This window comes from Rissa tridactyla, chromosome Z (genome assembly GCF_028500815.1).
Source record: "Rissa tridactyla isolate bRisTri1 chromosome Z, bRisTri1.patW.cur.20221130, whole genome shotgun sequence".
Classification (NCBI taxonomy): Eukaryota; Metazoa; Chordata; class Aves; order Charadriiformes; family Laridae; genus Rissa; species Rissa tridactyla.
In genome coordinates, this window is record NC_071497.1 from 35,795,005 (window position 1) to 35,939,183 (window position 144,179).

Sequence of the window (144,179 nt, forward strand, 5' to 3'; positions counted from 1 at the left end):
ACCCGAAATCCGCAGGCAGCAATAAAGTGGCACCTGCTGGCTTCAGCTGACTTTCAATCAGGCCCATGACAAGAAAGTTTTGGTACAACAGTTATCCCCATAAGCTAAGCACAACGTGCTTAGAGAAGCCTGTCAAGGCCTTGGTTAACGATGCTGTTGGTTTCTACTGGTAATTGCTGTTAGAGAGAGTATGGGCTTTTCCGTTACAGAAGAAGAGGCCATAGAACAGCAACAATTCTCAAAAATGCACTTCAACATGCAAAAGAAGAAATATGATATATTCCTGCCCCAAGGGGTGTTATGGAGTTGCCAGAGCCCACACAGGCAAAGACTCAGCAGCAGGTGCAATCTGATTCCTAATCTCTGCGAGCTCTGCCACCTTCATGAACTCCTACTCTGGTGAGAGAAGAATATGTTAACTTAAATGTGCCTGTACGCTCTTGCCGATTGGATGATGTTAGGAGGAGAATGAAGAGTCTGCAAAGATTTTAGGGAAATAAAAAGGGTATGTAGACGACTACATGAAAAAGGGTGTGTTTGGTGTCACTTGCAGAGGAGTGTTGTCTCTTTGTACTGCATTGTGCCACACTTCTCTCAGAAAACCAGTAAGAAGCAATTCCAACACAGCTTCAAATTCTGTGTGAGATAGGGACAGTTTGACCCACTACTGTCACTGCACATAATGGCACTGGGTTCCTCACATATGTGTGATCCCCTCCTGTTCAAACTGTGTCGGATGTCATATAAAGAACAAGGCAGGCTTAAAAGGAGGCAGAACTTTCATCACCAATGACATTATATGGGAAATCCTTGAGGTTCTTATCAGATTAGACAATACAATGAAGCACTACTTTTACAGACAGTAAGTGGTTATTCTATTACAATTTTCAGATTTGCATTTCTTTCTAAGCATACATAAAAGGGAGTAGTAGGTAAGAAAGCTGAATTAAATAACACATAATTTCACAGTCCTGTTGCAGTCTGTAAAATACATAAACTGCATATAACCAGTTTGCTGCTATAACAGCTGATGGGTTATTGCACAACATTCTAGACGTAGGTGGGAGATGGCACAACGTGAAGACTACCAGGCTATCAATTCCCCAGTTCCACTTTTTGCACAATTATATTTTTTTCACTTTTCCCATTAAATAAGCACGCAGAGCACGTAGAAAATCTCTCTGCAGTTGACGGGCACTGAATTGGCGGGACTAAGGTATAGAGCAGCTTCTGGAGTGCTTCTGGCTGACAGTGACTGAAATACAGCAGGAGGCTTCTGCTCATAGTGAAAATAAACACTGGCCAGAAGGTACGTGTCAAGGGACCATATTTTAAGAATGCCTTGGTACACCAGAAAAACAAATTCTGCTCTGCTACATACCCCAGTTCTCATTTATGCAACTGCAAGAGCCATCTTATGGAAAGTGACACACACTTGTTAGTCTTCTACTTCAGTAAGACAACTGTTTGACCAACCTCATGCATAAATACTAACCCACATATTAAAATGACTCATTCTCAACTACTTAAAACATTATGGTGTAACTGCCCCAAACAAGAAGCTGCCTGTGTCTATGAATGAAACTTGAAAATGAAGACAGTATCCCCTTAAGAGATTAGTGTACCAAAAAAGATAAAAATATATAACAAACTACTTTTTAATTACATTCCCTGTTCATAAATAATTAACAATGATTTGCTCTCACAAAATTATTTTAAGATTGTGTGCCTAGTAGTTCAACATTTGACTACCCCAAAAAACTGCATTAAAAAAAACCAAAACCCACCAAGCTAAGTGACCAGAGCTACAAAGACTTGCCTGCTAGGCAGCTCCTTCTCAGGTCCACCAAGAACACCCTGGGGTGCCTCAGAGTCAGGTTACTCTTTCACATGCAGAAGTTTCTCAGGGTAGTAAGACAATAAAAGTCGCTGGTGTTTTACTGCTGAGTAGAACTTGTCGATTCTTCTCAAAACACTGAGAAAGAACTTTCATTAGGAAGTACTTTTACTCACAGAGAAGCTCTGTGGAAGGTTATCTGTTCTGCTTGCACTAAAATAAGATTTCTTTCTCTTATGTAGAAGCACAGTTCTAGAGGCATGCTGCAGCATAAGAGTCTATACACACAGTCCCATACACAACTGCAGAGTGCCCATGTTCCCAAGAATAAAGGCTGCCGCTCTCCATCACAGACTCAAGCACTGAATTCCGGCAATGAATTATGTGCAACCCAGCTTACCTCTCACCTCCCATCCACAGGAAGGGGTGAGACTAGATTATTAGAGAGTCCGCACAGCCACAGGGTAGAGCAGTGACAAGTGTTCTGCCCCTTTGATGGGCAGCTTTTTTGTGGTGTAGTAGTGGATGACTTCAGGAACGCTGTCGAAGGGAGGGCTGTTCTGACCCAAGATGTATTTCTCTTTGGTTTTCGTCAGTTTCATGTGCATAAAACCTTGGCTGCTCCTGCAAGGAAAGCAAAGTGTTAGTTCATGCTTGTGCATAGGGAAGAGGGTAGCAGCGCCACAACAGGCTCTCCTTCATGACATAGGGGAATGCAGGAGAACAAAATGCAAGTAGTTGCTGGGTGACAGGCCAAGACTGTGGCCAGACTGATGGACAGTGACTGCAAGCTGCAAACCCCCATGGACAGTCTAAAACAAAGGCAGCCTAAACTCATATTCTGTTTTCACCACCTGTGCTGTATGGATACAGGTGCAAGGCTGGCTTACCCTGGAATTGATCCAGATGTGTGCCAGAGGAAAACCCCTTTCCTGTCCCCCCCAGTGTTTTCCTGTGAACATTCACTTTTCACTACAGCAAATCATTATTCTGGACCAAAAGGTATCATTGATTTTGGCCTGTCAGAAGTCTGAGGCTCTCTTCATAGACACATAGGCAGGCCATAAGCAGGTGAGGAAAGGCCTGTCCTGTCCTGTCCCATGGATACCTCAGGACATACCACACACCCATCCCACCCTTGCAGCAACTGCCCAGAACATGGCTATGTGCAGAACCTGGTGGCTTCAGCCAGAAAAACTTCCTCAGATGAGCCCATTCCTAAGATTAATGGCATAAAGACTTTCACCTGCACTGTACTGAGCAAAGGCTGCTATCCTGCAGCCCTTCTACAGGCAGAAACCAGTCAGTGACTTCCAAACCAGAAGCATTCTATTCCTAGATGACCTGCCTGCCTGCGCAGTATGCTGCCTCTTTGAGGAAAGGCTCATGATTATACAGGTAGGAAAAGAGTGGCATGGTAACTGCCCTGTCTGTTGCCACAAAAGCAACCCATCCAATATAAGTGCAAGGTCCTGAACCTGGGTCATGGCAATCCCAGGCACAAATACAGGTTGGGCGGAGAATGGACTGAGAGCAGTCCTGAGGAGGAGGACTTGGGGGTGTTGGTGGATGAGAAACTCAACATGAGTCAGCAATGTGTGCTTGCAGCCCAGAAACCAAACTGCATGCTGGGCCGCATCAAAAGAAGTATGGCCAGCACGTCGAGGGAGGTGATTCTCCCCCTCTACTCTGCTCTGGTGAGACCCCACCTGGAGTACTGCATCCAGCTCTGGAGTCTCAGCACAAGAAGGACACGGACCTGTTGGAGAGGGTCCAGCAGAGGGCCATGAAGATGATCAGAGGGTTGGAGCACCTATGCTATGAGGACACGCTGAGAGATTTGGGGTTGTTCAGCCTGGAGAAGAGAAGGCTCCGGGGAGACCTTATAGTGGCCTTCCAGTACCTGAAGGGGGCTTACAGGAAGGATGGTGAGGGGCTCTTTATCAGGGAGTGGAGTGATAGGACAAGAAGTAACGGTTTTAAACTGAAAGAGGGGAGATTTAGATTAGATATTAGGAAGAAATTCTTTACTGTGAGTGTGGTGAGGCACTGGAACAGGTTGCCCAGGGAAGTTGTGGATGCCCCATCCCTGGAAGTGTTCAAAGCCAGGTTGGATGGGGCTTTGAGCAACCTGGTCTAGTGGGAGGTGTCCCTGCCCATGGCAGGGGGGTTGGAACCAGATGATCTTTAAGGTCACTTCCAACCCAAACCATTCTGTGATTCTATAATGCCACTCTGACTGGTAGCACCCACACTGCCATATAATACAGTAGGTGGTAGAGCTGACCTCATCTTTTCCCAGCAGTGACCCTTCAGTGTCTTCTCTCTTTAGCATGTCATGTAGGCTATCTTAAGTTTGTACAGTTTAGACAGAAGAAAACAAGAGCAAAGGACAGCTCCACACCTCAAGATGTTAAAATGAGGCCTAGAGGCTTTTTACAGCTTGCTAACTTTACAGCTCCCTAACTTTCTGGCTCAAAACCATTGTTTCCTCCAAGTCTGTTCAGGGACAAAGACAACAGTGTTAAAACTGCAGTCAGTCTATGTCAGCAAAGAAGCCCAGTCTAAGATAACACAGAAAGCTACAGCAGGAAAACAAATCATGCCATATTAAAAGCAGCTCCTCTGAAAACTGCCATTTTCTAGTTAGCACGAGCAGCACTTACTTTGGAAGTGCCTGTAGCGCAATCAAGCTCATATCTTTCAGATTTGTTCAACAATTCTCTCAAACTTACTGGTGAGCACAAACCACCACAGGCACTGCATTTACAGCTTTACATGCTTAAAATCTTGCTCTAAACATTAATTTCTCAGTGGAAAAAAATCTCTTTTGTATCATGATTGCTTTCTAAATTATTTCCTTTAAACAGGGGTGGCATCTTTAAATATTATGAAGAGAGATGTATTGTTCCCTTCCTTTGGTTCACTATCCATCTGCTCATTTAGCCATTGAAAGCTGACTGCCTAAGACTAATAAACCTGGAGATTTTATTTGCATATAGCTTTTTTGTTAAAACCAACTGTTAACCAGGATCTTTGTGGAACATCCCAGATGATTCAACTGTCAGATGGCCATTGGCAGATGAGGTTATCTTCATTCAGTCATTAGTCATCTTCATTCTCAGCTACCTCTTCTGATTATTAAGCGACATCCCTAACAGCCTTCAGTCCAACAACCCCATTTTCTTTTCAATGCAGTATGTTGGAAAACTGGGAGGAAATGAATGACCATCTAACCTAGCATTTTGACTGCTGAAAAGCAGTTATTTCCCAACTCCATACTATCTCATGCCCTATCTCCTTTGTATCTTCTCCCCTTCAGCGAACGTGGTGTTTCTTCACCTTTTAGAATTAGACCAGGTCAAAACGTAGAGTTTCCCTTTTGCAGGTCTTCCTCTTAGTAGTGTTTTGTGGCTGCTTTGAAATGGATGTGGATTTTATTGTTGTTTCTTGTGGAATAATAATTCCATAAAAAAATCACATCCCACTATATTGGGGATGTATGTATTCTGTTTTTCTTCGTTCTCATGTATTTCTGGTTTTTTTTGGTTCTCCTAAAAAAATCGGAGTTACTTTCATTAGGTAAAACCCAGTCTGAATGGAAAGGTCTCAGAAATGGATTTCAGAGGTCATTTTGTGTGAGCAAGAGCAGAGGTGGCAACTGGGAGCTGTGTAAAAGTGACCTCAAAGCTTTGCGGTGTCAAGCATGCCAATTTTCTGTTCACAAAGGAGAACTGAGAGGCAAGAACATTCAGTCAGTGAACTGATTCTACTGACTGTTAAGTGTTTGAGCCAATTGTTATCACCACGCTGTTAATGATGGGCTGAGTTCTAATTTCTATCCCTGCTACTTCTCTGGATGTCCAGAACTCTTTAAATTGAGCATTATTCCAGGCTTACTGGTGGATGAAAACAAAGTCATACTTTCAAATACTTTCCTCCTTCACTCCCTTCAAGTCTCCTTTTAGTTTCTGAAAGTTACATTGTGAATCTGTTATCTGCCTTCCTTGTTCCAACTAAACCAACTGAGCTGTCACTAGTTGCAGCTAGAAATATCAAACCAAATATTTCTCATCTTCTAAAATGAACAACAAATTAAGTTGGAAGAAAGTCATCTTCGCACCTTGAAACCATGCCCCTGAATTAAGCACTTCCAGGTGTATAGGATTCGAAACTGTTCACATCTACACTACGGATCCCTGTGCTGCCTCCCCCTCCCCTTTTGTTCTTGAAGTCTGTCTTACAGTCTACCCTCTTCTGGTCTGGTATGCCTGGACTCATTGAGAACCAGTGCCTATTAGTAACTGGCAAGGGCAGAATGCATCTACACTTATTTAACAGCACTATTGCTGCCAGACCAGTGACTAGGACTGAGAGAGAACAGAGAGAACTGTTCAGAAAGGAATCCGGAAGTTGTACTCCTCCCTCCTCTCCTCCAAACCATTTCAATCTAAGCTCGGATTTTAGGCAGTAAGATTACTGAAATTTCAGGTAGCTATAAGGAAAAAACCTCATCGTTAACTGGTTGTAAATCAGTTTCTGATTAGTTCTCTTGAGCACTATGAAGTCTACCTGAACAAGTACAAGCAGAACATATGCCTGATAGTGAGTAGTCCTGGTTTTGGAATACCAGTATCTCAGCTCTTTCAACAGCAACAACTATTGGAACCTGCCAGGCCCAAGGTTTTCAAAGAACAGAACCTAAATGGCAATCCCAAATTCAGATATGTGAACACTGATGAAAGACAGTACCTTGGAGAGATCAGACATACGCATTTTACAAGAGAAGATGCTGGGACCTGATCTGTCATGTGGTATTATTACTGTGAATTCTGAATGTCACTATCATTTCTTAAATGTTGCAATAATTCTTTGCCAAGTTTTTGTGTTCAAATGAGGGAAAACAGTAACAAAACAGTGCCACTACAGACAATATTCACTCCTTCCTTTACTTATTGCAACCATTCCCATGAGTTTCAAATATAGAACAGGAGAATTCCTAGTTGCTAATCCCTGCACCAAATTGCTTTGGAACTCTGAAGCACAGATGTTTACACAGATACAATAATTGACATGTGACTAATAGTCACACCTCATTTAAGATGTTTTGCAACACAACCATAAAACCAAGTGACTTTGAATTGCAGCTTTCCCACAATTTTCCTTCCGTTTTCAAAACCTGATGAGGATGTGAAAGGAATTGTGCAGACAGTACATCAGACTGCTTTTTTTTATCTTATGCCTGAAGTGTGATATAAGACCATTCAAGAAATATTAATTAGATGTTAAGTCTAGTATTTTTTTCCATACAATGTTAATGGCTTTGAAACATCATTCATGTTCATGATCAGAAAAATAGGCCAAGCCTTCTGAACACTGTTTTTGCTGAAGGAGCAGATTTTGTCAAAACAGTTTTTTATGCATTCATTTTGATGAAATGTCACTTGGGCAAGGAAAGACGTAACAACGTTGCAGTAACATAAGAAAAAAAAAACCATTCTAGAAATGTAGGATACACATGTTGTGTTGCTTTGTTTTTCCATTCTGAAATGCCTTTCTGTTTCAAAATTTTATTTTACATTATATGCCATCACTTTGAAGAAAACCTACAATGTTTCATGATCAAAACCTATAATGTTTCATGCTAACCTACAGCAACAAAGAAATAAATTAAAATCTTCTCTGAAAAAGAAAAACTCATTTCTTTTCCCACAGATGAATGATTACTTTGAAAAGTCCTTTACTGGAGATTTCAGAGGCTGACCTGTCCATCGCTTTTCCTGCCTCAGCTCTGCTTTTTCAAGCACAGAATATCTGTGCTTGACATCTGTGCTATATCTGACAGCAACTGTCTCCATGGTACAATAAACAATGTGTCTTCCCCCCTGTTAGCAAGGGCTAGCAGTGCCCATTTGCAACAGCATCCAACATGTGATTGAAGACTACTCTATTGAACCCAGGCTCCATTCTCTATAACCAATTCCCATCTACTGCTTTGAAGGCAGTAAGGATGTTTAGCTTGCTGGAGTTCTGCACAAGTGACAGAATCCTTGCTGTCTGCTAACAGCCAGGTCCTTATTATTACTTTTAGGCCAACAGCAGACTAATAATACACTTCTAAATACTTCTATTCAACTGCTGATTTAGCAAGCCATCAGAAATCCCACTGCCTCTTTATATATTATATTGACAGGAAGAAACTCATATTTTTTTACAATATCACAACAGTAACTTTCCAAGAATATATTACGTGTTTTAAATCAATGAAAATGTACAAGTTCTAGCATTAATCCAAAAACCAGAACCACCCAAAGTCTATGTTCTCAGCTTTGGAAAACAGAACCTCTTCTACAGATCAATCCTGCATCTCCATGATGACAAAAAACTTTGGTTGCAGTTCCCTTTGCTATTTAGGGAAAAAAGCAAATGCCTGTTTATGAATCCATAGGATCAGTATGTCAGTAGACACCATCATCTCTGAATTCAGCTCTGTTCTTCCTCCCATGGCAATGATTATGCAGAAATTACCTGACAGAGCAGAAAGCAAAGTCCATTACTGGTTTTACTCACAGTTTGCACATTTAGTTGACTTGTGAAATAATGATAATCTAGAATTTAGAACAGCCACTTTCCCTGAAATTGAAATGAGAGTCAGTAAATGAAGCGGTGCAGGCATGGTACACGCTGCTGCAAAGAGCCTTGGGAAGGGGAAATCCTGACTGAAAGAATTAGCTACTAGAGCTCAGCAGGTGGCTGGTCTTCTTTGAGCAAGACTGAAACATTATTATGTTTCAATCCCATACTGAGACGTTGTTCTATTGTTATATCAGGAAGGCAGCTCTATGAGCTTGATGTGCAGTGAAGTCATTGCTGAGCACCTAAAACACGCTTAAAAGTGAGAGATGGCTCTCCTCTTCCCTTTGCACTGCTGCTTCTGCTTCTTTGACCAGCCTGCTTGCTGGTAGAGGACAGACCGAATATAAGGAGCTCTCAACTAGGCATTTCAATGGCACCCAGAGACTGGGAGCCCTGGTCACAACACAGTTACCAGGAGTACGGATATCCAGTTTTTACCCAGCCTTATGCAATGAAAACTGCGTTTAAGGAAAGAGTGGGAGGGTATGAGTGAGCCAAATACCTACAACCCTGAAGGAATACAGGGAAGAGGAAACAGAAGGAACAATGCAGGGCTGCTGGAGGAGAGTGCACAGCTGCCCTCAGACCTTTGGGGATCACTTTGTTCTGGGAAGGTAAAACATATTCATTCCGTCTTTTGCTATGGAGAATTTAAACAATGGTGACAAGAAGTCCCAGCTCCCTGCATCACAATCCATAGAAAGATGCTTTTTGCCTCAAACGCTTGTCATCAACAATAACAATTCCTTATTTCTAACTGAGATGAGCACCACATGAATCTGTACCTCATAAAGACCTCCTTTGATGCCCTAGAGGTGGCCAATTAACATGCAGTTAATTTTCCTTGGGGTAAACTAGGGTATCTCAAAATAACAGATGCTGACACAAGCAACTTAAACCACCCTGATGAATGTCTTATCTACAGATGCATTTTAATTTGGTAACAAAGCAACTCTGATGCTTGTTTCTTACATTTGGAACAGTCATTTTGGAGTTCGAACCAAACAAACAACTCATTTGCAAACCTGGAAAAAAAGAAAATTGATCACCGGCTAATGGACAGACATGAATTCTAACTGCAATACCATGAGTTCAAGAGGATTATGTGAGCTTTAGAGGGGCCACAGGAGAACGGTCGTCATCACAGGGTATACAGAATTAACAGACTGCATCAAGATGTCAGAGTCAGTGCTAGTTTTGACAAATGTATGGCAGAAGAGCTGAAGAGTAGTACAAGAATCTTATGCTCCAGAAAACACAGATTGGAGAAGGTCAGTCATTCGGCTACCTTACCATAGTGTGTTTCCAGAACAGACCGATGAAGAAACCATGTAAAAGCCAAACTGGCAGGAGTAATGCTTGTGAAAAAGGTAAGTAGGCCTGTGTCCCAGACTTACTTGGAAGGGCAGATTCCACACCAGACCCTATCCTGTGAGAATGAAAGAAAGGAAACAATTCTCTTTGCACTTGTACTGCCTATACCAAGGTCAAGGAGCTTCTTTTTCTCCTGCAAGGAAAACCTGGAAATTTTCCTTTGCTGGAAAAGCAAGTGAGCTTATGTCCCTGCCCACAGCAGAAGTGTTGGACTAGATGATCTTTGAAAGTCCCTTCAAACCCAAACTATCCTATGATTCTGTTCTATGCTATGTTGAAGCCAGCATCTGTAACGTACCCTAATCAGCCTAAGGTAGGTGAGGCAAGTTCAAAGCAGCACTAAGACTGGAACAATGCTCATTTCCTAATTCTGTAGATATTTCATCCTTGATCCTGGACTTTTTACTTTCAAGAGTTGTAGCAATACTGTACATCTCTACCACAGTGTCCTGGTTCCGGCGGGGATAGGGTTAATTTTCCCTGGTATTCCATGCCATGTGAGCCATGCCCACCCTGAGCTGCTGGGGGAGGGGGCGGGAAGTCCCTGCTCAGAGCAGGCTGGGGTGAGCGGCGGGTGAGCAGCGGGGAGCGGTGGTTCCGTAATTGTGTTTGTATATGCCTCTATCCGTGTTATTGTTGTTGTTTGCTTGATCCCTTTGCTGTTCTGTTAAACTGCCTTTGTCTCAACCCAAGAGTTTTGCCTTTTCTTCCGATTCTTCCCGTATTGGGAAGGCCCGAGCGAGCGGCACGTGGCTCTTTGTTGCCGTCTGAGGCCAAACCACGAGACACAGTAAACCACACAAAGCCTTCCTTCCGTGTACGAAGCCAAAGGAATAAAATCCTCAAACAATACAATTGCTTATTCAGCCTGAAGCAGAAATAGCAGGAGCATTTCAAATCAGAACCAGAAAAAAAAAAATCCAAGTTTATTTAGTTGAATGGGCATCAAGTGAAGACTAAAAAGCTCTTAACATCCCCTAATCACAAGGTCCTAATTGAGTGACTGTCACTATACGCCATGCAGAGTCATGCAGACTGACAGTCTCAAATTCTCTCGGTGCCCTTCTGAGCTGAACCCGTGCAGCAATAGATGGGATCTTTTTTCTCTTCTTGCTCTATAGAAGTTATGGCTTAGAAATTGCATTTATTATGTTTTACTGACAAGTACTTACTTCAGTGAAAGAGAATAGTCATGCTTGCTTGTTTGACTATTTCTTACAAGGTAGCTACACTCTTTACATAAACGTAACAGGTTTTCAGCATCTGTCCGACTGATTGCTCCATGATACCATCTAGGAAAAAGCAGAGAGATTAATACACATACATGTTCCACCTCATACTCCTTTCAATACTTTGTTTCTTTAAGGTATCAATAATGGTTAATATCACATGAATATCTTTAAGATCTAACATATTATGGATAAAAAGCACATTGCTTGCATTATCTGAAGTTAACTTGGAGGGCTGTAGTTCCTGTCAGCTGAAGGAAAAAAAATAGATCAGGAGAGGATACAATAGTATTGGTGTACATATTTATGTAAGAAATTCCCACTCAGAGCAACACATTATAATCTCTATCTTGCAAGTAGTAGATCCACAACATACATATTTACTCTATTTCATCCCTATGATACAAAATAACAAAAATAAAACAATCAAAAGCAAACAAAAATAAAATCACATCTGAAGAATATGAACAGTTGATAGTAGAAAAGTTTTGCTAAAATAAATCTTAGAGAAAGAAGGAAAGTGATGAAGTGTGAAGATCTGTAACAAAGACACTTGCTCTAAACTCAGCTTTGACAAATCAGAGTGCTTTAAGCAAATCTCTGGTGGGTCTGTGGAGCGGGTGTGATAAATTCAGGGAAGAAAGGAAATGGGGAGAGGAGAGGTGGGTCCTTCACTAAACTGACCACTACAACTAAAGAACATCCTCAGCACATGCTGCTTTGTATCAGCAATTAAAATCTCACAGTAAACGCTTTGACCCTTCCCCCAGGTTTCCCAAGCAATGTAATATGCCTGGCCCTGCACTGGGTCATTTACATCTCTGAGGAAGATGTTTCCCTGCCATTGCCAGATGCACTTTGAAGCACAATGTGACACTACCATGCCTGCAGTATAATGCTTCGTCAGAAGTGCTCTCTGTTATTACCAGGAACTGTCATCAGCCTTGTGGAAAAAATTTTTCTTCCATTTGTTCTAATTTTATTTCTCTGCTGAACTCACTCTAACGGAGATGTTCCAACTAAAAAGTAAGTGAATAAAGACCAGGCAGATCCCTTTGACAGAAGTCATGCTCTTAACTAATTTGTGTTAATGTCAGTTCCATTGTCAAATCTGATGAATATGCTAAACAAAAGTTGGTGCTGAAATTAAAAATTCGTTGTGTGCCTGGTTACAACCAAAGTCTGCATTAGAGAAAGCTAAAAAGAGGGTTGTACTATTGTATATTCAAGACAGACTAGAAAGGGAGGCCCCAACAGCTCCATCACTTCACAAATAAAATAAAGACACAGATGCCAATGTTTTCAGGTTGTGTTTTCCTTATCTCCCATTATTTGCTGCTGAAGGATATTTCTCAACAAGCAATTTAAAGACTGGGTTGTCTTCTGAGAGTAAGGGAAGAATATTAACACAAAGTGTAAATCAGAAAATGGATTTGGGAGAGTCTAAAAATTATTCCTATTAGCTATAAATATTTTTTCTTCCTTTTCTCCCCAAAGGGACAAATAAAACCAAATTAAATATGATGCAGCCAAAACCAGGGAGATACCCTGGACTCTGATATTCAGAGGAAAGTATTTAATATATTCTTCAGATCTGGTGTTCCCCAGTTGGCAGAGAAGTTCATGGAAAAGGAATGCAGGGCTGTCTCCAGGAAGCAAAACCTGCTTTTAAAAGAGTTGGAAAAAAACCAGCGAAGTATGAAGACAACTGCTGATGGGAAAACATCTGATTCAGAAGTGATGCCTGGAAGCTGTTTTGGCTGAGAGTAAACAACAGTATCCGGAAGTGTAATTGCTTATGAACCATATGCCCATGTAAATGGGACACTCGGATTGCTCCTGTTCCAGCTAGCTAGAAAGATAAGCATAGTGCTATAATCAGCTTAAAGTTCCTGACCAATTTCCTGTTTCAACTGTATTGGGTCTGTTTGCCTTGGGTGTGTCTATTTTTTAAATATCAACATACATGTATTTGTGCGAAAAGGTCAAAGATTCAAATGTCAATGATGTGATCACAAAATAGTTAAATGACAACTTGTGAAAGATACTGGTACCAAAGCATGGGACATAAAAACCTGAAGACGTGCATGACTTCTAAGATATCCTGGAAAACATAGTCACACAACGCAAACCTGAAAGCAAAATTCAAACATAATCACACATTCGACCTCTATCAGGATCTCCTCCCAAGACTGAAAGCATCCTGATTGTGGTTTATAGAACATTCTTCCTGACGTCCCTTACTTTCTCAATGCTCAGGTTTCAGCCACTAAAGTGGCCACAGCTTCACTGAAGACAGGACAGCTGCATCAACTATACAGTAAGTATAATCAGTTACTACAGCTCATATAATGCACAACAGTACCCTCTTTCTGAATTGGTCAGAGCAAAACAGGAAGTCACCAGATCTTGCGTATAAGGCTGGGAGGAATTCACTTTCAGTAAGATGATGGAAACAACAGAATACACTTTATTCTTTTCACTGTTATTGAGGAAATGAAACAAATTCATTCAATTCCCCTGGGTCCGTGCATTAGTAAGTTCATAGTTACAGATTCCTTAATCACAAGCAACTAAATGTATTTTCTTGATATATTATCATACCTTGGTATTTTTGCCTGTTTGGGAAACTTAACCTATCTATGCACTTGTCAACTCGCATGCACCCTTTCCTATAGATCTTTTACTCCTTTCTACAAAAACAGATCAATTTTTGTAGACAAAGATGGAATAGTTTGACATTTCTGTGGAAAGTTAGAATGCTACTAAAACTTGAGCAGTTTGAATTATTATGAATAATAATAATAATAATAATAATAATAATAATAATAAGGTAAAAAACAATAACACCCAATAATCTAAGGTACAATAAATCTAAACTCTTCCATTTTCTGACACATTATTAACTGTGCATTCATTTCAAATCTGATCCTGCATAATAAAGAATCAAAAAGAATCTCTTGCGATTAACATTTGAATAATGAAAGGAAGCAAAACTAGCTCTGCAGTTTTCAGTTATTATCAATTGCAGTTACATATAACTGCAGTTATACTACAAGACAGAACTACACAACAATATATTTAAGAGTCAAAAGTCAATTAACGGATGCTCAATTTCCTGCAGTATTTTAGATGTACTTTTTGAGGCTATGGTGGACTGGAACTACCCAAATCTGAGCACCAAATTTTACAGTCAAATTTGTAGCCTTCTAATAGTTTACCTATCAGTATCAGTGAGTGATTTCACAATAGTAGTTGGTATTTCCTCTGTTGGAGATAAGTCTACAATCTGTCAATAAGCAGAAGGTTCAAAGGCTGAGGTTAATTGGATGGAATATGACACCATGCAGTTGATTTTATTCTCTGTTTCAATTTAAGTTTCCAAATATTGCATGTAAAAATAGAATGTCAAAGAAAAAGGAATTTCTGGAACTACCTTCTCTCAGATGCAACTGACAGAGGCAATTCTCTCCTACTGAGGATCTGAAATGCAAAAGGATTGCTAATCCTCTCAATACTGCTACCATTCAGGAACAAAGTATTCCCATAAAAAACACGCTCATATCCATGCTAAATTATGCCCTCCCTCTCCTGTGAAAATAAATTCTGCATCTAACTTAGAATGACAGTGTCTGGAATGGGACTGCCTTCAGGGATTCAAGACACAGCTTCCTCATTTTACTGTGTGAATCCATTGGCTTCTCAAATATCTGTGTAAATTGCTCCACAAGAAGATTTTTCTTTCTTTGTGTAAGAGGGGATTCTGTCCCCTTCTATGAGGCTGCACTTTTGGTATGATACAGGGACAGTGGGTCATTCTGTCACGCAACCAGTCTGTCCAAATGGTTCAAGGAAGGGGTAACAATGAGGCAGGACAGAGGCCACCCTCGTGGATACCAGACATTCACTCCAGGGAATTTCCCCAGAACTTGAGTTTGGAGCTGACAAAATTGCCTCTAAATATCACCATCAAGTTTGACACCACTAGAGTAGAAATAATAGTCTCTTTTCTGAAAGCTTTGTAAGTGGTTTTTTAAGTGTCTTCCTGGAGCAGCATTACTGCAAGATGCAAGGCACATCTGAGGTACTAGAAACATGCCATAAATATATGGAATTGGAATTTGTGCCATTTTAAAGCGCAATTTGTATATACGCGATTGATATACACCCTAATGCAATGTAGTCAACACGGCTGAAAGTGGAATAACTGCACATACTTGGCAAATAAAATTCAGTGTTCCCGAGATGACTTTCCTGTTTAACTCTATTTTGACTCCCATAAAAGTTACTTACACTTTACAGAATAAGAATAGTTTTTTGTGAGCACTAACACAGGGGATACTGAGGAGGGAGGGGGAGGTGGACAGCAGGATCTGGGACATTTCCTGCTCCTGTAAGTGGGGAGGCAAAGAGCTAGAAATCAATTACTGTGCTTACTTACATCTGCTTTTCCAGTTGAATAGTTGGATCTATTCTCTCTCCCAGGATCCCACAAAATTCTGGACTGCCATGTTTGATGGGTTTAAAGCCTCCTCCAGGTGCTCTTAACTGCCTGCGCTGGTCATTTGAGGGACAAGGAGATGCTTGCCGTTTCTCACTTCCATTAAATTGGGCTGCAAGATACACAATAATTACCTCTCCAGGCAAGGTTAACAAGGACTAAAATAGTTGTAGCACTTAGAGAGGTTTCACACTTCGCAGGGAGAATAAACATGCACCCGGTAGCATGAAGATGTAGTGGTCTATCTGCAAAGCTATATGTATCAGGTAAAGGCGTTACTTACTATATAAATATGGTCCTAAAACTCTCCTGCTTTTCCAGTAACAAAACCCACAGTCTTCTAAACCTTTTTACAATAATTAGTGCTCATCTTAACATTTGATACTTTCTTCCCTTAGAGATGATACTGTTAACCATGTAACAGTAACAAAGACTGGCTTTCAGTCACCTGCCGTAATTACAATAACAAACAAGTGAGAACATCTAGCTTGCCTCAGTTTATGTGGAATCATCCTAACAGTGGTCTGGGCGTAAATCCAGACAGCTAACACTCATCTATCCACATCAGAACTACTGTCAAGCAGCAATGAATAAAAACTGTATCCACTTATACAATGCTGGCACAAAGCTTTTGTCTTGAAACACTATGGTACAAAATGATGAAAAGGGAAAATGGCATTTGTTAGTTTCTCTCACAAATTATATTACTCCAAGAAAAGCAATACAACTTATTTTGCAAAGCTGTAATATCTTAGTGCATTGCAACATCTGTGGCAAAGCACATACTAATGATGCCAGCATTCTCATCCTGCATTTACTACACTTACACTTGCAGATTCTACGTATCTATAATTTCAAACTATTAAAGGACAGAACACCAACAGAAACAGTGAAAGGAGCTACCCATAGCATCTTCCTGACTTTCACTGCCTTCTATGGTTTGTTTCTTCATCAAAACAGCTCCCAGCTGCAGATGGATTATTGTTTTGAGGTCATCTAGCGGGGACCAGGCAGAAAAAAATTTCACCGTATCAGAAGGCAAACATCACAATGCACACAAACACACACAGTGCAAGCAGCTCCTCTGTGATTTTCAACAACAAATTCAAAGAAAAAGTTATAAGGACAATTAAAGAGACTCCCTACAACAGCATGCATTTAGAACTCAACTTACTATAACACACAGACAGTCAGGCATGTGGCTAGTAGTACTTGCTGTTTTAAAGCAACTCCATGCAACAGGAAGACAGCTGTAGTGTTCAAAAAGATAATGCATACAGAGCAGAGATGTGTTGGGACACGGGAAATGTTTTGGAGCATTTTTTGTTATTTTTATATTCTTTCCTCAAGGGGCTTAGGACACTTCCAAATTTCCCCTCTACTCATAGAAAGTAAGCAAAAGTTATTGCAAAAATTGGCCAAATGTTTTTAATAATATTCTGAAGTATGCATGGCAGAAATATTCTGATTATTTCTTAAAATTGAAACTCTGATTTAACCTCATTACTGGATAATGAAAGCTGATTAGCATAACAAGGAGAAACATTTCATGTGTGTACTTGCCAGTGACATACATATATGAACAGCATTGTTATTTCAACTATAAGAAAAACACCTGGATGTAATTTGGGAACTCTCTGAAAACTGGTAAACTTAATGTAAGCTTCTGACCAAACAACATCTTTCAGACACCAAAAAAATAATTTCACAAAACACACATGAAACTCAGTTCTGACAGTAAACAATAATATCTTTACAACATGATGGTTAGAAGCAGGATGTGTTCTCCAAAAATAGCACAAAGTTAAATTTCAGATGGTTTTGAATGTTTTCTCTGTCTGAAAAGCTCAGGCATGTCTCTGGACTCCTGCCCTATTTCTTTTTTTGCAAATTAAATTGGCAGGAAGAAGCAGTCTGAAAGGGATATCCAGGCAGATTAGACTGGCAAGTGCAATACCCAGCCAGGCTTCAACCCATGCAATGTTGTTATCAGGACTGAGTTTCAGCTGCTATAAACACCCTCTAAACCAAAGCTCTAGCATATACAGTGAAGGTTCAGAAGCTCAATTACATGCAGCCGGGATTGTAAAGTTTTTTACTGTTATGGTACTTCTGTTTACATAGCCTTTACAGTTATGGAACTGACTGCATACCTGACCCTTCCTCACTCTCCATGTGGCCTCTTTTCCTCTGCCCTGTGGCTAGTACCATACCCCTCTGGTGGGGGCATGCCAGAACTCCCTTGCTTCGAGCCCCCCAGGGTCCTAGGCACCAGTTTTCTGTGCAACGGCAGTTGCAGCCAGCAGAGATGACCAAGTTTGGCATCTACAGATCCTCCTTCAAGAAGTCCACAAGCAGTGCTGAAAACTTGTACTAGATGGCCCTCTTCATAACGGAGGGCCACTTATTTTGTGAAGCAATGCTGTGATGGGGTCTACAGACTTCACATACATTTCCTTTATCCAAAGGTTTGCTATCCCCACGTGACAGCCTGGAAAGGCCTGATTTCTCACACATACAGTAAGTCAGAAAGCACAACACACATCTCAGCAGTCAGTACAATACTTCTCCGCTGCAAACCTTCCACTGCTTCAAAGTTAAAAGTTGGACTTCTTCTTTCTGTATTTTAAACATTTATAATTTTTAGGAGTTAGATTACATATAGAGACACCAGATGAGACAGCAGCTTGAATTTATGCTTGAGCCAATCCTTACGCAATCCTTTGTAACAAATAACCAGGTAATGAAAACATACCTTGTTATAATGAGTGACAGATGCAATCAAAGGAATCTAATTAATCTCAAAAATGTTTACTCTCCTAGCATTTTAAAACAGAACACCGCATGCTGAACCCACAAGGAATTCAACCATATCATAATACTTTTTAATTAAACTTCTTTTTAGCCTCTTACTTCTGTAAAATAATATGTTAATTTAGTGTGCTTTCATAAGAGTTAACCACATAATACTTGGAAGAATATTTTCACATAGGATAGGCCAATCATAAAATCTCATATTGGATGTATTGTGCCTTATTAATTTACAGTTACACGTAGACAAACCAAAAACTACAGATGAAGAAAACAATTGCTAAAACTTAGATTATTTTTTTTAAATCAACACTCAAAAAAACTATTTCAGAATTTACCTGATAAAGACCAAAAAAGTGGGCTTGAATACGATTACAGAACTCAAAGACATAACAAACACCAAATGAGTTATGCACAAAAAGGTATGCAGTAGAAACTAATACATTTGTTCTTTGTATTCGATGAATTAAAAATCAGCCATTTCATGTAATATGCGCAATACATGAAGAACAAGGTCTAAGATTTCCATATGCACACATATGACTCTTAAGACAATAACTTTTAATACTAATAATTCCATTTCTGTGTCTGCTATATTACTAATTTAAAAATCTGCAAAGTGTGACCTCACTGCACACAGATGTGTACTGGTCCCACAGTTTGTATCTCAGTTTTGCTAAAGAATGAATTTTTTGGTTTAGGTATTTTGCATACTTTGAAAGGAAAATTACTTCTGGGAGCACACAATCACCATCCTTGTGTGGGAAGCTCACAATAACTCTGATATTACTCTTAGCCATCGGAAAATTATCAAAACTAGTATGTAAAGACAACCTCAACTCACAGAATCCCTGTACTATGCTAAACCACAGAAACAAGCTGCAAAGAGATAAATAGTCCTAAAGAATTCCACCTTTGAAGACTTAAGTGTCACCTGCTCAGCATTTCTTCCCCCCTGCTCTTTCACCTTCAAACAAAATATGCTTTGCTCAAAAGTAGCTCTACCCCCAAACTGTCCAAGAATACAAACAAGAATGGCTGAACATGCCTCCAGTCAAGTAAACACTGGACAAGTTGGCAAAAAAAACTGGAAGCCTTTCAGTTAACACAGTCAGTTCCTTGCAGGAGCTCTTCGACAGAAATCTGTAGTCACTGTAGACATTCCCAGACATTCCCCGTGGCATCTGGCCTAGCCCAGGGGGCTAGAAGGATGGGGATGAATGAGGAAGCACATCATCCTTCTTCCTTGTGGGCGGAAATGCACACACAGCTAAAAGGAGAGGTTCTTGGGTGATAGGGAGCAGGTGTCTGAAGGTGGGAGAAGAGAAATTCCAAGGAGACAGAAGAAGGTAACAGAGTGGGACCAGGTGTCAGGTAGGAAGATGAATGAGCGAGTCTAGACATAGATGCAGTTCTGTGGGACAAAACAAAGGGGAAAAGAAAACCACAAACAAAAGAAAGAAAGCTGGGCAAGTGGTAGACATCATGGCAAAGGGAAAACGGTGGAAAACCCTCCAGAGTCTGGAATGGAGAATACAGAAACTCCACAGAAAACAATGCACAGACCAGCTTAAGACACACCGCAAATCCACTTCTTGTGGCTCTTCACATCCCTACACGTCCTGTGGGACATGCTTGTGGATTCTTCCAGGTAGCAGACATCTTACCTCTACAACAGAGTTACTGTGGATCATGCTGCTGTGTAGTAAGGCACACCTGTCGGGAGATGCAGGCTACACATATGCTCTAGACAAAGGCAACACTGCTGCCATCATAGGCACACATGAAAAGGCAGGGAAGTATCTACTGAACTGGGGCAGACACGCATGCCATAGCATAAACCCAAGCAGAAGGATTTACAGACGTACGCCAGACTGATATTCAACTTGTGCAAAACAGCCATTGTGGCCCTGGAAACCTAGTGATACATGTCTCTGCTGATTAGCCTGTCTTGACACACAATAGATAACCCAAATCATAGCCAGGATCTCACAGCCAGGCAATCTCCCAGCATAAGTCTTGCAAGCATTTTAATTGGTCCAGCAAAAGCAGATGAGCCAGCTCAGGTAAACCCAAAACAAAGCTTGCTTCCACCAGGTAGAGCTCAGCAGCAGAACTGTGTATCCTACTAAAAGTCACACAAGCAGATTAGACTTTTCTGTTCATGCTCTTTAGGGAAAGAGACTACTTTACCTGCACAGCATCCAGCAGAACTGGATGCTGGCTTAGATCCAGGCTTGAAAGAACTATCAGCATATGCTTAATAAGAAAGTGGCTGAGCCTGGAACTCTGCAAGATTATTAGCAGCTCACATGCCATAGCAAACCATGCTGCCAGGAAGCGGAAATCAGCTTTCTCTAACCTCCTCCTCTGTTCCATAGGAACCCAATAAGAGGAAAGGTGATGCTGAGCAACAGGTTTCTTTTTAAGTAACTGCTTCAGATTCATCCATGCACCTCTTGGTCCCACCCACATTGCACAGGATGCATACTGCAAATATCAGCTTGGCTTGGAAACAAACACAAATCACCCACAACCTAAACGAAGCAGAGAGGCGGAATCACTCTCACAACAGATCACCACTGCTCTACTCCACTGTCCTAGAAAAGAATCACATTTCTGTCACCCACATCCACCTACCTATTAGGGGATTATGACAGAAACACCCAAGAAGGGTATTGTCACAACAGGCTCTGTTTACAGAACAGTAGCCCACTATAGCTGTGGAGAGAAGTCGCTTCTCATTTCTGAAGTGTGGCAATATCATGGTACAGAGAATTGCAAAAACATAGAATAAGTCAGGTGGAAAGGGACTGTGGGTGGTGTCTAGTCCAACCTGCTCAAGGCAGGGTCTGCTATGTGATCAGATCAGGTTGTTCAGAACTTTATCCGGTCATCTCTTCACACAGGATGAAAAAATATGAAGATGGAGACTGCAAGAGCAAGTCAATTGGAACTGGACAATTGGTTCCAATGCTTGACTGTCCTTGCAGAGGTAAGAAAAAATTCCTCATATCAAGTCAGAACCTCTCCTGATTCAACTTATGTCTCATCTTTCCGTCATACAACCTGCTCATTTGGGAAGAACCTAGCCCCATCTTCTTGAAGATCTCCTCATAGACATTGGAAAGCTGCTATTACATCCACTCAAAGATGTCTCTTCTCCAGGCTAAGCAAGCCCAGTTCTCTCAGCATCTCCTCACAAGTCATGTGCTGCAGTTCCCTGTCATTTTGGTGGCTCTCTGCTGACATCAACATTTATCAACATCCTTCTGGCATCAGAATACTGGACGCAGCATTACACTTGTTGTCCAAGAAATGTGAAGTAAGGAGGAACAGTCACTTAGCTTGATCTACTGGCTATGCTCCTGTTCACACAGGCCAGGATGCTGCTAGCCTTCATCACTGCTGGAGAGGAGCACTGCTAGACACATTTAGTCCACTTTCCCCCAGGCCTCCTTAAGCCCTTTCCAGCAAAGCTGTAACCCAGCAACTCAATGAATCCCTGGTCCATATCATTGCAAAGGGTTAGTCTGCTCCAGATGCAGGTCTTTGAGTTTGTCCTGGTTGGATTTTGTAAGCTTGTTGTCAGCCCATTTCTCCAGCCTGTCCAGGTACCTCTGAATGGCAGCTCTGCGCACACACACACTCCCCACCATTTGATATAATTCCAAACTTTATGAGATACACTTCTCCTCCTCCTCCTCTGGGTTACTGACAAAGATGCTAAACAGGAAGAGTTCCAGAACAGATCCCCTGAGGAATCACTCTTGTAATGAGACTCCAGGAAACATATGAATCACTTAGCACTATCCATTGAAGTCAAGACCCTGACAGATTTTTGTGCATCTAGTAGTCCACCTATCTAGGCTATAGCATTCCAAACCAGGTAACACAGCTGATGCCACAGCACAACATGCTGGAGGCTAAAGTCAACGTAGATGACATCTACTGCTCTCCTTCCATTAACAGATCCAGCAGTTTCAATGCAGAAAGCAAACAGGTTTGTCAAGCAGGATTTACCCGGAGTAAATGCACGCTGACTACTAATCATTGCACTCAGGCTTCTTCCAGGCTCCCTCCCAGAGCTGCATCTCTTTTCTACCCTCCTTATCCCCACAACCATTACCACACACATTTCTCCTTCTCAAGCTTTCTGCCACGCTGACTCCTAAAAAGGAAGGGGAACAACCCTACTTCTAGACACAACTTTTCACTAGAACATGCCATTGAAAGGAATATCACAGAGCATGTATGACTCTAGCACCCCACAAAAGCATCCTGGAACATGGTTAGGCCAACAGCTGGGCTTTGCTGGGCACACAGTGTCTCTATGAGAGAAAAATCCTTGGCCTTTGAACCACATCCTCACTGAATGAAGGCCCCCTCAGCCAGTTCTGCAAAGCAACAGAAGAGAAAACAGTGTAACCAATACCAAGCACAGGCATTCATAGCAACAGAAAACAGTTTGTGCCAGATCTCCCTGACTGACAAGTTCTGGTGTGGGAGAACTTCATCAGCTCAAAAGGATTAGTCCAAAACCAAGTTCTACGTATCCATAGAAAGGCTTGCAATTACAAGGAAAATACTCCAAATACCAAGAAACTCATCACTGAGTAGAAGCATGTTACTGCATGCATGTTGCACAGCTATTTTTTGTCCTGCCCCTTTAAGAATTGCTCCACAATTTAAGGACCTTGCAAAGCAACTCCCTCATCATAGAGCCACTCAACAATGAACACTATCTATATCATGTCAATTAAAATAGGGATAGGGGCAAGGAGTGGAAGAAACAGAAGTTTTACTAACATGAACCAAGTGCTGAGATGGTTGACAATAAGTCAGCTGAAGCACCAAACAAAAAGTGCATGTTTTTGTATCAGGTAAAGATTTGAGACTACCCACATTTGCTTTTCAGAGATTTCTCCACCACACACCAAAAGAGCAGAAATACTTGATTTCTTCCAAAGGCAAGTACACATGCTATGAGTGTGAGAGAATTTCCTGGTTAGGATCTAAGAATCCTACCTGCCAGAGCTGGGATGGTGACTTTGTTCCACTCCCATGGCTGATCATACTCATCTGAAGGCCTGTCATCATCCTGTGGCAATTTGCTTTCTCGTAAACGTTGACTCACCACACTTTCAGAATCGGATTCCACACCACTGCCTTCTGGTTCATAGGGTGTGTCATAGAGCTGCATGCTTTTCGGATGGGACTTCATGCCTTCCTCCTTCTGAAACTCTGTTGGCAAGAAAGCAAATTGCATCAGCATCACTACCAGCCATGCCTTATCATTAGAGTCAATAATTTTAGAGCATCAAACTTCCATTCATTCCTTAATAGCCACATAATTATACAGATGGCAAGCTTGTACAAGACTTCTAAATTCTACCTCTACATTTGGTAACTGTCTGGAAACGAAAGTTTGCTCCAGCTAACAACCACAGTACAAGCAGTCTCATGGCTCCACCAACATTCCCCAGTTCGCACAGAGCCAGATTACAGGAAGTACACAATCTCTGTCAGCCTGTGTAAAGCATGCTTACAAGCAACTGAGGTAAATCCCCAAGAATGATGAAATTTGTGTATGCTGTTAACTCTTCAAGAGGAGATCATTCAAAAGTGCAATTCAAACACACAAAGATTACAAAAAAAGAAATCCCACAGTATAATTTTGCATGCTTATAAAAAAAATTCTCTGCAATTACCTCCAAGGAATATCAGCAGAAAATGAGCTAGGACTAGAGTAAGCACACTAGACAAAAGCATTTTTAACCACAGCTTAGTTCACATTGTATTAAGAAACATGTATTTCTTTAACACTGACCTTATCAAAAAATAAACATGTTGAAGCTTCACAAGAAAGGAACAGGGTACTGCCCTCCTGAATGCAGCAAACCAAGAACCGGGCTTTGTTAGAAGGAGCACAGCTAGCAAATCAAGGGGCAAAGCTGTCATGCCTTCACCCTTGGCCCTAAGGACACTACAACCAACAACATGTGCGTCCTACTGCATCCAATCTGCCCACTCCCTACAAGGAGTGTGCAAGGAGTGAGCTAGTTCATAAAACTAGGAAGCAGCCAGTACAGAGCTACCAAGATAGCAGAGTCTTTGCACCTATGATAAGAAGAGATGGTTTTGGTTAGTCTGATGAGGGGAAGGCCAAGGGGGATGTAATAGCAGCTCTCAGCTGCCCGTCAGAGCCAAACCCTTCTGGGACAATGTCAGAAGATACAACAAAGAGAAACAGACACAACATATAGGTTGAGAGATACAAGTAGAACACTGGGGAAACCTTCTTCCCCTGGTACACTCCTAGGACAGTTCACCAGGTAGATTGTGGGAGGTGTCTCCATTCTTTGGAGTTTGCAAAGCCCTGGCTAAACAAAGCCAGGGTCACTGCTTTGTTTGTCCTTGCAGTTGGTTGATAGACAAAATGGCTGCACTGCCATTCAGAGGGATCTGGAAATGCTGGAAAATTACAATCACAGAATTGCTTAGGTTGAAAAAGACCCTTAGGATCATCAAGTTCAACTGTTAACCTAACACTACCAAGTCCACCATTAAAAAGCACCACACCTACATGTCTTTTAAATACCTCCAGGGATGGTGACTTAATCACTTCCCTGGGCAGCCTGTTCCAGTGCCTGACAAACCTTTCAGTGAAGAAATTTTTCCTAATATCCAATCTAAACCTCCCCTGGCACTTCTTGAGGCCATTTCTTCTTGTCTTATCACTCGTTACCTGGGAAAAGAGACTGACATCCACTTCGCCACAACCTCCTTTCAGGTAGTTGTGGAAAGGGTCTCCCCTCAGTCTCCTTTTCTCTAGACTAAACAACCCCAGTTCCCTCAGCCACTCCTCATAAAACTTGTGCTCTAGACCCATCACCAGCTTCATTGCCTTTCTTTGGACACACTCCAGCACTTCAATGTCTTTCTTGTAGCGAGGGGTCCAATACTGAACACTATATTCGAGGTGTAGCCTCAGCAGTCTCAATTACAGGGAGATGATCGTTTGCCTAGTCCTGCTAGCCACACTATTTCTGATACCAGCCAGGATGCTATCGACCTTTTTGGCCACCTGGGCACACCACTGGCTCATATGTAGCTGCCTGTCAACCAATACCCCCAGGTTCTTTTCTGCCAGGCAGCTTTCCAGACACTCTTCCCTAAGCTTGTAGCATTGCATGGGGTTGTTATGACCCAAGTGCAGGACCCGGTGCTTAGCCTTGTTGAACCTCATACAGTTGGCTGTGGCTCATCGACCCAGCCTGTCCAGATCCTGCTGTAGAGCCTTTCTACCCCTCAAGCAGGTCAACACTCCCTCCCAACTTGATGTCATAGAATCATAGAATCATTTAGGTTGGAAAAGACCCTTGGGATCATCGAGTCCAACCATCAACACCACTCTACAATGTTCTCCCCTACACCATATCCCTTAACACTACATCTAAACGACTCTTAAACACAGTCAGGGATGGTGATTCCACCACCTCCCTGGGCAGCCTATTCCAGTGTCTGACCACTCTTTCTGTGAAGAATTTTTTCCTAATGTCCAGCCTAAACGTTCCCTGCTGCAGCTTGAAGCCATTCCTTCTTGTTCTATCGCTAATTACCCGTGCGAAGAGACCAGCACCAACCTCTCTACAATGGCCTTTCCAGTAGTTGTAGACAGTGATGAGGTCTCCCTGCAGCCTCCTCTTCCTCAAACTAAACAGTCCCAGCTCCTTCAATCTCTCCTCATAAGATTTATTCTCCAGGCCCTTCACTACCTTCGTTGCCCTCCTCTGCACTCGCTCCAGCACCTCGATATCTCTCTCATATTGAGGTGCCCAGAACTGGACACAATACTCAAGGGGTGGCCTCACCAGTGTTGAGTACAGGGGGACAATCACCTCCCTCCTTCTGCTGGTCACACTATTTCTAATACAAGCCAGGATGCCATTGGCCCTCTTGGCCACCTGGGCACACTGCTGGCTCATGTTCATCTGTTTGTCAATTAGAACCCCCAGGTCCTTTTCTGCCAGGCAGCTCTCCAGCCACGCTTCCCCAGGCCTGTAGCGATGCATGGGGTTGTTGTGGCCCAAGTGCAGGACCTGGCACTTGGCCTTGTTGAAGCTCATACTGTTAGCATTGGCCCATCGGTCCAATCTATCCAAGTCTCATCTGCAAACTTACTGAGGGTGCACTCGATCCCCTCATCCAGGCCACTGGTAAAGATATTATACAGAACTGTCCCAGTACTGAGCCCTGAGGAACACCACTTGTTACTGGATTTAACTCCATTCCCCACCACTCTTTGGGCCCAGCAACCTAAACCGTTTTTTACCTGTCCCAGCCATGAATGCCATGCAGGCCAAGTGGCTTGAAAACAGCTCAGCAGAGAAGGACTTTCGGGTCATGTATGACAGCAAGTTGAACGTGAGCCAGCAATGCACCCTCATGGTAAAAGAGGGCCAATACTAACTCAGTCTGCATTAAGACGAGTGTTGAAAGCAGGTCAAAGGAGGTGACTCTTTGCCTCTAGTCAGCACTGGCCCCATCTGGGCTGCTGGGTCAAGTTCTCACCTCTCCAGCACAAGAAAGACATAGACATACCGAAGCAAGTCCAATAAAGGTCCATGAAGGTGATGATGGCACTGGGGCATTTTTCATACGAGGAGAGGCTGACAGAACTGTGACTGGTCAGCCTAGAGAATATAACCTTTAGTGGAAACCTTATCAATGCATACAGATACTTGATGGAAGAGACTGAAGATGGAGACAGACTTTTCTTAGCAGCGCCCAGTGACAGGGCAAGATACAACAGGCACAAATCAAAATACATGAAATTCCATATGAACACAAGAAAACACCTTTTACTGTGATGATGGTCAAACACTGAAAGACGTTGCCTGAAGTGGGTGTGGAGTCTCCACCTGTGGAGATATTGAAGACCTGATTGGACAGTCATGGCAGCCTGTTCTAGTTGACCCTGCTCGGAAAGTATGTTTTATTAGATGATATGAAGAGGTCCCTTACAACCGCAGGCTTTCGTGATTATCCTGACAACTGCAAGGACAAAATAAGAATTTCATTATATGTAGCAATTTGGAAAGTTACTTTAAAAAAAAAGACTCAGGGCGAAGGGAGAGAACCTTTTAACCTACAAATGAAGTGAAGGTTTAAAGTAGTTCTCTCCATTACTGTAACAAAAGCCATTCATCAATTAATCTATCAGCAAGAACATTATAACCAAGTAATTGCTCCAAACCATTTCAAAAGTACTGTGAAATGTCTGCAATATTTGGTCTACTTTGTTTGTCTATAATAAGTGTCCTTATTGCTTGTAAAAAAAAAAATTAAGTTTATACATTACAAATACACTAAACTTGAAAAAATATACACCCAAACCAATGATGTAAATAAAAGCAAGATACTTCATGATAATTCCCCGTTATGAATGATAACCACATTACCACCTTTCAATATAAGCCAAATCTGGAAAAGAGCATCTTAAAGGGCAGCTTATTTGAAAAAGCGCTTGAAAACTTTTCAATTAAAACACAGTTTTTCTCTTTCAGCTATCTTTTGAAAATAGTTTTGCTCAAGGAAAAATGATGATTTAAGAAAAACCTCTATTAGAAAAAACACACAGCTGATATTCTCTGGAATTCTCCTGGATCAAAAGGATAAACATTTTATTTATTCTTAAGTCAGAAATGTGGTATGTATCTGTCTGTCTTTCAGTCCTGTGAAGCCAGCCATTGCTACACCAGGAAGTGTGCATTTGTGAGGAACCGGTGCCATGATCTTAGCGAATCAAAGACTTTCCAAAAAAAACCCCAAAAACCACAAACCAAACCAAACTAAACTATTCATTTTAAGTACCAGGCACAGCTGCAACACTCGCTCCTGGTGCATGAGTATATTTCAATAGAGAAGCCCGTGATCAATATTTTTCTTTTATCCGCAGGACCAAAGCATCATACTGCACAGAAAAGATTACCTGTAAATTGAAGGTGGTATGCTACTGAGTCATGGTTCATGTTCAGGGACCACAATCACAAAAATTACAAATATTTGATCCTAAAGCAGTAAAGTTTCTCTAGGAAAAATTAAAGCCTAGGAAGAGTGAAGAACTGGAAGGAGAACGTATATACACGTATATATAAAAAATATATGCATGTATACCCATATATACTTACACGCACATACTCCCATACAGTCTCTTTTATAAAACTTCCTATGAATTTGCTTTAAAGTTCATCTTTTACTTAATATATTGGAATCGTATTTGTAAAGAGAAGTAATTTTACCAAAAGTTTAATCAGAAATACTTCAGTAATAGACAGCAAAACTGAATCTGTACCAGAAGCACACAAGCAGTATTAGCATTATACACAATGATAGCTCAGTCCAGACTTGATGTTTAAGATTTAGGTAATTAAAGACAACAGAACATTTGTGATGATGCATTTCTTATAATTTTCATGCAATTGCTAACAATGACAGCTCTTAGTGCTAAAATAGTTACTGGAATGACTAGGGAGTCCAAAACTGTGTTAATTTGACTTTTTTTTAATTTTATTTTTCACTTTTATTAATTTTGTCCTTTGAATTCGTACTGCTGATAAAGAAAGGTACATTTTTATAAAATTATGCTCATTAAGTTAATTAGCTACTAGAAGAAGAAACACAACTGAAGTTTTGAAAGAACTTATTTTTCTAGCACCCTGGAAGACCCCCGCAAATAATTCTTATTCTCCCAGATTAGCAGTTATAACAGAATCAGGCTTCAGGAGTTTGGACTCCTGTGTAACACCAAGAACCTGACCAGGAAGGTACAGAAACTAAGACATCTGGGAACACAAGATTGTGAGACAGAAGACTGAACTTAACATTATTCTTCCCATTTCAACAATTCCGACAAACACTCACATACAGAGCAGACAAAGCTCCACAGGACAAGCAGATAACCTCATGGTAACCTTTCCAGCAGACACACTAAAACTCTTAATAGTCTTAAATAATTCAACAGCATTACTTATAGATGCACCATATTCCTGAGGTGACTTTGGAGAGAATTATGGGATATACCATCAAGGAAACAGAATAGCTATGAAGCCAACAAAAGGAAACTTTGAAGACAGTACTACTTGCTTACAGAGCCCAATAGGCAGACTTCTTTCCTTCCAAGAGCATGCAACAGACGACAAAACAAAGGTATTCTTCTACAATGTACAGACGCCAATAGATATTTCCTTCATTTCAAACTAAAGCGTGCAGTTACAAGAGGTCAAACAATGTAGTTGCACTCCTAAAAAAAAAAAAAGTTTGGAGAACATAAACCCCCCTGTTTTGCAAAATCAAGCATGCTCGTAAGTCTCATCAGGCAGTAAAAAACACAACACCATTTTACAGCCCCTTTGCAGCATTTTTCTTTGGATGAAATATGATACAAGCAAAATGTAGGAGTCCTCCTGCAACAGTTGAGTAAAGAATGTCAGATACAGAAAAATTCCCTGAAGTTAAGCACTTGCAAGAATGCTTCTGTTTCCCTGTCTGGCGAAAGACAACGAGATACAGACTCCGTTGGCAGGCTGGGACGTAAAGGCAGGTTCCTGCATCATCTTGCTTGCCTACATCCAATATGCAGAAAGAGTCTTAGCCTGCAAGAGGCAAAGCACTAAGTCATATAAATCTCCTGATTTTTTTCAACCTCTACTGTCCTACTGGGAAAGCTTATAAACATTTTACGCGCAAGGATCTTACAGCATCTGTGGTAACACAGGCATATGAGCTTCCTTATCATTCTGTCAGCAGTTATTTATGCATGCCCCACTGAGAAATACAGAGATTTATAATGTAATTAGATACAGACACATTAACATATAGACTAATCAACTGCAGCACAATAAAGCTCTTTTGACTCACCAGTATGTCATATTCAAAGTGTACTGACCCACGCATATCAGGTGCAACTGTGATAAACCAGACCCATCTCCACTTCAGCTACAGATTTCAGGGCTGGTGCAGGATTTAAAGTGATAGTCCTACCAGCTCCTCAGCTGCTTTCTCTACCACCAAAGGCCTATCTTAGTCAGACAAACCTGATTATTACGGTAACATGCTGGAAACAGTATTGCCATGCAAGGCCAGCTTTTGAAAAGCTAGCATTGAAATTGACTTTTAAGTTAAGTACAGGGGCTATCCAACACCCTTTGTACATGACAAGCCTAAGAGAAGAACTCAGGACAGGTGACAGAATTTTAAACATCACTTAGTTGCACCTATCTCCATTCAACAGTACCGAGCTCAATGTAGAGTTAAAACCAGTTATACTGGTAGATAAAGCTTTACACTATTTCCTAAAGCATGGGACAAAATACTTGGCAATGCTTCTAACCCTAACAAATAGCTGTTGACAGAAGTCCTTGAAAGTACAATGATTTTTAAAGGTCATTTGTGCGTGCACTTAACTTTTTCAGATACATAGATATTTGGAGAAAGCTCAGCAGATTGTTCAATCATTTATTTAACATGTATTAACATGTAAACACTGTGCTGGAATAGGATTGGACAGAGCACAGATGTCAGCCTCTGTCCACTATCTAGATTCAGACTACAGGTCTCCTCCAGATGTTTGCTTCACTTATGTCCAGAAGTCAGCATTTAAACAGCTTTAGTCCCAGTACCTGGATTTAGTTTCTTGCTAACCACATCAAAAATGCAACCTGCTGTCAACTACACAACATACAAAACTAGAACCAACCTGGAGTGAATACCACCGCTATTCTCACTCAGTACATTTGCACCACTCAAATCTACTAGATAATTCCAGCTGCAAGGATCTTAGCATTGAAGCAACTTTATCTGGAAATCACAGATCTTTCTGGTATTAAGTTTTCAAGGCACACGGACAAACTAAACATTTATCATCAGAAAGATTCTGGATGTTTAATTAAGGCAAGCAAGCAAGCAAGAACCCCTTGCAAGAGTCCACTATTTACATCTTGTTCTCCTGTATAAAAAAAATGCACCACAGGGAAAGGGAGTGTTTCAGCAGTCAGGGAACAGGCTAATCTGTCTTCAACTAGGATAGTCAGAGCAGACTTATGGGCAGCACAACCTTTGAAATGTGCATTCAAACATTTTATATCGAAGAGCCCCAGAAGGGCAGTCTCCTAAGTGTTTGAAGGACTTGCTGCAGCACACTGGCTTTCTTAGATAAGCCTGGGATAACTGGGAGAGCACCATACTTCAAAAAACAAACAAACAAACAAAAAAAACCCCACCAAAACAAAACCAAAAAATTCCCCCCCGCCAAAAAAAAAAGGTACCTGAGAATATAACTCAAGAACAAGGCCTGATTGTGGACAACAGCCACTTGTACTCCTTGTAGTCTTATCTGTCACTGAAAACCTGAAGTTATCAGTGGGAGTAGAAAGAAACTTGGGAAGGCTCAGACTCACATTGAGAGGTACTGGTGAATACCTGATGCACGTCCCTAGACATTATCCTGACAGCCTGATCATCTCTAGCAGGTGAAGGCCACATCAGATCCAGGTCTGAACACAAAAAGTCAAGTCTCATCTGGAGTTCTTCTTGCTCTCTATCAGGGAACAGGCCTTCCTGAACTGGCCAAACCTCTGCTATCCACATGCTCTGTTCTTGAGGCTTCCAATGGAAAGCCACTGAACTGGCACGTAACGGTAGTGAGCTGTTTGCACTAGGTTTATGGGTAGGCTACACATCAACAAATAACTTGCCAGTTTGCCAGAGGCGTAAGACAGATGTTAATGCAAAGATCACCCTGACACAAGAACATTTGCTCCCACTGAACCCATTTCCTCTCCCTCTCCATAAACAGGTCAGAAATACTTTGCCAGCTGCTTAATTATTCCAAGCCTCACCATTAATGCTTCTTTTCATGCCCATCTTGGCAAGATAACCTGGAAACATTTTAGATCTCACGTTGAAGAATTCTCATTGTATTAGTGCAAAGTCTATTCACCACAGAAGTGAAGTTTTACCTCTGCTCAAACTTCACCTCAGGCCACCAGAAGTCAAACTTTCTGCGCTGCTTCCAGGTCCAGCTGGATGCCTTCAACTGCTGGGACACAAGAGGACACCGATAACATTTCAATAGCAAAGAGGGCTGTTTTGCTTTGAGACTGCAGCAACTGCCTCCCAATGCTCATGATTCCAGATTGTCCTGCAGGAAAAGCTGGATATAAGAAGACCTTCACTCATTTTTCCTTCTGAACAGAAGCCAAGTAACTCAAAAGTGAGCCACTTCCCAGGAATTAACAACATTTGTTTCCCTGCCTTTGTGTGCGAGCTTGGCATGACCTCTTGATGTAAAAAGCAACGTCTTGAAACAGCCTGCATCACGATGGAAAACCTACTGAAGTCCAAGTATGACTCATTACCACAGGAAGAAGCACTCAAAGCAACCTAACATTACAACAGTCCTGATAATGAAAGACTATTAAGCCAGGCAGAGTAAAGGCAGGAGGGGAGAAGTCTTTTTACGATAAGTATCAATAAACCACAACAAAACCATTAATATCTTCCACAGAAGGTATGTACTGAAATAAAACAAACAAGGAACCATACCCTGCCCAAGATGACCGGAAGTACACATTTTTCTTCAGGGGTGGGGAGAGGTGGGGAAGAGGAGGGGTGGGTGTTGGTGGAGTCAGAGGAGGATGATTAAAAAAACAAAACGCAGGGGAAGAATACCTAAATTTTAGTGGATCATAGCAGCAGCAGTACTGCTTCCAAAGGACGTGAAAACTGTCCTTGAAGACGTATTTCTTTTATGGAAGAGCGAAAAAAAAGAAAAAATTAATTTCTTCAGTTCCCTGGCAGGAAGTTCTGCCCCAGGCAGAAGTTTATTATACAAAGGCTTCCCCCTCAACACCCAATTTTCTGTTTAATAATCAGTGATTAAACATTACAACTGCCATCTTAAAATTCATAATTTCTGCAGACTTTACCTTTTCGCAGGTGCTTTGATGTTGCTTAGCTACTTACTCCTTACACAAAAAGAATCCAAACAGCCTCCACAAGATTCTGTACATTTTCTGCTGCCTGTCCAATAGCCAACCCTAGGTGTTGCTACAGCTAGCTGCATCATGATACTACATCCACAGTCTGCTTGTAGGTTTTTGTGACCTTTCTGATCAGGAGCACTGATGTTTGGGATTCAAAGATCATTGTTCCATGGGCTAAAATGGAGCAATTCAAGTGGTAAAAATGAAAGCAGAGACTTTGTCTCAATCAAAATCCATGATTCTCATTCCATACTCCAAAGCTTCAAAGCTGTGCAAAAGCGGATTAATTCCTTACACTGAGTGGGAATGGAAGCCCTGTTGGAAACAGAGTGCGGTGCAGGTATTTTCATGTACACCTGTTAGGACAATAGTTCTCACCAGCCCATGACATAAACTACAGTGTCCCCAGAAAAATGTTCTAAGATTAGCATAAGCCAAATCAGTTCCCTTGAAAGACATTCCAACAACAAAGTGGTGGCTATTTAAGCAAGTTAATACTCTCCAATGTCAGGGCAGAGAAGTTGTCTGCAAATATGAATACTATTTCCTGCAGTTAGATCAGTCTTGCTACTCATGACTGCTACTGATGCTCACAATGCCTTTACCAGCTCTCTTCAGGCACACAATCTCACCCCTTCATAAGAATCGCCTTGAAAGGGTAAAGGAGTGGAAGAAGAACCCATTCATAATGTAAACGCCATTCAACACTTACACAGAAGGAAGACATTTTCTTGAATATTCTCTGCCTGTGAGAGTCTCTGCTTACTGAAAGCTTACATAAAAGCATCGATGAGATAACCACTGATCAAAAAGATTTTTAGTGAGTATAAGTATTTATCAATATTTATACATTCAAGATGATATTGCAAGGGATATCTAGGTGTGAGCAAAAGTGAGTTTATTAAAACCAAGACAAAATATGTAACTATTTCCGTTATAGCTGGAGGTTTAAGTTCAATGAGAATTACCCAGGCAGGAGTTACCTTCTCTGCATGTAACTAACTTTGAACATGGCCTTACTTGGTACGGGGGATGGGGCAAAGAAGGGGAAGTGAAGAGAGACCTTTCTGTATCTTTTCTAAAAAACAAAGAACAAAGAAGGACAGAGGCCTTAATTCAGACTTAATTGCCCTGCAATACATAGTGGGGAAGAAGGTGTCTATAGTGACAGGACTATGAACGTTGAAATTACTGGGAAAATATTTCAACTCATCCCCTTTGGCTTATGATCCCTTTACTCATTGAGTCAGCTCAGGAAGTGATTGATGGAAGGAGCAACTAGTACCTAGCATTTGTAAGACTTCAAATGTTCTATGCTGACCTGTGCAGCTGCTAATAGTCAGTACCTTGCACTTGTTTGCAGATTTGTCTGTAGTTATTATACTACCGAGGCAAACCCTGACGAGATGCCAATTCTTAGTTGAAAGCCCGCTCACAGAGTAAAGTGCCAGTAATGCAATGTTGGTTTTTTTCCCCTTGGACAACACTTTTATATAACAGTACAGAAGGTGAAGTGCTATTTGAATGTATGCAGCTATTGATAAGATGTTCTAAAGTATACAGTCTGTCACGTCATCACTCAAGAGCATTTGTGTTTACATGGATATCTAACAACAGCAAATAAATCTAGTTAGCATTCAGCAGACTGTCATTAACAGCAGACTCTACTGTTAAGGAAAGCAAAACACAGTTGTGCAAACACAGTAAGTCAGTTCTTTTCTTCCCTTCTTGCAACAGAAGCATCACAAATCATCAAGAGTAACATCTGGTATTTTCCACTTAGGTCAAGTCAGAAAATGTTGTGCTATAAAAATTCATTCCAGTCATGATCTTGATACACACAACTGAGTCAACGCTTTCTGGTAGTTTCTCCAGTTACACTCCTATTTTCCAATATGCGTCTCTACAAACACTTCCAATGCACAAAGCACTACCCAAAGATACAATTGTGGAAAAATGGATTTTTGCTGGGTGTTTTGTTCTTTGTTTGTTTTTTATAAAAGATACAAAAAGATCCTTAGAAAAAATGATTAGGAGAGGCTGTCTGTTGATATGCTCTGTATTCTACCACAATGCGATGGTGCATCCCACAAATAAAGGAAAAGGAAATAATAAGAGCTACTCAGCTTAACTTACAAAAGCAATGGTATATCTGAAAGACATCAGATTTTTTTTCTTTTGTCTTCCTCTTCCCTTTCTATTTCAATTGAGACAGCAGCACAGACACCTTCTAGCCCACCTCAGGCTGCATTACAACCACAACAACTGCTGCAGAACTTGCTTAGGAAAACCTCAAAGGCTCAGCTATGCCATCACACTTTTCTGCCTTGCAGCCCACCCCAGCTAAGTGCAACTGACAGACCACGAGAGCTACAACAGCACAAGAGCCACAAACCCCACTGCTTCTTCACAAAGCTTTTCAAATTACCCACTCCACAGAAAATGAATGCAGAACCCAAAGCAAACACAGAGTTCCTCCAGGCAAGCCTCATTTCCCGCCAGTTTGCCTTGTTTGTTCTTAATTGCTAGTCTAACCTACAACAAGATCAGTTTTGCATGCCTATATCCTGCTTCATAAAACCAAACTGGATGTGAACTCTGATACTCCAAGCCACCAACACATGAAACTGAATGCAGCAAAACCAAGAGCAAGCTCAGATGTAAATTGAGTATTTCCATCTTCTTTTTGCCCATTGCTCAAAAAATTCAGTCACAGTAGAACAACATGGTCCATCAGCAAGCAGAAACACACTGCAGGCTTCCTTGATCTTTGCTTGGGTAAGGATGACAAAAAGAAATGCACTTATCAACACACCAAAACCAGATGAGGCTTACCTGACCCCATCCAGAAAGGGCAGATGGCTCTTGCAGACAACAGCTTCTAATAATTTTAGCAACCTGAATGGTAATGAACAGCTGAGTTTGCATAGGTATTTGAGCTCCTGCAAAAGAGCACTTTCAAGCAGAGATCTTCCTACCCAGAAACCTGAGAAGGAGAGAAGCTGTACGTTGTTGCCAGCCTACATAAAATGCACAGAGCACAAAAGAAGCTGTGTTTCTCACCACTTCCCACTGAAGCTTTTATGACACTGCTGTGAAGCCACATTAAAATGCTGGTAAACTGATGTGGCAAGATGTTCAGTCTCTGTGGCAAGCAGACACAGAACTGGCTGAATCTCCAACCCCCATTTACTTTTAAAGATAAGAAAAATCTGGTTTGGGTTACAAAACCAAAAAACATGCAGAAGAAACTGTAGCTACCACATTACAACTGATGTCAGAAACAGACTCCATTTACTTGAGGTTTCACTCCTGTTTTGCCACTAAAAACTTTCAGAGTTTGGATGCAAAGCCAGCAGGCAAAAATTCTATCCATTACTCAGCAAGCTAAGCACAGTATCTTCTTCCTTCCAAGAAGTATTATGTTCATCACATGCTTAACTAATACTTCCTGTACCATGTTGTTTGAGCTTACTTAACTTGTCTGTACAGTATGGAGAAAAAAACCAAAGTGACTGGAGTAAGAGAGAATATAATATGAAGGGATGATTGAGAAAGTACTTCTGAGAAAAAAAATCCCCACTAGTTTAAAAAAAATAAAATGCCCAGCACGTGAGCACTTGAGCTAGCTGGGGAAAAGGTAGAAATTCCTTCTGGCTTCGTAGCACATGTTGCTCTTGAACATTTTCACATGGGCTTCAAACAATTTCTTTGGCTAAAAGCCTTTTTGTAAAAGAACACGAGGAAAGAGAAGCAGAAAACAAATCATAACTTTGAAGAAGAGGCATATGAGTGTGACAAGGGATTTTTGTCTCACTTTTTGTCCCAAGTGCTGCCTGTCTCATTTTTCCTTTCACTGTTCTAGCTCCCATTAACATATCCCTCTAAATCTCATAAGCAACAGTACATCTCTCTCCCAAGCTGGTGACTCTTCATGTAACAAATCTTCTCTATTCTGCTTTTGAGCAATGTTGCAGAAGAACAATAGAACTGGGGCCAGTTTGGGAAGATTGAGGGATGAATTGATAAGTCAACAAGAAGTACTACTGATGTCCTCCACCCAATAAGTAACATTCCTCCCCATCAGAGCCAACAGCAAGTTTACAGCGCTCCCTTCCTTTTCCACGCAGACCACAGTGGTATCAGTCACCTACAATTCCATCACACTTCCAGCTGTAAAGCACCCAGAATTCCTGTCAACAGAGCCCAGGTATGCACCTACAGGCCCAGTCCAACCTGCAAGCCCATCTGTCCAGCCTCTGCTTCTTCACCCCAAGAAGGGATAATGAACAGCTGTCAGGAGTTTCCAGCTGTGGCAAAGCTGGAAATGGACTGAGACAAACAAACATGGACTCCCACAAGCTAACCTGGGATACCCTGATTCTTACAGCCATTTCTTATTTTCACAGAACAGCTACAGATTAGTCACACAATCATAGGGTAAGTTAGGTTAAACAAGATCTCAGGAAGCCATCTTGTTCAATCTCCCACTCAAAGGAGGGTCAGCTATGAGGTCAGATAAGGCTACTCAGGTTCTGGTTGCTCAGTCCAGTCTTGAAAAATTCTGAAGATGGAGACCACACAATGTCACTGGGCTATCTTCTCTACCATTTGACTGTCCTCATAGTGAGAAAATTTTTTTTCATTACATTCAGTTGGAACCTCTAATTTCCGTTTATGTTCATTGCCTGTCACCCTTTTCAGGCATGGAAAGGACAGATGGAACACTGATGAAAGCAGAAGGAATTACAGTTTACAGAACTCTCCTTTCAAGGTAAAATGCAAAACACTTTCATTTTTAATTTACTTCATCCAGTTTAAGGGTTTACACAACTCACACAAATCTTTACAGGACAGGGAAAAGCTTCCTTACCTGCCACATACCCTCATGCACAGGCACTTATGTACTACTCTTATGTAGACATAAGAGAATCCTTGCAGCAAGCTGACATTCATCTTTTCTATCCCACTGGATGGCCGGAGCAGTGAGAAATTTTCGAATTCAGCATACTTGGTACTAGGGGGTAGGGATGAGGGGAGGAGGGGGAAGCAAGATGGGAGGGAGACTAAAATGACATTGTGTCAGCAACTTGCTTAATCCAGTAAGATGTGAAATGAAAAAACAAGGACCTCTTTCACCTTTGTAACTAAAAAATTTCCAACATTTCCCGTGAATTCAGAATTCTTCTCCCTTTTCTCACAGATCTTTTTTGCATTTCTCAAGAGACATCTGCTAGAGTTCTAAAATGACAGACCCTCTTGGACTACGCAGACTTCAGTGGTCCTCAAACTTCTGCCACTAGCATCCCTGTCTTGAAAAGACAGGCAATTCCCACCCAATATTAAAAAGACCACTGTTCTTAAGAAAAGCAGCCCAAAAACTTGAAATTTGTCTGGGGTAAGGGAGATGGGGTTGAGCATTTTGAGTTCAATGGTTTCTCTTTCCCAACCATCCAAGCATCTATTCCTTCACTTCGCTTTTTGTGGAAGACCATAGGCCAGATTCATCAAACACTGAGCAAGTAAATTGCATGAATTAAGGTAAGTTTCTTCCACATGCACTCTCACCTAGTCTATTATGATGCTGACCCACCTTTCCCAAGTTCTGGACATCTTGTTCCCATTATTTTGGGCGTAAGTTGTGTCTTAATGGGAAGAAATGGCAAGAAGCTGAAAAACCTCCATTTATATTCAGGCTTGTGTTTCATGTTTCACCATTTAGTCCATTTCCAGACTACACAAAGTCACAAGAGCAAGATGAGGGTGTTAAAACAGATGAAACATTCCTCCGTCATGAAAGGGGAGGAATATAGGAACATTGTCAGAGTATGCGGGGATGCAACAAGGAAGGCCAAGGCCCACTTGGAATTAAACCTGGCAAGGGATGTCAACCTTCTTGTCAAGGACAAGAAGAAGTATAACAGCATATCAGCAAAAAGACGACTAGGAAAATGTGAGCTCGCTGCTGAATGAAGTGACATCCCCGGTGACGGAGGATGCAGAGAAGGCAGAATTACTCTGAATGCCTTCTTTTCTACAGACTTCACTGCTAAGAAAGGAATGGCCCTCAGGAATCCCAGACCCTGGAGGTAAGAGAGAGCCTGAGAAAGGAAGATTTTCCCTTGCTCGAGGAGGATCGGGTTAGAGATCACTTAGACAAACTCAACACCCACAAATCCATGGGCTCTGATGAGATGCACCCACGAGTGCTGAGGGAGCTGCCACTTTGCATCCCTGGAAAGATGATGGAACAGCTCATCATGCATGTCATGTCTAAGCATGTAAAAGAAAGAAGGTTATCAGGAGTGGTGAGCATACATTCACCAAGGGGAAATTCATGCTCGACCAAACTGATAGCCTTCTACGGTGGCATGACTGGCTGGCTGGATGAGGGGAGAGCAGTGAATATTGTCTACCTTGACTTCAGCAAGGCTTTTGACACTGTCTCCCATAACATCCTCATAGAAAGGCTTAGGAAGTGTGTGTCAGATGAATGGGCAGTGGGGTGGATTGAGAACTGGCTGAATGTCAGAGCTCAGAGGGTTGTGATCAGCGGTGCAGAGTCCAGTTGGAAACCTGTAACTGGCGGTGTTCCCCAGGGGTCAGTACTGGATCCAGGCTTCTTCAACATATTCATCAACGGCCGGGATGAGAGGACAGAGTGCACCCTCTGCACATTTGCTGATGACACAAAACCAAGAGGAGCGGCTGACACACCAGAAGGCTGTGGCGCCATACAGAGAGGAACCTAATGAAATTCCACAAGGGCAAGTGTCCTCCCTAAGGTCCTGCACCTGAGGAGGAATAACCAGTACAGGTTAGGGGCTGACCTGCTGGAAATCAGCTCTGCAGAGCGGGACCCAGAAGTCGTGGTGGACAGCAAGTTGACCATGAGGCACCACTGTGCCCTTGTGGTCAAGAAGACAAATGGTCTCCTGGGGTGCATTAAAAAGAGTGTGGCCAGCAGGTTGAGGGAGGTCATCCTCCCCCCTCTACTCTGCCCTGGTGAGGCCACATCTGAAGTACCGTGTCCAGTTCTGGACTCCCCAGTTCAAGAAAGACAAGGAACTGCTGTCGAGAGACCAGCAGAGGGCTATGAAGATGATCAAGGGGATGGAGCACCTCTCTCATGAGGAAAGGCTCAGAGTCCGCGGTCTGTTTCACCTGGAGAAGAGAAGACTGAGAGAGGATCTCATCAATGCTCATAAATAATCTAAAGGGTGGGTGTCAAGAAGATGGGGCGAGACTCGTTTCAGTGGTGCCCAGCAACAGGCACAAACTGGAACACAGGAAGTTCCATCTCTGCATGAAGAAAAACTTCTTTGCTTTGAGGGTAGCAGAGCACTAGAACAGGCTGCCCAGAGAGATTGTGGAGGTTGTGTCTCCTTCTCCAGAGATATTCAAAACCCGCCTGCATGTATTCCTGTCCAACCTGTTCTAGGTCCAACCTGTTTTGGCAGGGGGGTTGGACTAGATGATCTCCGAAGGTCCTTTCCAACCCCTACCATTCTGTGATTCTGTGAAACAGAAAAAAAAAAAAAAAGACATTTAAATCTTGGCTTAAACCCGTTCTGGACAATATGTGTACACTGAAACTAAGGAACAAAATTCTGCACATGCAACTGATGCATTGAGTGACAAGACATAGGGTCTCTCTAACTCCTACTAACTCCTATTCCAGACCAAGGTGGGAGATGGTTAGTCTTTCAGGAAAAGTCCAATTTACAGGTACTCAGCTATACAGAGTAGAGAAGAGTTAGTTTTTTATTTTCACCCATTTGTAAACTGGTATGCACTATCCAGAGCAGCAAGCACCACCATAATACTAAACATTAGAGAAAATGCCTTACATTATTTTAGTGGAGGAGACAGATTTAAACACAGAGAAGTGCTATGCATTTTATGCACAGCTGGTTTCCACTCCCAGTTACACATCTAGTTATAGCAACCACAGCACACCACAGTCTCTCCCAACATGAGAACTAAGACTTTATGAATTCTGGTCTTATCTCCTCATACTCAATAATGGGGTGTGAAGTGCTCCACAAAGACAGGAAGACAAGCACTGATCATTGTGGCAACTGGACATAGATCTAAAGTGATACAGTTTCACAGCATATGTGAGATCTATTGCTTTGCTCAGAGAGAAGGTAAGGACTTATGTTGAAGCAGATCCAGCCTCAATTCATGCGCATCTGACCTAATGCAAAGGAAGAAGTCCTCTAATTTAATTGTCCCTAGACAACTTCTTTCCTTAAAATCATTGCTGAATGAAATCTCTGTCCAAATTTCTAATGAAGTAAGAAACCTGGCTTGCTAGGCTCAGTGACCTTCAATAGGCCAGAAATGTTCTTTCTAAACATCCCATGCTGTACATGCTAATCTATGCAGCCTAATATTTATCAAAGTAATTATCGTTGCTCTTTTATTTTCAGTGGTAAAATCAGCGCCAACAAGCAACATGCCAGAGGCCACCTGTTAAAGAATTTTACAAGAACTGACTCACCACCAATGTGCTGTAGTGACTATTCAGATGAAGTTACATGTCTGAACAAAAAAACGACCTCTCCAGTTACAAGGGAAACTGACACCCAAAACCTTTTGAAGTAGGTGCAGGTTCATGGGAATGCTGTTTTCCCTACACTCCCAGCATTTCTGTGATAGCTTGCAGCAACACAGGGCTACTGCTCCCAGCATGTCCATGGGGAGCTCCCAGTTAAGGCAGGTGCACACCTTTGCTAGGCTCTCTGTCATGCATTGGAGATTCCATTGTGATTCAGGCACAGACTTACTGCAGTCCCTGGAAAGAAGCAGCGAAGTGCATGAAGGCATTTGCTCTTCTAGCACTGCCTGCATCTAGAGAGGAGGCTCATCTTCCTGCATCCATGGAGAGGGAGGCAAAGCACAAAATCCCTAGGCGTGAGCTAGTTAAACTTGCTTACTGCTGTTCTACTGCATAGACAGGATGATAAATACACAGAAAAAGAAGAAACCAAAGAGGTTGCTAATGTTGTGAGCCTGTGAATTTTCCTTTGTAATTCTCTCTAATATCCCCCTTGTTTAACCTCAAAAAAGCTCCTGTTGACACAATCCTCACATTTATTAAGGCCCTTCTGGATGGAGGCTCTGCCATTCCTCATCGAGCACTTCCCTTAGTTCATAGTGCAGATGTGTCATCACCCAGTTTGATGAACACAGTGAACAACACAAGGAAAGACAACAGGTATCTCTGTGCCATGATCCACATGCTCTAGAGCATCCTTAGAAATAAATTCCAGCTCTTCAGGTCCAGCACACAGATCCTTCTCCTGTATCAGTCACCCACCCACGGAGCACGTACACGAGCTTGTCTGTTCAGTCAGGCTTGTATAGGGAAGGACAAGTTCTTTTCAAATTTAGCTGCATCCAGGAGACTTGAACTCAGCTTTCCATTTATAGCCAGAAGCCTTTTTGCAACTTAGATCTTCCAGTCTTCAAGGGGTACTAGCAGCATGCTGCTGTGTTGATTGGGAACTGAATCAATGCACATAGAGCACTTCCCCTGATATCGTGGGTCAGCATATCCCACCTACAGCATCTAATACGCCCAGTTCCCAGGATGACTGTGTGACTAGCCTCTCGTAAGAAATGCATCAATACAAAAATTGAATTCCTGCTTCCTCAAACACCTGCCTTTGACTGTCTGCAAGGACATTTTTTTATGCCCTGAGTAGCCTCAAAAGTCACCGCAAACAGAAGTGCATATTTATCAATAGTGTTATGACAGCCTTCTGAAGACTGTTTACAACAAAGCATTTGCTCCATGAGGAATGGAATAGGCCACGAGAATGGCATAGTACATCTCAGGAAAAGTATTTTCAGAAATGCTACCCATTGAAGTTTACAGAATTCTGAAATACAAGAACAGGGGTTTCTCCCTGTCTACCATATCCTTGAGGCAGATGCACGATACAGAGTCCAGAACACCATGCAAGGGCTAAAGTCCCTGGCACAGGTGATTCCTAAAAACACAAAGGAAAAACATGGTGTACATTCAAACTTCCAGGCAGGGCACAGAGCTAAGGCACTTCCAGGCCTCTAAGAAATCAAGGCACTGATGTTCCGTGTTCTTACCTCAACTTAAAACCATTGCCCTAACTCAAGGGCCTAGTCTGCCCGAACTCTCCTCACTACCCGTTCTAGAGCACAGAAAACACAGCTCCTGATCTGGAAAAGACAGAAGTGTTTTTGCCAACTCACATCCCTCAAGGTAGGCATGCCCCTCAGGTAATGCTTTCTACTTCCCTTCTCACAGAAGCACCTCACCACCCCCACCCTCCATTTTTGATAATGTGGTTCGAAATTAGTTTGAGACTTGAACTGACCTTAATTTTACTATTGTTCAAATAAACTGATTTTTATATTATAGCATGTACAGCATGCTAGGTACCTTGTACTCAAAAAATTGTGAGTTGGACGTAAGGGGCTCCCTTTAAAGCCAAGCAGCAAGTTAAGAAGGGCAACAGACGCAGTCTATTGTCTCATTCTTGTAGACAGTATTCTTTATCATACCTTAAAAGGGTACAGTTCTTTGTGCAACAAGTTGGCTGACAGCATTATCTCTGAATGATGGTCCAAAATTGGATCCTCCTCCAAAGGTGAGTTTTAGATGTACTCTATAATACAGCACACAGATGGCTGTGGTATAGACTGCCTTGATTTGGTATTTGATTGCAAATGTTTCATGCAGTCTGAGGACTTGACTTAATCCCTTCTGAGAGACAGAGATACCTGGAAGAGCTGTGTTAATGCATGCAGTTGTCAGAAGAAAGTGGAAAGGTACTACACCTTCCAGCTCACAAGGTATGGCTGGAATAGGGCCTTATGACTTTAAGGGGATTTTAAAGGAAAAAAAAAAAAAAGCAACACATTTTTCCCCAGCACTGCCATATCTATGAACTGAAGGCATCTTTCCTTCTCTTGGGCAAGGGATTACCACAGAAAACAAACAGACTCCTCTACAATATTTGACATCCAGTGCAGGCTGATGGGATTAAATACTCAGATGGAAACTAACTTTTCTTCCCCTAGTTTCCGTAAGAAGAATGGATGATGAAACAGTCTGTATGTTACGGGTATTACCACTGTGGCCTATATGTCAACCATTCACTTCTGTTCAAATGCAGCATCTCCAGCCACTGCTCCTCTGGGAAACTCTCTCTCAAGCTTGAAGTATCTCCTACACCTGATCCAAGCAATGACACTTGGTTACAGGCTTGGTAAGGCAGCTAGGCCTATTTCCATGATGGGCTACATGTTATTGCAACAGCTATTGCAGGAACTATTGCAGCAGCTACAGACTGATGCTAGGGGAAAAATAAGAATTGAAAGCTTGTATAAGAAAGCATTGGAAACACCATACTTACAACAGGCTTGGATGGACAGTCTAGCCCTTGCAAGGCAACAAAGGGATTTATACTGCTACTCCAAGTGAGAACAGGGTCCTTTCAGCTGTTAGCCCCAATGTAAACCAGCAAATGGAGTTGCAGCTTTATGAGGACCCCCAGTCACAGTAATGTTAACTTGCACTGTTTCTTCTTTCCTCTTCTCTTTGCCTCCAATCCTTCCTTATCTATTTCTTGCCAGGATATGGCTATCCAGGCAGCATCAGCAATGCCAGTAACTTCTTAGCAGGTTACTTTTTTCTCTCTGGCCCACCTACTTCTCAGGATCCTTAGAAATCATCATCTTCTTAGCTATCTCTACTTGTTTTCATGCTGATAGCAGCCAGGCCAGAAGCTCACTCCATGCATAGTACAGGATACACTATGTCAGATTAAGATCACAGAGAACTTCCACACTTCTGTATTTACACTGGGACGACCAATCCCCAAACAGGCTGGGGATAAGGCAAAGGTGCAACATTGTTCTTTCAACTTTGTGTGCACACCCACCCAGGCTGAGAGCACACCACAAAGCACACCAGGAACTGGCTTCCCAGGAATTTTCTCTGAACATCTGACATGGACTTCCTGAAGACAGGACAGACACTTATGAATAACAGCACAGGCCAGCAGGTATGTCTGGCTGCCAGGAGATGACAGCTTCTTATGAACATTTGTTCTGAACATGCTCTACCTTAACCTCAGGTCAAGCCTTTCCTTGAAAAGCCTTTACAAATCTTGGCATAAAGGTTGCTTTCTTTCAATCGACATAACCACAGATCTGAGAAGACGGTATTTTTTGGGGACACTATCAGCAGAAGAAACTTCAGGCCTGATTAAACCCAATTCTAACCATAGACAGCATGGAATCAGATAGACCATTCAATAGCTAATTGAAATCATCAATTTAAAGGCTTTTTAAAAAAATAAAATAAATCAAACATCCATTGTAATCAAACATGTTTACAACAGGACAGGAATACAACCTGACTTCCCGAGGTTTATGGCAAGAGTTTTCCTATTTCTACTAGCATTAGGATAAGATGACTGGAAACTAAATACCTGGATCTCAAAACACTAATCTTCAGGGAGATATCAAGCACCTTCTACTGGCTCAATCAAATGCATATTCAGAACACTTGCTACATCATTACACTCAATTAAACCCCAGTCTCAAAACTGCCTTTAGCATCTTTGAGAGTGCATCATGTTTGCTTTACGGAGCAGATGTAACAGCTTATTGCTGCACCACACACCGATTTGGCAAAAGGGTGCCTTGGAATTGCAAGGGTACACAAATTTACTCTCCCTTACTTTGCCTAAACCATCCAGTATTGTCCACTAAACCATCCTATTTATCACAGTTAATCTGGAAGAGAAGATAGAATAAGCTCCTGTCGTTAACACAGGAAGAAAGAAAACAAAGCACTGTAAAATTCATAGTTAAAACTACAAATGCTCATCACTGCTGTATAAAAAGCAAGAACTTATTGGGACTAATTTGTTTTTCCGAGAAATTACTCAACGAGAACGAATATAGTTACACCAATGAGAAATAAAAGCTCCCAGTCCCTCTATAAGATGCTGAAAACTTCCAGACAATACGTCATTTCCTGTGTCTCTCTTCAGAAATGCTATTTAAGAAAAGAAAAATAGGAACACTTGCATGAAAAAAGGATCTTTGCATCCAACAGCCTCATCTTCCCCCATTGAATAATTTTTCCTGAGCACTCAAAACAGGAGCTGCCAATAGAAAAGGAAAGCATACAATCAACTTAACTGGGCACAAGAGTGACTTTTACCTCGTAATGAGAAAAAGAGGACCTGCTGTACAAATCCAAGAAATGCACAAATTATCTGCCCAAAGATGTGTTTTGACAAAGCCAAATGATCCTAAATTAAAAATGTACAGCTCCATACCTTTCCAAAGTTTACAGATCGCACAACCAACAAGTAGGAAATGGATGCAGATAATATGAGGAAAATACACAGACAGTACAGTTGCACAATACCAGGACAAGGGACTCAAACAGTCCAAACTCCTACAACAATACCACCATTAACCACCTCCCTACATGACCAAAAAGGAAGGACACTACCAAGAATGGCATTTAGAGGCTCACAAGCATCCTGCAGTGTCTCATTTTGACCACTGGTACAAAAAAACATCAGAGAAGTGAGGAGGGAAGGCAGGAAGGCAGCTACACAAAGACGTAGCTTTGCAGCCCTCCCCCAACAGAGGGAAGACCAAGAAGTCTGAATCTGATAGAGGAAAAAAAAGGCCATAAGCAAACTGATCAACTGTTTTTAAGTGAACATGGTGTTAACAATGTCATGCTTTGGCCATCCCTATTATGTACACAGATGACAGCCTTGACACTGGCAAGCTGAGCAATACACACCCCAACTGCTCACATTTTCATCTTCCCCCATGACAGTACAAACCACCTATATTCAATAGCGAGGTCCAGAGCAGTATTTTTAAACATGAAGGCATGCGCAGGCACCTGAAAAGTCTCTGCAGCATTTACTACTAAGCATCTTCAGAAACATGGTTTTGCAAGCCAAGGGATATTTCTGTTTCATAGCAGCTGTGATATCCATGTGAACTGCCATGGAATTAAAGGTCACATGTGCAACTGTCTTTTCTTACCAGTCATTATTCTCTGGGCTTCATACGGTTCCATATAGCCAGCGTTCTCCCCTTTTCCCATTCCATTCAACTCACTTTTGGCATCAAAGGGATCTGAGTAGTCATCAGCTATGAATACCTGAAAGACAGGAAAGGAACTGTTACTAGAATCTCCGAGTCAGGTGTGCAAACCAGAAGGCAGTAACACCCTGCCAGCAATAAAACCAGTTTCACACAGCTGCATCCTATGCCACTTCAAAGTACAGTCTGAGTTCAGAGGATAAAAACAAAATTGCCACAAATCAGTTACTAAATGGTGCTGAAATAGAAGTGTGCTCCTGCTCATACCAGAAACCTCACAAAGGTAGACTCTATGTCAAAAGATTTCTGATAATCATGAGATATGGAATAATTGGGATGGACAAATTAGAAAGATTCAGTCAGTCAACCCATTGCAATTCTTATCAGAGAAGTTTGCTAATATCAACAAAAAAACACACTTTTGCTTGCACTTACTTTACCCCCTCTGCTCTTTAGGTTTATCAGCTATAAATGAAAATATGGTTACATTTTTTTCAAATAAATACTCAAAGGCTATTCTTTTCACCGCATTAATAAGAAGCTTTGTAGTTTCAGCTATCAGTTGAAAAGGAACAAGACACAATACAAGCTTCTTGCTTAAACTTATTTCCTTGAACCGACCTGTGCCACTTTCTTTCAAAGGAACATTATGTTTAACTTTATTTTGTGAACTAGGACAAAAGGCAGCAAAAATAAATTATCTGTCAGAAGAACAAGTTTCCTTCTTCCATTAGGAGACTGAAAAAAACTGAAGGTTAGAAAATCTCACCCCTTACCCTACATTACCATGCTCCCCTGTCTGCTGCAAAATCGTATGCTGTATAAGTCCCACTGGTTATACAAGTAACAGGAATCATTCCTCCCTGTTATTGAAAGGGTAGAGTTAATCTTGGTTTCTAGAAGCTGGCAAGGGGACCAGGGCAAAGAAAAAAATCCTCCTGTGAGAATTACTGCAGAGCATAGAGATGTAGTGTAGGACAGTCAAAAGAGACTGAGGCAGAGAGGGCAGAGGCAGGCCTCAGCATCAGAGTCCCCACAGAATCATAAAATAATTCAGGTGGGAAAAGACCCCAGGGTATCACCCCTGTCCAACCCCTCACTCAAAGCAGGGCAAGCCCAAAGAGTTTTGCCCTGAAGGCGTATTCTCTTTAAGAGGGATTTTTCAACCAAGACTTATATCCCATTGGCTACTTTACATTTTTAAGACAAGCACCAGTAAGACTGACAGCAGACTGCTGTTCCAACAGCTTCAGTCTTTTCAACAAAGAACCAGGAGTACATTGCCAGCTACGAGACTGAAGCTGCATCTGCTTCTGTCTCCTGCTGCTGGCATACCCCACAAGAGAGAGCAAAAAAACAGGATACACAAGCATTTCCAGATCAAACGCTTGCACAAATGCCATGGAGTAAATGAGCGCTGTATTAGGAAAGGCAGAGATCTCCTTTCAGATTAAGGAACAAAACATATAACACATTTTTGGAGTCGCTATTCAGGCCCTGGAACACTGCCACGCTGTGATTTTATACTACTTATTTTGCTTACCAAAAAGTCTCCCAGAACAAAACAAAACAAAACAAAAAAAAGTCAACCAAAAAAACCCACCACACTCTTCAGCACAAGCTCCCAACCCCTGGACTACACATATCACTTGCAAGCACATCCCAAAGAACGGACATTTTAAAAGATGTATTTGTCATCACTGAACACACAGATGTAAATGTCAGATGAAGACACTCAGTGTCCTACAGTCACAGGTTAACAGCTGGAATACCAAAGTATCTGGGATTGATGTTTTAATTACAAATTAGTTGTGTTTTCCTACACTCAAAGTATAAAGTGACTGGAAGTTTTTGTTTGACCAGAAACCATCAGACTGGCATGGATAATAGCGGGAGGAAAAGATAATTCTTTCTCTCAGTGTCTGAAATTACTGCCTCATTATTGTGAAAAACAGTTAACCCAAAGGAAAAAAATCTCTTCCCTCATGTCTGGCAACATATGCCCAGGCAGCAAATCAAGTGACAGCAGCTGCACACACTTAAGACAAAGACAACAACGTGCTTGCAGTAATTTCTCCTAGTCACAAGGACAGCTTTATCTCCAAAAGTGCTGCAGTTGAAATTCCACCCATTTAGTCTTCTGGTGCAATCCTCTCAAGAGCTCTGTGCTCTCCTATTAAAAACGTTGACAAGGAATATTTCCCAATCCTTGACATAACTGTACTAAAACATGTAACAGAAAGCAGTCTAGCACAGTTATTTCATATTTCTTCTCCATTTGCCAAGACTATACTAGGAGGGATATTATATCTATAAAATGCTGTCAAACAAGATAAAAATCAAGACTGATTTGCTTTAAGCATAATGGCAACATACTCAGGAGCTTATTGTACTGAACATAAACAGAAGGACTAAAGCAAATAACTTGTTATTCAGAAGAGGTCTAATAAAGCAAAAGCTGCTTTCTAACAAAGAAAATAAAGAAAATGTAAGAAGGTCCAAACCACATTATTTCATTATTGCTCAGAGATGTGCCGTCCCTGGAAGTGTTCAAGGCCGGGTTGGATGGGGCTTTGAGCAACCTGGTCTAGCAACCTGGGAGGTGTCCCTGCCCAGGGCAGGGGGATTGGAACTTTAATGTCCCTTCCAACTCAAACCATTCTATGATTCTGTGAATATTGTATTTATTACTATTATTACATTTTATTATCTGTAAATCTGTACCAGATCAGACTGAGGCTGGAAATATATCCACTACAGTAATCCCTGGACTGCAAACTTCCCCTAGCTGTGTCCTCCCCTTCAGATGAATAATAGTGTCACAAGCACTGTGAGATTGTATACAGCTCACCATAACTATGTTTTCAATCAGGTCACCTACCAGATTTGTCAGATTGGGCACACCTACTCTGCCAAACGATGACTCCCCCAAAAAACCCACCCAAAACCAAAAAAACAAACAAAACTGCCAAACAAACCCCAAACGCACTTTTCAGCACTCAGTCAGGTAGAAAGAGCAGTCTGTTTCACCTTCCTGGAGTGTACATCTGTATTTCCTTATTAAAAGTAGCTTTACAGTTCAGAGCTGTCAGAGGGCTGCCCAGCTGAGTGTTAATGTTTCCATATATATTAAAATTTACTAATTTTCAGCCTAGATATAGCAGTTGGCCAGTGCCAACATTTCATTTCTTCTATACTTGCTAACAGTAATAAATTTTCCACTTCTAGGAAGTCTCAAGTTTTTCTACTTCTTTCAAAAAGAAGACTTCATTCAAAAAGGCTTGAAAACCTCAAATGAGTATGCATGTTAGCTCTATTAAGACATACCTACTGTAAATGCCTAAACTCCTTTTCACAATCCCATTATGGAAGATTATTTCTCCTGTTCTCAGAAATCCCAGTCAGAAACAGGGTTCCTATTCTGCAAGTCTTTGTGCCATCTCTCCAGAAATTACTTTTACCTTAGCAAGCTCATTTTCCAAGCCTATATGCAGTAGGTCAAACAAAGTCAGACAAAGTACAAAGTCTTGTGATGAACGACAAGGTTCTGAGTACAAGAGTTTTCTAGTCACGGCAAACATAATAAAAAAAACATTTGCTTCACACCAGAGGATACGAATACGTTGTCCTCATACCCCTTTATGCCATCCTCACAAAACACAAGCCCATTTTACATGCAAGTTCTGTTCACAAGCCTATAAGTATCCTAGATGCATCCCTTGCATGTGCAGTGGGGCTCTGCAGATCATGATCTTAATCACCTCCATACCATGTGAGGAAGATCCAATGTGGGAGCACCTTGCTGTCACCTATCCCCCATGGGCATGTAGGAGCAGGCCTTTCTGTGTGATAATCAAAATGCTTCATGTTCTCCACGGCTCATCAGTGTTCCAGACAGGGCTATTTGTGTTGTTTTTTTCCCTCCCAACAACCTTTCAGCCACTGCCCAGCAAACTGGTCTCAGTCAGCCATTTGTTTGCTGTAGTCTGGAAGCCAAGGCCAGCACAGAAGATCCTAACTTCAGGCCGGCATGCAGTGCCTCTCCCATACCTTGGGTTAAGTGCACTTCCAAGGCAAATGGCTAAACTTGTTCAACTGGCCTCTGAATTGATCCTTTATTTTAGTGACTGACAAACAAAGGACAGGAAACAGAAGGGAAAGGATGCCATCCATCATCTGCCAACGCATCCCTCACAGAAGTCTCAACTAGCCAGGCTACCCGTGATGTAATGCTGTACCTGCCACATCTACCCTAGACACAATCAGAGGCGTGGCAACATACTGAGATTTTGTAACAGCATGCTAGAAAGGGCATTCACACACAGGGTCTGACCACTAGAGTGGGACACAGCTAACTTGCCTCTCCTCTCTGACAAATCCACCCACATTTCATGTGGGTCCTACCTGTCAAAATGAATCACAGCTGTCAGGGAATCCCTGGAAGGCCTCAGGCAGCCATTCAGATTCCAAATTCATGTCTCAATTGGCTGCATTTGTCAGGGCTATTGTTAAAGACCTGTGGCTTATCTCTTAACAGAATGCAAGATTATCAGAGTGGACTGTGAGCTCCTACAACAACTGTTCTATACAATCACATCCTATGGCTCCCTATACACAGACAATATTGTTTTCTGTCATGTAGATCTAGTAACAGTAACTCGAGGCATGAGTAACTTCAAGCAAAAGAAACTCCGACACATATATAGAAGTGCATTGACAAAAAGTAAGTAAAACTTGTATTTGAGCTTCCGTGATCAGAGATGAACAAGGATTTAGGAAACACTCCATAACAGGTTTTCTGTTAAAGACAAAAGAAAAGGAGCATGGCTCAGTTACCAGACGAGTTGACAAATTCAAACCCATAGCTCTAGCTAAGAAGTCAGTTAATAGATACAAGATCAAAACCCAACAACAACCCCTCCCCCCAACCCTGAAAATTAAATACAAGCTGAGATTCTGGTTTCCCCCTCTAACGTATATTAACTAAGGTGCAAGCCTCACTGTTGATGCATAGTCTTTGTTCTTCTGCAGTCTTAAAAAAATACCATTTAAGACCTACACATATTATTATATTAAAAACAAGTTTGAGTATTTGCACATGCAAAAGCATGATTTGCATATGCAGCCACAGGAAGAAAACAAAGAACATATGTAAATGCACAATTTTGCAGATATCTCTATCTGACTAAAAAGCACATTTTAAAGGGAACAAACAAAAAAGAAACCAATGAAAACTTATCACACTGAAATAAATTGAGTCTTTAGGGATAACCCCTCTTTGAACTCAAAGGAAATACAAAAGATTCATCCTTGAAACAGCAACTTCATCACAGGTCTGTTATTTGACTGATTTAGTGGCCATCATGACTAAGGATTCACTATTCTAGAAGAATCCAAGACGAAATGTGATAAACAACATAAAGCAAAAGACCAAAAGAACTGTCCTGTCAGCCACATATTTGGGAGACCTATTACAGGAGACCTTTGTTGGGGGGTAGATTTACTATTAAATATTATATATTATAAATCTATTATCAATGTATACTTAAATTTAAAAATAAAAAAGGCTGACTACATATTCCGCTCTCAGCTTTTTTGACCAGCATTAAATCCACCAATACCACAGATAAGAACAGGTGACTGTCAGCAGAGATACAGAAGACAAGAGCAGTTAGAAACTGAGTTTGTGTCAGAGAATATCATGGTTAACACATTTAACACAATGTAATGAAAATTCCTCATCTTCTCTGAGAATCTATAGTCACAAAAGACCAGTCACTAGCTACAGTAGAAGTCAGTCTATATTACGGTATTTTTGATGTTTTGTGTTGATTTTTTTATAAAAACCATGTGAAATTTTTGACAAATACCAAATTTCTCTCCTTGTCCCTAAGCGATCTCCAGGTCTCACATCCCAAACATGACCTAGGCAGATGTTTCCTTAAAAATAATATTCTCATTTAATGCCCAGACAACCATATATCAGAAAGGTCTCTGATGATGAAGCTGGACAAAGCTCAGCCTGCATGCAGGACTGCAAAGTTTGGTCTGGATTTGTTTTTGAAATGGATAAAGACTTGCATTTATACTTTTCTTCCATGAAACACTGAGTTCAAGAATCTGTTGGGTAATCCTCCCTGTAGCTTCAGTACGGCCTTTTTTCAAAATAAAGTTCACAGCCTTGGACAACCTGCAAATACAGTGATCTGTACATGGTTGAAATCCCAAAAGGATCTGCAGAAGGATCAGGAAGAGCAAAAGAAATATTTTTAATATCTTGCTAATGAGTCATAAATTTAGGTCATGATTCTAGAGAACTGCTTTACAGATGGAGCTGTGTATAGAGCCTTTCCTTCTACTCCTAAATTTGAGTGCTGGAAAGACCTGCATCAGCTCTGCCCTCAGAAGAAATTATAGGCCTCATTCATAGCTTTGATTTCCAGAGAAGGACACATTCCTTGTCTAAAATGTAACTGAAACACAAATTGGGAAAGCTATCTCCTAAATCTCCAAGACACGTGTGAACTGGTAGCGAGGTGCTGAGGGAAAAAAAAAACATAAAAAAGCCAGTATTTAATAACAGGGTTTCAAGAGTCGCTCCCCCATACACAAGGCTTAGTTTTCAGAGAAGATGAATCACTCTCTGTGGTTTCTACAAGCCCACACACTCACAGTGACACGACCCAAATGCTAACAAGCTGATATATAAACAATGGTTCTTGTGTTCTTGCCTCCCCATTTCTCTCCTCTATGCCCTTGATTCCTCAGGCAGTAATTGCAGTTCCCTGCTACCCCACATGTATCCCTGTTTCATAGAATCATAGAATAGTTTGAGTTGGAAGGGACCTTTAAAGGTCATCTAGTCCAAAATCCCCTGCAATAAGCAGGGACGTCCTCAACTAGATCAAGTTGCTCAGAGCCGCATCCAAACCAACCTTGAATGTTTCCAGGGATGGGACACCTACCCCACCTCTCTGGGCAACCTGTTCCAGTGTTTCACCACCCTCATTGTAAAAAAATTCTTCCTTATATCTAGTCTAAACCTTCCCTCTTTTAGTTTAAAGCTATTACCCATTGTCCTGTCGCAACAGGCCCTGCTAAAAAGTTTGTCCCTACCTTTCTTGTAGGCCCCCTTTAAGCATTGAAAGGCCGCAATACTTGACATAGGCCAATGCAGGCCACCCAGATGCTTCTGCTGAAAGTTTAAAAACAGAGTTCTACCTGCTTTCCCCTCAGTAAGAAAAGGGTCCTTCCTTGACCCATCACTCAACTATTTTAAATTTGAAAATACATCTTCCAGCACCTGCCAATAGATCCAAGAGTTATGGAAGGAAGGAGAGACAGACCAGTTAATAGGTATTGCTTCCTTCAGAAAACCAGGCCAAAAAAAAAAAAAAAGTCCAACCAAAATATATTTGTATCCCATGCACTGTGATTAGCAGAATGCTTTGTAAAATAATTTTGAAGAGTTCATGCACAATGGAGAACTACTCCAAACACACCTTATCTCTGTTTGCTTGTCAATGGACTGTTTTACAGTAACATTTAGAGAAACAGTGACATGTACAGAAAGATCTGTACCACAGTTCCTTTTATATCTATACCCAGCATCCAACATATGCTGTTTCAACTTCCAGGACTCATGTTACTTCCTCCACTTTAACACAGCACCCAGCATACTGTTAGACAAGGATACAATCACACTGATACAGGGCAGCAAAGGAATGAGAAGTCAAACCATATTCTTTGTCACGGGGCAGTGCTCTGTGTTAATGTCTGAGAATCGGACACTATAACCAACTACTTGTAGGCAAGGTCATATACAAGGATGTTTAGAGACACAAACATCTCTCTTATACCAGTGTCAGTGAGCTTGGGGGGCAATGAGGCTTGTAAAAATATATAGAATAGACATTTCTTCAGTGATCCAAGCAAATACAATGGCAAACTGGACACCACAAGATCAGATTGCAAACCAGTTTACTAGCAAATTTGGTGGTTAAAAAGGGAAACAGAGATTCACCTTTTTCTTTTCTTGATCCTTTCTCCTCATTAATCAGGTTAAAAGCCATTTACCTAAGTTCCAATACATGTTCTTATTGTGCCTAATTTCTCATTTAGAACTAAAATGCCCTTTAAATCACAATAAACTGCAAAACCTTATTCTGTCTGTAGAAGGTTTCACTTCCACATACATATTACAACAGTCCTAATGATAACAGTTTGCTTGCTAGTTCTCCTTAAGTTGGATGTGTAAAAACATGTAATACAGACCTCTTTCCTTATCTGATCTGTTTTGAAGGAAAGGCTACAGATAATATTTGTGCTATCATTCACTAGTAAGAAAGGTGGATTTATGGTGGCACAAACTGCTGCAGCAGAATTGTGCAATGCTGTTTTAGCTATGCTTATTGTCTCAGTACTTCCATGTTCATATGCAGACTTAACTAACCCATCTCCTGCACACACCCATATGAAAACTCAGAGGACAATCTATAGAAGCAAGCACAATTCATTCTTTCTTGCTGATCAGCACAGTACTCAGACCTGCTTTAGCGTCCTCACAATATCATTCTCTCCTATTGACTCACCCAGCCATGCCCAACTGTATACACATGCACTTGATCTAAAAAAAGCCCTATTCATTCTTTCATGCTTTTGCAGAAGAAGGTACGCTGGTATGCTTTAGAGGCTATTATCAGACTAACTCCACATTCACTTACTGCACAGATCCATTCTGCAGAATGGGAAAAAAGCATTCCAGCATGACAGAGCTGTACCTTAGACCCTACGCTACTGTCCTTATAGGAATGCACTATATTAACATAATATAAGTCTGTTGGCAACACTCAAGCTCCAGGGCAGTTTTTGAACATCATAGCTACATTAAGACTTAGGTTCCATGAGATCTCCAAAGACCTTTAAACCACTCTTGTGCCCAAATCAGGGGTAATGTGAAAACTAGACCATGTTGTTCAGGGTCTTGCCCACACAAGTTTTGAAAGTCTCCAAAGACGAGAGATCCACAGCCTCTTTCCAGCAATATGTATGTTTATGTATATAAAATAACACATAATAATGATAACTATATATTTTATATATTTATCATATTTTTATATATGTATGTGTACGTACATACACACAATGTAGATTCAAGAACTTTACAAATCATTTCAACATCCATAACAAGAAAACCTAAATTTACTTAAATAAGACTGGTATATTACAGCAGCAGTTTGAGATCATACAGAAGATATGTAGATCAGAGAGTCAGAAGATGCATAGACTACATTTCCATTCACAGATATTATGGTACCCATGAAGATGGAAGACATGGAAGTGCTACACTGATGGACTGCTCTGGACTCAGCTCAATAATTTACAAAAAATCCTTCTACAGGCAATACGTGGTATCCACCATGTAGCTTTCACTTGTATTTAAAGTCAGAACCTGTAAGGCAATAAATCTGCTGTTGGCATTTTGATGTTTTTCACCTGCCTTCTTTTGCCACCCATGCAAACTGCAACACTGCATTCATTTTTAAGAAGATTTTTTTTTCTTTCACTATTCATTTTAGCCATATGCAGACTGTTACTACCTTTTGAGGTTAAACAACATACCTCCTCCTTGTGTGCTACATTTATTAGCTTTATCAGTCTGAAGGCTTTAATTAGAATTGCTGGCTGAATATAAAAACACAATGACAAAAGAAAGTGCAATCATAGGGACGTATCTCACTACTACTATTTATTATTTGTTCCTCTAATACAAGCTAACGCTTGTTCACAGATGCAAATTTAACTTTTACAAGGAATGCTCCAGGGTCTTCATATGTGACGTAGCGTATGAATGCATTGCATCTGCAGCATGCGGCTTTCTCTTGTTTCTCCAGGAAGCTGTCAGCTGCTAGAACCAGGTCAAAGTCATCACTACTGAATCAGCAAAGACATGTAAAAGCAATGGATTACCTCCCTCTCTCACACAGCTGGCTTTTTGAGTATAGACCCCCATAGCAATCAACAGGTAGAAAGATTAAGTGGTGAACTTATGTAGAAGCAGAAAGAGGTAAAGCAACTATGTTAGGACCTGGAAGACTACTGCATGCAGTGTTACCCTTCTAGGGGCATCCCTGCAGCCCACCTGACTTCTCAAAGATAAGGCACGAACCTGCTGAGCAGCAGTAGGGCCACATGGCTTCTCTTTCTGCACCAGAAAGCTGAAGGGAGAAGAGAAAGAGGTGCACCCTTCTATCTCCTCAGAGAGGACTAGCTGTGCAGCTCCAGCCTATCACCCTGTAAAGAGAAACACAGCCAGCATCCTGCTGTTCTGCCCAAAGGTCTGCACACAGTTGGCCGCTTCTGAAGTCAGGGCATTTCAGTCTCACCTCCAGCTGCCATTGAAAACTATTCATGCCTCCTTCCACCTTACCTTCAGCAACACGAGCATGTTGACTCCTACAGCATACTAAATGCTTTAACTTCAGAGTGATAAGAGTGCCTCTGTGCAGGCTTTCCAGCTGCAAGAGGGCCACTCTTCAATACTATACTACAGCTGGAAGACCAGTAAAACAACCTGGATATATAAAAACAGCAACAGCTGCCTATTACCACAAGGCTTCTCTGGACTTAGTGCCAAAGACTGACCAATGACAGCACCCGCAACAATTTTCCTAATAACACAATGGTAGTGGAAAAGTCTGTATGATTAGCTTGTTCCACTGCACAGCTTAGGACTCACTGCCTTGCATTATCCTGGGTAGAAAGTCACTCCAGAACTCCCCACTCTCCAGTCTGGTGTTCAGCTTTACTGAAGCCTCTTGCACAGAGCAGACCGATATTATAGCCCAGCACTCAGCCCACAATGGACAAGGGAGAAACAATCCTAAAACAAACGCCACTCCCTGATGAGCCAGGATCCCTACATCACAGCTCAGGACTCCTAGCTGAAATTCCCCCTGAACTTGACGTTTCCTCCCTGTATGCCATCAGTGTTTCTTTGCCCATGCCAGATCAGCAGCTAAAATTACTTCAGGATTTAGCGGATACATATACCACCAAGCACCCTCAGAGTTATGGTGACAGCATGCCCAACTCAACAGCACCTATGTTGCCTCCAACACTTTCCATCATCCTTGAAAGCCAGCTGGAAACTTGTCAGCAACATTTGTGTAGTGCAGCAAACACAGACAATACAAGTCACCCATTCCACAGAATCATAGAATAGTTTGGGTTTGCAGATGACACCAAGCTGATTGGTGCAGTTGACATGCCTGAGGGATGGCATGCCATCCCGAGGGACCTGTACAGGCTCAAGAAGTGGGCCCATGTGAACATCATGAGGTTCAACAAGGACAAGTGCAGGGTCCTGCACCTGGGTCAGGGCAAGCCCCGGTATCAATACAGGTTGGGGGAACGAAGAGATTGAGAACAGCCCTCTGGAGAAGGACTTGGGGGTACTGGTAGATGAAAAGTTGGACATGAGTGAAGAATGTGAACTTGCAGCCCAGAAGGCAAACTGTATCCTGGGCTGCATCAAAAGAACCATGGCCAGCCGGTTGAGGGAGGTGATTATGCCCCTCTACTCTGCTCTGGTGAGACCCTACCTTGAGTACCGCATCTAGCTCTGGAGTCCTCGGCGCAGGAAATATACGGACCTGTTGGAGCAGGCCCAGATGAGCGCCACAAAAATGGTCAGAGAGTGGAGCACCTCTCATATGAGGACAGGCTGAGAGAGCTGGGCTTGTTCAGCCTGGAGAAGGAAGACTCTGGGGAGACACACTCCTCCCGTAGTTCCATTCAGCAGCCTTTAGTCCACAGTCATAATGAAATATCATGTTATAAATTGTAAGTGGCTGAAGTCCCCCAGTAGTCACTATCACTCTCACACATAAACCCTGTGAAATCCTTTGGGAGTATAGCACTGATAATCCAATATCCATATCCATGTCTCCACATGGAGACAACACAAGAATTCAGGCGTTAGTGGCTGACATAAATGTATTGAAATCAGATATAGAAACAAAGCAGCTCTGCAGGTTTTTTAAATCCAGACCAAACTGACTATAGCTATTTTTTAAAGTCATATATTAACAAGCAATTAACTTTAGGCTGGCCTTCCATACTGCCAATGGAAAACGTCCCAAGTACTTGCAGTACACTGCAACCATGAGTGGTTCTGTTAGTTTTTCAGTTAGAACTGGAAACTATGGTCAGGAAGTCCAAATTACTGGCTGGTAGCTGAGAGGGGAGCATCGAATATTGTCTGCCTGGACTTCAGTAAGGCCTTGGACTGCTGGGTCCAGTTCTGGGATCACCAGTACAAGAGACACATGGACATACTCAAGAGAGTCCAGCTCTACAAAGGACATGGTGCACTTCAGGTACGAGGAAAGGCTGAGCGAGCTGCAACAATTCAGCAGGGATCTTATAAATGTGTACAAATAACTGAAGGGGGCATGCAGAGAGGACTCCTCTGGTCAGTGGTACACAATAACAGGAGGCAATGGGCACAAATAAACACAGGAGCATGCATCTGAACATCAGGAAACACTTTTTCCACTGTGAAGGTGACTAAACACTGGTACAGGTTGCACAGAGAGATTGCGGAGTCTCCCTCCTTGGAAACATTCAAAAGCCATCTGGACATGGTCCTGGGCAACTGGATCTATGTGACCCTGCTTGAGCAGGGTAGGCCGGACAAGTCAATCTCCAGAGGTCCCTTCCAAACTCAAACATTCTGCAATTCTGTGATTCTGTCCCTGAAGCAGAGGCTAAGCCCCTGGTGCCAATTTCAGTCATTACCAAATGTCTTCTGGTAACTATTTCAAAATGTGACTTTGAATACAGATGGGGAGACAAAAATTAATCACCAAGCTAAGACTAACTCTGCTCCAGAACTTGTACCAGCCACCTCTTATGCCATAGGACACTCAGAATACAGGTTGAAAAAAACAGAAAAACACAGACGCTAATTCTTATTGTCCAGGAATATGACAGGACACAACATTAAGATTGAAATGTCTATGATCACTGATGCAACCAAACAGATAATAGCTGGACAACACAAGGAAAGACAAACACAGGCACTTTTTAAAAGGAAAAAGTATTCCTTCAGAGTTTTTGCTTAGAACTTCTAACCTCATACCTAATATCCTATACCCCTTACACCTCTGTTCAAAAGGAATGAGTACTTTGTACCATGTAATGAGCCCAGAAATTAAGCACATGACAGCTCAGAACATGTGTTCCTAGCAGCAGTGTGGATCTCTTGGATTTGGGAAGATATCCCAGCACAGGAATACATCCATCTTGCATGCTCTCCTGTGAAGCAAGAGAGGGTACAAATGAAACAGTGGTGCAAGCATGCATTCTTGTTCATTGGGGGCCAAGTGAGCATGATTCATAGACATTAAATATACAGGTTGCATGGAAAGAGGTGGAAACAGGACAAAGGTCCACCGCCCTGCCCAGTTCCCCTGGGGCAGTTGTATTACAGCATTAGCCTTTTCAAGAATAAGGCTATGTGGAACATAGCCTTACTCCCAGTAAAGAGTTCAATAAGCACATCTTAGTTCAGAAGGGACATTGCAGCTTGGTGTATGAACTTGCCAAGCCAGTGTCCGTCATATTTGAGAAGATGTGACAGTCCGGTGAAGTTTCCACTAAATGGAAAAGGGGAAACATAATCCCCATTTTTAAAAAGGGTAAAAAAGGAAGACCTAGTGAACTACAGGCCAGTCAGTCTCACCTCTGTGCCTGGCAAGATCATGGAGCAGGTCCTCCTGGAAACTCTGCTAAGGCACATGGAAAATAAGGAGGTGATAGGTAGCAGCCAACATGGCTTCACTAAGGGCAAATCATGCCTGACAAATTTGGTAGCCTTCTATGACAGTGTTACAGCATTGGTGGATAAGGGAAGAGCAACTGAGATCATCTACCTGGATTGGTGCAAAGCATTTGACACTGTCCCACACAACACCTGTGTCTCTAAATTGGAGAGACACAGATTTGGCTGATGGATCCCTTGATGGATAAGGAACTGGCTGGACAGTCACACTCAATGAGTTGCAGTCCACAGCTTAATGTCCAAGTAGAGGCCAGTGACAAGTGGTGTTCCTCAGGGGTCAGTACTAGGACTGGTACTGTTTAACGTCTTTGTTGGCAACAGGGTGTGGAATAATTACTAAAATAATCAAAAATACAGCATTGTTCACACATTAAGGAAAGGTATAAAATCAAAAGGCTTCTAAGGTAGAATACAGCCGCAGCTGGCATGCGAAGAATGCGCCCATCTGCAACTCCCTGTACAATATTCCTTGCAAAGCAACATGGGGGACAGAGCAGAATGTAACCTTCCATGGCCCTGCCCTGTGATATACAGCAGATATGGGAACGAGATGGTACTATGGAACCGATAAGCTGCATACCTGCTACCCTGAGCCAACAGTCTGTCGAATTTTGATGAAATGCTGTCCTTTGTGCGAACTTTGCTCATTATAATGTCATTATAATACCAAAACACACCTCCATCCTAAAGGATACCCGCCTCCAAGGTGCGACCACTCCTCCTTGAGCCTGCGCCCTGAATTTTTCGTAATCTATAGCTTTAAATGTGAAGCAAGAGAATTTTACACCAATCATAATAAAAGTATGTATGACTAAAGTCACTCAAACTCCACCTTGAAGGTAAAAAATAATATAAAAATAGTCCAAAGAAGGGGGGATATCAGGGAAGACACCATTGTGAACAAGTCAAGGAGGACTCCATCACAGACTGCCTTTGACTTCCGGGATCAGTCAACAGGCTGAGCCTTTCTTCCCCCTCTTAGGGATGTCTTTGGATAAGACTTAGGCTATACCGAGTGCTTCCTCAGGAAACTTAGAAATCTCTCTAGAGAGTCTCTTTCCTATATTTATAGCCAGGCTGTGTTGTTTAGAACTTTGTCACACATTTTGTATAATTAATAATACTTTTATTTGCACGTGCTTTGCAGACAGTGCATTTATCACCAGCAACCATAAGAACCTAAATATCTGTTGCTTAAATAAACTGCACTGTTTAAGTAGATAGTCATTTTGGTTTCTCATCGAACATGACCAAAGACTTGAGGGTGGCCGTGCTAGTTCATGAGCATGACTACACTGAAGGTGCAGTCCACTGTTAGTGTATCCGGAATCGTAACAGTTTAATATATTAAATGCAACTGGACTGATAGTGCTGAATTGGGCACCATTCAGAATTTAAACCTAGCCACAGCTAGCCTCCCACCTTGGTGAGGAGTGTTAGAACACAAGGGGGTTTATTTTCTGCCAAAACCACTTTGCCCCTTAACACAACACAGGGACAGTTGGACTGAATGCACCCTCAGCAAGTCTGGTGACAACACAAAGCTCTGTGGAGCAGTTGACATGCTGCAGGGAAGCGATGCCATCCAGAGGTTCCTGGACAGGCTTGAGAGGTGGGCCCATGTGAACCTCATGAAGTTCAACAAGGCCAAGTGCAAGGTCCTGAACATGGGTCATGGCAATCCCATGCACAAATAGAGGCTGGGTGGAGAATGGCTTGAGAGCAGCCCTGACGAGAAGGACTTGGGGGTGTTGGTGGACGAGAAGCTCAACATGAATTGGCAATGGGTGCTCACAACCCAGAAAGACAACTGCATTCGGGGCTGCATCAAAAGAAGCGTGGCCAGCAGGTCAAGGGAGGTGATTCTGCCCCCCTACTCCACTCTGGTGAGACCCCACCTGGAGTACTGCATCCAGGTCAGACCCCCCAAAACAAAAGAAGGGCCATGAAGGTGATCAGAGGGGTGAAGCACCTCTTCTATCAAGACAGAGTGAGAGAGCTGGGGTTGTTCAGCCTGGAGAAGAGAAGGCTCCAAGGAGACCTTATAGCAGCTTTCCAGTATCTGAAGGGGGCCTGCAAGAAAGGTGGAATGAGACTTTTCACAAGGGTGTGTAGTTATAGGACTAACAGGATAATGGTTTTAACCTGGAAGAGAGTAGATTTAGATTAGATATTAAGAAGAAATTCTTTACTGTGAGAGTGGTGAGGCACTGGAACAGGTTGCCCAGGGAAGTTGTGGATGCCCCATGCCTGGAAGTGTTCAAGGCCAGGTTGGGATGGACCCTCGTCTAGTGGGAGGTGTCTCTGCCCATGGCAGGGGGATTGGAACTAGAAAGTCTTTAAGGTTCCTTCCAACCTAAACCATTCTATGATTCTATGACAAATCAGTCCTCTCGCTTGAATCCTCATTTCTCACAGTAACTGAGGTACTTTTCTTTCAATTGTTTGGATCTGGTTACTGCAAGGGTATACACATAATACACTCTTCCAGAAGACTACCACTCCCTCTCACAATCTCCATGTCTCCAACTGCTTTGTACTGCTTCCTGATAGCCTTTCTCTACTTGGATCTCTGTGTTCAAGAGTCTAAAAATTTGGATGATTCTCAGAGCTGAGACTGTCCCAAGTTGTGCAATAAACTGCAGATGCCAGGCATACTTGTAACTGGACAGCCTACAACATCACTTTGAACAGCCCCAAAGTCACTAAGACTCCACAGGCTCAGGTAATAACTGAATGTCTTCTGATTCATAAGACTGTGATAGTCTCTTAATCATGAGACAGGAATACACGGGAAAACGCATTTCTAGCTGCATCATAGCAACATGGGATACATGGAAAAAATGCATCTTGTTGCCTTTATGTGTGGCCTTGCCCAAGCCATCCATGCAGGTTCACAGACCAGTGGTGACCGGTATCTTTTTCTTGAGACCTTTGACTCAAAGGTAGAACTATATGCCTATGGGGACCACATGCAGGGAGGAAGACTGCTTCCAAGTTGAACCAATTGTAAAGTGTGGCAGCTTGACATCCTGCTGCAATGGATTAAACATGGGAATAAGACACAGACTTACATTTGTAGTTTAGGATCTCTAGAAACCATATACTTTGATATAAATAACCCAAACGCTGCTTAGACATCTTTCAAGTGTTTTCTCAGTGCACCTCGAAATACCAGCTGCAGGACTCTGGTAAATACACCTGACTTGTTCTCACTTGCAAGATCAACTAAAATTTAGACCTTCCATATACAGAAATGAGACAAACATCTTCTCAGTGTTTACTAAGAGGTTTTCATTATACACAGTTATTAATAATATCCCATGGAGCCTAAGCACTTTTATGCAAGACCTTAAAAGTTAAAACAGCATTTCCACAATCTATTGCAATGTCAGAATGGTACTTGTTTCTTACATAATGGGGTGAAAGCTTTCAAGGCAAACCACTTTAGCCCTCCTGCTTAGCAAGCAGCTAGATCTCTGCACCACACACTTCTGAGGTGGATCCCATGGAAACAAAGGGTTTGGGTTTTTTTCTTATAAAAGTATAGAATTCACACATAGACATTGTTTTCAGATCTCTGTAAATCAAGTCTGCAAATACACTGCCCTGAACAGTTTCTTGCCTGATTGCTGCTGCCACACAACATTTACTTGCTTTTGTACTGGATCAGCTCTGCCTGTGCAGAACTGAGCTATTGTCTACAGCATCAATTATGTCCTGTGGAAATGGATCCTGCAACTTGCAGTGTCTTCTGCATTCAACATCCAGAATTGCAGCTCAGTTCTGCCTCCACTGCACAGGAGTGCAAAATGCTACTCATGAAATAATTATCTTTTAAAGGACAAGTACGCTACAATCCCAGGTTTTAAATCCTAAGAATATGATACAGTTGCTCGTTGAATAGTGTTTCAGGTTTTTCAGCTGCAAAGCCAGGCAGAGAAACGTTTAGGCTCAAAAAAGTGTAACAGGTGAGAAAATACAAGTATCCTTTCACACTGACACTTTCCCCTCAACTATTACTACTGTCATGGATTTACACACACCACACAATGCCAGGTAGAGGAGAGTCACTCAGGAAGAATTCAAATTGTTCTTTTAGTTCACCAAGTGGTTTGTCTATTGTGCTGATGCTAACCCAAGTCCCACATTTATTCTTACACAAACACAGTAGCCGCCAGGTTGTGCCAGCATATAGCTACATTGTTCTGGCTTGCCTACACTCATTTGTTTGCCACAGGAAAGATAAGAAGCTAACATCTCCCAGGCCAGTACTAAAGATGGAGGCCGGTAATTTCTTACGTTGTTCTGGCTTGCCTACACTCATTCGTCTGCCACAGGAGAGCTAAGTAGTTACCATCTCCCAGGCCAGCACTAAAGATGGAAGACAGTTTCTTATCCTCCATGCTGGAACTGAGCTCCTTACACCATGAATTCTAACATAGCCTGCTCTCCTTTGTTTGAAGATAAGCATCACTGTTAAAGCCCCAAAACCTGCCTGATTGTACTACCTAAATAAAAAAATCCACCCACCAATTTGAATTCAAAGACATCAGGCAATGATGACTCTCCCTTGGGCATCTGTTGTAGAGGTTAGTCACCTCATTATTAAAGAAGCATGGCAATTTGGGTTTCTCTGCTTCAACTTCAGTTGGTACTTCTACCTCTACACATCAAAGCTTCCTGAACCCCAGGTATATTACATGTCTGTGGTTACTTTTACAGCCTGTGCCTGGAATCTTGCAAAATACAATCATGCCTGACATTGCTTTTAATCTCCATCTCTTTTACTTCCTGAATCAGCTAGTCTATAATTTTTTTCCTGGGAATTTTAACTAACTAGTCTGTCATTATTCATACTTTGCCATTTGTCCTTTATATGTAACCACACCAAACAAGCACCTTCCTGAACCTCCTTTCCATTCTAGTAACTCTTTCAAGCTTAACACACAACTGAGCTCTTCAGCTAAATCTTTGCTGATGACCAATCTCAAAAGTTATAAAATTGCTCACTGAATTTGTTGAAAACCATACTTCTCAGTTAACACATAAAGGAAAACAGCACTAGATCCTTGTACATCAATAAGAAAAAACAGAGGTGCAAACACTATTGGATGGTTAAACAGTAACATACTTCTACAATGACAGACCTATACGGCAACTAGATCTTTTTTCATTTCTAAGGTACTTACTAGTTTAAGCTATGCTACTCACAGATTTTTCCCCCCTCTGTGTTTTTAACATTTCTATCAACTCTCCTGAATGTCAGACCTCTATTTTTTTTGACACCACTTTATTGTCCCCTCTACTATATCCTTACAGAAATCCATTTCCACTAGCTTTATTTGCCACTGACCTAGACACACCATGTTAACTAAATTCCACATTTTTTCTCCTCAATGAAAGGTATAGGAGAGAAACAGTTCTCTGCCTGCCCACTACTACCACTGTTTACCAGGTTTACCTGTGAGACTTTACATTTCAGGGCTATGAAATGAAAGAGAAATAAAAGGAAATAACACAATTAAACAAAAGGCAAGCTATGTAGCTCCTCACAACCAAATTCTGTTGAGGCTGGGGGCAGGCACACTTACCTTTAGAGGTGTAGGGACAACTTTATTTCTCAGATATGTTAAGATTTCCTACTTGTCACATATAGTTCTCTCTCTCAAAAAAGGAAAGAATATAACTATGGCGTGAGTTTTCTGTATCTTTTTTTAAAAAATTGTGGGCTGCTTATTCAAAACAGCAGCACACAGATTTATGACAACACAAAGTAGCAGGTTTCATAGCAACAGATGTAGCTTCTGCTTTGAGAATTGCTTCAGTAGGGTCTAAAATTGAAAGCTAATTAAAAAAAATAAAAATCATGCCCTATAAAAAAGAAAAGAATAGCAGTTGCACATGGAAGCATTTTGCCCTAAGCAGTTATTTTCTCTGAAATATGAAGTTGCTGAAAGTATATGCCTAAGAGCAGATACATGGTATCAAACCAAGCAATTGAAAGAAGACTGAACATACTGAGACTGTAACATAGACTAACTTTAATGAATCACTTCCATGACAGAAGTTGCTTCCAGCCAGGAACTACACCTAAAATGACAATGTAATAAATTCTAGACTTTTAATGTGGTATCACCTCACCATCACAAGCTGGTTGATTTGGAATCCCACCTAGAAAGGATATCATTTATCAAGTTGTCATGGAAATATGTCACTACTCAGTGCAATCATGTTACATATCTAAACACATACACACAGATCATTTAAATTGATAACATTCAGCACATACTTAGAATTCCTGTGATGTGACTATTAAACTGAAGTTGTAAATTCCAATTTACAAACTGGAGAAATATTATTTATTATGAAAAAACTAAACTATACCGACAGGACCAGCAGAGATAGGGGGATACGTACTGTGCTTACAAAATAATTAACACTACTTCCCTCTGCAAAGCTTCCCAGCTGTAAACCATGTTCCTGAGCCCAGCACTTTCCAGCATCTACAGTATTTTCTTAATATTTGTAGAGAAGGACCAGAAAAAGATAGGCGAATATTTGCAACTAAGCCAGTAGATAAAGAGTTTGTTTCGGGTATCTGCCAGTTGGAAACACAGTTATCATGGAAGTGATATCATGATATCACACAGTTATCATGGAAGTGATATCATGATATCACACAGTTATCATGGAAGTGATATCATGATATCACACAGTTATCATGGAAGTGATATCATGTCGCAACACAGGAGTTTGAACTATTTCACCTTTGACACTAAACTAGGAAGCAAACAAGTTATTACTGAACATGTGACAAACTCTCTCCTTAAAAACATGTGGTCTGACTTGAGATGGCATCAGATTTTTCATTTATTTATTTATATATGACTGCTCCGTACCACATACAATGGGGCTGAGACCGCAACTTTGGGTCACAAGCACGGAGCTTCTCAAGTGACCCCAGGCCTCCCCAAACACCTTCTCAAAGGCTAACATCCTATTCTGCACCACCGTACCAACCCAAGAGCCTTGGTACCAGTCATGAGGCCGGCACTGCACTGTGCTCCAGAGCAGGGCTAGGCTCACCTGCAAACCTGCCCCATCAGAAGGGAGGTGAGTTTGAAAGCCCAGAGGACAGGGCACAACCACTTCAGGTGCCAGCCTGGCACACACCCTGCCTGCCCTGGGATATTAAAAAGGGCCAGGCCACCCAGTGAAGCATGATGGAGACCAGTGTCTGCTCTAGGAAGCAGTCCCCTCACCAAAAAACCTTCCAGGGGCTTACATAGTCCTAGCCCTAATACCTAGTCTGTGGGTGTGGGAACAGGAGCACAACACTTACTTTATCTTTCATGGCAGAGGGGACAGAGGTCACCAGCTGCTTGGAGCCCCTGCTGAGCTTCTTGCCTGTGCTATCGCTGCCACTACCGCTCTCTACCTTGATAAGCCGGTGCTTGGGAGAGATGTACTTCACGTCAGGTGGTGTCACCGGACGGCGTTCGCTGTGGCTGCGAAAGAGGTGCGGGGAGCCGGCTGCACAGGTGGTGGGGGGCATGGCGCAGCACGACGAGGAGGAGAAAGCCTTTGGGGCCGCCTCGCCCAGGTCCTCGGGCACGGAGTAGTCTGGGCGGCACATGGCACGCAACTTGCGCAGGGACGAGCCAGGCCCGCTGTAGGGGTCCTCGAAGTCACGGTCTTTCTGGGCACGGTAGGCACGGAGCAGGTCACTGGTGTCGTCGCGCAGGCAGCGGTGCGGAAAGCCCGGCGAGGTGTGGTGGTGACGGTGGAGGTGCGGCGGCCCGTCGGGGCGGGGCACGCTGCCGGCACTGTTGCACTTCTCTCGGTAGTCGGGCCGCGGAGGCTGCGGCGGGCTCTTGGTCTTGTTGTTGCCCAGGCTGAAGTACTTGTTCAGCCATTTGGCCATCGTCTCTTCCGGCCGCGGCCTCTCAGCACCGCGCGCTGCCCCCGGCGCCCCGCGCGCCACACGCACTCTCCGCCGCCGCCCGCATGGAGAAGCGGGACGGCGGGGCGGGCCAGCCGCCCCCCTCCGCGCACACGCCCCTACCGCTCCCAACGACTGGAAGGGCCCTGCTTAGCTCCCCCCTCCCCGGCGGGAAGGAACCGTTCCCGACCCGCTCCAGGCGCTCGACACAGCTCCGCGCCCTCCCCCGGGGCTCTCGCGAGCGCAGCCCCGGCTCCTCCGCGCTTACGGCGCAGCCCGGACTGACCTCAGCACGCACCGGGCAAGCGAGAGACGCGTCTGCACGCAGGCCCGGCCGCCGGGGCCCGCCCACCGCCGCGGCCGGGGCGGGGGGAGCCGGGCGGGGCCGGGCCAGGTGCCGGCGGGCGGTGGCTGTGCCGTGCGCTCCGCCCCGGCCGGAAGGAGGCGGGCCGACCAGCCGCTCGGTGTCCGCAGGGTGTGTCCTCCGGCACTCATGGTTGTCTCCGCGTAAGGCCTGGGAGGGACAGGGCGAGCAGCAGCCGCCGCCAGCGTCTCCGGGGAGCGGGGAAGCGTCCGTACGGCCTCTTCCTGTGCTCCGCGGCAGAAAGGAGGTGGTGCTGGGCCAAGGCTTCCGCTCTGCGTTCATGAACTGTCGGGGGAGCGGAGCCGCCGCTGTGAGGATGCCGGAGGCACAAGTGCCTTTCCCTTCCTAGCTGATCTGAGGTTCAGGGGCTTCTGTCTGTCCCACAGCCTGTCCTCTGGAGTGGCCGGGACACCTGCAGCTAGGGGGATGCGGTCTCAGCCACTGTCGGCGTAGTTTGAGCTCTGGCTATTCTAGCACTGCTCCCTGCATGTCCCCCTCCCTTCCCCTCAGTGGGGTCGTGCGTCTTCAGCTGGGCCCAGCTCACAGCAAGCCCTGTGGTTGGCTAGGGCTGATGATAAGTAAACAGGATATTGAGTATTTTGTTGTTAGGTGCCTTTGCCTTGTGTGTTCCTAGGTAAGGGCTACCTGCTAATCAAATGCAGAGATGATACCTGTGTGGGTCATGCTGCTCAGCTTGCATGTTGCCAGGAGGGTTTGGCATTTTCTGGACCACCATAGTTGTGACGAGTTAGTATTGCTCTTTTTATCTTTCTCCATCTGCCCAAACATAAACATCTACTATAGCAGGTTTTCTCAAGTTCTTTCTGCCCAGCTGTCTAACTTGAACCTTTAGTCACGTTTTGCAGTGCTGCTTATAATGATTTGGGAGAGGAACCTATTCTTATATTCTCTTTTTATATTCAGAATAGGGGAGGGGAAAGAAGAGAAACCCTGTATCTATTTGTCATTACAAGTTAGCTGTTGCCTGTTACATTTTGGCAAACACCTGTGTAGTGCCCTGTTGGCGCTGTTGAAATACAACATCAGAGTCATACCTGTAGTATATTTTACACAGCCATTCCCGGGCATGAATTCTGAGGGCAGAATGGAGTCGGTTATCTTCACTACTTAAAGATGGATTGGATTTTCACATGAAGGTCTTATCTGTTTTTAGGACCATTTTAACCTTGCTTTTAGCTCCACATTCTCTATAGGAGGCCTTGTCCCAGCTTGAATGCAAAGGAATGCCTTGAGTTTGGTCATTATCACGCAGGTTACTTAAGGTAAGTGTGTCCGTATGTTTTAGTGACCTCCTGAGAGCTGAGTTCCTCCACTATGAATACAGAGTTTAATTATAATTCCTTCCTGGCAGGACTTCCTGCAGCATTGCCATCAGCTTGTGTGGAAAGGAGGATAGGACGCCCCCTTTACTGGCTTGGGCAACTGGAAATTGTAAAAAATTGGAAATTGGTTTTACATCCTTAGTGCTGTTCTACCATCTCTGCTTGGCATGTTCATCCTGTCCGACTTTAGATTTTTTTTCAGAGCAACTTCTCAGCCTGAGTCTGAGAAGTGTCCTGTTTCTTGGCTGGCCTAGTACCACGGTATTTCAGGGGGTTGCAAGACTCCAAACAGTTGCTGTTTCTAGGAATGGCATGTTCTAGGCCCTTTATGCAAGGGTGAGCTTTTGCCCTGAAGCAAGGTGAGTTTCAGTTTCTTTAAAACTTGAAAGATCTCATTACCCGGAAGACTAGCAGGTCCCTAATTTCTGTTGTGCCAGTCTTTCCATCAAGAATTTGTCTCCAGCATGGAGGCATGGGAGGAGCAGGAAGCACTCCAAACTCAATCAACACTGTCCCTTGTGGCGTAATGAGGAACTACATCTTCTCTACTGCATTGATGGGCAGCTTGGAGTGACAGGTAAGCAAAATGATGCCAATGCAGGGCAGCTTCTGTAATATTTCTCTTAATTTATCTACCATGAAATCTCAGCAATGTGGGAGGATAGGAAAGATGGAGGTACTGGAAAACCCCAGGAAAAGCCAAACTCGGATAATACCTATGAATGAAAAGAGAAGAATCTGCAAGACAGGCAAAGCAGAGAAATGATATTGACATTTCTATTGCCTCTGGAGCATGCCAGTCACAGAGATTGTTCCACCCTGAGTCTGCAAGGACCACAGCACTCTTGGATGTGCACAGGCTGCTTTCCAACCCCAGTCTGCTCATGCAGGTTATATCTGCACTTACAGTGCTCACAGTCCCTGCTCTGCGTCATTTTCACATGGCTTTTTTGGATGAACCAGGCTTCATCTTTTCAGAGCTTTGACTGGGGTTTTGAGTTCTGGTTGGTTGATTTCTGGCATTTATTTTTTTACCAAACATAGGGACAGAGGAGTAGTGGTGAAAGAGAACTTTCTTAAAACTTCTCTGTGAAATAAAAAATCCTAAAATGTTACAATTTGAATTGAACATCTGCTTCTGCTGGGTCTGCATCTCTTGAAGTAGAAGTACCAGGAGAGGCTTTGCAAATTGTTCCAACTTACAGAATGAGTAATAAAGAGATCCTTATCTCCAGTGAGACCAAAGAAAGAGTGGGCTGCAAGCGCACATTCTTGGCTCATGTCCAGCTTTTCATCCACCAGTACCCCCAAGTCCTTTTCTGCAGGGCTGCTCTCTATCGCGTCATCCCCCAGCCTGTATTGATAATGAGGATTGTCCTGACCCAAGTGTAGAACCTTGCACTTGGCCTTGTTGAATTTCATAAGGTTTGCTCAGGCCCACCTCTCTAGCTCATCCAGGTCCCTCTGGATGATATCCCGTTCCTCTGGCATGTCAACCGCACCACTCAGCTTGGTGTCACTGGCAAACTTGCTGAGGGTGCACTTGATCCCACTGTCTAAATCATTGATGAAGATATTGAACAGCACCGGTCCCAGTACGGATCCCTGAGGGACACCACTTGTCACCGCTCTCCATCTGGACATCGAGCCATTGACCACTACCCTCTGGATGTGACCATCTGGCCAGTTCCTTATTCACCAAACAGTCCACCCATCAAATACATATCTCTCCAGCTTAGAGAGAAGGATGTTGTGGGGGACCATGTCAAAGGCCTTGCAGAAGTCCAGATAGTTGATATCCGTTGCTCTTCCCTTGTCCACTGATGCAGTCACTCCATTGTAGAAAGCCACCAGGTTAGTCAGGCAGGACTTGCCCCTGGTGAAGCCATGCTGGCTGCCTTGAATCATCTCCCTTTCCTCCATGTGCTTTGGCATAGATTGTAGGAGGATCTGTTCCATGATCTTCCCAGACACAGAGGTGAGGCTGACATGTCGGTAGTGCTTAACTGAAGTGCTTAATCCAGGTTTGCCACTTGATGCTGTCTTGAAATATAACTCCAAATATATCCATAAAGTATCATTCCTAACCCTACAATGAATTTGATTTCAGATTCCTCCTTTTCCCCCAACAAAAAATTGTGTCCTGGCTGTGTTCCATTTGTTCACTCAAACCAGAGTTGATAACTTATCAGAGAACTGCAGCAGGCCAAGATGTAGCAGGTGAGGGAAAACAAGAACAAGTGGACAGGGTGGTATATCTGCTGAACTCTACCATGAGGGCAGACCAGCATGGCTAAAGGAAAGGCATGGTCTGCGTCCATGCTGCACCTATTTTCTCCTCAACAGGACTTCTGCCCACAGGCCACTGGAAAGCTGACTGACTACATGTCCAATAGCACAGCAGTAGTCGCTGGGCTTGTGAGTCTGCTTGCTGTCTGTCACAAAGGAGATTTTGAGAGGATTATAATGTGGGGCTGGATTCTGGAGCCCCACAGAGACTCCTGGCAAAGACCTCCCTACTAGAACTCCTGGAAAAATCATCATATAGGTGAGTCACCAGTGACTGAATCCAGCTTTGATGGACAACTCTTGCCACTGAAATGAACAGGAAAGAATCAGTATATTTATCTTTCAAGACTGCAACTTGGAAGACCCTTTAACATGTTAACTACTTTGTTTATCACCCTTTCACATGCTCCCTTATGAAATGTCACTTTGTCTTTTACACTGACTCAATAAAATGTCATTGTTGGGGTACCAGATCTTAATAACTTTTGAATTCCTGCTCCTGAGTCCAGGCAGTTATTATCCGAGAGTTACAGGGGTCCCGTTTTGCTTGTTACACCTATAATTAAATCCCAGGTATGCGCATATTTAACACACCAGTGGAACTGCTATTGAATCATCTCCCAAATATCTGGCTGGATTCTGTTAGCCATGGGACAACATGATTGGATGCCACATTTAGTTAAACACAATAGACAAATATTTCAAATGGTTTTCACCACTATGAATCACTTTTCAAAGTGATTTGTTATGTCAAAAGTAACTCCATTTCTGACTGAGCTGCCACAACTCCCTTAACTCCTCCTCAGGCTCCAGTGTTCTTTTCACGCTGCCTCCATTTTGTTTAGCTGGAAAAGCTGAGAGAATGTTCATGAAAAAAACCTGTCTTGGTTGCAAAAAAGTTAGAATGTTCCTACATTATCTGATTAGCCTAAGCCAATCAACGATGATTCACAGAGAAGATTTAGCCAGTCATAGAATCAGGGCAGATACCTCTAGGGCACTAAAAGTAAAATGTAATTGTTTTATACTTTTTGTTTTGGTTTTAGAAGATAGCTGCTGTATATATGCTGTTCATGATTGGCCTCATTGGCCCAGAGACCACAGCACAACACACTTGTATTAGACATTGTTGCTCATTGACAATTGTCATGGTATGGGCTGGGCTGGCCACTACACGAAGGACAGATGTTCTCTTTTAATCTCTTTCTCCCTTCCCAGGAGAGAAGGGAGAGAAAATAAGGGAGAGAAGACTTACGGGTTGAAAAGAAAACTAAAATTACTTTCATGAAATATTAATAATCAAATAAAAAGATAATAATATTAATAAGAAAATAATGAAATATACACAATACATCTACAAAACCAGTACTGAGCTCTCAGGATGATGATCACGTTGCCAGCAGGCACTGGGAAAATTCCAGACTGTGCTCAGCGATGGATTCTGGATCTCGATTCAGAAATACATGGATTGGAATCAAAGGCAGCTGAATAGACAGAGTCCTCTTCAGATGCTGACCGTTGAAGAAAGAGGCTGACCCCTTTGATCCCTCAGCTTTTATACTAAGCATGATGCAGATGGGGTGGAATACCTCGTTGGTCAGTTTTGGGTCACTTGTCCTGTCTGCTCCTCCCCACTCTGAACTCTTCTGACTCCAGTCCTACAGTGTGGCACATAACAAAGTTACCTGACCTTAGTGAAATTACTGAAAAGAAAATTACTTCTGACCTACCTCAAATCAGGACAACAATATTCTGAGAGACATACGTGGCTTAAGTCTCATAATCTTTCTTGACCTGTCTTGTTGCACACCATTGCTACAGTCTGAGAAAATTTGAAATGAGCTTTTCTCATCTCTCAAAAAGTTCCTCCTTGTCCTTATCAGCACACAAAGAACTGGATACCAGAGAAAGTATTTTAGATCCTGTTTCTCCACCTGATAACAATGTTAATTTTGGAAATAGCTTCATAGAAAACCGGGAGAAAATCTTGAAAACTTCTTTTAGAGAAGCCTAAAAGCAGGTTGATTTAACAGAATATATTGTTTTGAAGTCTTTCACATCTTTAAAGGCATTTTTTTTAAAGACTTAATGAGTCTCAAACTCCTTTGGTAAAAAATGCACAATACAGATGAGGTATTTTGTGGTTACTTGTAAGAGAAAACAGAAAGCCCTCTTGATTTTGAAAAGCTATCTCTAATGTATCTTAAAAAGGACAGTGACCTGCGTGAATGATATGCTAAACATTACCAGAGGAAACGTGTCCTTGGATTATTCCCATTCTTCTGTAATTTATTTCTATATCAGAGGCTTAGTTGTAGCTCAAGTGAATGGAGACAATGAAGGAAAGCTGCACAACTTTTTCCATGTACCGAATATCCTACCTAGTCTGTTTGAGTTGTTACTATTTGGCCTCTAATAAATGACTTTGCATGGCACTATCCACTGGAACTCAGTGAACTGGCAGAGACTCATTTAGCTCTTATTGCTCATTCTTCTAAAGAAACCTCTGAAAAATTGTCAGGTTTTTCTAGTCAAAGGAAAAATCCTGTTGCTGGCTGTAGTCTGGAGCATTAGATAAATTAGAAGCTGCTTTTGGGACTGAAGTGTCAGGAGAAGAATAAGAAATAGAAGAATACCATGGAAGATGTGATACATAGCGACTAAGTAACAAGAGAAAACAGGAGAGGCTGAAATGCAACAAAGTTTCATGATTCCAGGCTAGTAATTTATGACTGTACTTATTACTAGCCCATGTTGTTATCTACTGTAGACAGATAGCTCATACGAAAGAGAGCCTCAATATATCAAACAATAAGAAAACCAGAATCTAAGAACCAGAATCAGAGCAAATGGGCATTTTTCTGCTGGTGACATTAATCAGCTGTCACTAAGTTTCCTGAAAGATGCAGTAGATATGCCAACAGAGGGTTGCAGCTCTTTCTGAATAATACCTAGGTTACACTCACATCTCACCCTCATGCATATTTGGAACCCCTATGTCACCCTTCCCCTTAACACAGAATAGGAAATACCTGAGCCTTAAAGCAAGTTTCTAGAGCTATGACAAGCACTGAATAGTGGTTCTAAAAGTTTGGCCTACCTGTAAAATGTCTCTGAATTGAATTTTTATACAAGGTAGTCCCCAATTTCCAATTCTTTTATTTCTTTAAATCTCAGTTGTGATTATTCTGTGCCCAGTTGGCTTTACAGTTTCATTTTGACAGGTCCTGCAGGTTTCATTCCATCTGTCAGAGTCATGGCACAGAGCTGAAGATTACTGGATTTTGGGAAAAGATAAATGGAGTCTGTGCCCCAGACTAGCCCCAACAACCATTTGTGACAGGGAGGTTCTGTACCATGTCGGAGTATGGGTCACACAGCCGTAGTCCTGTAGCAACTCTGAGGAGGCAGAAAATGGACCGTGGTTTCCCGGCTTGACTGTAGACATGTCGTCAGCCTTTATTTTTCTACAGCTGTTCTTTCTGGTCTGTAATCACAGTGGGGTCATCAGAGGTGGAGATTCAGTGAGGAATTCAGTGCAATTCTGTCAGCCTTAGGTGAACTTTTCCTATCTTAGCCTCCTGGCAGGGAGGTAGAGATCATTTGTGTTACTGGTCTGAAGGAGAATGGACATCTCCCTGTCTGATAGTTTACTTAGTACACTAGGCAAACCTGTCCTCTTCTTCTCTAAAAGTGAAAATGTCTGGTAGTAGCACATGTGTAGTAACACATTTCTCAGGGATGTGTGTCCGTTGGGTACGTTATTGGACAATGTCAAGACAAAAAGTAATTTGACATTTATAAATCCGATAGGCTTGAATTACACCCTTAATAAAGACAGAGCTGTCAAAACTGCACCTCCACTCTGCTTTGAGGATTCCCAGAAATAGGAACAATATAAGTAAGTTTCTGATGGCTGAAGCAGAAAGGTACTTCCTTAAAGCAGCGCTGACATAATATCCAGGTCATTGCCATTATTCATAAACATAAGGAATGATTCATTTTCCTCTAAGGAAATTGAAAGTGTTCAGTCTGCTGGCACACACAAATTTGCCTTAACACCAAGTCTTGTCTTTGTAATTTTTGCATGGGAGACTATCCTTTAACAGTAACACAGACATCTAAGCAATAGACAGCTTGCTAGGTGGAATGCATCTGCACAGAGGGCAGAGTTTTTTTAGGTTTGCAGTCTACTCCCTCTCTCTGAGTACTGTCTGCAGAATGTCTTGGCACTTACATTTTGGAAAGATATCAAAGCTAAATGCCGCACCTTAGCCCCACTGTGGTCCAGAGCTCATAGTGTGAACCTTTTTAAATGCACTGTGTGATTGTAATCCTCCCTCAGGGTCTATGAGAGCTGATGTCCATAGTCCAGCATCTAGGTTATTCTCTGCATCTAAATTAGTACCAGAGTCTATCATCTAGATTATTTTAGAGACACAAATGACTGCTCCACCTTAGAAGTACACAGACTAGCAGAAGAATTCAGACTAGCTGAAATAGTTCCCTTTTTTTTTTCTTCTTTTTATTTTTTTTCCCCAGCTACCCACAGGCTGGACTGTAACAGTGCCTAAATTAGGAATTTGAAATTTACAAAGCTGCTAAAGAACCCAGTCCTGGCAGGGCTGTGTGTGCTGGAAAGACCAGGGTAGAATGAACAAAACACGGTACTGAGGAAAAAGCACTAAGAGCCTTTGACCCTTGCTGTAAAAATAATCAATACCATTTAGATGGAGCACTTTCACATCCTGTAGAGTATTCACAGGTCAGAGAAAGCAATGAATCCATCTCACTTCTGTTGAGAATTTGCCTTGCATGCTGTTATTCATGAAGAGGAAATTTCACTTTTAAACTAAAAGGGTGATCTCAGAGGGAAATTGCATCAAATGAACTCCTGAGCACTTTTCTCCTTAGCTGTCTACTTCTCCATATTGGAGACACTCTCTACACTCTACTGCTACGCTCTCTAATCCAAAATCTAATCTTCCCTATTTATTCTTGGTCTTTTGTTCTGTCAATCAACAGGCTCCACAAGCTGGTCGCATATATTTGAACTTTAGCACCACAAGGGAAGCTCCTATTTGTGTATGCGGATGAAGATGTGAAATGGACTTAGGATGAACAGGTACACATAGGCTTTCCTACACACTTTCATATACACTAGGGCTTTTCTGCATTTGGTTTTCAAAAATGATTCTAATAATCTGGGAAACAAGCAACACATGAAATAAATGTAAGTAGATTTCTTTATCATCTCCTTTCATCTCCTGCTAGAGATTGATGTTTCAAACTTATTTAAAAAAATAATTAAGTATCTTGACTAATGTTGAGTTTTTGTAATTTGGATTTTTAAGGGAACTCACCATTGCAATACACTAGGTATTTGTCTACAAACAGTAAAGACGGTAGCTGATATGGATCATGCAAAGGTTTCCTTGCAACTTTTGATACTGATTATGCTCTCCAGGCTATGCAGAAGAAGGGAATTCTGTGAGTAATATTTGTTCCTTTCTTAAATCATCAAGTTGTTTTGTCATTATTAATTTCTCAGCTAGGATGTTAGTATAGCATGGAAGTAACCAAAATCCAAATGTCTGGAGGAAAGGTTCTTTTTACCTTGGTACAGATGGCCTTTGCTTCCCGTGGCTGCGTAGTAGAACAGTGAATTCTCATTGCTTCTGGCTGAAAAGCTCGGCTGTCATGAGTCACCTTGTCACACATTCAGGAGTCAATTATTTATTTCTGCTGGGCTTTGTACTTTTCCTTGAAATCCACTGTGGTGAGTCAGGCAGGAAAGCTTGGGAGTGTCTCAGGATTCAGAACAGTCTGGCAGAGCCCTTTTGACTCTCCTTTTTCCTTAATCTGGAGAAGTTCCTGAATGGCAAATCAAAGATTCTGGTCATTTCCTTAAGTACTTAGTTTCTTTCCACAACAGGTAACTCCTGTGGCTATGGACATTAGCCTCTCAGCTGAAGGCCTTCCTATTCTACGTCACCTTCATTAGAGCTACACCAATTACTTTTGTTCAAAACTAGGCAGGTAGCATATTACTATTCTGTGTTTATCACAGGAAAGAGCAGCACAGTTCTTCCCCCACAGGAAAACTCTTTTCACGCATTAAGTTGTCACATTTTTTGATTGCATGGGGTTGAGTGAGTAGAGCTACCAGGTTTGAGCATTCTCATTCCACAGTCCTTGCTATTCCTGTGGGTCATGTTGTACCAAACATTCAAGAAAATGGAAGTAGATCCAGGTAAACAGAGAGGGCAAATATTCTGCTGCTGTCAGTGCCTCCATACGGGAGAGTAATCAGAAATTTCATGAGTATATCATCCAGTGACCTCAGATGATGCAATTTCTCTTTCTTCTCACATGCTTTCCACTGGCCCACTTCAGTGTTTTCCAGTAAAGGCTATAATTTTTCAAAGTTTCCTCTCCCCTCTCCCAACAGAGTTCTCCTACACGATGCAATGGTAGTGGGAATTTCTGTTTTTAACTCCATTGTGACAAAGAGTTATGTTGTGTCCCAGTATTACAAAAATATATAAGCCACTGAGAAGACTACTGCTGGATTGAACCAGGAGTCTCTGGAGCTTAGAGGCTTAGACACTGATGAATCACCAAGGCCATTTTTGGGTCCTGGAACCTTCCCCATCTGCTTGAGCTTGGGAGTTTCAGATGGGGAAGACACAGAGCAAAGTGGCTGCTCAGGATGAGAAACAGTATTAACTGTGCATGAGATGTCAGGGCCCAACTTTGGAGAACCCTCCTGTCATTTAAGAAAGTTTGCTGTTGGGCTTCTCTCCCTCTTTCACCCAGGAGTGTTCTGGGTCGGCCACTTTATGCTTCAAGTGTTTTCATTATTACCCTGTTTAAAGATGATTAAATTTCACAGAGGGAAGTATTGGAACAGTACAGCACTAACAACCTAGTGTGAGGCCTGCACAGCTCCCTCAGGCTCCTTCAGCATTGTATCTGACGTAACCCAACGCAGCAGCAAAGAAAGCATCTTTCCCAGCCAGCTCCCACGGAATAAATAACCTGCCTGACAATCCTGTCAAGCATCTTACTCAGGAAATGCAACACAGTGGTTAATAAGGTCTAATGGATGTGCTGTATGGTCTTGACAATACAGATGTGCCCAGTGCCTCATATGTCAAATGTTTCCCATGGAGAAAGTTTCAGAGAGTGAAGTGAAAGCAGGTTATTATTTTGAAAAGGAATGGGCTCACCCCATATTTCTTAGAGAGGATTTGACAGATTAAGTCAATCTGGAACCATCAGAAAAAGCTCACATAAGCCAATTATCTGTGCTCAGAAGGTCTAAGTACAGGCTCCACTAGGGCAAAAACTACTTTGGCTGAGAAATTTGCAACTAGCTATATTCAAAGACTTCACTATGCTGCAAAAATATAGCTATCCCAGCACTATTCCAGGCTATAAATGTGGCCTTAGTTCTGCTGTACTGTGAGTCAAACATTAGGTCTTTCACATAAAGTGTTTACTCTTTGTATCATAGTGCAGAAATACGCAAAGCCTCACTCCTAGGTACTAATGGCTGGACCAATGCAGATGGATTCACATATGGTCTGGCACAGGTGCCTCAGCATAGTTTCCAAAACTCAAAAAAAATTCTGATATCATCATAATTCCTATACAACACAAGAAAAGGTTGGTACCAGAGCTGTCAGTAAATGTAAACTAGGGCACACCTTATTTCAGAGTGATACAGAGTGTCCCAGGCACTGTGAAACCATGAGGTTAACTACACAGGCTGAACCATCTTCCCCAGAAATCAGTTTTTCTGTAAGTAAGCTTACCTACAGAGAAAAGTCAAGATCGGGTTCAAGTCTAATCCCTGTCCCTTTCCTCAAGGCTATTTTTCCCTTCTTCAGATCCCAGGCAGAGCTGAAGCCAACCTGTTAAGAGTATGAAGGAGTGTGTCTCAATTATGAGAAGGAACCTAAGCTAAGACAATAAAGGGAGGAGTTAATGCCTGTGGCATAAATGCCATCTGTTCCCACCTCTGCATAATGCTCCCTGTGCAGCTCTGAGCACTTTGCTTCTCTGTTCATTATTTTCCCTATGTAAAATAGGATTAATAATTTATGTTCTCTAGAATGCTGCGGGGACACATTTGTTAATGTCTGGAAGATCCTTGCTTGCTGCAGTGACCTGAAATGTAGGAGTTAGTTAAGGAGAAAGATGTACTGCTGCCATTAATGTTTCATTGTGTGTTCAAGAACATGTATTTACTTCATTAGTTCAGTGAAAATAAATGTTATGAAATGTGTACTGATAATGTTTCTGAGAAGTGATTATGGTTACTAATAGTATAGAATTAACAAATGCCACTGCAACCATATCTATATGTTACATTATTATAGGAAATGATCTGTGACTGTGACTGAAGGGCACTTCCCTTCTGTTTTTCACAGTAAAGGAAGCATGTGAAGGATTTCAGTACTTGCTATTTTGCAATCACAAGCTTGCACCAGAATAAATGAACACATATTGTCCTCCGGCAAGGCTTGCGGAGGCTCTGAGTTTAAGTATTAAGAGCATATAAAAGAACCTGAATAGATATTACAGATAGATTAACATTTTTTAGAAAAGTGTTTTCCATAACTAAAAGGAGACATGCATGGATTTATTCACATTGATCTTAATTTTTATATTCACATTGGAGTTTTTTGCACATTGATTAATACAGCTTGTCCAGACGACCAGTGCCAAAAGGACAACAGTATTCAAGGACTTAATTACATTTAACAAAGCCTATCTTTGTAGGCACAACCAAAAGTAAAAGTCACAGATTTACATTCCTTTCACCTCAATTACAAATTACTCCATGGAAAATTTCAGTACAAGCAGTTTCGCAACTGATTTCATCCAGACTAGAAAGTCAATGAACAATACATGGTACATGACTAACAAAAATTGGACTGACAAAATTGTAAGGTCTTTTCACTCATCCTGGGTTGGTACAAAGCAACAAACACCTCTCATTATACTGCATATGGAACTGCCAGAAAAGGAAGCTTCCTGGGAACTTTTTCTAAATTGCTACTTTCCTATCAGTTGCATCAGAGAAGGGAATGATTTGAAGTTGGAAAGTTTTGGTTCTAATTTCAGGTGATCTGTCTTAGAAGTATTAGATCTGCAGTTCTAGAATGTCAATAAACTTTCCACTGGAGAAGAAAAGCACTAGGGAAGGAAGGAAGGAGGGAAGGAAGGAGGAAGGGAGGGAAGGAAGGAGAGAAGGAAGGATCTGTGCCAAGTGAAGGAGCTGTGGAAGGAGGTCAGCAGACTGTACATCAGAGAGGCTAAGAAATATTGACCAGATCTTCTCTGAGACCCTGCAGCTTCAAGTGCTGAACCTGTATCAGTGGTGGAGAGGCCTGTGTCTATGAAGTCAAAAAGTGAAAACTCCTGTCAAATGGATCATCTCCAGCAGCTAAGTGTAAGCCACACCAAGGAACCAAAGGTGAGTATTAGTGATGAGAGACTCCTTGGTGCAGGGGTCTGAGGATCCCATCTGCTGACCTGACCTGTCATCTAGTGAGGTTTTCTGCTTTCTGGGGGGGGCTCACATTTACAAGGTTGTGGAGAGGCTATTGAAGTTCATACAGTCTTCTGACTGTAACCTGCTTCTATCTTTCCATATAGGTGCCAGTAGGCAGTAGCCAGGGGTGACCTTGAAAGTATCGAGTGTGACTACATGGCTCTTCTGGTGATGAGCAACTGGGATGGGATGGTGGACCAGAGGGCTCACATGCCTGCGTGCCAGCAATAGGAGAGACTGGAGAAAGTGAAACCAAGTGCCAGGCACTTGAGTGGGACCAGGAGCCAGAGGGCTTATGTGTCCATTGTGCCAACAACCGGAGTGTGTGACCCTAGCAATGTGTGGTTGCTAGTGAATGTCAAGACAGTCAGAAATTAGCTGAACTGGCCTGGGAGCTAGGTGTGTGTATACAGGTGAGACAACAGCAGGAGTTGGCTACCAGGGGAACCAGGGGAGTCCTAGCCAGCTGCTGCAGAGACAGTGGGACTGGGGGTGTCTCTAAGTGCCAGATGTACATGTGTTTGCCTGAGGACAAGACCATGGGCAAGCTGGCCTCTGTGTGGACTAAGGGAGTCTTGGTCCAATGACTTCACCATCTCCTGCCTCGCCATTTGGGGGAAAAGCACAGAGACATTGCAAAGGCCTGAGGCCCTTTCTGTCCTCCTGCCTCCATCACTTTAGGGCTCAGTGCAGGGGAGCACAGAAGCCCAGCAGGCAGCATTGGCAGTCACCCCAGGGTGAGGGATCCTTCTCAACTAGGAGCTTTCAGGGATGAATAGTGGGGAAGCTTTAACCAAGCCAGGAGGCAGGGGCAGGTCCCTCATAGCAGCAATATCAAGCATAACCTTCTGCCACACCATGGTGCTCAAGCAGCCAGTGGTCTCCTGTTGCAGCAGCACCTGGAGAGCACAGCCAGAATGGGACATGGGACCAGACAGTTCCTTGAGCACAGTCAGGTAGGTGGGCAGTGTCCAGGTGCTCCAATTCCAGCACTGGGACCCAGAGTCACTCCCTCTCTGCCAGGGTCACAGCTCACAGGCTCTCAGTGGCTCCTGGAGCCTTGCAGATAGAAGGTCTGTGTCCATAAGCAAGTGCTACACACCTCCCTGTCCTTGTGTTCCCAAGTCCTGTGCATCATTAGTGTGCTCCACTAGCTTTTCCCTCTCCATCAGGTCTTGTTCAGTGTTCTCTTGCCTCAACCATCTCTGCCAGTTCCTATCTGCAGAATAAAAGCTGGTCCTCTATCAAGACATTAGTGTTAGCAGTTTTGCAGACAGATGGAAGCAGGAAAACAGCTTCTGGGCCTCTTTCTGACAGCAGGAGGAGAGAGACAAAAAGAGCCAAGGTGGGGCAGAGGCACAGCCTACTTCATCTTTTACAATAGATGAACTCTTGTTTGAAGCTGGCTAGGTCTTGGACCTTAACGGAGAACCCCCAACTCCAGCTTCACACCTGACTGGTTTAAAACAATACAGTGGGGAGTTTGGTTTTGTCATCTAAATGAGCAAGATTGTCAAGCTGTATGTTATCACTTCAGAGGAACGGCCTGACCATGAAACGGCACTATTGTCACAGAGTGAAGCAAGTACAATACAGTTTGATGTTTCTTTCCTTAGGTCTGGTATTTTCCTATGGCTTATCAACTACCATAATGTCAAGGCCCTGAGGGCACTAGTAAGCCTTAGTTGTCCCAAGTGGCCTCATGGGAACCTCACTCATGCATCCTCTGCCCAGGGGGCCATTTAAGCTCAGCCCTGAGCACCCAGTCCTGCCCTGAGAAGGTAAGCCTGTCTCCAGTCTTGTTGCCTGCTGTTTCTAAGTGGATGTGCTGAATGGACCCTACACTTGGTCTCTTAGCTCGCTTTGTCTGGGACTGTCAATGGACCCAGCAACGCTGCCCTGGTTAGGTGCTATGGAACCCTTTACAGGGGAGGGTGCTGCCTGTGCTGTGGTCACCCTTCGCTCTCAGTTTGTTGCCCCTTGTAGAGCAGCCCTGTTCTTGCTGCTCCCTGATGTCCAATTGCTCATTCCTTGTCATTTATACTTTATGTTTTACATATGTGCTGTTCTCTCTCTGTAACACCCCAGTGTTGGCAGTAAGGGTCTAAGAGTTGATGTGGTGCTCTTCAGTGGCTGTTCTAGCAGAATCCTGGAGTAGAGTTTCATATAACTGTGAACATTTTTGGTAAATAGCAAGGTGACGTGCAGGAAAAGCTTTTTTAAATAAGTCTTGCTGTCCTTGCAGGATATTCAATGTATTGCTGGATAGCCTATGTTGGAGACAGGTATTTCACAGAAAGCAGCTCAGGCTTTTTAATACTTGTTAAAACATAGGAAGGGGATAGCTCTGTTTTCCATTCTCTTTTCCTCTCTCTGGGCTTGGGACTCTGGGTAAAAACGTGGAGCAGTCCAATCAATGGATAGAACAGATGCTTTCTAAAAGACGGTAGCCCTGTGTTGTGTACTGCAGTAGTTTTGCACACCAGAAGTTTCTGGGGATCTTTCATCTGCCCCAGTTCTTCAGCACTGTAAGAAGAATTGTAGAATAAGCGGAATAACTTTCATGACTTTTTTTGTTTGTTTTCCTTTTTTTTGTCAAAGTCCACGCAAACCATCATGACTGCCTTCCAAGGGTCTTTCTGTGCACCCCAGAGGCACTCATTAAATTTTCTTAGTGCTCCAGAGCTCTCTGAATGCCTTTTATTTGTGACCAAGGAGCATTTGAGTGCCTTTCTACTAGATCCATGGGCCTCTGACAGCCTTTCTTTGCAGAGAGTGTCCTTCAAAGGCCTTTCTCTGTGCCCTGGGAGGCTCTGAGGACTTTCCAGTGCATCCCTTGGAGTGGGGCTTTTTTTTTTTGGAGTGCATCCTTGGAGTGCCTTCCTGTGCTCCAGGGACCTCCTTGTGCTTTTCTGTGTGCACCAGACACTACCAGGTGCCTCCAGGTGGGCTCCAAGGTGGCTCTGAGTATTTCTGTGAGGTCCTGGGGTCTCAGACGTCATTTTGACAAGGCCACAGAGCCTGCTGGCAAGCTTGGTGTCTGTGCCTGTGTGTTCTTAAGGGTAAAACCACATCAGAGAGTTGTTTATTCAAGGGAGTAGGGGAATCCCAGTCAGGGCTGTAAGTGCATGCACGTGCATGTGTGCATGCAAATAAGGGGCTCTGTACCAGCTACTGGAGTGGCATAGCAGATCAGGGGGTGTACACATCCAGACACCAGCAACAGGGGAGGCTGGGATCTGGAGGCCAGCTATTGGGCAGACCAAGTGCAGCAGGAATCAACTAAAGAACACAAAGCCCTAGGGAGTAGTGTCAAGAGTGTTTCCTCTCTTAATTACAGACCTGAAAGATTTCTAGTGCTGGAATGATTGCATAGGCAAGATGAGACAGAGCCACGTGTCACTGCTTGCATTCACCTGCTGGAACAAATTCATATGTCCAATAGTACCAAAGAAGTGCAACATTACAGGCTGTCTTCTAAGCTTACATAAAACTTGTCAGCCACTGTGGCCTTGCTATTTCTTGGAACTGTCTATAGCATCAGTGAGAAAAAGAAATAGGAATACAAGATCCTGTGTTTCTTTGGCTCTGGATCAAGGGCAGAGAGTGGAAACCTTTCAAAACTACAAAGAGCCTCTGAAAAAATCGAACGCAAATCAAAACCGTCTCAGAACTCACTGTCATCAGAGCTAACACAGGAAAAATTTAAGGCTGATAGAATTACAGTGTCTCTAATACCACTACTTCACTATAAGGAAAAGCTTACCTTATGTTCATCAAAGAACGTGCCATTATTCATGTCTTTATTATCTTCCACTCTTCACCAAGTTTTATTAGACAGTTTCACTATTTTTTTCAGCTTCAGAAGTACACAGCAGTGCCAGTTACAAACAAAACTCTGGGCAGATGAAAAAAAAGTCTTACAGAAAGAGGAAATCTATTATAAATTTGACATGTGCTTGAAGTTATTTCCTGGGCTACTGAGCTGACTAGAGCACAAGGATCTTTGGAATCAGGAGACACATAACTGCTTAACCTCATAACCCAAGAAAGTTCGTCAAGCAAAACAATAATTTGTGTGTGCTCAGCTTCTTTTACAGGTTCCCTAACACCTGTGTCTAGGATGCTATTGAAGCCAGGATGTTAGAGTAGTGGATCCAGGATGGCTGTCCTGTGCTACAGGAACTTTCTTCTTGCACACACCTTCAGGCCCTTCTCACAGCAGACTTTACACCCTCCTTCACAGACAGTGCTGAGGAGTTGTGCCAGATGGAGATAGGTGTCTGTAGGACAGGTTATCCAAAACATCTGTGCCTTTTGTAGCAGTGGGAATGCAGCAAGCCTGGGGGAAGGGCTGGTATGTGGCATGTGAGATCCCGGACACCTGGTTTCTCTGAGAAGCGGAGGACACAAGGGTTAAGTACTCTCAAAAGAGGGTGCAGTTGCTGGACACTGGTTTCTTTTCCACCAGGAATATTAAGGAATAAGAGTTTGGGGGCAGGGTATCCCAGACACTTGGGTTCCCTCCAGTGCTATGTGGGCAGCAGGGTCTAGGGGTGGTGCCAATTATGTGGCATTTAGATTTGAGCTTTTCCAGTTGGTGGTAAAAGGAGGACAAATGAGAAATTAAGATTAAGGAAGGCAAGAAGAAATGCAGCTGGAGAGAGAAACTGCAAAACCGGAAATGACCACAAGGAGGCTGAACACGGTTTGTGTTTTCCTCGTTGGAGTTGTTGAAATCACCAGTTCGTCAAGAAGAAAACTCAAGATGAAGAAAAAACATACAATACGATGAACACTAAATTAGAATTAAGCCTTACCTAAACCAAAGAATAATCGCACTAGTCCCCGCCATAATTGCTCCGGGTTTGGCTGGCGCAGCGTTTCTTTAAAGGCAGGAAAGGTTCGTTTGGCAGGAGGCAGCCTCCTGCTTCAGCCGCTGGGTGGCACACGGCTGTAGAAGAAGTGCAAACTGAGAGGAAGGGTGCCCACATGCTCCAGGCTGGAAAGACACAGCAGCCCCGCAGCTTTGGTGACGCCAGGAGAATGGCACACCGTGCGTTTTCAGGAAGGCACATTCGGGAGTGCTGAGAAAACGAAGGTACCTAGAGCTGCAACTAAGAACTCCACGAAGCAGTTTGCAGCACGTCTGATAGTGCGGGGAAGGGCTCTGTCCTGCAGCTGAGATGGTGATTGATGCCGTGTTGGTTGTTCTATGTGTTCCAGCACTCTGGTAATACCTGCTGTGCTACATAGTTCTGTAAACAACAGCAATGAAGGACAAAAACCCCTCAAATGAAACAAGGCAAAAAGCAGTTGACCCTCATTTGCATGATTTCAGTTCAGTCTCACGTAACCAAAGGTACAATTCTACTCTTATTTGTTGAACAGATCAAACACACCAGTTTACTAGAATTGCTCTAGACTAACTGAGGACACACAAAAATATTGTTTCTGGTGCCATCAAAAAAATTATAGTAGTTTTCATCAAGCCTTACCTGCAAACAGGAAGGAAGAATGAGGCAAAGTTGGAAGGATGCTTCTAGCTCCGGTTGCATGTTAAAGGGCTATTTCAAAAACGTGTATTATTTTTCACTGAAATGTAATCACACATCCGGGAAAAGCACCTCTACAAGTCACCTTGTTCAGGCTGCAGTTACAGTCACAAAAATGAAAAGTGGGTTTCTCGGTGGAGTTGAACTGGATCTAGCTCTAAAATTACAAGTTACAGGGCAGTAGGTTCTATGAATGTGTATGGGCTCAAACCATTGAAAACAGAGAAGAAAAAAAATAGAGAACAGCTGAACTAGGTAAATGGTAAGAGGGCTGCCCGAATACCTCTTTCCTGCTCAGCAGAGTGTTTTCGCTCCCATCCAGGTTTCCAATAGCGTGTTGAAACTTGTGATGTATTTTCCTGTTCCCACAGTTGCCTTTTTATACAAGATTTCCTTTTTCATGGATGAAGGCAGCACTGCAAGGGTTGCAGTGACCAAGGTGGAGAACATGCACAGGCGTGTCATTTCACTTGCTCTTTCACACCACTCTTTCTTCCACCTCTGCTACAGCAGCACACAATGTGTGTCACGTGTTGCACTGCTGTGACACGCAGCAAATTAAGAGCAGCAGACAAGAATATTCTCCATGTGTGGACACAACAGACAGATGGCAAAATCTTGCATGCAAAACCTTATAGGTAGCAAAACCTACACTCTCAGGTCTTCTGGTAGTACTCTTATTGTTACGAAGTTTGTAAATCAGATCTTGTGTGTTTGGAAAGCCACTTGAGTTCAATTTAAGATTCATATGGGCCACAAAGTAGTAACTGGTGGCTGTGCCTATCAGGCTACAAGGCTTCTTATAGGAAAGATAAGCACTTTCAGACTTTTAACCCCTGTTTTGACAGATTCGTTTTATGCTCTGACTCCTTTGTTTTGCTGCTTTAGTCTGTTAAGCTAGAGCTATTGTTTTGTTCTGCTTGCTAAGGAGCAAAAGCTTCCATAAGAATCTATTCTAACAGCTGCTCCTCTGTTAAACGTAAAATTTGGGTTTAATTAGGAGGGGAATATGTTCACCTGGATAAAGCATGTTCCTACAGAACATCTTTCAGCTTTGTCATGTTACGGGTAGTGTCGTAGGCTTGTCTACAGCTCTACAGCCAAGCATGTATAGAGCTATCCCAGTGGAAATATAGAGGGTGATATGCATCGGAAGGGTTGTAGTGACTGTGTCATGCCCTGAATTCTGAGATGTTGCATACCAAAACATGGTAGTACTACTTTATCTTGAAGATATGTTACAGAGAGACTTTGCTAAGGAAGGGTCCTCTTCCTTTTCAGAAAACTTTTGTGTTCTCTCTTAATTTTGGAAGGTCTATAACTGGTGAAGAAGTTGAAGCCAATTCACTTCTCAGTGAAATGGTTTCAGAGTAATGACTTTTTTCTTTACTTCCCAGTGTAAGAGCAGATAACCAGTTTTGTTTGCTTGCTTTCCATATGTCTATGTAAGTATTTCAGTTTTTTTCTTCCATTATTATGGAATCAACTAAAATTTTTTAGCAGGTAGGTGTCCTTTCTGATTCCAGTGGAAGTGTGGGAGAACTGTCTCATGAAGACAGGATAGTTCCACCACTCATGTGGTGAGCTTGCTACTTCTCTGTTCTCAAGGCCAAGTGACCTTTGCTTCATTATCCGTGAAATGCATATGAAAGTGCACAACCCTGCATATGCTAATGAAGATTATAGAGGTCATGCTAAACATGTATGACTATGGCACTCGTCTCTCCACCCAAATGGTGCTACACGTCACCTGGGAGAAGGGAGAAACCTGAGAAGAGGCTGTCCTCGGCAAGGGGGGTGGACCATGCCAATTCAGCAAACACAAACGGGGGAAAATAAGTGCCCCTATGGGGAACAAAGAAGAAACAAAAGAGGAAGATCGTGCCTGGGAAGATTTTTCCAAGAAAGAAGATTATGCCTGGGAACGTTCCTTGAAAAAGACGCTGGAACCAGGACTGGTGATCTCTTTATCTCTGTCTTTTTCTCTGTCTTTTCCTTTCTCTATCCCCCAGTTTCTCTTTTCTCTTAGAGTTGTTAAGTAACGGTTAGGGTTGTTGAGCCATGACCTTGAGTAACGACTTTAAGTACGACCTTAAGTACCACTTGCCATAAGTTGTCCTATACCTGCTGTTAAGTAACACAATGCATACCTCACCATTTGCCATCATTTGTTATACACCTAACCAATTACTGTGGCCTTGTTACGACCTATACTAACCATTTCGGGAAGCTAATAAATGTTTGTATATGGACCTTGAGATTTATCTCACTTTAGTCCTTTACTTTGGGAATTTACGAATCTGAAGTCACTTACCCCCTCTCTTTACTGAGAGTGGGAGGTGACAACTGTATAATTTATGGACACATATTCATCTGCAAAATACTAAAGTACCTTTTTGTCATGACAGATACATATTAATAACAAGACTATTTTAAAACTATGGTATTCAATTTTCGAGTGTAGAAAATTCCTGCATGTTAGGATGCGATAATCACTGCAGAAAGATTCAGATCCTTATTTTAACATTCTTCCACTGTTGTTCAAAAACACTAGACCACATCTCCAAATGAAACTTTCTTTCCTCTTCAGTAACATTATGTCTGATGTCCCTGGAACTGTGTACCCTGTTGGAGGCAAAATAGCGGCTGATTGGAGTTTTCTTTGAACAGATACAAAGTGTTTGTATCTGTTGCTGAACAGAGAAAGATCTACTCAGCTCTATCAAGTAGCAGAGGTGGTAATGAATTAATAAGGTAGGAAATATTCCATAATAATTATCATTTAATGCTATCTTTATAATTATCTGACACACTTTTTTTGGCAAATACAGACTGACTACTGGGTAGGAAATTAAAAATTCTGACATGTTGAATCTTTTTAAAGGGTAATAAAAGTCATTCTTCCTTAGATGAGTTTTTAATTTTCTTTTTTTCTGTAAAATCTAGAACGGGCAATTATTCTCTGGAAGAGTTATCCACTGTTTGACTTAAGTAAAAGTTGTAAAAATAATTTCTTAATTCCAATGCATAGTTTTGATACCTTGATTGCATTTTTATGCAGAATTTAATCTTTTTCTCAGTCAATGAGAACACTGAGTCCATATATTTTTTTTAAGCAAAAAAAAATAATAATTGAAATAAGGTAAATGAAGGGCTGATCTTAGAACACAAGAATCCAGGCGTCAGGAGCTATAGCCCCATGTTCTTTTTACAATACAGCATAAGGTGAAGGCATCTTGCTGAGAATAACCAAACAGGAGCATGTGCTCGTGTTTCGAAACTGTATATAAATAGCCATCATCTTTACAGTGAAGGATGGCTCTCACTCAGCCACGCCCTGGACCTCACCCCCTGTGTTCAATGTAAGAGCAGTAAAATACTTCTCCAGCAAGACCATATGTATCTGTAAATGATTTAACGTATTATAGAGGGAAAAAAATAAAAGAATCTAAGGTCGCTTGTTTACTTGGAGAAAACAAATGTATAAATAAAACCCATTTTGACTATGGAAGATTGGGACACACAGAACCATCCCCTAATGGGTTTAGAGAGTATCTTCTTCCAAAAAAATAAACTAGAAGGAAGCCCTTAAAATCAGAAGGCCCATATTGATGAACTTGCTGATCTGGAACGAAATCTATTCTTTGCATGTCCTAATTTAGGATGTTCAGCATAGTATTAATTCATGCTTTAAAGGTTCATAACTGATTTCTGCTGCTTCTGTTTTCCAAGGCTGAGTTCATGCAGCATTGGATGCACCCTCCATGGGCAGCATGATTGTTGCTGCAGTATGTGTCTCATTGCCACGGCCTGCAGGACAGCATGGTGACAAATCATGGGGACTAGTTTTCTACCTGGCTCTGGAGGTGCAACTCTCTGTTTCCATCCCCTATCACCCACAGTATGATGATGAGGAGGAGCCAGTGAACCAAATCCTGGAGCAGTATCTCCATTGTATTAGTTACCACCAGATTGACAGGGTCTCTGTTCCTGTTGGCAGAATTTGCCTGCAACAGTAGTGTCCAGTCTTCCACATGCAGCATACCTTTTGAATGCACAGTGTGGTTTTCATCCCTGTGACTAACCAGATACTCCAGTGTTTTTCTCCCATGTGGTGGTGATTTGGGTAGACCAATCATCCAGAAAGAAAATCTTGGGACAAATAGTCAAATCTGGTGAAGCTGGCAAGAGCAAATGTACATGTAAAAAGTGAAGGAAATTTGAGCAGTTCTCCCTGGTTCAGAACTGTCAAGTATGTTTGGAAAGAGCATCTGCTGCAAAAAAGGGCCATGAATGGCTTAGTCTTGCCACAATACAATGCTGTAAATACTGGCCTGGGAATATAATTTGTTTATAGCTTAGCTGTAGGAAATTGAGTACATATTTTTTCCAATTTCCTTTTGTTCTGTTGTTCAAATTAATTATTATTATTTTCTTTATGGTTTTCATAACAGAAGAAAATGAATGCGATATTGCTAAAAGTTTTTGGGTACAGGCTGAATTGTCTCAACTGTAAGGACAAAGAACATAGAAAATAGATTGAAAAGAGGTGCTTCCATAGGAAAGTGACTTGCTACAGAGTAGTTGTTCAGTAGAAAACATGTGACCTTGGGTGAAAGGATCTTAATTCTACTTTTGGCTCTGTCGTTGACTTCAGGTCAAATAATTTCCTCATTTGTCTCTCCCCAAGCCCTCCCGTTTCCTTCTGTTGAGAAAACTTTACAATCTATTTAAACTCCCTCTTGAAAGTTTTCTCTGTAACAGTGGTCTAAAATGGGCTCTCCTCTCAGCTGTAGCCTGAAAAATTCACTGGAATAAAAATTCACTGTCAGAAACATGGGAGAAGAATATGCTGGTTTTAATGCTTTTCCTACATGGCAGATTCTTAATTCAGCTTCTTTCCCATCTGAAATTACAGTGTGTATCCTCACTTTGTTAATTCAGAATTGTTGAAATAGTAAGTACTAATACGAGAGATAAACAGTGTATAATATCAAACGTTGTTTCCCCCCACCGCCTTGTCCCCCAGATCAATGTGTAAAAGCACAAAAAGACAACTGGCTCATTCAAGAGCCCATAGCAAGCGTTCTAGAGGGCTTTCATTGTTTGGTTGCCTTAAAGACATTTAGACAACAAAATACCCTATATAAGCCATTCAAGTTAGTCAGGAGTTAAAAAGCTTTGACTCTTACGTTTAAGATTGCTGTAACTTGACATACAGAGGCTTTTAATAGAAAGAAATTGATTTATTTCTGTGAAAGCATGCTCTCATAAAGCATACAGCAGCCTCACGCAATGGAATGCTAAGACTATGCAGATAGGTGTTCAAAATGTCTAAGGACTTTACATGCTTCAGTCTGGATGCTTAATTTGAAACATCCTTTTTCCCAAGTCATGTGCGCTACAACTTACTCTAGGGTTTCTGGAGCTGTGAGATACTGTGTCTGTCACCTGATCACACCGTTATCTCTAGTTTGTTTTTACATCATTATGTACGGTTCATCTTCCACATAAGCTTTGGCTTTTTTTTGCTTCCTTCTTTAAGATCTTGGTTTGCCACTTCCAACACAGAGACACTGTTCTTCAGATGTTTTGCAAGTTCATCTGCTTTTAGCTTAGGTATGATTTCTAGCATTGGCTGGAAAGAGGTGAGAATCAGCTATCTTTCAGTGGCTGCATGCAATCATAGTCATTCTTTTCTGCTGGAGAAGTGCTCTGCCACTAGCAAGTAAAGGTAGGTAGCTGGTGTAGAAACTTACAGCCAGTCTTTACAGCTGTATAGTTCTCATTTGTATGCCCTGGAGAAAGCAAATTGCTAACAAACAAGGAGAAGTGAGGAGATGCTTCCTGACAGCATCTGATACCTTGCACTTCCTGTGAAGTTCAGGGTCCCAGCGTCTGAGAAATACTACTGTACACAGCAATATTTTCTTTACATTTAATATGATGAAAATTTTACAACTAATTAGATCTCCTAATAGTCCTCTCTGGGAGGATGAGAAAATATACTACTCACTGTCTGTACAAATCGGCCTGTTTAGAGCTGTTTTTTCCCCTTGGCCATTGCCAATTTGTTCTGCCAATTCTGAATACCATTGTCAAACAGTTTTCATTCAGAATCAGAAGGCTTGCCATTGGCAACAGCCAGTCACTTCCATTGGGTAATTTTTCTCCATCTTCTGTATTTGCTTTGTACTATGATATACTCCATGTTTTCCTCATGTTATGTAGCTTTGCAGGAAATAACTGCAAACAACTGTAGAGTGATGTATTTGGAGATGGTGAACTCAATTCTGAAAAGAAAAGACTTTCACTGACAATGCTACACCTGTCTACTCTGAAGCCTTAGAAAGATCAAGGCAGAGATCAAGTTACAATGACATAATGAGCTACTGCTGAATCAGCAAGTACTTGATAAATGATTGTGTGCAGACATGTAGTCTCATAAATAAACTACATTAAGTGAATCTACCTTGAACGTAGGTTGTTAAGCTGTGGTAAGATTTCTGATCGCCTGACTTTTTACTACTGATGACATTTCCCCATCTACTTTCTGCCCAATAAACTAATCAGGAATTTTTACTAAATGTGTAACATCAGGACTGAAAGGAGAAAACTTTGAATGACAACTTATCTGAAAATTAGAAACAATATTGGTGTTTATGTAAGGATGAATTAGGAATGTTAGAAGCTATTCTCCCTCTGCAGAAAAAAAACAAGAGCAGGTTTTATATTGTTCAGTTGCTAGTAATCAGGACACTTACTTAGGGCTTGGTTGCTCATAATACAGTCCTTGTTTTACCTGACTCAGAGGTGGCAAATGCAACTAGATGACACAACCTCAGAACTGCAGAATCATGCCATCTCTCTCACTAGTGACCTTAGTAAGTCATCTATTAGGAAAAGATTTTGACCTTAAAGCAGCCTCAGACATGAAACACACTGACTATAAGACTGTGAAAATTAGTGTATTAACTAAGACAAAAAGGCCTAAAATCACATCTTTGCTGTCTTCAAGTTCACACCAACTTTTGCGGACAATCATATAGTTGACCTTTACTATCGCTCAGCAAAATCTTGGCAGATCAAATGATTGTTTAGATCTAGGATCAGCTCTCTTTTTTGATTTTACAGGCACACACCAAGCCAGAGGACATAGCCCATGCAAGTTCTACAATTCTCTGTTTCCAGTCATCCTGCTCTCCATTTTCTGTCTATAGTGAGAAGACCAGAAAGAAGGACAGAGTGGACAGCATAAGAAATCATCTGTTCTTCTTAGTCAGGACAGGTGAGGATTGCCTTCTTCAAGGCTGAGTTAAATATCAAATGCAGGCATATCCTAACACAACTGCATTTTAGATGACTACTGTAAATGCCACGTAATTGGTTAGATTAATCTATCTTTAGATTCAGGTATTAATTCCATGTATAATGTGAAAAATCTTTTCGAACTAATATTTTATTGGTAACAGTAGATTTCTGGGGAAAAAAATCAGTTTGGCAAGTAATATTTTCCCAAAAACGTATAGTTTACTGCAAAAACTCTCAACTGGTTCAAGTAAGTGCAAGAGTTTTCCTGCAAGTTTTTACTAGTTATCTGAGTTTTCCTGTAAGTTTTTACTATTTATCTCTATCACTATCCCTTAAATGAACAAGACTTATGTCAAGATGCCTCCAACTTCCTAATAGCTGAAGCCTATATTTGTTCTGTAGCTCAAATATGTTGTCCACAAGATGATGAAATACAACAAACAATAACTGGATCTCATAGGTAGTTAGGCAAGTAACAGTATTTCAATATGATCAAGTACATGCCAGGTTAAGTTTGTTCTGAAAATATTCTGTTTCTGGCCTGTTAGTTGACATTTGAAGGGAAGATTTAAAATAAGCCTGATGTGACATCATCTAATCTTGCTGGTGTAAACACAGGTATTAATGTTTTTTTAATCTAATTTTTTGTAAGAATCTTACCATAACTGAATAAAGATGAAATCTATTTTCAATGGCTTGGCAACTATTTTTTGGTAAGACAGTATTTTTGGTAAGATGAAGCAAAGATAAATAAAACTAAGTGCATTCAAATATCAAACCAATCTACATTTTGTAAAACCTTCAGAACATACATAGGAACGTATTTCTTATGTGCCTAAGTACCTTTCATCTTTCTACCTGATTTCTTTTTCACTTGGATTTGTAAGAAGCTAAGCAACAGAGTTCACAAGCCTTTTTCGAAGGGGAATCTGCATGCAAGGAAGCTCCTTTGCAGAAGACTCCATTGTCTTCTCAGAAGACAATTTAATTTAGCCCAAGTGCCTATTGCAGCTCAGGTGCCACATTAGTGCCATAGAACTGACTGTCTTGAGGAGGCAGCATGCTCCCATTGGTTCCCAGACCCAGCCTGACTTGTTTATGATCAGCTCAGATTTCTCTGCGTGTAAATAAATGCTTTGCTCCATGTGTGTGTGCCCAGAAGGCTTTGCCATGGAAAGAGCCTGCATGAGGCAAAGCTGTTATTAGATACCAGCGTCCTTTGGGCACATGCTCATCTCACAAAATTTTTTGTTAAATTATGGAAGTGACACCTTGTCTGCTGCCTATGGAGATGTTTTTTGCCTTCTCATATTGATGTGACTGTGTTTGTTTGTAGTTTGTCTTCTCATTTGGCAGTCTTCAAGCATCATCTACACTTGAAACATACTGCCGTGTATCAGCACTAAATGAACTGAGGCAGCTGTTGAACATGCAGTTGACTACCCCTGACATTGTTACATGGTGATTATATTACATATTCCTAGTATTACATCACCTCATAGCACATTGATGTTTCAAAATACGTAATCTGCGTTTCAGACAGCCACCCTACCAAGCATTCCTCAGTTCCAATACTGTGTAGACTAATCTTCAGTCTAGAAGCTATGGAGTTAAATCCTTGGCTTTTGTAATTCATTGTAAAACCACTGAAGTACAATAGAGCTTTGTCAGGCTACCCGTTCATATCAGCAGTGTGGCCCATTAACACAGTATCCAGAGAGTCTTGAAAACTGGGGGCTATCTAAAAAGTTTTTTTAAATCTGTGCATTTAAAACATTGCATAAAGGAATAAAAATAGACAAAACCGGTTAACTCTGAGCCCTTGAGACTGACATTTTATGTTATTCGACTCTCAAATAAGTTATACTTTACTTTTTTTTCTTTAAGTCACATGACAATATCTTGTTTCACTGTATGATTCAGTCTTGAAGGAACTACTAGAGGGAAAGGTGCCAAGACAAAAAGGGAGCACCAGCACAGGAGCATGAGATCTTCAGAGAAATCCCCTCAGGGAAGCTAAACCACAAAATGACATTTCTTTTAGTGCAAGAGTTATCAATACTTGAAAACTGTTACAGATTAAATTTTGTTATTCAGTCTTATGTGTCTTATATCCACAAACATTTTTTGTGCATTACCGGTGCTTTAATAACTGGTATTATTCCCTATCTTTGGAGCCAGAGGTGTGGAGATGACAAATTTCTAATCCATACCAACTTTACTATCCAACAGTGGTATCCCTCTAATAAGCCCTGTTGCTTTTTAGCTATCGGGATTGTCTGTATATTCACATATATACCATCTACCAGTAAGTGTAGTGCTGGCCAAGTGTAATGTTGATTTTTAAATCGTTTTTGTACACCACCAAGAACTGTCTCTTCCCATTTCCACCAGCTTCAAAGTTTGCATACATGTATGTGTGAATATGTATCTTACGCGTGACTATTTACTGTACTATTTTGTGACTCAGACTGCATTGCCTTTTTTGTGTCCAGTTCTGGGCCCCCCAGTTCAAGAAGAACTGTGAACTTACTGCAAAGAGTCCAGCAGAGGGCTACAAAGATGAGGAATGGAGCACCTCTCTTACAAAGAAAGGCTGAGAGACCTTTAGCCTGGAGAAGAGAAGACTGAGAGCAGATCTTATCAATGCTTATAAATATCTAAACGACAGGTGTCAAGAAGATGTGGTCAAGCTCTTAGTGCTACCCGGTGACAGGACAAGGGGCAACTGACACAAGATGGAACACAGGAAGTTCCATCTCAACGTGAGGAAAAACCTCTGTACTTTAAGAATGACAGAGCACTGGAACAGGCTGCCTGAAGTGGTTGTGGTGTCTCCTTCTCTGGAGATATTCAAAACCAACCTGGATGTGTTCCTGTCCAGCCTGCTGTAGGTGAACCTGCTTTGGCAGGGGGGTCGGCCTAGATGATCTCTGAAGGTCCCTTCCAACCCCTACAGTTCTGTGATTCTATGACATTCTCTGCAGAAATCTTGTAATTACACTACTACTCTAATAACAAGAATCACATGAAATCTGTTTTCCTTAAATGTGGTTGTGGAATAAATGTACGGACAGAGACTTTCCAATGGACAGGATGTAGACTATAATTTTAATACCAGTAACATTTCTATAACTAGTTTCTCACAATACAAGCATAAGTAGCATCAAGCAGCAGCCCACAAGCCCCATTCAGTCTAATCTATTCCTTAGAAGAGCTAACAGGAATAAAAAGGGGGCTAAAAGCACGAAGTATTACTTAAAATAGAGAAAATTAGAAAATTGATCTCTGAAGTTGTTTTCACTTTTTCTTTAAAAAGCAGAGTAATTATAGCATTTAATTAGAAATGGTGATATGTCTCTTCAACATAGTGTTATCAGATTATTTGTTCCCTGCCTTTGTCAAAGATTTGTTTTTAAAGGAACACTGCCAACATGTGATGGATGGACTTTCAGTGGAATTAATAAAACACGAGAAAATTCATTACAGGCAAATGAAAAGAACTCAAGCTGCTGAATATATACTTAAATCAGAGCTCAAAACATTGGCAACAATTTATGCTTTCTTTTTGTATTTCCTGCTGGCAGGGGATGAGCATGTTGTTTATGCAGAGTAATGTGCACAACAATGAAACAATTTTAGCTTTAAATACAAAGCCTTACCTTAAGGAGGGAATTAACACATTAATCAGTAGTATTAACTACTTCAGTCGAGGAATAAAGAGAACTTCCCCATTCCTTACCTCTGCTCAAGCTTTAGGCACAAGTACTTGTTGGGGCAATTTTTTCGTCTTTTAAGGTCATCGGCCAAATGGTTCACCATTCCCACACCTGATTCTGAGCTACCTCTGACATGTTTTAGCAAGACTGATGAAGTAACTCCCTTGTCTTCAAACCCGCAGAGTCCTGGCAACTTCTCAACTAAAAAGCTCTACATCCTATTACAGTGTAGCTTCTTCTTATGTGCAGATCTGGCTGAAGACAATTGGAGACTTTCCACTGTGTCAAAGGCACCCAACTGTCTGCCTGACACTTGTCATGTTCATGTTGCCAACTCTCTGTTCCTCTTACCAGAAAAACAAACTAGAACAAAGAAGGTCTGAGTCATGTTTCCTGCTGCTTAAAAGCTGAAATATCTCAAGCATTCTTTACGGAAAGCAAATCTTCAAAGATGAGAAAGAGACTAGCAATCATATTTTATCCCATGGAAAAGACTCAGTTAAGATATTGCTGAATGGAGTCTACTGAACAAAGGTGAACTATAAGTCATTGCAGATGCTTTAAGGATATATTTAGGGCTTTGAGCAATTAAAGAAATGCTTTATTCTGCATCTTAAGAAAAAAAAAGAAATAGTGGTAATAGTTGACTTAAGGCCTGAAAAAGGAACCAATTTAACATTCTTCACTTTTATCAATCATTCATACCACTAAACTATAACTAAAAACTGTATTTTATAATGAAAATGATCTGTAACTTTTGGACACAGATTTATTTTATCATACTGTAGAAAATCTAACTTTTTAACAACTCCAACAAATCTGGAGCTTCAATTCTGTTCAATTCTGTTCTAAATGATGTTATATAAAAATTACACTGAAACCCTTCTTCTAATATTGGACAGATTAAAATAGGTGCTACTGTGAAATGACCTGTATACCTAATTTCATCATATGAATTCTTTTAAAACTTGATTTTAACAGGAAAATCCAGATATGTGTATTTTTGCACATGTAATGGAGCTTGGTCTTATTTTATCTCTTCTGTTTAACAGAGATGCATCATGCTAATTTAGGATTTGGACTGGCGAAAATGAAGAATGGTGAAAGCAAGTGATGAGGAGCTCAAAAAGAAGTTATTCAGGCCTTTCTGCAGTCTCTGCATGACACTGTGTAGGATCCCAGCACTTCAGAGTCAGCTACATGGTTGTTGGCGTTTCCTTAATACAATTAAATATAGGTCAGACAGGGTCAGTGCTTAAAAAAGAAAGGTTTCAGGACATCTCATGCTATTAGAAGAAATGCTTTGTTGATTTAATAATAATATAAGGTTTTCTTTTGAGGACATGGTGTTGTCAGATATTAAGGAGCGTCTAAGAACACATCGATGTTCTAATGTCTAATGACCATTGAGTAAATGGTCATTAAAACTCATATAGCTCTGTGCTCAACATTAAGGCTAGTATTAAACTCCAGGGACTTAGCGTGCAATGTAACTGTGACCTAGTTTATGCTACAGGGCTGTCAAGCGTGTGAAACACACTAAGGGTGTGAAAAAGTTCTAGGTTTATGAAACAGTGAGAACAGGCACAGGACTAGGAATAGGGCCTGAGCTCTTGCGGAGCGGACTGCTGGCTCTCGCGCCCGACTTCCCCCAAGAACAGTTAAACTTGGATTTCTTCCTTTTTTTTTTTTTGGCAAAATAAATATAGGTCCTTTAGATTTTGAGTTCTTCAGGACTAATCAACACCCATTTTCTTCTTTTCCAACAATCAGCAGTTAAAATTTTCCCATGTTAAAGAAGAAAATTGGGACTCAGTCAGTCACGTGACAGCAGCAGCGCGCTGGTCACGAAGGAGGGAGCGCGCAAGGCGCTACTGAGGTTACAAACAACAATCGCGGTTACATCGCGACGAAGGGAGCAGGGCGGTGAGATGCAGGCCAGGCGCGGCACGGCCCCGGCTCCGGCCCTCGGGGCCTCTGCGCAGCGGGGCCACAGGGAGGCCTGCGGGGCGGCGCCGCGGCATTAGGCGGACGCGCCCGGGGTCGACCAGCGGAGCAGAGGGCAGGAGACCGACATCCCGACTCTCGCTCCCTCGGGGTTCGGAGGGCCGCGCAGGACCCTGCCTCCGATCAAGCGCCCGCCCCGGCCTCCCCGGGCGTGATGTGGGCGGGGAGGCGGGTCTGCGTGAGGAGTAGGCGGTGCAGCGTGGCCCGGCCAGGGGGTGAGAGGGGAGCAGGCGGGAGAAGGTGGTTGGTGCGGGGTCGCTGGACGGGAGAAGCTGCTGAGCAGGGAGCCGCGGGCTAAGCCCGCTGTGCCCACGGCCGCTGGAGGGGCGGTGTCGGGGCGGTGTGAGGGGCCGCAGCGGCCCGGCGGAGCCCGAGGCTGCTCCTGTCTTGAGAGCATGCGGCGGCAGGAAGAGGAGTGAAGAGTCGGCTGTGGCTGCGCCTCCGCGTCGCCTTCTCCTTCCTCGCCAGCGCTTCGCTCTCGCCGGGTGAGGGCGGACTCCGTGAGGAAAATGGAGCCGTTTCCAAGCGGTGAGTACCGCGGCTGAGCCCGGGACCGGGACGCGTGGCCTCCCCGCGGCAGGCCTGGCCTGCCCGGCCCGGCCCTGCCCGCGGGGGTGCGCCCTGACAGGGCCCCGGCAGGAGATGCTTGCCCAGGGGAAGAAAGGAGGCTTCTTAGCCGTGCAGTCCGCGTCGCGTCTTGTAAATTGCCTCAGATCTTGTTTTATTCGAGTTAATTAGGCACACATATCTTTAACTAGGAAGGTGAGAGGAGGCTCCCTCTCCTTTTCGGTACCGTTGCGGTTTTTATTGCCCGGCCGCAGTGTCACGGTGGCACATAACGGACAGTACGAAGCTGGGGCAACTTCGTGCTCTCGGTGGATATTGCTCCGAGGAAAGAACCTTATCTGCGTCCGGAGTGCCAAAGCCATCATGAGTCTCTGATGGGAAGGAGGAACCAGACCCTCTGTTTATGCTGTTTTCCTGATCGAGGCGTTCTCGGCAGCGTCTCCTCCCAGCGAGGGAAAGGAGAAACAAAATACAGGAGGATCTAGGGTGTTTGAGGCAGTGTTTTAGGGTGTTCCTGAAAGCCAGAAAGCTTTCAGCACCGTCCATGCATAGGCAGAAGCGTTTGGAATAAGGATGTGCTGCAGCTTTGAGGTGAGTCTACAGGAGCGTTTTTTGACGTCGTGATACAGTGGCGTGTGTGCATCCTGCGCTTGAGACCGAGATGAAACCATTTGAAGTCCATGTTACTACTGTCTCTGTATTAGTAACACATTCTACCCGCCCAGGACTGAGGAGGAAATGAAGCTCTCAGATCAAACTGAAACTAAAGTATGTTTGGTTAGACGCGAGACCATAGCCAAATATGGAATTAGTACAAGACACTGGGTAAAACAAGAGCCTCTGTGTTGAAAATGCAGTGCTTCTATTACAGGTGGGGTTTGGTTCATTAAATGACAAGCATGCTGGGTAGCCATAGCTAATGCATGAGGTAGATTTTGCTGCATTATATTTTAACTCCTCAGTGACCTGCCAAATCAGTCTGCCAAACTCAGAAAAATCCCATGCAGTAAAAAGTAAATTTTCCGTTTCACTTGAGGAATATATTGTGTTTCCCTTTTCTCAAATACACTAAAAATTCCCTATTCTTTATATGCTGCTGTTTAGAATCCAAAGGTTATGAGCTCTGGGCATATTTTGTTGGCTTAACTAGCAAGATGGACATTTTCTTTTTTTGTGTGTTTTTTTTTTTCTTTTTTCTTTTCCTTAAATTGCACTGCTATTGAGTTGGGGTTTTTTTTTTGGTCATGTTAAAATTACAGTTTGTACAAGTGGTTGAATTTTTGGTTTTGACTTAATTCAGGCCTTAGTAGAAGATCTTTCAACTACAATTTATTACCATCACAGAGTTGTAATTTGCATTCCTGAATGTATAGTAAAAAGACTTTGCCTTTAATGCAGTTTTGGAGAGAATTTTTTTTCAAGTCATCTTGCTAAGTCCATTCCCTTTGGGAGAGACAGCCATCAGTTGCTATCATTTTAAAAGTCGGTTTGAACATGATACTGTTACTGCATTGTGCAACAAAATATTAAAAATATTCTGCTCTTGATCCATATAGTTGTAAGAAACACCAGTGTGGGCCTGAGCATACAGCTCAAAGGTACTTCGTGCTACTACACAGTGATGTTCATGCACAGAGATTCCTAATTTTGTTCCCTGAAGCCTGAGATGGTGATGAGACTGTTTGAAGGAAAATTTTTTTCTAAGTGGTATGATCTCCAATTCCTCTGAACTAGGAACTGCAAATTAATGAGCAGAATTTATTAATTCTGACTAGTCTTTTGTTACCTAAACAATTTCAGTAAAAAAACCCCCAAACAATACAAAAAAAGTTAAATACTGACTAAAGGGGATATGTCATATAATTTGGGACGTCTCTCTTTTGGACAAAATTGCAAAATATTTTGCAAGCCTTTTGCTTTTATTTTTAGCTTGTATGTGTTTCTGAAAGATCATTTCACCATTTCCTGTTTAATATATTAAATATGTAACTTTTCCATCTGAAATGAAAGGAAAAGGTAGAAATGAGCTATTACAATGTTTCTCATTAAGACAGGTGACATGCGTAAGCAAGTAACTGCAGAAGGGATAACTTGTGATGATCTGCTGAAATGCAAATAACATTAACTTTCACTGACATTCTTGAATTATTTTTATCCTTTTTTTTTACACAGCAAATGGAAACTTTGAAATTAATTACATAAATGATGAACAAAATAAAAAGGCTCTCATGGGAAGAAGTGGGGTTTGTTTGTAGAAGGTAGAAATAAACCAAGTTAGGTAATATAATGTACAAAATGAAAAATTTCATTTGCAAATCTAGTTATTTCAGCTAGTTCCTGTCAATTCTGAAATGTTTTCTTTCTTTGTGTTAGTTTTGTTCAGTATATAAATGTATTGGAGATTGCAGGAGCATGTTCTGTGTGCGTAGCCTAAGTCTGTTAGGTGCAACAGGTATAGCCTTAACTGTCAATATTGTATACTGTTGTGTCATGGAGCAGAAGGATTCCTGTTCGTTTTAAACTGTATTAGTCAATCCTAAGCAACAGTAAACTGTTTTGGGAAGGGGGTAGAAAAAAAAATAATCTAAGAGGTCTGTTCTCATTCTTCCCCCCCATGTTTTGCATATCCCAGCATTTTACTTTAGTCAAATATTACTCACATTAAAATATGCTGGTTGCAACTGTTTCTAAATGTGAGTTTTATGCTGTTCAAGTGCATGTTGCTGGATAGTATTTTTCCACAAAGCTGTATTGTAGCATCTGTATCTTACCTTCCTGTGTCACCTAAGCTAAATAGGAACCTGTTTACTCAATGAGTTGGATCTGTATTTGCTTCTCCTGCATTTCTGTGAACTCCCTGTCTAGCAATTGATGCTCAGAACTGAATTCAGTAATTGGATGCAGTCTATGTAGCCCAGAGAGCAATCATCCCTCTCTGGGCTCTATTTGTGTCTAGGCACAGACTAAGATTTACATGCTTTCTTTTGCTGGCACTTTACAATACAAGCTAGGATCTGGATGTATTAACAACATTTCTGTAACAGAGTAGTCCAGCACCTGTTGTAAAGTGAAAAGCAATTTGATGATCAGAGTAATGAGGGAAGTAGATGAACATACCAAGAGGGAGGAGAGAAAGAACTTAATCTGCTTGAAATGTTTTCTTTTGGCAAGACCAAACACTGTGAATTGGAAAGAGATTGAAAATCTCCCTGCTAAAACAATGTCTGAAGATCAGTGTATAGATGTTCACCATGGATTGATTCTTAGTATTTCTCCACTAAGGATGTGTTATTCCGCTTGTAGAATGAATGAAGCCACTGAGTATCTACATGATATCTCATGAGTCAAAAATACTGAAAAGCTATGTTGACATCAGTATCCATTGTAAAAGTATTCTAGGACTGTCTTGTTATCTTGTTTGGAAAGATAATGTGAAGTCTAGCAACCAAGTTTGACATTTGTGAGGCTATGTGCACATGTGCTAGATAAAGCCCCATAATGACTGCCATAGAAAACGTTGAAAACTAATAAAAGCTAGGATAAAACCACTTCTGTTTATTTAAGTAATCAGAGGTTTGGTTTTTTTTCATATTTGATGGGCATTGGTATAGTAATTACCTATGAAGAAGGTGAATTTACCTTCATTTAATGAATGTCTGACTTCAGTAGCGATGAATTCAGCTGCATTCAGAGAATTCAAGTTTTCCTTTTCCTCCTTCACTCAGTGATTTGAGTGAAGGAACTTCAGTGAATTTCCAGCTCTTCTGGACAATATTTTTTTCATTAAGTACAAAAGCAAAGATTGTGTAGGAGGGCAAAAGCATTAAGATTTCTTTATGAGTTAGAGTTATCATCTGTCAGAGAAATTTGTACATGTGACAGCTACTGCTTAGACTTCTGTCCAACACTACCTTAAAATAACATCAAATTAGCTTTCAAAATACACCAGAATTTTTTGTGAGTTGGTGTTTTAATTGCCTGTAAGTGTTTTAAAGAGTACATAGGTACCGTGTACTAGCTGTGTTTTGATATTTTTGATATTTTTGATACTGCTTTAAATACTGGAAGTATATTAACCTTAAATTGTAAGAAGCACAAAAAGGTTGTATACCTTGTAGCCAGGAAAACAGGGAGAGAATGGATGGAGACTCTTGGAGGAAATGAGGAGAAGGGAGGGGAGGGAACACCGCGGTAAATCTCCTCCAGTGGATCAGGGAGACAGGAATTTTAGGGTAATACAGTGTGGTGGGTTCTACTCAGTTTACCTCCTTGGGGCACAGCTGATGTTTTATTCCATCATGAGTGTTGTCTCACAAAAGACCTTCAAAGAAGATCTCAGTGCCCAGTTCTTCTATTGGATAATTCAGGGTGTGTAGTAATGTTCTGCAGCAGTGGTCTTCTTTACTACAGCTAGTGAAGAGTGAGTCGGAGGAATCCGGATTCCACTAAAATGTGAGACACTTTTGGTGTTTTCTTTGTTCATGTGGAGATAAGGTGGGTTTTGATTCTGGGATTTTTTTTTTCCCCACCAAAGCTCCCACCAAGCTGCTTGGAAAAACCTGTTTCACTGTGCTTCAGTGCAGAGAGCTGTTCTTGGGTTGTAATCACTCTGACATTGAAGTAATCGATTCTGCAAGCTCTGGAGTTCTTGTGTAACAACACTTCTGTCGTGGTGCCATTGACTTTTATGGAGAAACAGTTGTGTTTAAGAATGTGCCTAATTTACCTACTGCTTCAGGGCCTAGCACTGCTTTTTATTTAAGCCTTTCTTCTGTATAAAATCTGACAACTTCTTTTGAGATAATAATGAATTGTTAACACATCAGTAGAATCACTTGTAACTGTTTTTCATGCATGTAAACCAATCTTTCCAGAAGCAGCCAGGCTTGTATTTGTGGGAGTCCAAAAAGCTTTAGAGTACTTTAGAAGCTTCATTACTTCTGAGCTGTAAACCGTTATAAGATAAAGACGAAGAACAAGTTTTCAGAAAATCAATCTGTGAATACAGCATGTATAAGCTGTCAGTTCTGCTAACCAAATTTATGTGTTTTATCATTGATGTAGATATTAGTGAGGCCTTGGTGTCTCTTTTGGCACAACTGAGTATTCATAGGTGTGAGTACTTGTATGTAAAGTACTGTTAAAAAAAAACAAACAAAAACTGGAAAATAATTAAAGGAGTCATTACAAAATATTCGCTTTAGCAATTAAAAACACAAATGAGAAGAAAATAGGAATGAAAATAAGAATAAGACCTGTTAAACTTTGAACAAATTAAAAACAAAACCCAAGGAAACAGACTGAAGGAAATCTTCCTTCATATCTGTCTTCTGTGATTATAATACTGTGGTGTTACTCTGACGGTGGTCTGCATTGCAGTGGTAGGAATTCTATGTTTGTCCTACATTATGTACACTGATTAGGCTAGCAAGCTTCATCACAGCAAATGACTTGTTGGCAACTCTGTTGATTGAGTTGGCAAAAGTTCAGACGAGCACTGTGCTGAGGGATTGTGCCTGGAATAGAAGAGGCTACACAAAATGTTAAAATGCACGAGGGTCAATATCCTTTATACTTTAAAGTTCTTTGTGATTGTTTTTCCCCCCACACTATGTATACCTAAAACAGTGAAAGCCATTCCTGTGGAGTATCTAAAAGAACAATATGTAGATTCTAAATCTTGTCTTTGCCAAACTTGAGTGCTTTTCACAGAAAGAGGCCATATTGTGGTAACTTTTCATCTAAAAATTATGATTGTGAGATTAAGTGAGATTAAGATCAACGAAGGCAAAAAAACATCATATGGAGCAGAACAAAACTGTTATTATGAGGTGGCGTATCATTGGCAGGGATGTGATCTACAGAAATTGTTCTCTTAAATTAAACTTGGGGATTTAAAATATGCTTTGTCTAGCAAGGAAGCAAGGGTTGTGGTTTTTATTTCTGTTGTATTTTTTAATCTCATTTTGCTATTTTCTTCCTTTTTCTGGTAGCAGCACATGTATTCTGAAATGTATATACATTCTAATAACAGTGATGTGGCCAAGGATGTGTACATTGCTGGCCAAAGCAGCCCAGAGTACTCACAAGATCAAAATACACAGCTTGCTGATTGTAGCTCCCTCTGGGTTGGCTCTGGAGTGACCCTGCTGGTATTTCTACAGAAACCTTTCGCAAACCCTGCTGTTATAGATTGGTCTGGCACTCTGTGCAGCCTGCAGCTTTCCCACCTACTTTTTCCATAGTGAGAACGAGTGAGAGAGATGACCCCAGGGTACTTTCTGGAAGTGTCTGGTATCTGAACTGCCCCTGCCCCCATGGTGCTGGTGGTAATGAAGCTGATTTCAAAGCTGATATATGATACCTGGGTAGGGATTTGGAGCAATTTAGAAGTCAGTATTTCTTGAGCTACCAGGGAGGCATCCTGCCACTTCTTTCTCTATCAGTCCTTTGTCTTGTTATGTAATGAGACTGACGAAAATTTAGGGAGATGTATTGGAAGACCATATAAAATTTACTGTGTTGTGAGTGACAGGCAATAACTTTTAGACTTTGTTGCTTCTGTGCGCTGAAATACCAGTTATGAAGCAGTGAACACGCAATACTTACTTTTGACCTACACGTGGTTTTGTATCATATTATCACTGGAGTTGTCAAGTGTGTATTAAGTAACAATAGTAATCCGGAAGGCATATTGGGTTGTTTTTTTTAGAAACTGTTCAAGATGAAAGGCTATGATAGTTTGAATTTATTGCTTTAAAAAAAACCCACAAAACAAACAAAATAAGACCAAATGTCAGGTTCTATGCAGTCTGTCAGACTGCATGCCTGACGGTCTGTTAGATGTTTTGCAAAGTTCTCTAAAAATTTTTCCTCAGAACAATTGATACTGGCAGAGAAATCCATTGTAACTTCAGCTGTGATGAGCCTGGTATTTGGCTGCTGTGAAGCTGGTGGACAGATATACTGAAGAAGATAGTCAGCAGTCCTGAATATGGGAGTTCAGTAGCTTGAGAAATTTGAGACAACTTCCTGCTTGTCTCCAAGACTCAGGGCCTTTTCATTAGATCCCTGTGGTTAAACATCTTCTATCATTGTAATTTTAAAACATACCCTTGATCAGATTGGAAACAGGAAAATAAAACCCCATGTTGTAAAATTAAAGTTCAGAGCCCTCTTCCCCATCCTGTGTCTTGTTCAACCAGTGGCTGAGGATGGAACACCGGCTTAATGTTGTTGGAACTTGTAGAAGGTTTTGTCTCTGAATAGTGCCCAGAGAGCAAAAGGTCATTTAAAACAACCTCCTCCTCTTCCCCTTCCTCCACTTACACCCCTTTTCACTGTGGAAACATAACTCGTACCGGATTGAAATGTGAAAATATTTAGTAAGATGTGAATGGACATGATATGCCTGTATTGGACATCAAAATCCACGCTAAGCTTGTATTGGTTAGCCTTAAATTCTTCCATTATCTCCACTGACCTCCAGAGAAATAGTTATGAAAAAAGTAACTTAAATTTCTTGCCCGTTGAATAGGTAGTGTGTTCAGTAAATGAACCACACTGTTTTTTTCTGCCTCTTCCATGATTTCTTTTTGTTGATGACATGGAAGTAAAGATTTGAAAAGACATATCAGTAATAGTCTGGCTATCTACTCATAAATTTAATTGATAAATGTTGAAATGTAATTGATCCATGTGGTTCTTCAGCCTGAGGTCCTGCTGAAGAAACTACAATTGTGCTTTCCTTAAAAGTCAGGAAAAGACTTTCAGAAAACCTTTTAGAAGCACCCAAGACTAATAAACAGTGACTTACATGAGATTACACTCTTAGCTCCTGTTTCTTATGGTAATTTAAGATAAGAGAGGGTCTTAAAATACGTAATCACGTATTGTTTTAATTTCCGTGATGCAGCCCAGTTGGCCTGATTTTACTCCAGTGTATATGCAGAAGCTTGCTATTGCAGTATTTGATCTCACATTAATTAAAAAAAAACCCACAAACAAACAGCAGAAGTAGACCTTCCGGTACAGGCTGAAGGAGAGGAAGTAGAGAGTGATCTTGTATGGCTTGAAACTTACGTTCCCTTGCTTATTTTGGATTGGAAACCAGCATTTGCCCTCCTTTGCAATATGTGAAAAGCTATTAATTTTCAAGTTAGGATGGTAGAAAAGTTGTGGAAAAAAAGGTTCTTTTTCTGAACCAGCATCTGTTTTGGGCACTTTCTACCCATCCATTGTGACTTAATTGTGGAAGCCATGATATATGCTTAACTAGACAGATCCTTGTAAACCTCTACCAGTTAGATTACAGTTAGCTTTATAACCTTATTTGTGTCCTGAAATTAAACTCTTGCAAAGTGGCATTTGTTACTAGGATGTGCTTGAAATCATGGACAAACTTCCTATAGTGCCTGCCTTTTGATAAGAGCTTACAGTAAAATTATACAGAGAGTCATCATATATGTTTGCACGTAAGTAACAACACCGCAAAAAGCAACAGAGCCTGTGATGTTTTTATTTCTACACCAAATGGAGGTGCTGTTACTATCAGTGAAGGACCGTGATGTCTTAGCCAAAACAGAAAAAGCCCGCTTCAGTTCAGTGAGGTTGTTGGTTTATGTAAGGCTTTTTGAGGTTTGTTCTCTCTGAGTCAATGTGTTCCATTCTCTGTTATTTTAAGTAATATTAGGAGGACTAGAAAATGCTGGTTTAGGATCTTTATCATTAAAAATGTGCATTTGTAATCTTGCAGCATCATGGGAATTAAGGACATGCTGTTTGCCTGTTGCTCTGTTCTGTCTCTACAAAGCAGGCACGTCACATGGATGATACACAGATTTTCATAGCAATACTTCGTATTTCCTAATATTTCTCGGCTGTGCTTTTTTCTATTGGATTATTCCCTTCTGGATTCAATAACATAAGAGAAAAAGTGCTGACATCTGTCTTGTAGCAGCCTAACTTTTTTTTTTAATTTTTCCCCTGAAATGTTTTTCTTACGTAAAGGTTCTAAACATAAGATTTAACACATTTAAAACAACTGCAAGCATGAAAGCTTTTATTTCTAAATTCAAAGATTTGTGGTTTCCTGTGAGTGGCTATGTACTGCCCCTATATATTGGCTATACAATAAATAAAAATTCTCCTTAAACTTTCTTGTTTAGTTTTAACCCCTCCTGCATTAGGCTGCAAAGCCTCACACAGCCTCTTGCTTACTCCCACCCAGTGGCATGGGCAAGAGAATTGGAAGAGTAAAAGTGAGAAAACTTGTGGGCTGAGGTAAAGACAGTTTAATGGGAAAAGCAAAAGCTGCACAAGCAAAGCAAAGTAAGGAATTCATTCACTACTTCCCATCGGCAGGCAGGTGCTCAGTCAACAGGATGGAGCAGGACTCCATCATGCATCATGATTGCTTGTGAAAGCAATTGCCATAATTCTGAACCCTTTCCTCCTTCTTCCAGCTTTTATTGCTGACCATGACCATGATGTTATATGGTATGCGATATCCCTTTGGTCAGTTGGATTCAGCTGTCCCAGTTGTGTCTCCTCCTGACCTCATGTGCACCCCCAGCCTGCTCACTGGCAGGACAGCGTGAGGAGCACAGACATCCTTGACACTGTGTAAGCACTGCTGAGTAATAGCTAAAAAATGGGTGCATTATCAACACTGTTTTGTTTACAAATCCAAAGCATAACACTATAGGAGATACTATGAAGAAAACTAACTCTATCCCAGCAAAAACCAGTACATTGCTGAAGAGCAAAACTTACTTCAAAACAGCAATAGAAAACAGTGGATTCTAAAAAGAGAGAGTTACAATTTTGCACTGAACACCAGTTGCCTTTTTGGTGTAAATAAGGACTGTTACTGTGTAGAGATACATATACTTCATACATTTTAGCAGTGGTCAACATACTCCTCACTGACATGGGGCTCTGATATGCTTTATATGTATGTTGCTGGTGTATGTCCTTCCGTTGTACCTTCAGTTGTGCATGGTCTTGTATTGTACCATGTTGTGTTATGACAAAAAACCAGTTTCAAGCATATATGAAAAATGCTGCACTGGCTTTTTGCTAGTAGCTGTCTTGCTTTGTTTGTCTTAATGCAATGTAAACGTTGTCCTTAGGACCATACTAGTCTGTCCTTTTGCAAAATTCTTAAAATGACAAAAGGAGTCTACAGTCACGAAGATGGAGAAGTTTGCATTAGGTCTGAAGCTATGTAATGCCTGTGTAGGTGGAGGGCGGAAGCGTGTGCTTCTCAGCTTTCTCATCTCTCCTGGTTACTTCCTTGTGGGAAATATTTTTTTTTTTTTTTTTTGCTATTCCCAACTTCTAGCTATAGTCTTCATGACTTTTTTATTGTTTTCTTTTGTGCTAAAAGGATTATGAAGCAAATCTGAGTTTCCCACATACTGTTGCAAGAATGTCGTTGTTAGGTCAGGCCGTCTCAGACAGGTGGGCATTTAGCTGCACAGCTCTCCTAGGTCGTCAGAAATGAACCAAAATTTGTGTACTGCTAAAGGTCTAAAACTGTGCAATTCTTTCCTTTCAAATCACAACACTTCAAATCCCAAATGATGAAAACAGAAAAATATCAGTTGCAATTTTGAAAGATGGAAACTGAAGCATATAAATATATATATTAAAAAAACATTTTTTTTTAAACTTTCAGGGCTGTCTTGCAAAATGTCTTGACATAACTGCTGAATGCTCATCATCATGTTTCCCAACACAAGAGACATTCATTCAAAATTGGCGTTCAGGGGATTCACAAATCAAGGGGGACAGTGGCAAACTAAGTCTGCTCTTCTGAGTCTGTCTTGTATTACTCTTTTCAGGAGGTACTTGCGTATCTCCTTTGTTACCTGAATGTTAATTTTGCACTATAACTGAACAGAGCAGTTCAGTTTCATGAGCTGCTGTATCAACAGCCTTTGATTGTAGGTATTAATTCCTTTTGGAGTGGTGGATTCCAAGGATTTTCTCAGGTATTCTGTGCTTCACTTGATTTTTGTTGTGGAGACTTTAATTCCCTCTGCCATCCCTGTGCCCCAACTCCAAGGTGGTAGGTGAAATCATGGTGAAATGAAGGCAAAATGCTTTCAAACAGGACTTCTGATTTCCCTGAAATTCCACTGGCTAGGTGTCTGCTTTTTTCTAACCTGAGTGAAGGTTATAAATATATATTTTCTTACTGTGGATAGATACTGATTTTTAAATTACATGGATGGCATTGTGTACTCCTCTTTAGTAACAACAAATAATTTTTTTGTGTAGAATTGAAATATTTTATTGCTCAGAAGGAATTTGAAATGCATGGAATGATTAGGGAGACATAGTGGAAAACAATCATAGAATCATAGAATCTGTTGGGTTGGAAGGGACCTTTAAGGGTCATCTAATCCAACCCCCCTGCAGTAAGAAGAAGAAAATGAGGAAAAAAAAAAAAAAACAAACAAAAAAAGAAGGAAAACTTTAGTTAGAATCTTAGCATGACTAACATGTTTGCTGATACACGTTTTGTTTCTTGCTCAACAAGGTTGCTAGAAAAGATAAGATGAGCTTCCTCCTGCACCTCCCCCAACTTCCCCCCAACCAAGTCATATCGTGTTTTATGGACAAGTTAGAGGCAGCCAAAAGCATAAGGGTACAGGAAGTATTTTGCATTATAGAAGGAAGAACTAAATTGATATGCCAAGAAATAATCATCATAAACCAAGAAGTACCTGGTCCTGGTTTAGAACAAGCTGAAAGGATTTTAAAATGAAAAGCCCGCCTTTTTAAAAATCTCCACTTTGTTGAATTATATAATTTTGTAGTGTATGATGTACCTATTGATAATGATCCACAAGAAGAAATAGTGTAGCGCAATATTGAAGTGACAATAAAGAGTGACCTTAACTACTGCTCCAGCAACATGCTATTTTGCAGCAGACTTTTGAAAATAAGATTTATTTTTTACTTACAGTGTTCCACTGATGAAGTGTAATATCTTTCAAAAGTCAGATTTCATAAGTAAATTTTCAGTTTCTTCTTTTTCCTATAAATGTGGGCACTAACAGATTTGAGCATATCTTGAATTTAAGAAGATATGCTTGTCTTCTAAAGGATTCATGCATTGTATCACTGCATAGAGTTTTTCTGTAAGCTTCAGGGCCAGAAATCCTTAAGATGAGTAATTTGCTTTTATGCAGACTCTGAATAAATGTAACTTTTTTCTTTTTTGAGGTTCCCCCTCCTACTCCCCTTCCTCTGTCAGGGAGAAAAACAGGAACATTACTGCTTGCCTGACTCACTGAAGCATGAGATTTTGCATAGATTTCCCAATATATTCAGCGGTTTTGCATGTGACCATCAAGAGTCTGTGCCAATGCCCTTCTACTCTTTCTGAAAGTGACTGTGTTCCAGAGAGCTGTGTCTATGTACTGTCCATGAAAATAGCAACAGGGATTATTTACTGACTATGCTGTAAATCAATTCTCCATGGGCAAAATTTAAGAAATCCTATGTAACTTCTGTTGGGTGATATATTAGAAGAACAATAAAGCAAATTTAAAAATTAATATTTATTATTTAACTACTATTTTTCCAATGTAAATTTTTTATTGCTTCCTCCAAAGTTTTGAGGCACTTATTTCAAGCTATGACAAGTGATGACATACAGATAAACCACTCTTTTTCCCACATCTGATGTATTTGAATTGATAAATGCAGAAATCTTTATGAATAAGCTCTGGGTATTTTTATGCAAGTTTTAAATTGAACAGCTACAAAAGCTGGAAAATGGAAAAGTCAGTAATAAGTAGTCTTCTGAGTATTTTTGTTGGAATTCACATATCATGGAAGTAAAAGAATGGCACTATGGGACAGGGGAAAAGGGTCAACAAACACAAGACACTGCATTACTGTTTCAGAAGAAATTTTGAGGGCATTAAAAATATTCATTGCATAGAGGAATGTGTGTAAAATGTTTTTACTTGGGCTAAGATTTAAAATAATTCATCTCAGAAAAGGTAATTGCTGAACTATCAAGTAACACTCGTCTCTTTTTAAAAACTTTATTTCACAAAGAGGAGAGAGGCCTGTATCTTTAACAGAGCTGGTAACGTAAGACAGCTGTTGCTAATCACAGCCTTTGATTTTATTTTTCTGTTGTCTCCATGAGCAATTTCAGAAATTAGACTTGTACACACTTGAGTAGAGACAATTTTATAATGCTTATTCTACAACTTCAAGAGCTGTTTAGCCACTAGAAGCCTTTTGTGTTTGCTTAACTTTTGCTCAAACCTTCAAGTGCTGTTTCTGACTCTGCAGCTGTCACTGAAGGGTTGTACTCTCATTGCAGCTAACCTACAAGCCATACTAAGCCTTTAGGCCAAGGGTTCTCTTGGAGCTATTTATATTTCTAAATGTACTTCAAATAAGAGCAAAGTCTTTAAAGGAACAGTCTCATTCCTAAGGAGATTAGATGGTCTGTAAACCATGTGAAATAACTTTTTTTTTTTTTTTATAAGCTGGTCAGAAATTGTTTCCAAAATTTTATACTCTTGGACACCTGGAAACAGATTTACAGAATACAGCTTACCCAGCACTGCCCAAAAAAGCTTATCAGCAAACAATGAATGAAGAATTTTAAATAAAGTTCTTTTAAATATAAACACCTCTCAGATGGATTGTATAGCACTTGCCTTAACTGTTTATAACACAGATCTGATCAACTGCTCTTATTACCATTTTCTGCTAAATATATAAAATTGCTGTCTTTTTTTTGACCCAATTTCTACTTTTTTTGATTATTTGTAAAGCAGTCTGCAGCAACCACTGTGTACTGATTTTGACTATGCCAATGTATAAAATTCATCAAGAAAAGATAAGACACTAGACAACAGCAATCAACAGTTTGATACAAATGGCAAATCTAATCCTTGAAGGATGGTTACTAGGTGGTAGCAAGAGATTTGCTGTACTGGGAATAATTCCATGCTGAGCATGGAATATTGCTAGGAAATCAACTACAGAAAGTTTGCAAGAGTGTATTTTGCATTACTAAATAAATATTTAATTTCCACTGCACCAATTTTTTTTATTTTTTTTTTTAATGCTGAAGACTTTTTCCTTGAGGTAATGAGTAATCAGTGAAATAGACAGAAGGTAGTGCTAAGGTAAGGTGAAGAAGCTGTAGGACTTGGCTTCAGGTTCCCATTTCTGCAGATGATTTTTTTTTTAAGAGTGTAATTGCATGTAAAGTCTGTCTGGATTGACCATCAGTTGTTTTGGTTGTCCATGACAGCAAGAACTGGACTGCAACTGGACTCCTGTGAGTACTGTATTATGCAGTTCTTAAATAGCATCAACTAAGGTTTCTAGCCTTATTTTATCTTTAAATTTAGAAAACTTCTAAATTAAGTTTAGAAAAATACAAAGTTTTTTTCTAAGAAAATGTTAACAGTGAATGTTTTAAGTATGCATTTTCAAAGGCTACCAATTCAGATGTTTAGTTGTCAGTTAAACCTCTACTTCTTTGCAAGCCAAGGCCATTTTATTCCTGAGTTGTACCTGTCTATACTGGTTATTCGTATTTCTGTTGACTTAAACTCTAATGGTTATTTGCATTGATAAAAGTTCTAACCAGTGGTGTTTGGAACTAGTGATTTTTAATTGGCAGTCTCCACCAAGGAATCGATTGCACTTTCTGAAATATTTCTCATCTTTTGGATTTCCAGTGTAGCTTATATGTTCGTTTAATCTTAACAAACACATAAAATTTTTGAAAGCTTGCTGAATGTTACGTATGCTGTTTTCCTATAGCTTGTTTTCCTCCTTTCAGTCAAGCCATATAACACAAGTTCCTCTGTTTTTTATTTATCTCACATTTCATGTTGTTCTTGTCTTTAGCTTGGAAGGATTGATGACGTGAGATACGTGTGAGAAATTTCACTGTGTAACCCCAAAGTAGGTATATTTTTGGTCTCTCATAAATACAGATGAATACTGTACTGTATTCAGTATGTATATACTGTATGTATGTATATATACTGTACTGTACATGTTCATCCTTTCCTTAAAAAACATATTCTATAGCAAGTACACCTATGACTCACAAAATTTCTAGTGCCATGTCTGCATAGGCAACTGCACAGATCATATTACCTCTTAAAGACACTGCAAGTGTAGCAGAAAAATTCTATACACTTGTCTTGACTATAATAGGTTCTTTTTAAATTGTGGAGTGCTTCCAATTATTTTTTTTTCAGATATGATGAGAAACTGTTATTTCACTGAGCAAAATATGAATTTTAAGTTTTAATGCAAACATTATTCTGATACTTAATTTTCAACTTTTTTTTTTCTTTTCCTGAGAACATGTTTATACTGAATATACTGCTTTGATATAAGATAGTGCAGTGACTTCACATGTGTCATTATTTCTGCAAAGTTTCTTCATTGGCTCGTCCATGTGACATCAAGTTCATTACTGTCAAGGGTTACATAACTTAAAAGAGCAGTAGCATTTGTACAGTCTTTCTATCCATGGCTATGTATGAGTGACCTGCTGTAGCCATCACGATCACATTCCTTTGTTACTAGTCACAAAGTCCAAATAAAGAAGAGAAGAACAGGTTCCATGTACTATAACCAATCTTACTATTTTTATGACAATACATCTGTCCACTTAAAGTGTGCTTACCTGCCATACACAGTGTATTTGCAAGTGCTTCAAATCTTTCCTTGGAGTCCTGTAAACAAATAGGTTTATGCTGTTTGCTAAAACTTAAAAGAGTGTAAAACTAATTTTCCAATGCTTAAGGAATAGTGGAGGCTTTGCTCTTTCGGCATTAAACTGTGTGGCACAGTAGTTGTTCCTGCTGGCATCTTTTTCTCAAACTCACTTTACCATCGTGGTAGCAGGTTCATTCATGTATTAGGAACCACATATTCTGACCTTACTGTCTGTGCTGAAATCTTGTGTTTCACCACTACTTCTAGAACAGGTGGCATTTAGACAGGTACGTGAACATAAAATAGATCTCTAAAAATAAACAAACCGCACCTCAAAGTTGCTTTTCACCCCATTGGGTGAAATGCAACCAGTCTTTAGTAGGAACAAAAGCCATGTGGTTTGTCAGTGGAATTAGTTGTTTGGTCAGCAGCTGCTTCTGCTAAGAAAAGGCCAATGGTTTCGAAGTTGGACATAAAAGTTAGGTATGTAAAACAGTAGTATGGCCCTGAATGTTACCCCATTGTTAAACACCTGTAGCCATTCCTGGAACCATTGGACAGAATTATTCTTTGACATAGTATCAGTGACAGTTTTGGTAGTAAATCAGATAGCAAAACAAGTATTTTGTTCATAGGTTTTCTGTGTTCTTTCCTAATAGACATCCTGATACACACTGAATGCATCAACACATCAGTAGATGTCTATTTTTGGGCAGCAGTAACTCCTCACCCTCTATCTCATTACTCAAATGCAACATTCTGTGGGAAGCAGTTTTTGCTGCAGCTAGTAAGCACACATTATACAGGGCCATTTGGTCTGGCCTTGGGTTTTGCTACATCTGCTGGACCACAACAACATGCTACCCAATAGTTGTTTGGCTTCTAGGTTATTCCAGGGTAACAGAAAGCTTCCTATGCTTATCTCTGCAGTAGAAGTTTGGGTGCTACAAAGTACCAGGTGTTACTGTAATTCTTTTAACATTTCTTTCAGTAAAAATACTGCGTGATACCTCCTTATTATCTAAAGATGATAATGTGCTGAACTTCTGTCTCAGAAACGGCTAACAATCTGTCTGACTCTACCAACAGGGTTTGTTGGGTTTGTGCATTTTTTACTTTTAAGCTCTTAATTAGAATATGGAAAGCTAAAAAAAACCCAATTGCATTCAAGCATTTTCTGCATACATTTTGAAAAGGAATGAATGGGAGGAGTGGGTTGCTTAGATTCATATAAGAATTTTGAGTCTTGAGATTTCAGTTCTGAGATAGAATACCCAGACATGAATCCTGAGGTTACACATTTTGTTTTCTAAGGAAAAAGTGCATACTTCGAGCGTTATAAAAAGGTATCAATACCATTATAGGGAGATACTGACTTTGAAAAATAAAGGAATAATGACTTCTTATATTCTGCAGAATATTTGTAATGGATTCCAAACCCAAAACATCATAATATGTTCCTGATTGTCCCTGCATGATCGTGTTTTATAGTGAACTTGAATATAGTAGTAAAGTTGCTTTGTAAATTAAAAGACTAATTTGTGAAAAGGCATAGGAGTGAAATATGTATGTCTTGTAGGAACAAGATAAGGGACTTCCTTCTGTTTAGCTTGGTCTGATTAATTACTCACCTTTGTGTCCTTAAGTCATTCTGCATTTGCCACCAATATATGGCTATGCTGTTCCCATTAGCAAATGATGCAGTACCTAAAGCAAGTGTATTGTCCTGTTAGCTTGTCCGGTTGTAAACTGCATTTGAATTTCATATCTAAGCATTCTGTCCTCTTTACAGAAAACAACAGACCGGGCTTATTACAGTTCCCTGAGTATTGTAATGAGAATATAAGTTGCAATAAGGTTTGGGGCATCTGCGTTGCAGGAGGCAGTTCTAAAGAAACTTTTTCAAAGCCATTGATTTTGAGAAAATGTCTGCCTTCCTTCAGCTTTGCAGTATTAGGAGGTCTGGCTTTCTGGATTAGTCTATCACATTTAGTTTTTAATCTCACGTCTCTTCTCAGGATTGTTTCTAAACTGTGAGTATTCACATTGCTCTCTGCTAGATGTGATCCTGTATTGAGGAAGGTGTTGAAAATCAGGTTACAAATTTGTGGAAGAATTGTGTAAAATCACTTTTACTTGGGTGTGCTTAAGTTTTAATCAGCTTTTAGCTGCTAATTAGGGACCAACAAGACTCGTCCCCATGACTTTTGTTTTACCTCCATGTTCACTTTCACACTAAGCTTATGTTTAAATATAGATTTAAATTGCCATGCCTTTGTAGTGCATTTTATCAGCTCAGATCAGTACTTTCTTAATGGTGAACTAGCGTGACGACAAATGCCTCTAGTTCACCTGCAGCCTCTGACATAGCAGTGGTAGTTCACTGGAACCATGCAGCTTCTTTACAGTTTAAAGTTCCCTAGTCTTGCAGTTATACTAATTTTTCCGTTGTCATATTTGGAATCTGAATTAATCTGCTTGAATATCTGAATTAATGTGCTTTTAGTATGTTTTACAATGGGAATGTTTGCCTATTGGCCATACTTGGTGTGAAAGACGACAGTGAAATTTGTTGTTTGCAGTCAGGTTCCTCAGGCTGCTTCTTATTCTTTATGGCTTGTTTCAATTTAAGAATAGCATTTTTGTTCTTCCTGTGGGCTTTTTAGCTCATAATGTATCAGCTCATGTATTAAAAATGAAAGGTCATAAGAGTTCCATTCACTATATGTTATAAATTTCAGTGAACCAGCAGGAAGCAAACAGTCCACTATTTATTTGAGTGTAAAAGCTTTAAACGTGTTTGCCATCATTCCTCTCCAAAAAGTAGCCTGACTTCTATGCTTCTGTGAATGCCTATATCAGCATAAATAACTTTAGTAACCTTTTGATACTTTGTCTATGTGCTTTTGAGTGGAGAACAGTAGTCTGGTGATGCCCTTGATCTTCAGTAAAGTTTTAATCTTACAGATTTTCAGCACTACAGAACAACGAAGACTTTGATTGCTTCCAGTTTTTGCAAATACTTCCGTAGAAACTGGTTTTAACTGTTGTTTTCCTAGAAATGAATGTCTCTTAGGTTTTAAAACTGCAAATTGCCTTGAAACTAACTTCTGGTTTAGCTTTTATATTTTAGCTTCCATTTGAGATTTTTTTCATATAATTCTCTTTGACTTAAAGAGTTAGTGCCTGCATGCAACTTTGCAAATATTGAGAGAGTTGGCTTTAGAGGAAACTTATTAGAGAATAAGGTCTTCAAAAAGCAAACTGTTCTATGAGCAGCAGAGCTGATGAACCCTACTTTCTGCCAGATTTATGCTCTTTATCTTTCTCCTCCTTCCCTCTGCAGTGCCTCCCCTGTCATCTACCTCTTTTGCTGGCCATGCAGCAGCACATGCCATGGCTGGGGTTGGAGCTGTGTACTGATTGGCTGCTACCTGTTGGAGAGGTTAAGATGTGAGTCTTAATACCTGCCTTTTCTACATAGCAGATATAGATTTGGGTGTCTTCCACAGCAGCTTTGGGGTGGGATTGCGATGGGACTTGAAGAAATTTGGTCTTGAGTCTGTTTTCAAATTTGATTGAAGCTAGCCAGCAGATTTGAAAAGCAACCAGCTGAGGGAGTAATCAACAAGAATCTCTGCTGGAAGTAGTTTAGTGAATTCTTGATAAACTATTCTTGGGTAGAGGAATTGTAAAAGAGCTTCCGTTGCACAATACTTTGTCTTTCCACTTTTTTTTCTCCACTAGTTTGTGTGTTTTCACTTGTAACTTTCTATCCTCTTCCTTTACTCTGTGGGGCCTCCAATCTGGTATGTGAGTGCACGTTCACCAGTGTAGAAACCATAGTGTTGGACCAGTGAAGTATAACCACTGCCTGAAGGCTGGAACGTGAGCACTGTACTGGCAAATGCCATAAAGACAGAAACTTGTAGAAGTTGCTTTTCCCCGGAGGTTGGAGTGCATGACCTCCTGAAGTAATTTCCAACCGCAGGTATCCTGTGACCCTATGATCCTATTCCTCGTCATACAGCATGTTTACAATGGAACAAAGGGTAAGCAGGCAGATCCAAATTCCAGTAAGCTCCCTGCTTACATCCATCTCCATATTGCTTGTTCAGATTGATCAGTGCACCTTCCTCTTACTTATTTTTGTGGAGCAGGATTTTATTTTCTTTTTTCTTATTTTAAGGCCTTTGCAGAGAAAGGTTCAAACTTGATCATTTTTAAAATAGCACAGTAGTTTTTCATTGCAAGATGCTGATTTATGAAGCTATTATTTGTTTTGAGGGTATCTGAATAGTCTCTCAGTCTTACTCTGAAATAAGTAGCATGCAAGTATCATTAGAGTTTTATTACACAGATATCACACAAAGAGAAAAGCATGGTAGAACATGGGCTAGAATAAGAATTCTTCCTCCATCCTTTTTAGTAGTATGGCTGCTGACCCTATAGTTTTATGAGTTTGTGGCCTTGAAACAGGAAGTGTTAATATATTTCAGAGTAAATCTTTAGGAGTTTGATATATCTGGTTTGAAAAGACTCTGTCATGTTTTCTTTAAGATGTTTTATTTTAACATTTGAGAATTTCAGCTGTAAAGAAACTTGTCTTTAAAAAAACGAAAACAAAAAAGGCTACTACCAAATTATAAATCTTTACCCTCCCAATATCTTCCATTGGTTTGTTTCAACACTTAAAGTCACATCAGGCAGCTATATATAATTACATTCCTGAAATTATTAATGTAATTCATTTCTGTATAAAATCATCCTCAATTATTGGATGGGAGCTTAGCAATATAGATAAAACCAGTAATGTATAATAGGGACAGTGATATTCTAGGCTGTATATAGATTGGCAAAATGTACATTCTTGTCAGAAATTAATAAAAATCAACCTACTTTTCAGTATCTCTAAATCCAAAGAAAAAAGTATCTTTCTCATTCTGAAAACACAGAATGTGGAGGATAGTGGTGTGATTATCATTCAGTTAGCAGTAGACTTTCGTCTCTGAGATAGAAATGAAATTAATCTGAAGCCTTGCAGTTGGACAAAAGTTTTGTCTAGTCCCTTAAATAGAAGCTGTGACAGGAGACTAATTCAAATGAACTGTAATTTCAAGGCCCTAAAACTGGTAATGGGATTTTTTTTGAGAGAAATCTCCTTATAGATGGCTTTTCCATTTGACTTGTTTTGTTCTCTAGACAATTCTGTGGTGTCCTAACAAAAGCCAATCAACATCTTGTCTATGTTGTTTACAGTGCTTCGGATTTAATACAGTATGAAAAGAAGTTCCTTGCTCCTAAGTCCCATTCCTGATATACGCTTCTTTACGACAGTGCTTTTAATGTTTTTTCCAAGTTAGCTGAAAGACAACCTTTTACATAAACAGTTGTAGATATGACCAGAAGTTTCTTTAAAATGTAACTGCATGTAGAATATGGGAGTATCTAATCTTTTAAAATTTGCTATGAATTTCAATTCATCTTTTATGTTCAGTGATCTGTTACCTGTTAAGGACAAATTTTATGGAGAAAAACAGTCTGGTTGGCACCAATTTAACTTCTTACCTGCATAGATTGTTTCAAGGGTTGTATGAGCTAGATCTTAAATGAAGATATCAATTGGAACTGTAATTTTTATTCTGCCATTTTTGTGTGAGAATTTTTTTGGGGGGCTGTGTGTGAAAAATTAAATTTAAGAGTCAAGTGAGTATATTATTTGTGTAGCTGTCAGCACATTGGCAGATTTTCTCCCCTATTAAAGAACTCAGTAATACTCATAATTCATATTCAGAATTCAAAATTTTGCATATTCAGAAACACCTCTAGAACTGACTGCCTGTGCTTTACCATGGAACATAAAGAATATACTATCTTAACAAACTTAGTTAAATACAAATGTACAAATATACAAATACTGAGGCAGAAGAAATGTAGCCAAGACACTGACACCAATGACCTGGGAGTGCTATGCAGTGATATAGCTGATCCCCAGTTATATCATTGAGTATGTGCAACGGAAGCATCCTTTTGAAGATACTGAATGAAAAATTGCTGTATGCAGAAAAGCACAGAAATATTTTCTGAAAACAAACCTGAGAGAGAAATTGGAAGAACTATTGATCATGTATGCTGTAAAAGTATTTCTCATTCTGTAATTCAGTAAACTATCTTTGATGCATTATAATCATGCATTTTGTTTATCATGTAACATATGGTCTTGTCTTTTTCAGATCAAATTCAGTTACCCAGGAATATGATTGAAAACAGTATGTTTGAAGAAGAGCCCGATGTGGTTGACTTGGCAAAAGAGCCTTGTTTACATCCCCTGGAGCCTGATGAAGTGGAATATGAACCAAGGAGCTCCCGGCTCTTGGTGCGTGGCCTTGGAGAGCATGAAATGGACGATGATGAAGAGGATTATGAGTCATCAGCAAAATTGCTGGGGATGTCCTTCATGAACAGAAGCTCGGGTCTCCGGAATAACATGTCTGTCTATAGACAAAATCCAAATGGATCATGTTCAGTACCCTGTACGAGGACCATGGTGGTTTGCACAATTGTTCTTGTGATTGCAGTTTCATTAATAATGGCAATTTATCTTCTTCCCAAATGTACCTTTACCAAAGAAGGCTGCCATAAAAAAAATCATACAATGGAACTAATATACCCTTTGGCAAGCAATGGAAAAGTATTTCCATGGGCAAAAATTAGACTTCCTTCTGATGTTGTACCACTGCATTATGATCTTGTTTTGCAGCCAAACCTAACGACTCTGAAATTTACAGGCTCTGTAAAGATAGTAGTTAACATCGTCCAGGTAACTTGGAAGATTATACTTCACAGCTCAGGACTTAATATCACCAAGGCAACCATTACTTCAGCAGGAGGGCATCAAGCAAAGCCAGTTGAATTCCTGGAATATCCATTGCATGACCAGATTGCAATCATGGCTCCTGAGGCTCTCCTTGTAGGACAGAATTATACTGTCAACATAGAATATTCATCTAATTTATCAGATACCTATTATGGCTTTTACAAAATTTCTTACAAGGATGAGAATTCTAAGCAAAGGTATGCCCACAAATACAGCTTCTCTATTCTGTCACTTCTAGGTTGTGCTTTGATAATAGAAATAACAAGGGTTGCTTTTTCTGTTGGATGTTTCTTGCAACTAATTCCAATTGAGCAAAATCAATCTTTAATCTCCTGATTAATCTAGCTGAAAAATGTTTTTCATGGATGAGTTCATTAAGTCAGGGCAGCCTCTCCATCAGTTAAATGTAGTGCAGTATAGTGGTTGCAGGTAGTTATAGTGTGGCTTTTTGTTTGTTTAATTTTTACTTTCTGTCTTTGGAAATTCTACCCATATCTCTTGAATCCCTGAGTCTCAAGGCAAGGGAACAAAGGGGAACAAAGTCCCGCCATCGTAGGAGAAGATCAGGTTCGAGACCGTCTGAGGAACCTGAACATACACAAGTCCATGGGACCCAATGAGATCCATGCCATAGTCCGACGGGAACTGGCAGATGTATTTGCCAAGCCACTCTCAATTGTATTTGAAAAGTCACGGCCATCAAGTGAAGTCCCCAGTGACTGGAGAAGAGGGAAACATCACACTCATTTTTAAAAAGAGTAAATCAGTGCTATTTACCAAGAAAAATAATGAAATTGCCATCCACCACCACCCACTTCAAATGGGCCTTACACTGTTCATGTACTTATGAGTGCTCTTGCCTTTGTTGGCACATAGTTGTTCATGCAGGTTTTCTAGAAACATAGCGGTGCAATAAACGGAAGATGGGAAAACCAATGTGACAGGAAAGTAGTTTTGAAGGGCCCACAAAACAACTGCTAACTAGAGAAAGACATAAAACACTTACCAGCTTGTGCTAAGAAGTGCTGAGATCTAAAGCTTAAAAAAAAAATAAATCGGATGCAAAGGAAAAAGCAAGAAAAATCAATGTTATCAGTGTTACAAATTTTTGCAACAACAGAGAGTTTGTTTGGAAATACCCAAAATACTAACAGGTAGATTTTGTTTTCTGAAAGGGGACAGCAGAATTTAAAATTAGCACCACCAACCCAACTTTTTACAAATTGACAATATGGATGTTGTTTACCTGGACTTTAGTAAGGCCTTTGATACAGTTTCCCACAGCATCCTCCTGGAAAAACTGGCTGCCCATGGATTGGATGGCACTACTCTTCTCTGAGTTAAAAACTGGCTGGAAGGCTGGGCCCAGAGAGTGGTGGTGAATGGAGTTAAATCCAGTTGGTGGCTGATCACAAGTGGTGTTCCCTAGGGCTTGGTACTGGGGTCAGTTCTCTTTAATATCGTCTTAATGATCTGGACGAGGGGATTGAGTGCACCCTCAGTAGGTTTGCAGATGACACCAAGTTGGTGGGAGCGTTGACCTGCTTGAGGGTAGAAAGGTGTTGCAGAGGGGTCTGGACAGTGTGGATTGATAGCCTGAGGCCAGTGGTATGAGATTCAAAAAGGCCAAGTGTTGGGTCCAGCACTTGGGTGACAACAACCCCATGCAGTGCTACAGGCTTGGGGAAGAGTGGCTGGAGAGCTGCCCAGCAGAAAAGGACCTGGGGGTGTTGGTTGACAGCCACTTGAATATGAGGCAGCAGTGTGCCCAGGTGGCCAAAAAGGCCAACAACATCATGGGCAGTATCCGGAACAGTGTGGTGAGTAGGACTAGGGAAGTGATCATCCCCCTGTACTCAGCACTGGTGAGGCCGCACCTTGAGTACTGCATCCAGTTTTGGGACCACAAAAAAGATATTGAGGTGCTGGGGCATGTCCAGAGAAGGGCAACGAAGCTGGTGAGGGGTCTGGAGAATAAGTCTTATGAGCAGTGGCTGAGGGAGCTGGGGTTGCTTAGCCTAGAGGAAAGGAGGCTGAGGGGAGACCTTATCGCTCTCTACAACTACCTGAAAGGAGGTTGTAGCCAGGTGGGGATCACTCTCTTCTCCCAAGTAACAGGCGATAGGACAAGAGGAAATGGCCTCAAGTTGCACCAGGAGAGGTTTAGACTGGATATTAGGAAACATTTTTACACTGAAAGGGTTATAAAGCATTGGAACAGGCTGCCCAGAGAAATGGTTGAGACACCATCCCTGGAGGATTTTAAAAGATGGGTAGACACAATCCTTAGAGATATAGTTTAGCGATGGTTTTTGTCAGAGTTAGGTTGATGGTTGACTAGATGATTTAAAAGGTCCCTTCCAACCCAGGCAATTCTATAATTCTAATATAGACTTGAAATTATTCCCTGGGAAGAGGATCACTCTGAGATTGTATTTACTTTCAGTTGCTTAAAACAAGACCCTTCATTGAGCTATTGCAAACTTTTTCAGTGAGACTCCTTGAAGAATAAAATGGAAGTGTGGCAAACCTGTCATCTATTATTTAGAAAGCTTCTCCCATAACAAGCTGTTACAAGATTTGGAGGGAAAATGACCGTTCTGTGAAATACAAAATTACATTTATCCTTTTCATAATTCTTAATTTGTTCTTCTCTATTCTTCCCATTAGGTGGTTTGCGGCAACTCAGTTTGAACCTCTGGCAGCAAGGTCTGCTTTTCCATGCTTTGATGAACCATCACTTAAAGCTACTTTTTTAATCAAGATTAAAAGGGATGAGAAACTTTCCACTCTGTCAAATATGCCAAAGGTACCTGCTTTTGTAGAGGAATTTTAGTAAAGCTGCTGCATAGGTAATCTGTTTTAAGTGCTTTGAATTGTGTTTTTGTTGCATTAACGTCCAGGGGATTAACTTGAGTGGATAAGCTATAAACTGTGTGAGTTTATAATAAAAAAAATGTCTGTTCCTGCAAGACTTGAACTAAGTAACTTTGTAGAGAAAACAACTGTTCCATGCACTGCACAGTCTAGGATGTTATTGTAGGGACAGTTGAATGGCTATGGGAAGGATTCCTGTTGAATTTAAAGGAATCATTATTTTGCAGTTTTGTTCTTGGCTACATCAGTCTCAAGAGCCCTTAAAACTTTATTTTTAGCTTTCTATGTTTGCTGATACTGCACATGTGCATAATACTGCAATATCTTTATCAATAGTTTACGTAACTAGCAACTGTTTCTGTGAAAGATGTTCCTGATCTTGAAGGATGTGCTTTCGAGTCTAAACCAGGGTATGAATACAGAGCCAACCCTAGAATATGGATGAGGGATCTGAAGTTCCTTCACCTAGATCTTTTCAGGCAAGATCTTCTAAGAGCATGTCTGAATTTTATGGTGATGCTTTATGCCGTTAAGCCTTTGGAGAAACCTTTATAGAAGCCTAAATGATTTAGACAGACCAGCAAGACTAACTTATTAGCTAGTCTGTGTCTGAACTAGGTCTTGTCTCATCAAAACATTACCATTATTTATCACCCAACAGAAACTCTTTAATTTTACATCTAAAGTTTACATCCAGGCCTAAGAGCGCTTTATTTGCTTCACTGAAAGAAAGCAGACTCTTCTGGGCAACTCTCCTGTTTAATGTAAACAAGAAAGGGTGCTCACTCGCTTTCCTCTTCTAGGGGTTGGACAAGTAGCTAAGGAACTTTCATCAGCTTCCATAGTTCTTCATGTACAGAAAGTAAACTATGGTTTACCATTGCTGCAAATGTGCAGCAAACATTGCTGAGCTAATTGTACATAGTTGCTAAAAATCTATCCTATTCTTCAGTGTGCCTTCCACAGATGATGGGTACTCTGATAGACACTTATGAGTTCTCTGAAAGACCAAGAGTATTTTTGTTTTCAGCTCTTCTATTGCACCACACTACCACAGAATGTTTACTGCTATCCTAATCCTGGTATATTCTGTGTGTTCTCTTGCTCATCTCTGATGACATCATTATAAAGAAGATGATAAAGGATATTCTGTGACAATTTTCATCACTATTAGTTGAGACAGAACTATCTGGTATAGCTCTGGCATGTAGCGCCTTGGTTGCCAGCTTAACTGGTAATGATTTGCAGATGGAGTGGAGGCAAAATAGCCATCAGCTTCTTCACTGTCATTTGTGGTTGTCTAGTAAAAGAAAATATCTGGGGACAATTCAAGAACAAGGAGGTTGTTTCCTGGGGTTGCTATGTGTTGCTATAATTGCTAGAGTAGCAATTACCTGCCCACTGTCCTGTAGTATGTCTGCTAATGCCCATCGTGGTAATGAATTTCTCCACAAGAATAAGCAAGAGCCCTCACAGTAGCAAGCAGGCATATCTACCTCCTTTGTTTTTTTATTTTTTCTCCCCCACCATATATGGATGTGCAGCACCTCTGAGCTGCCTTTTTCAGTAAATCATAGAATCATAGAATTGCTGAGGTTGGAAGGGCCCTTTGAGATCATCAAGTCCAACCTTTAACCTACCCTGACAAAAGTCACTTCTAAACCATGTCCCTAAGTGCCCCATCTACCCTTTTTTTAAACACCTCCAGGGATGGTGAACACACCACCTCCCTGGGCAGCCTATTCCAATGTTTAATAACCCTTTCAGTGAAAAAATGTTTTCCAATATCCAATCTAAACCTCCCCTGACATAACGTGAACCCGTTTCCTCTCGTCCTATCACTTGTCACCAGGGAGAAGAGGTCAGCCCCCATCTCTCTACAGCCTCCTTTCAGGTAGTTGTAGAGGGTGATAAGGTCTCCCCTCAGCCTCCTCTTCTCCAGGCTAAACAACCCCAGCTCCCTCAGTCGTTCTTCATAAGGTTTGTCCTCCAGACCCCTCACCAGCTTCATAGCCCTTCTCTGGACACGCTCCAGCACCTCAATGTCCCTCTTGTAGCGAGGGGCCCAAAACTGAACGCAGTACTCGAGGTGGGGCCTCACCAGTGCCAAGTACAGGGTGATGATCACTTCCCTAGTCCGGCTCACCACACTATTCCTGATACAGGCTAGGATGCTGTTGGCCTTCTTGGCCACCTGGGCACACTGCTGCCTCATATTCAGCCGGCTGTCAACCAACACCCCCAGGTCCTTTACTGCTGGGCTGCTTTCAAGCCACTCTGCCCCAATCCTGTAGCGCTGCAATGGGTTGTTGTGACCCAAGTGCAGGACCCAGCACTTGGCCTTGTTGAACCTCATACCATTGGTCTCAGCCCGTTGGGCCAGCCTGTCCAGATCCCTCTGCAGAGGGATTAAACAAATGCTTTGTTTAGTCTAGGCCCTCCATTACCTTCCTTACTTTCTCCTATGATTTCACTCAGATTTCATGTCTTCCGTGCAAGGTGTTTATGCAACTTTGGATGGACAGGAAGTAGTCGTCTCGGAAACTGCTGCATGTGTTTGTGTCATTGGGCAAGACTGTGAGATTTCAAATTGTGTCTTCCTGCAAACCATGCAAATGGGTCACTTGGTGCAGTGAACAGCGAATGTCAGTAGATAAGAGCAGGCTTTTCAGCCTTCTCTGCAGAGAACCTACTCAGAGCTCAAGCTCTGTCTTGCCAAGAATTGTGAGTCAACTGGTCCAACCAATACGCCTGAAAGGGCAACTCCATGTTTCTTGTTTAGTGAGTTATTATTCCTTGCCAGAGAATCTTCCTCTAATTAGTCTGGAAATAGCTGACTCTCACACCTCAGGACATACGAATTAAATCTGGAAAAGACAGCTTGTTGCTTGCCTTAGTCTTGCATCCTTCCGTAACTTCTGCCTTGCATTGGCATGTGCAAAGCATGTGCCTATGGGTTTCTGTGTTTAGGATGAAGCTTCTCCCCATACCATCTGTCTGTGCTCAACTCTGATGCTGTTACAAAGCATCTGGTAGCTGTGTTGGTGTTGGGGGTGCTAATGTTGTGTACTTAACATGTGTACACGTCGAGGAATCATCCACGTGGAGAAAACATACTGATGAGCTGTCTTTACTGTGAGGTCATTAATGCATCTCTTTCTTCCTCCTTACTTCAGGACTCAATCACATTTAGGTTTCTAGCCTTCCTTGCTGCAGCATTCATTGCATTGCTCATTTTTCAAGGAGATAGGAAGCCATTTGAAAAGAGAACATTTAGGAGATGTGACTTTGTACCCATTTACTTGCAGTGAAAAATGCATTGGTATTGCACATTTATATCATCTTAAACATTGGTGTTATGAATTTTCCCTATTGGTCACATTGGGTACATACTGGTTGGCTGTTCCTGTGCTGCATAGGAAAAACATCTCTTCCCTACCTATCTTTCTGTACATAGAATTGTTCTTCCAATGACTTGTGCCACTCCTGCATCATGAATTCCCTTTTAAAATTACATCATGCCTCTCTAGCATCTCTTTTTGGTGTTTTGATTCTCGCTACAGTTTGTCATACCACTTGAATTAGCTTCAGACCTTCTTTCTCTTCTGCTCTGTATACTACCATAGGCAGAAGGTCCTGTACTTCCCTCAGGCTCAGAATTCTCCTTCCTTCCCACGTGCTCTGTCTTGCTGTATTTGTTGTTGGTATCAGACCCTTTTCACTGAACTTCATGTTTATCCACTTTTTTATCTTTGTAACATTTACTGAGTTAGTATGTGTTTAAGAGCATATTAAAAAATTTCATCTGCATTTGCTTCTGCTGGTTCCATCTCTGCTTAAATATTGGCTGTTACATCATCTGTATGATGGATAAAGATTTGAGAAAGCTTCCAATTGAGGAACAAAGATAATATAAAAAGAAAAAAGACATTAAAGGCAATGTAATAGTAAGTTTAGTGCTGGGGATCAAATGCAAGTTCTTGAGTCAAAAGAACAGGTCAGGTTTAATTAAAATTTATCAGGAAGGTATAAGAACATACAGAGCAAGTTAATTGATAGTTTTGCTAATGGACAGTATCTCCAACTTAGAAGTGGTATGAGTGATATGAGTGTATAAACACTCATTTGTGTTTGTACTGCAAACAATATTATTTTCTTTTGTCCCCCAACTTTATGCCCTGATAATTGGATACTGTGTAACTCCTCTTTTGTTGCTGTATGCCATCCAGACATACCATCTCTTAATGGGTTCAGAAGTGGTTCCTTTGGGTTTTGTAATTTGCCAAGATAACTTGCACGTGTGAATTTACTATAAAAAATCCTTATTTTTGTGACTGTACAAATAAAGAAATTAGACACAAGAGTTTCTCTGAAATAGTATGCTACCTCAACAGCATTTCTTGTATCAGTGAGTTCTCTTGTAATGGTACCCATTTTTATATGCACAGCTTCTTTTAATTGGCATGGTTTCATGATTTATATCATGGTTTTCGTCCCTGATCTCACAAGTGCTCTAGCACATGCTGAATTCTTACATGTTAGATTTAACCTGGATTAGGTATTCTGCTAGGTAGTGTGAGCTCCCAGTGCAGTAAGTAGAGGCTAGTGAGTTAATTCTTGCATGCACGAAGAAAGAAATGTGAAAATCGAGTAAGAGGATGATGTTGTATAGAAGTATATTGCATTGGTGAGATCATTACTAGGCTTGCTTCTGAAAATAAACACTTAAAAAAACCCACCCCTGTTTAGGATTCTTCTGTAATAACTGCAGGTCTTGGTAACAAGCTGTACTGAATGGAGAGACTTTTTAGTTTGTCTATGAGAAGGTTAAATGTGAACTTCAGCATTTTCTATAATTAGCCACATGAGCAAGAGATCTCAGAAGCAGGCCTTCTCAACTAGCATGTACATCACTAATATGACAATATATAGTGGCTGATACAGATTAAGGCTAGAAATAAACTGTGTGTGTTTGGGGCTTGTGGTGTTTTCTTTTGTGGTTTTGTTTGTTGTTTTTTTGTTTTTTTTTTTAAATGAGGACAACTGATTTTTGAACTAGTTTATCTGCAGCCACAGTAGATTTTCTTAAATAGGGTGTCACCTTTTCATGAAGATGAAGCTGTAGTAAAGGCAGAAATTTATGAATTCGCTGAAGGAATTCAACAATGGCATTCTGTTCATATTCAGTGGTCAGACTAGATGATTATAATGACTGTAACTTCAGTCTTAAAAATCTTTCTCTCTTTAAGACTGACAGTTAAATTTTCAGTGGCAGTTAGATGTTAAATCATCTTTTGGGTTTGAAATGATCTTGTCTAAAACTAAGGTTATTGTTGTTTTTCAAATGTGTGTGGTTTCTGGAAACAAACCTATCTGTGAAGTTTCAGAAGGCACGTGAACTGCCATCCTTGTCTCCAGACCTTTATGGTTCTGCACTACGGTGGTTTTAAACATTTTGCTTTATTCTTTGTGTAATGTATGTTTGTGAAGGACTATATAGAAAAGTACTTTTAGGCATATAGCACGCCTTTCCAGGACTAATATTAAAGAAAAACTTTGTCACTTAAAGTAATTCAAGGTATGCCATGTTATCTTACTTCAGAAGACTGAGCAGGCAGTTACTTCTGGCAATGTGTGTTTAAGCTGAGCATGTTTTTGCTTTGAGATAACTGAAACCTTAGGTTTTCTTCACTTTTTAAAATGCAGTCTCTTTTGATTTGTAGGGGGGCGTGTGAGGGGGTTTTTGTTGTGATATTATAAAATAATGAGTATGTCTGGTTACCTAGTTTTGAAGAGGCTTCTGCGAAGAGACTGATGTTTAACTCATGCAATACCAGTATCTTTAGTAGGCTATGTGGAACTGTGTCTCCAATCTGGCCTAAAGCTCTCTTGAATTAATGCTGATCTTCATGTTGACTTTGGATTATACTGGGTGTATAGGCTTAAAAGTTCCATGTCTCCTTAAGTTTTGTTACACCATAAACAGTTTGTGAGTATCATCTGTCCCACTGAAACATAACCAAAATATATAATGTTACGCAAGTTTGCTTGTAAACTGTTCCTGGCATGAATTCTTTGATATAACGTTGATTCCTTGCGTGTCTTAATGTTCTTTTGTCTGCATTGATAACAACATTTTCCTTTCTAATGCAGAAAGCCACTACTCCTGTGACAGATGGAATTGTTCAAGATGAGTTTTTTGTGAGCTTGAAGATGAGCACCTACCTAGTAGCCTTCATTGTTGCAGACTTGAAAAACATAAGTAGGGAAACTAATGGGAGTCAGGTATGTTAGTTCCACTTTCAGTTTTCCCTCACCCCTCCCAAGCCAAACAGCCAACCAAAACAGAACAAAAAAAACCCCAAACCAACACGCAAACTCTGCCTCTTTTAAATTTATTTATTTTCTTGGTTTTATTGTACTCATAGATAGGGGACAAAAGCCATATGCTATAGGTTGGACTCACTTCAGGGCTTATACCAGATTGAGACTTTTACAGCAAGAGACTCAGCATCAGGTTTTGTTAACAGTATAAATTATCAAAATCTAAAATTCCCAAGAGCTTTCAGAGCTGGAAGCTTTAAACTTGTAGTTTAATACTCATCTGTGAGGAAGTAATGTCATGCAAACCAAGAGTTTTTCAGATGATATACAGAAACATTACAGTTCCCAGGGAAGCCTACATACTATTTCAAGCAGTGCTGCAAACATGTTCTATACCTGCAAAGGTAACTTACCTAAAAAAACCCAACATGATCTGCAGTAAAACAGATTTAGTCTAACTTTAAGTCTGCATTTAGTTACTTCAATGTAAGGATTTTATTGTAGGGTTTTTGTTTTTCCAAAGATTCCAAAAATCAAAAGAATTTGTCCTGTTTGGTCTTTTTTCTCTGTGGGGATATGGCCTGCAGGGTCAGTGAGCAGTTCCTACAATGTGTGCCGTTAAAATAGCTAAAGGAAAAACATGGTAATGGTAGGAGATGCTCCTTAGTCTAATTTTAGGAGCTTCGTGAGTTTCATGTGAGCAATGATTTTCATGACTCTCTAGCAGGAACTGCCCCTTTGTGGTGAAATGTTGGAAGTGCCAGTACCTACCTAGAAAGAGTGAGAGGGAATAGTGCTACTAGCACTGCAGAAGAAGCAGCCCTCTCTTTAATCCAATAAACACAAGTAAAGATACTGGTCAATAGGTGTTTGATTATGACATGAACAAGTATTTCTAACTGTAGCTGAATAGGACAAACTGGTCTAACCTGAAAAGTTAGACTACTGCGTTCTTTTTTTTTTTTATTTTATTTTCCTCTCCTTGTGGCTATTATTCAGGTCTGTATTTGAACTGATTCTGGTAAAACCATACAGCCAGTTCTTTACCACGCAGAAAACTGATCAGTAGACTCAATGTTTCATGTTTGCAGAGATACTGAAACAGCTATATATGTAATGTGCTCTGCTTTGTTCATAATAGTGAGACTAACTTGCATGGATTGTCAGTACTTATGGCACAGGCATATAGGAGAGGAGAAGACTGAGTGATGTATTCTAACTAAGGAAAGTGTTTCTTAACTGTGTTTCTCCTTCATTCTGATCACCAAGCAAGATTTGGCCAAGCTAGGGAAGTCCAGCAGACCTTTAGAAGGCACCAAACACAAGGGGTCTAGCAACATGTAAGAGTACTTGCCAGCTTAAAGGGACGAAGCATAAGATTCTAGCTAGTGGATTGTTCTGTTGCCAACAGTGTCTAGTAAGCCAAGGGAGACTGTAAGAAGGAAGCATATGATGATGTTTTCCACAAAATACGTTCTCAAGATGCTTCCAGCAATTTGTGGCTGGGAGATTAAAAAAATTCGAGCTAACCAGTTCACACAGAATAAGGTTATTGTCATGAATGTTATAAGGTATCTTAGACTTGAAGTAAAGTTGCTTTGTATTCATAATGCAATGAGATTTTTCTCAACTCCAGAAGATCCTGGGGGGCTTTTATGTTTTCTCTTTGAGCTTAGAATTTGCAGCTAATCAAACTTCTGTACTTCAGGAACACTAGGTTAGATCCTTTCTAGTATGTGCTTGGTTCAAACTCAAAAATTAAAAGGTCACGCTATCAATGTATTTGAAACGTCATTTTTTAACTGATTTGTAGCAGAGTAAGAGGGACTTTTTTTTTTTTTTTTTTTTTTTAAATAGAACAGGAAAACTTATCTCAACATATTTTGTGTTTGTGTCCTAAAGGGTGTCCTAAACTTGGATCAACATGTTATTATTTCTTGAGAGAATTTCTTGCAGATGATACTAGTGTTATCACACTGATAGCCTAAACTTCTAGATTCATTGAGGTATGCACAGAGGGTCACTTAATAACTCATCAGGGAGTAAAAAGGAAATGGATCTATTTCTGTTCATGTAGACCATTTTTGAACACCTTCCTTAAAGGTGTAAGCCTTGAATTGTTCTTGTATACACATGGATCAATGTGATAGTCTGCCTGTATTTTGACTAGTGAATAAGCCCTAGGAAAAAAATTAACTCTTTATTGACAGCTTCATAACTACTGTTTGCAACTTACGTGTGTATTCCCAAAACAGTGTCCTATCTGTTTCAGGAACTTTTGCCAGCTCCTCTTTTCCTTCTAAAGCTTTTGTAGCTGTATATTTCAGAATCTCTTCTCTTCTCTGTTTGGACTAGGTATCTGTCTATGCCATACCGCAGCATTTAAACCAAGTTGGGTATGCCCTAAACACAGCAGTGAAACTTCTGGAGTTTTATCAAAAATACTTCTTAATAAACTACCCTCTTGAAAAATTAGGTAAGTTCTTTTGATCTTTTTTTAAGCTGAAGAAGAAGCCCTAATCAATTCTGAGAAATGCAGGGGAAATTTCATTCTGAAAAGGTGTGCTTAAAAAAAAGATAGCATCTGTGAAATAAGGTTCCCCCCAAATTGTTAAAAAAAATCATTAAATGTTTGACTGAGTATGAGTATTAAGTGATTCCCAAGCTGGAAAAAATTTTGTGAGCTTTTGACACTGCATTGTTTATACTTGTACATAACATCAAAGAAATAATTTGGTGTAAGTTTAACGTGATGTGCTTTGGCAGGGAGATACAGAATTCTCAGTCTGTGAACCATATTCACCAGTGCAAGATCTGCAGCCTGACTTCTCTGCATGTACTAGTTTGGCTGGAAAGATAATGAAATGCGGTCTTCTAAGACACTATCAGCAGGGGCAGCCCCATTTCCTTGTTACTTGTGTGTTTGCAAGATCTATAGGCTTGCAAGATCTATACACAAGTGTCTGTGTAGTGCTTTAAGTTATTCATCTAAGAGCACTGTTAGAGAAGAATGGTTATAAATCTATGGGGCTTCTATGCTTTAGATCTAAGCAGATATCCACACCACAGGATTTAAATAGTGAGGGGCTTAGGGATTATATAATAGAATAGGTAGACTTGAAATACATAATTGCTTTAACTAGCAGTTTTCAAAAGCTTCTTTCAAATCTTTTTCAGATCTGGTAGCAATTCCCGATTTTCAGTCCGGTGCAATGGAAAACTGGGGCTTGATCACCTTCCGAGAAACAACACTGTTGTTTGACAGTAATACTTCTTCAGCAAGGGATAAGAAGTTAATAACTGCAGTGATAGCACATGAGCTTGCCCATCAGGTACTATATTGGGAAGATCATTGCTTAAATGTGGTGGGGTTTTTTTGGTTTTTTTTTTTTTTTTAAATGCAATTCTGTCCTTAAATTCACCACTGCCCTCACTGTGCATTTTATCTGTTCAGAATACCTGCAGGTGTATTTTCTGCAGTATAACAAACAGGCAGAGTGCAACTCTGTCGTGAAGTAGTTGGGGGGTTGTTTATGCAAAAGCATTATTGTGGTTTTGACTGAACTTGACTTTGCCACAAGATAAAGCTGAGGATGGATGGAGTGTTACTGCGCTCATTTGATTTTATTTCTGAAAAATAATTACATTTTTGGTCTTTCATAGTGGTTTGGAAATCTAGTAACTATGGAATGGTGGAATGATCTCTGGCTGAATGAGGGATTTGCCACTTTCATGGAGTACTTTGCCATGGAGGAGGTTTTTCCAGAATTACATTCAGTAAGTACTTTCTGTGACTACACCCACTATACTTTTGCTAAGATCTATTTTTTAATGTTGACCATAAAGGACTATAAACTTATACTGAAATAACTTTGGGCACCATTGAGATTATACTATATCTTCTCTGCTTTGGCACTTTCATTATATTAGAAGTGGGTTTGGGGGGACTTTGGGGAGGGTACTTTGTTTTTGTGGGTTTTAATTTTTTTTTTATTTTGGTAGTAGTCTACATGCAGTTTTTGTGTTTTGTGTAGGTTAAAGCATTCTGTGCAAAATAGCAGATGTTAAAAGATGTAGGTGTCTGTATATCAAATTATAACTTAAAATCTTTATACAGAAGTCCAGGCATGTTGTTGACCAAGTTTGTCTGCCTCTACTTTTTCTAGTAGACTTAGGAAGCACCAGAGCTTTAGGTCACTATAAATGCCTAGATTAACTCGTGTCTTTCCCTCATTGTGGTACTTGCTTGTGTCTGAATTACTTCGGGATTCATAAGTCAGGGGACCTGCTATAAAAGTATCATATGGTGCCACCCCATGGATTCTAATACCGTTGAGTTACAGTAATAGTACAAACCACTGCTCCCAAAGGCACTTCTTTTTATACATACGGTTGAAGGATAGAATCTTTTTGATATAATAACCTAGTGATCATTTTAAAACTCACTCAGGTGCTAAGTGACCTAGCTTTTCAGACCCTGGAAGACATGAAGGATTCAAACTAGATCTTTCATCTCCAAGGAAGGGATACCAGCTACTCCTGTAAAGCATCCCTGTCACTGAATGCAAGTAGAGAAACAAAAATTGGTGGAACTAAATGGCGGGGGCAGTGGAGAGACTAATTTTGCATCCTGGGTAAAGGTATCTCCTAGGAGCGGAGATACCAGGGCTCTGGAACCAGCTTCCAGGAGTGTTTATGTGATTGACATTAGTCATGGGATTAAAAATCTGATGCAAACTGAGCATTTCCTACTTGCTGGATTGTGTTCTCCTCAGCATTCTGACCAAGTGTGAGTTTTGAGCTCTTAATTCACCCTTGTTATTGCATTAAGAAACTTGGTTTGCTAACTTGGTTCAGTAGAATTCTTTCTTTGAGCTGGATGTTTAAAAAGTTTTTCATTTGGCCTAGCTTAGTTGTTGAGTTTGATGGCCACTGAAAGTATGTTTGTGTAGCCATTCTGCTTGTTGGGTGCATATGTGGTGAGGGGAGGACACAAAACTACACTAATGTTTTAACAAGGACACATGTAACACTTGTATACTTCATTCTGAAATGCGCCTGACAAGGTGCCTTCACTAACATCTCATTTTACCATTTGGTGCCAAAATGTGTTTTGGTAAAAATAAAAAAAAAAAAATCACTCAGAATTTCTGCATTCAAGAAGAATAGCTTTAAAAAATGTAAAGGCTATCCTTAATTGTATCGTGCACAAGTCTTACCTTTTTATTTTTTTTAACTGTCTACTGTGTAGAGGGAACTGTATGTGCAGAGAATTCTCAAGTCTCAATGAAATGAAATGGACAAATATCAGTACGGTTAGCTACTTTTCAGTGTTTGGGGTTGTCTTGTTCTGGTAATAATGTATTAAATTCAAATATCTTCATTCTAGAAGAAAAGAAGGAAGAGACTTTGGTATTAGGATCACTAGATAAGGTTTACATTCACAGAAACATCACTGTAGTGAGTTATTTCCCTAGACCTCATGCCTTAATATTGAAGCATACCAAAGAAGTCATGCTTTTATATTTCCTGCTTGCTGTAAATGAACTAAAAACATTGGTGAGCCAAATCTGAAATTCAGCACATACTTACTTAGTAGGTACATTTGTTTTCTCTAGTCCAATGACGTGTTTACCTGAGACAGGAGCTTAAGGATAATGATGCAAACTCAAGAGTGAGATTCCGCTGCTAGAATGTGGCAGGGAAAGTAGAGTTCACAAATGCTACCCTGTTAACTCTTTTGCTGCCTCCATTGGTAGGAAGGTGAGCATTGGCATGTTAGACCATGGAAGAGCAAAGCAGACACAACTTTTATTGTTCTACTGACCATGTATGTTCTGGCTTCTCAGGCACTTATAAATGCTTTTCTTCTTAGGATGAAGATTTCCTTAATTTAATTTTCAAAGCTATGATGAAGGATTCTTTGAATTCTTCACATCCAGTCTCTTCTGCTGTTCAGTCTTCAGAGCAAATTGAAGAAATGTTTGATGCACTTTCTTATATCAAGGTAACTGTAAAAATATTTGGAAATATTTGCAAAGTGATATATTAGCTATTGAAAACAGGAATGTGGAATCATGAGTAAGTAGGCATATACTGACAACTGTTTGGAGGTAATTAACATCTAGTAAAAACAATGCAGGATTTCCAGTAGTGTTTCTGAGTGTCTGCATAGCTCTTAATTAGGAAAAGATAATGTATGTGTATTTGTGTCCTTACTTAATGTCCTGCTTGGTGTATGCTTCAGCACAAAGAATAGTCGTGAAGGTGAAAGAGGGGACCCAGCAGGTAAAACAAAATTTTCAGTTAGAAATATATTCTTCTTCTGATAGCAGACTGTAACAAGTGCTTAAGAAAAGAGTAACAACAATGCACTTATTGTAGCAATTGCTCTTTTTTTATACTCTTTCTGCTTTTGATTATTGACTTGATTATTAACTTGATTATTTTTCATGTCTAGTGAGGGTTTTGTGTGAGGTTTGTGTTTTTAAACCTTTACAGTTCCTTGCTGGAAAATGCATGAAAGAGAAAATACCTGTATTTGCCAATTTTTTACTCGCATTGTCTCAGGTTTTAGATACTGTGTCCCATGATTTTGGTAGTATTGGAGAAAAGCCTTTTAGATCTTTTGAATCAGCTGGCATTTTTTCCCACCACTACCTGTGTATGGTTGTACTTCGATCTAATAAGAAACCATAGGGACTGCTAGTGCTTACTAGAAAATAGTCAAATACTACATCTTGCTACGCCCAGTGGAATGCAGTTCCCACAGCTGTCTTGGTTTGTCTCCTTTGATTTTTTTTTTTTTTTTTTTTGCAAGTCTCAACTTGTCAACGAGTGTTGTCTGGCATTCTTGAGAAGTGAGAGATACCAAATGGGCCTACAATAATGATATGGTTCTGTTTATTTTGGTCTCTGTTTTCTGAGCTACAAGAACAGAGATGTGTGATTTTTAGCTTCCCTTTTTTTTGAGATGGATTTTGTTTCTTTCACTAAGCTGTTTGTCAAAAGGCATGGCTGTTTCATGCTTCAGAGTTGCTGTCCAAAGTAACTACCTTTTTGGTGAGTTTCTAGAAGCTATGCATCATGCATGATCATGTCTATCGCCAACTAACTTCAGAGTTAACAATTCTGTCACTTTTTGCTTGATCAAAACTTTATATAAATTTAATGGAAATATTCCATAAGTGATTGGGCTGGAGTTTCAGTCAATTAGTAAAGTGTTATATTTGGAGAATTACTTTATTCCTACTAATAACTATGTGCACCTTCTGAATAGAAATAAAGCAACTTACATCTTTGAGTTTAGGAGCTAACCAAAAGAAGTTTTGCTCTTGCATTGTCAGAAACGGGTTTTTCATGGCTGCTTCATGTTTCAGAGGCTTTCATTGCATAGCTCTTCATTCATGCATGCAGTCTTTGCATTCTGCTACTCTTGGGCCTATATCTTACCTAATGCTCTTGGCAATTTGAGTGGGAAGGCACTTTCAACATGGACCCTAAACAGCTAAAGGTGGTCTGTTATTGAATTTTACACTTTTTTTGTTTTACTGTACTACCAACTGACACTCCAGGGTGGGAAAACAATCCACCTACAACAACAAAGTGTTTGTGACAGTATAACAGTAGGGAAAACAAAATAGTAGAGCTATAGCTTAAGTATGAATGCGTGCAAGAGAGGAAATTATGACCCTGTTATTAAAACTATAGTAAGGGGTATTCCTGCTGTTTTATGAATAATCAGATTAAGCAGTCAGCCTTTAGTTTCAGGCAAGATTCCAAATTAAATTCCAAAACTTTAATTTGGAATGTGTAAGAAATCATACATGCTCTCATTAAAATCTTACTTTTAATTTTTTCTTGATTCTTTCTCAGAAATAGTACCAAAAATATGAAGTGCATGTTTAAACTTTTCATGATCTATGGCTGCTCATCTGCATTCAGTTGTACAGTATGCAAGTCCTCAGGCAATTTATTTATTAGTGGCTGTGACATAGAAGCATTTCTATGGAAAGGAATTGGCTTTCAGCTATGTTTTAAAAAAGCAAAACCCACCACCTTTCTGTCTACACATTTGTGGCTACTTTGATATTAGAACTACTCAGTTACATGGTTGTATTTAAATGCTGTCAAAATGCATTGTCAATTCTACCCTACTAAGTGTATCTCATCTTTTTCCTGTATTTTTAGTTTTTTGATATAACTGCAAATCATATGACTGCTAAACACTGTCTTATGAGTGCAGTTCTGTACCATACAGTAAGGAGGCAATATTTTTGAGATGATGTTAATTGGAAAAAATATAAAGCTTTATTAGCCTGTTTTGTAACTGTATATCGAGCCTTCAAAATATTAAAAAAATATTTAAAAATATTTTTTTTCCAAAGCAGCTAGGAAAAACTTTCAAGTTGTATTGGCCTTTTTTGTAACTATATTTGAAGTTTATGAAATACTAAAAATTTTTTTGACGGTAACTGAGTGTTAAGGTAATTACTTAAGTGACATAGTTTGTGATAACATCTGCCAGCTTCTGAGTTATTCTTGTACTGTGGAAGAGCTGTCATATGCATATGCTTTAGCAAGGTCTATAACTTTATAATTTACCAATTCTTTTTCTTTTTTTCTGCCTAAAGGGGGCTTCACTTCTTTTGATGCTGAAGCACTATCTGACGAAGGATGTTTTCCAAGCTGGCATTGAGGTATACTTGCATAATCACAAGTATGGATCTGCCCGGAGTGATGACTTGTGGGACAGCATGAATGAGGTACCCGTCTTTGAAATGCTGTTCTGTCTTTTTTTCACTTCTCTAAGTGTGTTGTGAATTTTGATTTATTTAATTTTTTATGAAAGAAATAGGATAAAAGACTGCAGGTGTATACTCTGAAGTTCTGTCTCCTCATAGTCCAAAGTTCTGTCATATAGATACGGAGATTCCTGTAGCTTCTAGGACTCCATTGAGAATCATCCCAAAAAAGCACTAGAAGGGGGTATGCACTGCCATGCACCAGCCACATTTGTGGACGCATCAGTATGTACACATCCTGTCTAGATTTGCATTGTTAGTCTGTTAATACCAGAATAAAAATAAGTCATCTTAAATTCAGCACAAAACTTCGCTTTCAAGAAATAGTAACTTCTGTAGAGGTCCTGGGATACTCTCTACTAGTGTAACTTTGTTTCAATGTTCTACTTCTGTTTCACAAAGCACACTTGCACAATCACTAGTTTGCCATTTGTTACTGATACCAGACTGCGACTTGCATGACAGAGAATGCTTCTGGTTTGTGTAGTGATTTTTATAGTGCAAAATAGACTTTCCTCAATGTCTGCAAAGCGGAGCTTTCAGACTAACCATCTTCAGTCATGCATGCTTGGAGAACATGCCACAGGGAGGTGGTAGTATCCACACAGAGTGGCTAGGGAGACCACACAGATGCCTCATGTTTAATAAATGTGAGGGCTTAACTGTTAGTAGATGCGGGGTTTAGCTGTTTCTAGGGCATGGGAAAAGGGTAATTCTCAAAACTCTAGATTACTTGCTTAGTCTGTCTCCCTGGCTCAGAAAACAACTGTTTTTTGTTTAATTATAACCCTACTGTTTGTCCATGGGCAAGTTCAGCTTTTCTGCAAACTCAGCAAGCCTCTCCAGTCTTTTGGATCCTCAGTCATCATCTTTTAAGAGTCAAAAGTAATTGTTACCAACTTTGGGATTGTTTCACCCACCTGTATTAGTATTGTTAAGTGAATCACATCCAACCAACTTAGTAAAATCTAATGTCAGAACTCAGTGTGTATTTCCTATTTCAATGAGAAACAACCCTTTGTATTTGGTGCTAATTCAATAATTACCGAATTCCTGCTGACAACAGGTATTTAACAGCACTATCTGCCAGAAGTTGCCCTTCTCTGTGGAGGAGCCCACCAACTGATGCTGCTTAAAATGTTTGCCATTTCCTCTATGTCCATTTCTGGCTGCACCTCATTTTGTGTCTGAGTCTTTGGTTTGTTTTGTGGTTTCATAGCCTGCACTGTCATGCACTTTCATATTCCCTTTTTCCAAAAACGCAGGGTTTAGCTGGACTGGTCTGACATTTTAGTGAGTTAGTTTACATTTGGGCTTTTGTCATTTTGCTTCCCTGAGAAAGTACCACGAATTGAAAACGTGACCATTTCATGATCACTAAACCCAAGACGACCTTCGACCACCACATCTCCCACTAGTCCTTCACCGTTTGTGAACAGTAGGTCTAGCAAGGCACTTCCCCTGGTAGGCTCACCTACCAGTTGTG

The 144,179-nt window shown here is 40.9% G+C and overlaps 2 protein-coding genes and 1 long non-coding RNA gene across 9 annotated transcripts in view; 2 read left to right on the forward strand and 1 right to left on the reverse strand.

Annotated features, from left to right (window-relative positions):
- Positions 1-851: 851 nt before the first annotated feature.
- On the reverse strand, positions 852-69,705 carry SHB (SH2 domain containing adaptor protein B). Of its 2 annotated transcripts, XM_054185602.1 has the most exons (7): positions 68,763-69,705; positions 47,512-47,629; positions 23,417-23,632; positions 16,481-16,573; positions 15,518-15,689; positions 11,020-11,139; positions 852-2,461 (listed from the first exon to the last, which is right to left on the reverse strand). In XM_054185602.1, the coding sequence occupies exons 1-7, from the start codon at positions 69,342-69,344 to the stop codon at positions 2,278-2,280; spliced, it is 1,485 nt and encodes a 494-aa protein (XP_054041577.1). In that variant the 5' UTR covers positions 69,345-69,705; the 3' UTR covers positions 852-2,277. The 2 variants fall into 2 exon arrangements, with proteins under 2 accessions (XP_054041577.1, XP_054041578.1); XM_054185603.1 differs by lacking the exon at positions 16,481-16,573 and having other exon boundaries at positions 68,763-69,701.
- Positions 69,668-78,455, forward strand: LOC128902482 (uncharacterized). 5 transcript variants are annotated; one of them, XR_008463810.1, is made up of 4 exons: positions 69,668-71,646; positions 73,180-73,289; positions 73,416-73,617; positions 78,384-78,455. It is a non-coding gene; the product is annotated as an uncharacterized LOC128902482 (long non-coding RNA). The 5 variants fall into 5 exon arrangements; XR_008463811.1 differs by lacking the exon at positions 78,384-78,455 and having other exon boundaries at positions 69,668-71,428; positions 71,507-71,646; positions 73,416-73,822; XR_008463809.1 differs by lacking the exon at positions 78,384-78,455 and having other exon boundaries at positions 69,668-71,009; positions 71,099-71,646; positions 73,416-73,822.
- A 22,996-nt stretch (positions 78,456-101,451) lies between these two features.
- Positions 101,452-144,179, forward strand: part of LNPEP (leucyl and cystinyl aminopeptidase) — a 62,832-nt gene continuing 20,104 nt past the window's right edge. Inside the window, exons 1-10 of one of the 2 annotated variants that reach the window (XM_054185208.1) lie at positions 101,910-102,043; positions 121,158-121,264; positions 124,045-124,885; positions 127,359-127,497; positions 133,719-133,850; positions 136,245-136,365; positions 137,067-137,221; positions 137,553-137,666; positions 139,765-139,896; positions 142,523-142,654. In XM_054185208.1, the coding sequence (XP_054041183.1) occupies positions 124,068-124,885; positions 127,359-127,497; positions 133,719-133,850; positions 136,245-136,365; positions 137,067-137,221; positions 137,553-137,666; positions 139,765-139,896; positions 142,523-142,654 (1,743 nt within the window). In that variant the 5' untranslated portion in view covers positions 101,910-102,043; positions 121,158-121,264; positions 124,045-124,067. Of the gene's footprint in view, positions 102,044-121,157; positions 121,265-124,044; positions 124,886-127,358; positions 127,498-133,718; positions 133,851-136,244; positions 136,366-137,066; positions 137,222-137,552; positions 137,667-139,764; positions 139,897-142,522; positions 142,655-144,179 lie in introns of both variants that reach the window. The other variant, XM_054185207.1, reaches the window with a different exon arrangement.

Excerpts from the sequence above, each read along its gene's own strand:
- SHB (XM_054185602.1), bottom strand. The coding sequence starts at position 69,344 with ATGGCCAAATGGCTGAACAAGTACTTCAGCCTGGGCAACAACAAGACC. Across the intron at positions 47,630-68,762 it reads CCTCTGCCATGAAAGATAAA|GTATTCATAGCTGATGACTA; the intron begins GTAAGTGTTGTG and ends CCTGTCTTTCAG. Across the intron at positions 11,140-15,517 it reads ATTCAACTGGAAAAGCAGAT|ATGGTATCATGGAGCAATCA; the intron begins GTAAGTAAGCAC and ends GCTTTTTCCTAG.